The 144179-nt window shown below is 38.4% G+C and overlaps 4 protein-coding genes, 2 long non-coding RNA genes and 1 pseudogene across 6 annotated transcripts; 4 read left to right on the forward strand and 3 right to left on the reverse strand.

The window, feature by feature from the left end:
* Positions 1-7710: 7710 nt before the first annotated feature.
* LOC140236034 (serum paraoxonase/arylesterase 1-like) lies at positions 7711-22428 on the reverse strand. Its single transcript, XM_072316007.1, has 8 exons — positions 22364-22428; positions 21706-21761; positions 12579-12750; positions 11684-11807; positions 10153-10353; positions 9203-9287; positions 8233-8373; positions 7711-7893 (listed from the first exon to the last, which is right to left on the reverse strand). The coding sequence occupies exons 1-8, from the start codon at positions 22425-22427 to the stop codon at positions 7711-7713; spliced, it is 1026 nt and encodes a 341-aa protein (XP_072172108.1). The 5' UTR covers position 22428.
* On the forward strand, positions 14573-19238 carry LOC140236256 (uncharacterized). Its single transcript, XM_072316219.1, is given in 2 exon segments — positions 14573-15891; positions 15893-19238. Coding segments are annotated over 2 exon segments (4665 nt in total).
* A 17180-nt stretch (positions 22429-39608) lies between the features above and the next one.
* LOC140235894 (serum paraoxonase/arylesterase 2-like) lies at positions 39609-46154 on the reverse strand. The gene is made up of 9 exons (XM_072315886.1): positions 46138-46154; positions 45489-45559; positions 44929-44984; positions 44257-44428; positions 43449-43572; positions 42216-42416; positions 41025-41109; positions 40682-40822; positions 39609-39788 (listed from the first exon to the last, which is right to left on the reverse strand). Exons 1-9 carry the CDS (start codon positions 46152-46154, stop codon positions 39609-39611), a joined length of 1047 nt encoding a protein of 348 aa, XP_072171987.1.
* Positions 46155-47206: 1052 nt separating this feature from the next.
* LOC140236237 (uncharacterized) lies at positions 47207-49857 on the forward strand. The gene is made up of 3 exons (XR_011901767.1): positions 47207-47310; positions 48837-48987; positions 49799-49857. It is a non-coding gene; the product is annotated as an uncharacterized lncRNA (long non-coding RNA).
* A 732-nt stretch (positions 49858-50589) lies between these two features.
* On the forward strand, positions 50590-73226 carry LOC140236236 (uncharacterized). Its single transcript, XR_011901766.1, has 3 exons — positions 50590-50696; positions 51950-52103; positions 73196-73226. It is a non-coding gene; the product is annotated as an uncharacterized lncRNA (long non-coding RNA).
* LOC140236257 (uncharacterized) lies at positions 53148-56654 on the forward strand (annotated as a pseudogene).
* Positions 73227-106259: 33033 nt separating the features above from the next.
* On the reverse strand, positions 106260-113983 carry LOC140235973 (monocarboxylate transporter 12-like). Its single transcript, XM_072315962.1, has 5 exons — positions 113643-113983; positions 111002-111346; positions 109934-110077; positions 107793-108962; positions 106260-107080 (listed from the first exon to the last, which is right to left on the reverse strand). Exons 1-5 carry the CDS (start codon positions 113740-113742, stop codon positions 106938-106940), a joined length of 1902 nt encoding a protein of 633 aa, XP_072172063.1. The 5' UTR covers positions 113743-113983; the 3' UTR covers positions 106260-106937.
* Positions 113984-144179: the final 30196 nt, after the last annotated feature.

Raw genomic sequence — 144179 nt, forward strand, 5'->3', positions numbered from 1 at the left:
CTCAGAAAATATTTCGTTGATTTTTCTCCTTCTTCAATCCATTTTTCTCTGGATCGAACAAAAATACCTTTACATTTATTTCTATATATTATTTTTTTTTCTAATTTCATTTTAATTCTTCTTAGTTCTTGTATATTTATCTCTGTAGGGTCTTCATCAACTTTTTTTTCAATCATATTCAAATCTTGTTGAAGTTTAACCAAATACTGATTTCTTATTTTTTGCTTATATTTTGCATATTTTTGCGAAAATTCCCTTATCTTAATCTTACACATCTCCCATTTCAGTTGTGAATCAAAATTTTGATATTCAAAACGCATCTTACTAATCATATTTATTATACGTTCCCTATACAGTTTATCTAACAATAAAGAATTATTCAATTTCCAATAACCTCTTCCCCGTGTAGTATCACAAATCTTAATTTTCAATGAAATGGCGTTATGATCACAACGAACAGATGGTCTGATATCATTATTCTGAACAACACATCGTAAAGATGACGAAATAAGCCAATAATCTAATCTCGAAAACAGACCGAGCGATAATTGACGCCATGTAAATTGTTTCTTAATTGGATGAACCAATCGCCAAATATCTCTCAAATCCAGTATTTTAATAAATTTTAGAAACCATTTTTGGGGTTTATACGGATGGGATATACCTTGCGTATCTAACTGTCCATGTTGAACACAATTCCAATCCCCACCAAATATCAGTTTATTTTTCGAAATATCTAAAACATTAACCCAGGAAATTAAACCTTTGTAAAATATGTCTTTATCAGACGTTTTCGTTGGTGAATACACATTGATAATACAATATTCATCTTTCTCTGCAAAAAGTTTAAGAGCTAAAGCTCTACCATCGCCTTTTGCAACAACTGATATAATATCTACCGAAAGTTTGGAATTAATCAAAATTGCCACACCTTTCGAATGGTTTGTACCATTATCAAAGTAACAGGCACCTTTCCATTCTGATTTTATTACGTTTTCCATATCTTTCGTCCAAAAAGTCTCTTGCAACAGTATAATGTCAGCTTTTTGATTAATCATCCAAAGAAATATTTCTTTTCTCTTCTCTCTGTTTCTTGATCCTCTTACATTAAGAGATATAATATGAATCAGATTCTCACCAGTGAACATTAAACGTTGATATTTCACGTGTTTTGTCCTCCTGTGACAAACTACGCTGACAATTACAAACTACGTCATGCATCGAGAACTCCCTGCGTGATGTGTTCCGTGCATAAAACGCGCTGATTTTTAGTGAACATGTGAAAGCCAATAGCTGTGGCAAAAACATCCATACACAAATAGCCAGATCCTTCACCTACTGCGTGAGGGGTGACGCAAAATAGGAATGTATGTGCACCTGATCCATACCATGTTAAATCACTTCCTTGCGGAATGCGTGTGTAGCTAAGCAACGCTACATAAAAGACATCAACAATGTAATGCTCCGTTTTTCTGCAGTATTCATGTTGATTATAAGTAAGTGGTATCGGTATGCTATGATCAACACTAGTTCTTACTGTTACAATATATCGAGATATACAAAAAATGATTTGTTTTCTCCTCGATATAAGTCCGTTAACATATCAACCATGATTTTGTATACAAAAGTAGGCATTTCAAATTGACGTATTGCAAGAAACTGTACTATTCGACCACAATCAATTTTATGGCGACATGTTTGTTCATTTCTTTTTCTCACTTGGGTTATCTTTTCCACTGATTTAATATTCACTGATTTTACTTCACCTGTTGACATAACACTCACATTGCTTTTCTTTTCCAGTGATTTAATTTCCTTTGGTTGCGTTTCTATTTCTGTCATCAAAATCACTTTCTTTTCCATTCCATTGGTATTATCATTGAATTCATTTTCTCTCTTCTCGCTTCTTACGTTTCCTTTTCTTGGCGCCTTTATCTTGTTTAGGGGGGGGGGGGGGTTGGTGTTTCTGGAGACAGGGGAGATGGGGTAGCTTCGTCGCTGTCGCTCCCTGTGGATGTTGCATCGTTATCTCCCGAGTCTTCTACATCGCTTTCTTTTGCCTGTGTTTGGTTACTTTCCTGTTGGGTGGTCTGCTTCGCATGACGAAGAAACTCTGAGATGTCGACTTGTCGTGGCCTTCTCGTCTCTCGAGTTGCCTCCTTGTCGACTGCCCTCCTGGTATGCTTAGAGATCGCACGTGTGGATGGATTGGCTGGAGCCGATGAGTCGTCACGCATGGTGTCAGCTGTGGCTGCCTGATCGATGGACGATGAGCTGCGAGGTGTGTTCTCACTGTCACGGTCACGGATCCTGGCAGAAGCACTTTGATGCGCGTTACGTAACTCCTCAGTGATCGGCATGGGACAGGTGCTACTCATATGGCCTGATTTCAGACATGTTCTGCATTTCACTGGATTCTGGCATTGAGGTGCTGAATGACCGTCTGCAAGACACTTTGAACACTTTGAAGTTGACTGTGGTTGACCGATGTGAAAAAGCTTGGCGTGAAACATGTTGCCAACAGTCACTTGTCTGGGTAGTGGCTGGCTGGGATGGGGGTTCAATGAAGCACACACGGTCACCGTTCAGGCAGCTAGTAAGCTGCCCGTTCACACGTAACTTTTGCCTCATTATTTCCCCACGTACTTGACATTTCAGTTTGGACAGTGTCTGTGATATGAGTTCGTCACTAACTGACAAGGGGACATCTCTGATTGTCACACGGGTCAGATGTTCATTTTTCGCTTGCGTGAACGGGTTAGTGTCATATACTGGTACAGTGGCACCCCGTATTTCAAGTCCTTTGGTTATCACTTTCACACGACTGTCATGAGAATTAAGGTAGATACGCCACAATCCACCAATTCTTTGCACTCCTGTTATTTCATCACTCTGCACAGATTTGGTTAGGCAGATATAAAGTTGCTCACCTGAAGTTGGCGCCACTCCTTTGGGTATGTCCCGAGTTTGCAAGAAAACGGGTTTAGGCCCTTGGAACATGTCGGAGTTTGAAGCCGCTTGAGCATACGTCATGATGAAAACAGGTAGAGAGGCAAAGAACCAAGCACCATGGGCGTATTCCAATAAGTCTCGATTTCTTTGGTTGAAATGTCAAACAATCCTCACAAAACAGTTGTTTGTTCCTGAACACGATAGAATTCTCCAAATCAAAATCCGAAGGTAAGTATTTCTACAGATTTAGGACGATTTTGTTGAACAAAGTTCGAAGAGAGTGAAAAAAGTGTCGTAACACTCCAAGCGCCCTCTCTCGTCATTCTTACATTTTTATATTTCTTACATTAATTATTCATAATTCTATGAAGTTGCCTTGGTGTCTTACGTTATGGGTGCTGCATTATTTCGTATGATCATGACGGGAATGAAGAGCCAGGAGGAGCCAAGAATAGAATGTAAGAAAGAAGTTGGCTCTGATTCTTATAGCGTATGTATGTCTGTATTTTGCCCCGATGCTAGAGTATAGCACCATATTTTTGTACGCACACCTCCACACCCAACTATACTCCTTTTTTTGTCTGCCTGCAAACCGCGGCCATCCAGTTATTTCACACACACAAACAACTATACACAACAAAACACACACAGAGAGAAAATGTAAGGTTTTTTTATGTGTCACATTCGCACGTCCGACTCAGACCCCGTTTACAGTGCGAGGCTCGGCCGCGGCCGAGCCGCGGCCGAGCCCAGCCCTGCTTCAGTGTAAACGCGCAAAAGGCCAAATGCGAGGCCAAAATTGGCCTCGCATTTGGCCTCGCTCCGGAGGTGGTCTCGGCCGCGGCCGAGCCGCGGCCGAGCCCTGCCTCTTCTTGGTGTAAACGCAAACTGGGCCAAATGCGCGGCCAATTGCGCGGCCAATTTTAGTCTGGCTCCCAAACCCTCTGCATGTATCTTTCGCTATTCAGGATATTAACCCCCTCAACGTCGAAAACTAGTATAGTTTAAGGTGGTTTTGTCCTGCAAAGGATTTTTTTTTTCTTCGGCAAAGGCCTTTGCCCGAACGGCGACTTCGTCGCCACGGAATTCATTTGGCAAAGGGTCTGAAAACCAGACAATACCAAATTGCGTTTGTTTACAAGCAGAGCGCCACTACGACAAAATATTGAAAGGTTTGAATCAAAAGCGCGGCCGAGCCCAGCAGTGTAAACGGACAAAATTGCGAGGCTCGGCCGCGCAATTGAGGCCGGACTCGGCCGCGGCCGAGCCGCGGCCGAGCCCGGCCCCGCACTGTAAACGGGGTCTTTGTCGACGGCGTGCCAACTTCGCATATTCTGCTTAAACGCACAATCCAAAAAGATCGATAAATCGCCAAATGCCACAGTACAATGAAAGCGTTTCTCGCGCTTTCGTTCCTCTCACATATAGCTTGCATTTTGTGTAGTGATTGACTAATAAGCGGTGTTCCCTACTGAATTTAGGTGTAGATTCTAAGTTTCTGTCACTGTTTTGTGTGCAATAGCCATGCATGCCTCTACAGTAACTTAGCTATGCGATCCATTTGAAAGAAAATTTAAAACAATCATAGATTTGTTATACATGCTACATCATAGCAAAGCTGGGCATTTTCTCTACAATTTTACTCACTATATGTCCAGCTAAACAAAGATCTATAGAAGTAACATAGATTTTGAATACAGAATGTTTTCTCAAAACATGACGTCCTTGATGTCTCAGAATAATGTGGCACACAGGGGGTTTCCACAGTGACACATAAAGAGTTAAGGGTTTCTAAGGTTAGTTCCAATGTCCGTGATAACGTTCTCTCTTTCGTTTAAGTAAACGCTAAAGCCAGAATAACTTTATGGATGTTGTAGACCCACACTTGTGAAGCAAGCGAGGAAAATCCTTGGCAGTTTTCTTCTTCAAAAGTAAACAGGCCTATGGACCGTAGAGGATTTTATTTCCTTTGGAAGTCCTTTTCCTCCTGAAACTAGCACTGACTACAGTATATTTTAAATCAAACGGGCGCTATTGCACAATAACCTTGGTCTCTGACTTTATTTTTAAACATTTTGTTGTACAAGTGTAACAGTAGATATTGTATGATCAATTCTCTGGAGTAGAGAAACAACTGTAATACAAATTTCTAATTGGTTTTTGGCAGCCAATCAAAAATGGGCATCAAAATGATGCTATAGGCATAGGTGTTTGGAAAATTAATATTTTGATTGGATTCTGTGAGTGTTATCACCTTAAGATGCGTGGTTGAGCAAAAAACAAAGATGAGCAAAAAGATCAAATTAGTGATTATGACTTTCGACGCACATCACAGCCATTCTGGCCCACTATGCGGTTGATGTAGGTCTCTCAGCCTTTAATAGAATCAGGATGTACTTAGCTGAGCCAGCTAGTTGGAAATCTCCAAGATGTCTCGTTTTCTCTTCACATGTGTATTACAGCTGCGGCAAGTCAGCAAGTCACTTTAACGTTGCCATGCTCACGATGCAGGCTAGCTGGTGTCACAGTGCTCCGCAACACACTTTAAAGGGACGATATATTTTTGGTGAGGTGGGGATTCAGGTTTTATCTTTTTTTTTTTCTTTTCGCGAGAAAATTAGAAACCACATAATGCTATTATGAAATATGAAAGAGGCTAAAACTTTATAGGCAAAAACTTGCAGTGGACAAGTTACCATACACGAATAGGAAGAGCAAATCAGAACAAAATGCACATTCAACACAACACAATTTTGAAGAACTTCCAAGAACCAAAAATTTATTCCCGTTTAACAGCCATGAGCTGCAGTCGATGGAGATGCATTACTTGGTACTACATAGGCTGAGACAAACGCAAGTAATTCGTAATACAGTGTACAACACTATACCGTATGTCCCCCCCCCCCTCAACAAAAAAAAAAAAAAAAAAAATACACCGGTGCCCTTCGCAACGGTAACTTCAAAAATAGTGAATCAATCCAAATGCAATTTCAGGGTATGAAACTACACTGTATAACTCATTGCCCACTTCTTACAGAAAACCCCATTCGCTTTGCTTCAGTGGTCAAAGAGAAATGAGGAATGTTGTAGAGCATGTCAGAAGTCTCTTCCCTCCAAGTTTTGTCTATTGTGTTCACACATTAATTTGGATTTCCAAGAGCATCCAAGTGCTAAACCTGGAAGAAACAGATTCATGACAATCTTTACAACAATCCACATTTCTCTGTGACCGCATAACCAAATTGAATAAGGTTTTCTGCAAAACAGAGCTAAGACGTTATATTTTAAGATCCTGAAGTAGCATTTAGACGGTTTAGTCATATTGGGTGTTACCAGTGCGAAAAGTGGATTTTTTCCCCCTGGGGCGGGGGGGGGGGGGGAACATACTGTATGCCAACACCAATCTCACCAAGAGAGTTATTTAGTGTGAAAAGTTCACATTTTCAGAAATGCTTACAATTTACAATTTCGAAGGTTCGTTGGTATCCAACTTTCTTTTCAATTTCAGACTAATGAGAATCATTTCATTTTCGGATTAACGAACCTTAAAAATAATAAATCTTCGGGATAACAAACACAACCCTATAAAACACATGCCGAATGATAGAAGAACACTTCAATAGTTGTCGATATATTACCAATAATATCACAACCATCACTAATCTTTACAAACGGTCCCTATAATTCATCGGTTCGACTGAATCAGAAATGAAAGACATGTAAAGGAATGATTCAGATCCTGTATTACTGTACAAGTCATATAACCCTGCTCAATGATCACATACATATACCAGGTCATGGGTTCTCTCTTCCATTTAACAATGTTTAACTGATTCTGTATTGGCAACAAATAATTTCATTTCCCAAACGGGGCGTCAGTTCAAACGTACCGAACGTTTGTCAATTTGAAATGATATCATACCAATTGTACGTCTTCGTTTTCCTGGCTTCATAAGATACTTTTGAGATGCATGTAATTCTTATGGTTATGTATGGTATTTGTATACAAGCATCATCAAACAGACCTTCAATTCCAGGAACATGAGAAAGCAAAAATCGTTCGGAATATTACTTGCCCGGCATTGTGTCCGATGATATTATTTCGGCAAGTAAGTTTACAGCATTGATTAGTACCATATAGAAAGCTTTTAAAGGTTCAAATTATTACATAGAAAAGGGGAGATTTATTCTCTATAAACAATTTAACCCGTTGAGGACGAGTCCCGAGTATACTCGGACAATACGTATATAGGAAATGCGTGTTGGCGCAAAATCAGCTTGTCCTCAACGGGTGTATTGAATCATTATATTTGACCCAGATGCATACATTTAAACGTTGTTTTTGTCAGCTGCGTCTTCCCATCAAGATCTGGATTTAGACGTTGTTTTAACCGTACCACCAACCACCAAGGAGGGTGTGACCGGGCGAAAGAACTCTTAACGCTTTGCTTCGTAATTTTTGCGGTTTTGTTCATGGGGATTTTATTTGCTTCATGTGCTGATTTGTGTCAATCTAAGCACTGCTGTTTTATTTACCGCAATTATGTACACGTCTCTCTATTTAAGTATTTTTGTTTGGTTTCTTTTGCATACGAGAAGTGAACATGGAACTTGACGTTGATCGTTGGAACCCTGAAATGCCATCGAATGTAACGTGATATGGTGTACACTGAATACAATAACAAATTTGTCGTACGGATTTTTCGGAACGTCCTAGGAGAGTAAAACGATGTGGGCGTTGGCCATTAATACGTTGCGTCACAGCGCGTCAAGCGTGCACCGCATCATGCGTTCGTGCAATGACCCGATGAGCAAGATATTCCCGTGACGTACAGCACTTGTAGACAAGGTGAGGTTACTCCCGTCCTCGCTGTACACTTCGTTTAGTTCGTAGTTCTGATAGGGGGCCTCCTTTGCTCCGCCAAGTTTCACACGAAGCACCTGGCACAACGTAAAGGATGACACTTTTCAAACACCATTTCAAACATGATATTTCCCTATAACATACTAGAAGACTCTGTTAATTGGTCCAAACATGTTCTCTTTATGTTGAAATCGATTATAACCTTGCCTTCGACTACAATTTCGTTCGCTCAAAAATTCAGGAAGGAAATGGTAACCTCAGTCAGTAGCCTACTCCCTACCTTTACACACACGGCTCCCCTTTTCTCTCATAAGTCTCTCTCTGTCTGTCCCCCCCCCCCCCCCCGGCGCAGAGTCAGCGGAAAAATGAATTGAAGCGAGAAAAAAAATGACCTCGCAGTAGAGCCTTGCGCCTACCTGAGAAGGTACAATGACATCCTCGTGGTTAATGTACGCCCCAGTTATGTGAGGCACCGGTATGCACCCAAGCCAGAGATCGCCGTCCGCGTCCACGTAAACATTGTCCGGCGACGTCCAAACATCTATGGCCTGGATCGCCTGCACAGAGTAATTGCTAAAGGGGGAGATCTGCGCAGGTTTGGCATTCGAAAGTTAACTCATTATTCATCTCAGCCACTTTGGAGCAAAGACATATCACTTTTCAAAACTCTTTTAGTGAAACAAAACGACTTTCAGAAGATGGTCTTCAGAACGGACAAGTAAATCATCATGGTGGATTGACAAGATTTAATCACGAAATCTCGGTGAACAATGAAAATGAACAAACATATTATTAAGTTGAAATTGGAAACGTCTCTATGGCGACTGTATCTTATGCCTCCGCCTTATCTTACGGTTCTCCCAATTGGCTTATATTGCATCTTGACAATGTGAAGCTACAGTTTCACATGATTAGTTAAAAAAAAACAACAACAAACTGAAATGTGATCCTTGAAAGTTTTGCACTACCAGAAACTACATTACTTTAACTAAAGATTTCATTTGGATCGCCAAATTGTTCAGAGAGTAAGCATTTTGGTAATCACTCGATTCTTGACCCTTGCTCTTTGACCTCAGACCCACAACTTTTAGCTAGTTTCAAATACGGAAAAATGTTGACATTTTGATACTTTCACCTTATACCTTTGACCCTATGGCCTTTATCTTTCCCTAAAGAATTATTGTGAAGTAACGCACGCATCATGCGTACATCTCGTTTGCGTATGCATCAAGTAATCTCCAAGGTATGGAGAAAGAAGAGTAATTCCAACATTGAATGGCAGAATCTCAGCATCTTGCCTTGACCTGACCTTTGACTCCGAACGTGCCTTTAGGCATCTTGTTTACCGTTTGACCGGTTAGAAAAGATGACACGGACTCCACTTACTTGATTCCCTTTGAGACTGTTGTCCGCCTTATTCCTTTCGTAAACCCGTATTCTCCGTTCAAGCGGTTGATTGACGTAAAGATATCTGGATAGTACGGAAATAGTACAACACTAAGTGAAGATCTCTTCTTTCACTTATTTGCCAACAGCAAGGACCAATATCAACAGAGATGAAAAAGATAATAATGTCATTAACTTCGGACGATAACTGGAAAAAGTGAAACACTTGCCAATTCACATTACTGTTGAACCGACTCAAATTGGTATTAGGCCTACAAAACTTTGTTGCACCAACTGCTACCTATATTGTTCATTGAGCTCTGTATATTATCAAGAATAAACTGAGTTTGCCTCCTCTTTTCAACACACATCGTAAAAAAATCACTCGACACTTTTAATTGGGAGTCAGAAATATAAGTGATAATTAGCAGGGAGGGTAACGAAAAAAAAAAAGATGGCCAGTCAGTCAGTGCACACTTTCAATTATAAGAATTCGCAGCCGACGTTTGTTATCAGAAATTCAAAGTCCCCTTTCGGAGCCTATGGTTAAACAAATTCGGGTGTTCCTCAAAAGTTTAATCAATAAATCTTGCGTTCAATTGTCTTTTCTACAAGTAATTGACAAATTGCCCTTCATTGATGTAATCAAACACCGATTATTCAGTGTTTTGAGTGTCAACCATAATAGTAACGCTTGGGGATATACAATCTCTCACCACCTTACATGGTAAATGTAATGTTGCTCTAGCTGATGCTCTTCTATTGTTCTATAACACATAATGTGATCGTTCAAATGTTATGGACAAAGCCTTTCCAAATAATTATTATGAATATTGTGTTGTTCTAATCAAGTGTATATCCTATCCATTATCTGTGACATACGTATCAATTCATAGTAGAGCCCTAATGTCATGTTCCACGAAATGAGCGAATATGTTACACGTATGCACCTTCCGTCAGCAGATAGATCGATTCCGTTTGGTTCAAACAGCGCCTCAGACACCTGTCGGCAGGAAGTGACGTCACAAAAGAGAACACATCCGGTCTTGACCATCAAGATCATTTTGGTCACTCGCAAGGTAGGATGCAACGTGTCCGCCTCATTCGTGACGTAAAACGAGTCTGGGCCCGTTGCTATGAGATTGTTCGCGCTATATATGTTTGTTTATATTGAAATGAGGAAAATGAAAATCGAACGAGTTATAAGACAAAATAGTTAACCAGTCTTGCTCATGTGAATCCCAGTGCCACAATCGCCTTATTGACATATACCATCGTCCTTAATATCAGCATAAACAAAGATAGACTTTTCGTCTCATGAAATATAACCTCTTCTGTCTCAGCGGAACTAAACATACTGAAGATAACACAAATTTGAAATAGGTCTCTCATGGTCACACATATTCACCTGAGAAGAAAAGTTCGTTACACTCTATGATGATAGTCATTTTGTTTCGCTGATCTCTTAGTCCACACTACCTAACGCGTGATATAACTTACAATTCTGAGTACACGCGAAATGAAAGTGCGTTGCACTGTGGTCTATCATTTGACCTGGGTCAAGTGATAGACCATAGTCTACTGTGCAACGCATTTTTATTTCGGGGCGTAGAGCAAATTTGTTGTTTTGTCATCTACGCGCATACGTCTTTAAGTAAACTACATATAGCCTAAGCCCTGAGGATACCTGAAGACAGCTAAAACGGTTTCAAATGTGGAATAAAATGGGAATATCTAGGTCCCTAGATGTGGAATATAAAGCAAATAATAAACTTTCAGTTTCAGGCAATGAGACAAACTATCACTTCCTCGGCGATCTGAATGTGTACGCTATCTTTCCTCAGCTGCGCTTCGGAAAGATAGCTACATCCAGATCGCCTCGGAAGTGATAGTTTGTCCTATCACCTTCACCAACGTTGATTATTTGCTTATTGTTTGCTTCTTGTTTTGTTCAATGAAGATACATCGCTTAAGACTGAAAAAGTCACTCAGCTGCAAATAACATCAACAACCAAGCTCCTGCAAAAGACAAATAATGGTATAACTGAATTTTGATATATATATATATATATATATATATATATATATATATGAGATATGAGAAAGGGAGGAGAAATCGGTGCGTAGCTTTGACATCGTTATTCCTCTTACTGTTCCTCCTTTTTGGAAAAGCGCAAGAGTTGAAAAATTGGTCTCCGCCGGGAATCGAACCCGGGTCTTTGGCATGGAACGCCAACGTCTTAACCGCTCGGCCACGGAGACGTCATAGCGATTCAGGCAGACCCAAGCTCGAATACCCGACGGACCAACCCTTCAACTCTTTAGCATACGTTCCTTTTTGGGGCAGACAGTTATGAATAACGACCAGCCGCGTGCCTCAGCTGGATCTGCAATGATATAATTATGTATGTATATATACACATATTAGCTTACGTTCACAAATCTCTTTTCTATATTATCTAATAATCAATATAATCTAACCTTATCATTAGAGGATCTCGCCTGGTCTTCAAGAAAGACAACGACATCGAACTGCGATGGAATTCAAAAATGTCAACGACATCGTACCCGACGCGGTGGTTGATAACGAAGAAATATGTCTTTCCTAGATGAAAAAAAAAAATACTATCAATGATGCGAAAAATTTGACACTTACAAACTGTAAATCGATAAGGATATAAATTAGTGAATAATTGAAGGTACGGCTTTGAAAATACCTCTATAATTTATCACGGGGCAGCCCAGGGCGGAAGTTATTCACAAATTAGCTTGCGGCAGTTATTCGTTATTTTAATAATGACACTTTCCTTGTTTTAATATTATGATATAATAGAAGCATATAATTATGATTTTATCTATCTATTCATTACTGGAGAGGGGGAGGCAGCGTTTTTTTTGTTTTGTTTTTGTTTTGTTTTGTTTTTTTGTTTTTTTTTACTTCTACACATAAAGTATGAACTGGAGCACGCAACTTTGAATGCACTCGAAATAAAAAAATAAAAAAGAATCAGTAGATTGCCACAAATATTGTAGAACAGCGCACTCACAACAATCCAAGTAATGTCCATTCATCCTATTTTTTTTTTTGAAATCCCAGTTTGAAATCTCAACTTCCTAAGCTAAAACTGTATAGTAAAAAAGAATTCATGATGTGTTATTCATTTTTTCTTATATTCCTCATATGCCATTTCAAGCATGCCAAGTCTAAATTTCTGATTCAATTTCGGAAAAACGGTTCAAATTTTGAACTGAAATCGTTCAGACATCGACACTGTTCTTGATAATTCGTGAAATCGTGTTTTTGTTATCACTTTTGTTTCGCGCAATTTCCCTTTCCCCCTGCCCTAAACCAAATAAAGGTTGCCAACAAAATTACCCGACTTTGAATCCTCGTACGCGCTGATTCCGTGTGGATGAAGATGACTTGCAACGTCGAAGTCGCCCGTGATCGTCAACTCTTTGACCCCGTCGTCGTGCCGGTTGATGTCGTAGGCGTAGATGTGCCCGGCAGGTGCACCGTCCACGCGATCTTTGAATGTCAGATACCCCTGAAAGAAAAGCGGGGTGGATGCTTCCTTTTGTAGTAGGGATACAGCCATCCGGTTATTACAAACTTTTCTTCTCTTGGATTAGTATTTGAGAGCTGTAAAATTTTAACCGTTCGAACTATACCCTCGTGAAGCGTAAGGGAAATTGCTTTGGAGGTCTCGGTCAGCAAATGAAGTTATTTCTTTATTATCAGTGCAATTTGGCTGACCGTAGACTGCCAGTCACTATATAATTCAAGTCCATAAGGAGACTTGGACTTGGACAAAGTCTAGAACCGAAAAAGTTCTCTATCTCATTGAAATTCTGTAGCTTTAAATGGCTGATAGGTATTTTCGATTGTAAGCCCATGGTGCAATATTAAAGTCTTCGATATGACACATGGTATCGATGAGTGAAGTTGCAGAAAATCGTAACTGATACATATGTACAAAATGTACTTGACACTTGTCCTGCAGAGATACCATGCACTTTGTTAATAAAGCATGTCAATTTATTCAAACAATCATGCAAAGTGTGTGTGTGTGTGTGTGTGTGTGTGTGTTATTGTCAGGATGAAACATGTATTTCCTTAGGTTTCCAAGCATGTATTGACAGATCACGATAGTTGTTGTTTTATTATTACAGAGAACAGTGTAAGCTTAGATCAATGGAAGTATAATAGCCAAGATATGGTGGGTTTGAAAATTTGCGTAGTTGTTTGTTTATTGTATGCAAATCAGTAGACCATAGGTAAACAGCTGACACGCGACCACATTCCGTGCGCCGTGGTCTGTATAGGACGTACTGTAGTGTCGTACATTCGGTATGGGAGGTTATGCATTTTATAGTCGGGAGATTGGTAAGGTGGACGTGCGGGGAATGAGATAGAGCCGAGGGGAGAGGATAAGCAGGAAGCATGGACGACCACGATAGGCAAGTCAGCTCTCATCATGGACAATGACCGTGACAATCGTGCTAACGGTTTACCAGTGGAGGTCGGTGAGCTCTCATCGAAGACAATGATCGTGACGCTCGTCGTGCTGTGCTGAGGGTTTAGCAGTGGAGGTCGACGATCTGGATCCAGCTGGGGAAGGACGGACGATGTCGAGACGTTTTGTGGGGACATCTTGCGAACACAGACAGTGCTGTATTGGACGTGTGGTGTATTAGAGGCTGCGTGTATTGGTATAGCCAATGCAGACGTCGACTACAGTATCTAAGTTGAGTGCTCACACTAACGATAATTTTTATGTGATTGCATAGACTTAATGCCAAGCTCCTTCACAAGGCATTACCCTGTTGTAGAATTTACACATGAGTAAATAAACAAAGTGGTGTCAAACGGTCAGTCAAACATTGATTTGTGTGCACGTGAATTCAATCGTGTTTACATCATGGGCCTATTAAAGTTTTAGTGTGGCTGTGTAGCTATAACGGTAGTTATTATTGCCATTAGTAGATGAACTAGCAGGTCTAAAAAAAAAAAATATAACCACAGGGTGACAAGGTGCAAAGTCACTATGTGACAATTTTGGAGGTCCCACCGAGACCTGCTAACGTTAGATCTATGTTAGGTGGTGTAAGACACAGCCATAGGCTGGTAAAGAAAATTAAAGGCTTCCTTATCATGTGGTTGATTTAAGGTGTTATGTAGTTGAGCATGGTATTGTATGCAGTGTATGCATGTATTAAGGTGTGTACTGGTTAAGAGTAGACCTGGTTGAGGTTGTGTCGAATTCGCAGTTAAAAGTCTGAGCGGAGTATTCAGTGAATTGTTGTGAATTGGGAGTGGATTTTTCTCCTGGTTGATGTTCTTTTGGTTGGCTGTTGTTGGATGATACGATGGCAACTCCAGAACAAATTAGAGACTTTGCCACCCTTGGTAGGGAACTTGGTTACTCCGGTGGAGAGTTGAATAGTTTCGTGAATGCTCGTTGTGATGAGGCTGCAGAGAAAATGCGGGCTGAGGAAAGAGCCAAGGTCCGGGAACATGAAATGAAAATGGCTGAAATGAGATCGACAAATTCCAGTAGTAGTACGCATGTGGATTTGAGTGGTTTGCACTTGAAAATAGGCAAGTTTGACGAGAATCGGGATAGGTTCGATGCCTATATCAACAAGTTTGAGTTGTTTGCTGACAGTCAGAAGATCCCTACTGAATTCAAGGCCTTATATCTGATTTCAAATCTGAGTGGCAAAGCCCTTGAAGTGGTGAACAGAATGGAGCCTGCTGATAGAGATGATTATGCAAGAGTCAAACAGGAGTTGATGGTGCATTTTCAGTTGACTGAAGAAGGGTATCGCAGGAAGTTTAGGACTGCACGGCCAGAGAAAGGAGAAAGGCCACATCATTTTGCGACGAGGCTCAGAGGGTATCTGGTGCAGTGGATTGAGTTGTCAGGGATCGATGAAGAGTATGATAAGTTGTTTGATCTAGTCCTACGGGAACAATTTTTGAATAATTGTTCAAAGGAAGTGGTGGCATTTTTGAAAGAAAGGGATTGTGATTCAATGGAGGTGGTCAGTAAGAATGCTGATGTGTATGTAAATGCACATGGTGTGCACACATTTGGACAGCAATCAAAGACATCTGATCAGAATCAGAAATGGGGAGGTTCAAAGCCCTCACAAGGTGGTGTGAAAAACACACCAGGCAGTCCGAAACCCCCACAGCGCCCATTTGAAGTGAGGGGAAGGAATCAGCCATCACAGGGTAAGAAAACCCAGTACGGGGCTGGGCGCGGAGATGGCCCGAGGGGTTGTTATCAGTGTGGGAGTCCTACACATTTGAAGAGGGATTGTCCCATGGTGCGTGTGAAATCAGCTCAAGCAATGGTTGGTACAGAGGTGCTAACTGAAGAATCAGAAATGACACGGTCAAACATGGATGCTAGCACGCCGTCAGCTGGCAGTCCAGGAAACTCAATAGGTAGTTTGAGGTCAAATGACGGGGGTGGCAAACAGCCACAGGCAACAGGGCAATCAGCTGCGTGCATGCCTGTTGGAAATCATGTGCCCGTGGACGGGTATCAGAAAGTTGAAAAGCTGGGAATGGCTTACGGACAAGTAAGTGCGATGATGAATCGTATGCCAGTTGTTTCAGGCAGGTTATATCCTGGTGAAGTTCCAATTTCAGTACTCCGTGACACAGGATGCAGTACATCAGCTGACTGAGAGACATCAGCTGACTGGGAAGTGTCAAACAGTGAGGTTGATTGATGGAACAGTCAAGCAATTTCCAGTCGCCAAGGTAGAGTTAGACTCTCCATATTTTTCAGGTGAGATTGAAGCATTGTGTATGCCGGATTGCTTGTGTGAAGTGATTGTTGGGAATGTCACTGGTGCACGTGAGCCCAATGATCCAGATTTGAAGTGGGTGCCCAGAGGGGGCAAAGCATTGAGTGACGATGCTGATCAGGAGGATGATGGTGGTAGATACGTCATTGGAGATGGTGAGCAAACTGTAGATACCAGGGTTGATGGCGTTGATAAGGAAGAGGTTGACAATCTTTCTGAGGTGAAAGAAGATGATCCACAGGTGATGGCAGTCGAAACCCAATCTCAGAAGGAAGACCAGGTGTTGGGCGAGACAGAGTGTTCAGTCAGGAATGATGACAGTGGAGTGCCAGCTGTCATGGCTGTGGAGACACGGGCCCAAAAAGCACGCAGTACAAAACCCAAGAAGGGGTTAGTTGTGGTCGATTCGGTCAAAGTCGCAGATCCGCCAGAGTTTCGTCAGAAACAGAAAGATGACCCCACTCTTCGAGCATCGTGGGATAAGGTTGGTGTGACTGATAATTCCAGGTATCTGTTCCGGGTAGATCAAGGTTGCCTATTGAGGCAGGAAAGAGATCCGCAAAACCCGACAGAGGGGATTGGCCCAAAACTTGTTGTGGTGCCAAAGGAATATCGTGCTGATATCATGCATTTGGCACATGAGTCATTGTTTGGTGGTCACTTAGGGATCAACAACACATTGTCAAAGGTAAAGACACAGTTCTTTTGGCCGGGCATGTATGAAGACATTGCCAATTTCTGCCGATCATGTGATGTATGTCAGAAGACCATCAGCAAAGGCAAAGTACCCAAGGTGGAGTTAGGTAGACTACCAACAATCGAGGTACCATTTCAGCGTATCGCCATCGATTTGATGGGGCCGTTCACTCCCTCTGAACGTGGTCACACCTACATATTGACAATTGTAGATTATGCCACGAGGTATACGGAAGCGATTCCGTTGAAGTCAATAACGACAGTCGATGTCGCAGAAGCACTGGTGACAGTGTACAGTCGAGTGGGTATACCGCAAGAGGTTATGTCTGACCTAGGACCCCAATTTGTCTCTGACTTGATGAAAGAAGTCTGCCGGTTATTGTCAATCAAGCAGTTGACGAGTTCCCGATACCATCCCATGTGCAACGGGCTAGTGGAACGGTATAATGCTGTGGTGAAATCGTCTTTGAAGCGGTTGTGCACAGAGCAGCCACGCCAATGGGATAGGTATCTTCCTGCCCTTTTGTTTGCTTTGCGAGAGGCACCAAGCTCAAGCCTGGGTTTTTCTCCATTTGAATTACTATACGGTCGGCATGTGAGAGGACCCATGGAGGTTTTGAGAGAGCTGTTGACAAACGATGCTGTCGAGCCAGAAAGAAAGAGTGAGTATGAGTATGTCATCGAGTTGAGAAAGAGACTTGTTGAGTCATGGCAGATGGCACAGGAAAATTTGAAGCAGTCGGCAAAGCGGTACAAGACCTACTATGATCGAGGTGCGAAGAAACGGAAGTTGAAGATCGGAGACAAAGTCTTGGTGTTACTGCCGACGGAGCAAAACAAGCTCTTGGTTAAATGGAAAGGGCCATATGAGGTGGTCGGTGCCAAGTATGACTATGACTACGTAGTGGATGTAGATGGCGTGAAAAAGACATTCCACATAAACATGCTCAAGCGATACTTCAGCAGGGTAGCAGAGGAAGAAACTGCTGGAAGTTGTTTCGAGGTGTGCCATGATGGTGGTGTAGATGAGTTGTGGAGTGACGAAGGCATGGAAAACAACGATGATGTGTTCACTGAGATACCAGAAATGCCTTGTCCGATTCAGAGAGAGTTCGTTGAGGATGTACAGCTGGATGTTTCCCTAGACGAGGTGAAACAAGAGCAGATCAGACGATTACTGTGCGAGTATCAGGATGTGTTCACAGATGTACCAAAGAAGTCAAGTATTGCAGAGTGCAAGATACACTTGACCACAGACGAACCGGTGCGGTCACCACCATACCGCGTACCCCAAGCGTTGCAAGGTGAAATCCAGAAGGAGGTTGAGATGATGGTGAAATTGGGTGTTATTGAACCATCTGACTCTCCCTATGGTCATCCGATTGTGATGGTAAAGAAACCGGATGGAACCAACCGTTTCTGTATCGATTTTCGGCGCCTTAATAAGGTTACGGTTTTCGATCCTGAGCCGATGCCGGTGCAGCAAGACTTGTTTGCGTCACTTGCAAAGAGCAAGTATTTCAGTAAATTGGACTTATCAAAGGGATACTGGCAGCTCCCTTTGAGAGACTCAGACAAGGCCAAGACAGCATTTCTGACACCGATAGGACAATTCCAATTCAGATACATGCCATTTGGACTTGTCACAGCAGGGGCCCAATTCACGAAGATGATGAGAAAGCTGCTATTGGGTGTTCCCAATGTGGTGACCTATATTGACGATGTGTTGGTGCACACAAACTCGTGGGAGGAACATGTGACCACACTCTCAGCCGTGTTGAGTAGACTGCGGGAGGCCAACTTGGCAGCTCGACCAACCAAGTGTGCGCTGGGATTTCAGTCCATAGAGTTCCTTGGCCATGAGGTGAGTGAGGGGATCCTACAGACGAGCGAACGTCTCACAAAGAAGATTGCCGAGGCCCCAAGACCGGTGACCAAGAAGCAGGTCAGATCCTTCCTAGGCCTTACCGGCTATTACCGGGATTTTATACCCAACTATGCCGATGTGGCATTGCCCCTCACAAATCTCACAAAGAAGGGAAGTCCCGAGAAGGTGAAGTGGGGAGAAGGCGAAGAACAAGCATTCCTCGGAATGAAGAAGAGCTTGATCAAGCCACCCATTCTGCACCTACCCGATGAGACCAAGGTATTCAAGCTGAAGGTCGATGCCTCAGACACTGGCCTAGGTGCTGTTCTAATGCAAGAACGGAATGGCGAAGACTTCCCAGTGGCTTACGCAAGTCGGAAACTCCTTCCGAGGGAATGTCGTTATGCCACTATCGAGAAGGAGTGTCTTGCGATTGTTTGGGCCATTCGCAAGTTCGAGTTCTATCTGTGTGGCCGGTCTTTCGAAGTCCACACAGATCACAAGCCGTTAACGTACATACAGGCGAAGAAAATGCACAACAAAAGAATCATGCGATGGTGCATGAGCCTACAGGAGCACAGGTTCAGGCTCGTCTCTGTAAAGGGCAAAGACAATGTGGCTGCAGATGCCATGAGCCGCCTAGTGTGAACCTACAACACAGAGTAGACGGTCAAATTCAAATGGAACATAGTAAAGCCAAGATAACCAATTCTGACAAAACATTTTTTTTTTTTATATACAGTGTTTATTGCATATATCTGACGTCAGTACAGTATTATAAGATTTTTCTTCATGTTACAAAGATGCATTATCATGGAAGTCTACTTTAAATGTACAGGCAACATGGTTGGCTGTAGACAGGTGTTAATATGGACATATACATGAAAAAAAAAAATCAATAAGTTCAGTAACTCCTTTGTACATGTTTTGTTTGCTAAGAACAAAATGCCCAAAGCAAAGAATATGATACTTGTTTTTATTTCTGTTATTTCTTTCAGCGTTGCGACAAGACTACACCCGCACTACATCAACGTCGCTATTGATTAGGTGTAGGGCAATCGCGTTGTAGTGTATAATTATGTACATGTACAGATTGTAGTTTGAGTTGTTATCGCATATGTAATGTTTAATTACATAGCTTGAGTTATTATCTAACTATTACTGGATACTACTATACAGGATCGTACAGGTGATAATTCAGAGTTGAGGAGTGAGATAGGTTTCATGTCTCTTTTTAGACACCAGATCTTCAGACAGTCGAGAGGTTGCAAGGTTAGCATTGATACTCTGTAATTCTATGGGGCATCATTGACACACATACCTGTATTATCCAAATCTCAAACTTATGTATGCATAGTCACGCAAAGCATGATGTGCAGTGTGAAAAAAAAAATTCATGCTGTTCGTAGAATTGTTTTATGAGTATTATGTAAGTTTAATAAGTCTGTTTGAACTTGGAATGTGTCACTTTTTTATTACAAAAACAAAAAAAGGGAAATTGGTTTTGTTTGTTTTGGAAAGTTTTATTGTAGTTTTAATAATTTTGGCATTAACCAAAGAGAAGTTGTGATATTTGAGAGTTTCTGGTGGTTTATTAAACATCTACACAAGTGCATATTATGTGACTGATTCAAAACGATAGGCACAGTGATGATCAGTGTATGTTGCAAGTGTTTATCAATTACATTAGTTTTAGGTGAAACCGATTAGAATTATGTGCTACACATGCGAAGTACATAGCACATTTTATGCAAGCTTATTGTTTGCTTAGTAGTAGTGAAATGATTGTTTGTCATTTGGTAATGTTTCAGAAAGGAATTAGAACTGGTATGTACAAGGTGTAATTGCTTGATGCACCGGGTTGTATATAATTGTAGGATATATGATTGTTTTTTTTTTATAGTTTAACAAAGGTGATTTTCAGTTGCTAGGTTTTTCTTTGTATAGAACATAACTGTTATACTGTATATGCCAGTGTTTTACAAGGAAAATACATTTTTTTTGTTGTTGTTGATATAATTAAGATTTCCCCTTGAATTATATCTTAAGGTGGGGGATATTGTCAGGATGAAACATGTATTTCCTTAGGTTTCCAAGCATGTATTGACAGATCACGATAGTTGTTGTTTTATTATTACAGAGAACAGTGTAAGCTTAGATCAATGGAAGTATAATAGCCAAGATATGGTGGGTTTGAAAATTTGCGTAGTTGTTTGTTTATTGTATGCAAATCAGTAGACCATAGGTAAACAGCTGACACGCGACCACATTCCGTGCGCCGTGGTCTGTATAGGACGTACTGTAGTGTCGTACATTCGGTATGGGAGGTTATGCATTTTATAGTCGGGAGATTGGTAAGGTGGACGTGCGGGGAATGAGATAGAGCCGAGGGGAGAGGATAAGCAGGAAGCATGGACGACCACGATAGGCAAGTCAGCTCTCATCATGGACAATGACCGTGACAATCGTGCTAACGGTTTACCAGTGGAGGTCGGTGAGCTCTCATCGAAGACAATGATCGTGACGCTCGTCGTGCTGTGCTGAGGGTTTAGCAGTGGAGGTCGACGATCTGGATCCAGCTGGGGAAGGACGGACGATGTCGAGACGTTTTGTGGGGACATCTTGCGAACACAGACAGTGCTGTATTGGACGTGTGGTGTATTAGAGGCTGCGTGTATTGGTATAGCCAATGCAGACGTCGACTACAGTATCTAAGTTGAGTGCTCACACTAACGATAATTTTTATGTGATTGCATAGACTTAATGCCAAGCTCCTTCACAAGGCATTACCCTGTTGTAGAATTTACACATGAGTAAATAAACAAAGTGGTGTCAAACGGTCAGTCAAACATTGATTTGTGTGCACGTGAATTCAATCGTGTTTACATCATGGGCCTATTAAAGTTTTAGTGTGGCTGTGTAGCTATAACGGTAGTTATTATTGCCATTAGTAGATGAACTAGCAGGTCTAAAAAAAAAAAATATAACCACAGGGTGACAAGGTGCAAAGTCACTATGTGACAGTTATCCCTATCTCTCTCTCTCTCTTTCGTCCTCTATCTCTCTTTGTGAGTGTACAAAAGGCGGTTATGTCTACTCTGAATTTTTGACTCACTGCAGATATGAGTACGATTCCATCCGACAAAAGTTCCAGATCTTCAGAGCCAGTACCTATTGCAAGATATTAACACTGTATGCCGTTATCGAGAAACATGATACAATGTCACTGACATTTTTTTTTTCACTGGAATATCTCTTCAGAGTGACATGCACAACTATTTATATACGGATTTCGTGTAATGAAGGGGAACATTTTCAGTTCAGTTGAATTGTTTTCTCCGTTCCATTTTCAATACTTTTAACAAATGTTCATCAGCTGTTTTAATTGTTCCTATAATCATGAATCAGCAACACCATCATTATACACCAATAACCACGTTTCAATGTGGCACAAGTGAGTGTACCAGCATATAGGTTTGTAAAATCAAACATGTTTTTTTTTTTTTTTTTTTTTTAACTCTACTCCCAACTACATACATCCCTTCCTTTTTTTCAAATGTGTGCACTTATGTGTATGGTTTGCCGTTTTATTAACATACCAGGTTGATAGTCAATTCAATAAACTTTAATATGGCATGAAATACATTAATTTCTGGCGAAATATTCTGAAAAAAAAACCAATATGTAATGGAGGAGAGGTGGGTGAGGGAGAAATGAAAGCTTTACAGTTATCATGTGTTTTACCCTGGAATGGGAAAACCAAGACGACTTACTGATTCCCGACACAAACTGACATTTCCCAGGTGCGTGATTGTAAACCGCTTTGTGGTATCCCATGAATTTCCTGCGGAAAGAAAGAAAGATTGGCCATAGAAAAAAAAATGATAGCATGTGACCACTGGCACCGTCAACTGAACTCGTGAATATTCATAAATGTAAAGCAAATTCACTCGAAATTGTTCCATGAACTGGAAAGCTAAAAAAAAAAGAAGAAGAAATAAACCAAAATCGCATCATCTATAGAGTTTAATCATAGTTCTTGAATAACGTGGATTTTCCTGAATATTGCACTAAACTTATCGACAATTATTTCAAGCACAACCTGGCCTAGTTAAAATCAATGATAACCCTCGCAGAGTACGCAGAATCTAGGACACTCCATACTATCCTATATGTTATCATATTGTCATTAAACTGTATGTGTGACTGTTAATCTGATTGTCTGAGAAATTATTACGGTAAACGTCAATATAAGGCCCAAGGGTCATTAACTAATCATGCAAATCGATACTGTAAATAACGCACGGTTAGTTTGCAGTCATGGCTTTTCTTGTCGATAATTTTATTAAAAGAGTCGATCTCTCAAGCTTAATTAGTGGAATTCCATATCGCGACATAATGTCTACGTGACCTCTTCTTTTCAATGGCTGATGGAGAGAACCTTGGGCGGAACCCTGTGTAATCATGTATGGGGGGGGGGGAGGGTGGTCTCCATTTTCGTTGTTTTTCTTGCTTATCTAATCAAAAGTGTCTCAGTTCCCCCCCCCCTTCCACGGGTTTTACCTTGCTCAATAATTATGATGCCTGATACCTCAAAGAGTCTAATACCCCTTTCATAAACTCAATAATGCGGATAATATCCGCAACATTTGGTCGTAAAATCGGAGCGGGGATAGAATAATGCGCATTATTTCGACCCTTCTATTATCCGCATAATAGCAGCGTCGGGACCAGATTTTGAGTTTATGAACGCAAACCCAAATAATGCGGATAATTGCCGGGGTGCGGTCAAACGTCACCTGTCTTTCCCGCAGGAGGGACGTGTGCAGTCACCATGATGATTATCCGCCTTTTTCAGGACGGGCGCTCGTAAAAATAATGCGGATTATTTTCAGAGTTTGTGAACGCATTTTTTATTGAATTGTCCGCATTATTCTTATGCGGATAATAGGAGTATGAGTTTATGAAAGGGGTATAAATCAAAGGTTATAGGATCTATAAGAAGAGCATGGACCTGCTGTACATAATGGACTCATAAGCACCTGATTACTAGTATTTGTAGCCCCCCAAGTACATTCAGATGTTTGGACAAAGACACGAATTGTGTATATGATTCATCTCCTTTCAAACAAAACTCAGATTATTCTGCTACGGTGCGTTCGGGTATGCCACAGCTACTATAACATATACCAAACACATGCACGCACGTGCGCGCGCGCGCACACACACACACACACACACAAACAAAACAGAGACAATCGAAGTAAAATTGTAATTGTATTCAAAAGGAGGAAAAAAAGTCTGTTTCCAGTACTCACGCAAAGTTGAACACATGGCGTGCGGCTACTGCAACGAGCAGAACGACAATGACCTTAGTCAACATTGTACTATGCGAAATCTGTCCTGCTTTTCCAGGCGAGTCTGTTTACCTGGCTGTTTTACGACGCCGTACGCAAAAATGAACGAAGGCCCGCTGTAGAATGCAGAAATCACTACGAAGTGAGATACATGGATCTGTGGCTAGGGGAGTCCACTCGTGACCGTCTCACGTTCCATACAGGTACTTGCCAAGACTAGTGAGAGTACATAGGCCAAAAACATGTCAGACGTTGATCGAGGTCAGAAGGGCAGTAGTTGCGGGGTGCCATCAACGCTCCCTGCACATACAATGGCATATAAAGCAAGGAATAAGGTTCCGAGAGCCTTTGCTGGGTCAGCTCGTCAGGCCGTCTTCATACACAGGGCACGTGCAAAGAGAGTAAACGGTAGACGCAACAAAATGCCCTTTTGTAGCTTTGCATGCGCTCTGTTGTTGGCAATGCGATCCGACGAGATAACTGCTCGCTTCACATACATGATATCCCTCTCCGGCCGAGACGCATTGTTCCCCATGTAACCCTTTTGTGACGCTACTTTTTTTTTTTTTTTTTTTTTTTTTTTTAGGGGGGGGGGATTTGTCGTGGATCGGTATAAGGTATAGTGACATCATTCTGTGACTGCCGTTTTCCTCTTATCTCTCTTCTTCTCTCTGTATTTATGTTTATACATTTATAGTGAATGTACGTGCGCACAACGGTGTGTACGGATATAAGCGTATGCATACATATGAAATCTATATTATATGTTTACATGCAGGCATTTATGTGCATCTTATTTATCTTATTTGATACCTTTATTATGTGCACGCATACAACCGTATGATGTGTCTGTGTGTGTTTGTCTGCTATTTATGTGTTCAGGAACACTGAGTACAATAGATGCATACGTCTAATTCATCATCTTAATTATCATTTGTGACAATCGAATATCAAATCGTAACTTTCATTCGATAAGGACATTAGACATCTGAAATATTTTCAAGATCAATTTTTTATTCATTAGGAATTATTAGGAATATAATGAAATTTTCGCATAATTGTACAGATAATGTCACGAAATCGGTACAACAATGTGATGAATATAAAAACATGTAATAAAGACACAGCTAAATTATTAACAGATATACAAACAAATGTTTTAAAATCAGAAACAAAATTGTTGGAAATGGAGGGGACTGTTAGAAAGCAGAGCTTGTTGCTGCAGTCCCCTCATAAAAAAAGGAAAAACATAATCAATTTGAACAAAAAAGTAATGTGTGTAATGTGTAAAACTCAAAACACCCCATCAAAAACATTATGAAACTTCAGTGACGAGCTAACGCTGAGTTTCCTTTACGTTATCGTTTAGAACTCGTGACAAAAAAAAAAACATTTAAAATTAATATAACACATAAGAAACACAATTCTCCTGCACATAGTAGAGTTATGAAATCCTTAATGCGAGATCGATGAACAAAATTAATAAGTTCAATATTTAGTAATTATATCGGGTTGACATCTACGTTGATTTGACGAGGTACTCTGCCTCTCCCAGAGAGACGAGTACGATACTTGAAATGTGGAACGGTTCCGGGTTCCGCCATTCCAGCAGGTCCTGACTCTCGCCAAACACTCGTAGTCGGTAATGTCCGGCGGCGAAAGTGAGCCTCATGTGAACGTACACCGTTGGCGAGCAAGCTACTCGCGTACTCCCGGCCCTCAACTCGCCTGCGCCTTTACAAGACGGGCACAGTATGCGCAAGGTGCTGTAGTCTTTCTCAAATGGTATCCGCACCTCACAAATCAGCACTGTTAGGTATGACGTATGACCAAAAGCAGCATGTCAACTTTTTTTTTTTCGCGTATTTCTATCGAACCATAGAGGTTACGTAACAATCAGAGTCGGTGTTTTGAATATTTGTTTGTAAACATGATTTCAATTATCCGGGTCCAATGTAGTAACTGATAATCTATTTCGCTCTTTGTAAACCAAGCCAACAAACTTGTTAGATAGAGTACTCTCTAAAAAATTCGAGTGAAAATATTCACTCTTGAAGGAGTGAATACAAAAAAGAGTGAATTTAGAGTGAAATTGGAGTGAATTTTGAGTGGAAATGTTCATTTTCACTCATTTTGGAGTGACCTCAGGGATCACTCGAAGATTTTGGAGTGAATATTTTCACTCGATTTTTTTTTTTTTTTTTTTTTAGAGAGTAAGTAAATGAGGAATATACTGAAACAAAACGTTTCAAAGAATCGATCGCTACAAAGATTTATTATACACCTGTGAGCATGTGAAATTAATCTGGAAATTATGTGAAAAAAATGATAGAGGATGTTGATTTAAAAAATTGTACTTGGGAAAAAATTCTGTTCGGGTGGAAGGAGGATAATAGGGGAAAACAACAGTTGTTAAATCATATTTAAATTTTGGTTAAATATTTGATTTTTAAAAGTAGGGAATATGGAAAGCCGCCTACATAATGAAATAAAAAATAAGATTTTAGAGGATAGATTTGACTCAAAAGAAATTAGCATCAATAAGGGGAACTTTCAGTAAATGGGAAAATATGAAAATAAGTATGGATGGACCCGGAGCCAGATGTCCACGGGGAAGGGGGAAGGGAGGGGAAGGGTAGTTGGGAGAGGGAGGGGGAGAGGGAGAGGGGGGGGGGGGGTGATTAAAGGGAATATCGATTCCATTTGGTTGTATATCGATTTTATTTGGGTGTATATTGATGTGTTAAATATTTTTTGTTCTTATGAAACACTGTCATGCAAAAAGGACAGCTCCATTTTATTTTAATGAAAGTAATTAAGCAGTGTATGTTGTTGTTTTTTTTCGGTGCATTGTATATTCTTTACGAATGCACTGTTTCTGCTGAAAGTACAGCTTGGTTTGATTTCATTATAATTGTGTTTTGTTGAATCGTGGATTGTATAATACATGTGATTTGATTTATCATGAAATTGTATTGAATATGAAATCAATAAGAGAGTATGGGGAAAAAAATGAATACGTCTATTTGTTACCAAAGAAAGCATAGGCCAACTATTCAGTGTCGATAACTGTTAAAGGGATGGTACAGTATTGGTGGAGACGAAAATTGGGCTTTAATTTTCTTGCAAGATTCCAAGAAAACACTTAAAAAATAGTACAGAGCATACCATTTTAAGGTGAATTCAAGGTTTATTTGATAAAAATTGGACTTGGAATAGCTGAAACATCCAAAAACGAAGTAAAACAAAACGATCGTAAAAAAGGTGGGTCCCACACTTCGATTAGGATCGCTCTGTTTTGGATATCTCGGCCATTTCAAAACCAAATTTCATCAAATGAACATTGAATCCCTCTTGGAATAATACATGCTCTCTCATATTTCACACGAGGTTTCTCACTGCAACTGATGTAGGACAAATTATTAACCAGTTGCAATGAAAACATCTCGACGGAAGAATTTCATGAATTCGAAGGTGTCTCACTATCTCACCAAAAATGATAAAAACCTGAAGTTAAGTCTCAACCAAAACTATACGATCCCTTTAAATCTGCTCAGCTTGCCAGAATGGATGAAAATTGATGGAAGGTATTGGAATTCAAACTGAAGTATACGTTCAACCGAATCTTAGTCAAAAGAAAGCTCGTTTAATGCAAGAAAACTGAAACGGACAGAGAATAGAAATAAATGTTTCTGTTAAGGGATGTATCTACGTATTGATTTATCACACAGGAAACACTCACAAACCCGGATGGCGTTCCCGTTGTGTGTACCGTCCTCTAGGTGGATGTACAGCCGTCTTCCCCGGACTAGGAATTCGAACTTTTTTTCGTCTTCAGAAACATGTCGAGTGTATGAGACAGTGGTCCGTATATTAGTCTCACGATCTGCTCAGTATACGATGTAATGAAAAAAAAAAAATAATTACTGAATTGATTGGTTGATTATTAATCAATTGATTAAAAACCTAGTTCGATCAAAGTCATAGCACGGCTGATAGTAATTATTACAATATCACATAACAACTGGAGAATATGTGTATGTTTGTGTATGTGTATATACGATATGATGTGAATATGTGTATTTGATATTTTCGAAACTTTATACTGTTCAAACAGAGGTCAATTCGATTTTTGCGAAGCAATTAGTGAAGACAAAAGATTTTGCCATTTGGATACGACGTAGGCCTAGGCTTACATCTCTCAAATTAAAATGGGTAAATAGCATTACTCGCGGAAAAATAATGGCATATCCTTTGGGAAAGCATTAGCAACATGAAATTGGGTGATCCGAATTACTGAGACAAGTTATCAAAATTTCATTATCAAATATGATTTTATTATGGTCATTATCATTTAATCTGTCATTGTTTGACAGTCATTTTCAATTTCATTGTTTATTATTACTACTAAAAATGAAATAAACTAAAATGAAATGAAATAAAATGAAATAACATAAGATAATATAACATAAAATATTGTGGTATCCTTTTTATATGATTATGCAATAACAATGACAAAATAATGTAAAATGCTTTTCCCATTTCTGTAGCCAGGTGACTGCTGTCCAAAACAGCTGTGAAACGCTTTGCTGCGTTAAAAGGGCTCTCTCACTTTGTATCGTATGAATAACTTGGATAAGAAGAACATCACGAGGGAACAAAAACAACAACAACAACAACAACAACAACAACAACAACAACAACAACAACAACAAAACCGAAACTTCGAAACAAATAAAAAGAAGCACATGTCGAATATCCAGTAGACCCTGCTGAGAGTATGTTTGCGCGGACAAATCTTCAGTTTCAAGGTATGATCGACAGAACTTTTCAGGAGGTAATCGTGTTTCAGGTTTGTTTAAAGTTATGTTAGTTTTCATTTCCTCTTTATGTTTTATTGCAATATCATTTCTTTTTCATTAATTATAATCATATATCGTTATTACCTCTTTGTATTCTATATCAGTGTACTGCTATGCAGACATAATATAAATATGATAACGAACATTAAATTATTTCGTCATGACATGATAAAAATTCAATACTTTGTATGGAAAAGGGTTTCACAAATTTTGCACAAGACGGAATCAATTGTTACTCACGAGGCAGCATTTGATTTGATTTAATTTGTGTAATGGTTATTGGTTTCTGCGTCATGACATGCACACATTGTTGATAGTGTATTCAGTTGTATAGTGTATAGTGTTGTATAGTGTATTGTTTACAATGTTTTATAAGAAAAAGTGTAAGCAAAGTACAATAGATTAAATCAGTGATTGCAACATTTTTCTGCGTTCATCTTCTATGGGCAGAGAATATGTTTGTTTGTTTGTTTGGTTGGCTGTGTTTATAGCTGTAGGTGGGCTAGAGTACCATGTACTCACATTGGCAGACCGATCCATCGTACGGCTCTTTACACTTGCAAAACCATTGATCCTCTCTCTCAACGACATATCCTCCGTTGTAGCAGACGCCCGGGCCTTGATGGAATTTTGCGTGGATCACCATAATAAATATTTCAAATGGGAAGTCTGGTGTGAAGTACTCAAGTTCATGAACAATGCATTTTCCCTATTTAGACAACCTTATATCCACATTCATTCACCTTTGATACATGATCCAATTAGATCATTTTCAATTGTTGCATCTATAGTATTACAATTATGTTGCTCATTCGGGGAAATAAGATCATGATCTGTGAATCGATTAATTAATATACCTGTGACGAGTGCACTGCAAATATAAATATCCAACCTTGGGGGACGTTGACACGAACTGTGCTGGGTATGTTGCAAGAATATTGTCATTATTGTGGAGACTAAATCTAACATTTTCTTGAGGTGTGAGCTACATTGACTTGGGTATCTCAAAAAAAGAGGAAACGACATAAAGTATGTAAGATCTACACGTAGGAATTATTTGGCAGGAGTTATATAATGGCAGTGCTCCGATACATGAATTACGATAACACATGAATATAATCATAATAACATATCATGCAAACTATGATGACTTCTTTTTTGGTTTTAACATACCAACGTAATTAAATAATACAGACAGCATGTTTGATAATGATACCATGAACGCAATATGTAATTGCGCATTTGTAAGAACTCTCTATTTTCGGTAAGTATTTAATTTCAGACTACCAAACAACACCTTTTTGACTATGCGTAAAAAATGTATATTCATTTTGTTCCCTTTATGTACGATACATTTGACCTTTCATTTTTTTTTCTTTGCAGGACTTTGAGCATTTTGTGGAGACCTTGCTATAATTAACGAGGAACCACCAGAGTAAAAGTAGACCTAAAATCATATGGAAAATAGTAGCAATGAATATAATAATAACAACGATGATAATGATAATAATGATTTTGGTAATACATATATTACTAAGCAGGGAGAATAATGATCTCACTCTGACTAGTACACAATCGGAAAGCCGACGTGGACACAAGCCGATAGTTCCGCGACGATAAATCTGCCGAGATATCAACATTGATGTCAAGCCATCTACTCCATTGGGTGTTGTTGTTCGGGGTCGTGAACCACTCTATGTGGCGTCCATCTGCGAACATTAAGAGGCCTTTTAGCAGAAACAAGAGTGATATGAGTGATTACACCAATGAATCTTGTGGGATATCCTTGGATTTTCAGATTATTTATTTAAAGTGCACTTTCATAACACTGCAACAAAACAGAAAAGAGAAACTAGTGAGTAAGTTAATTCCGACAAATGTAACAAAAATACTTATACAATTATATGTACACAAACACACACGCGCGCACACACACACACAAACACACACACACACATATATCTAAATTATATAGAACACTTTAATTATGCAAAGAAAAAACTACTTTCATTTTGTTTTTATAATAGTGAGATTATCATTACAAGGAGAAATAACTCTTCAGCTACAACGCATTCGTTATATAAAGAAACATATTTTGAATATATTAAGATTTTCACATTAGTTTCAATTATTTTCTTTTCTTTTCCGGCAAATTAAATCTCACATAGCGCCTAAAATTAATACAAAGGATTTAACTGCTTTTGCATTTAAACTCTTCCTATATATATTTTGTCTTAATTCCACTCTCTATTTGTGTCCCTTGAGTGGATTTGGCGCAATACACACACAAACACACACACCCACACACACACACACACACACACACACACATATATATATATATATATAATGTATTGGATATTAAACACTGAACTCACCTAATAAGATAATTACGGAGAAGAATCCTTTTGTCATCATGTTGTGGAAGGACTGTGAGAGAACCTCACCTGTCAAGGTATTTTCAACAGTTCCTCACCGCGCTGATGAGAAGGGGTCAATGAAATTTATTTCTTCCAATCTTTACTCGCATACATGGACTATCAATTCAATTTTATTACGGACACTTCTTACTGCTTGAATAGTAATGCGTGCGTGTCTCTCTGTGTGTTTGTATGGTCAGTGAAGATAATAAACTTATGATGGGTCTGTGGACATTTTGTGGTAAACACTAGTAAAACCTCTGTCATGCAATCGAATCTATCTCATTGTGTTTCGGGTCTGGAACTTGAATAAAAATTCATAAAATTGACCCAATATGTTGTGTTCGTTTCAGAGCAGGCTAAAGGTGTTACAGCTCACCAATACTATGTTAATGGTTAAAAAAAAATATCTCTGCATGAAATCATAAGCTTGAATATGCCATCAGATAGTAGAAATCATACTTCAGTCATGTCAGTGGCTGGCTCTGTTTGGTCTTGGCTTTTCATTATAAGTGCATTCATATTTTTTAAATGTAATTGGAGCTCTGTATAATCATTCATATCGGTCGCTGACTTTTCAATATCTTCTTGACTACTAAATGTATAATATGTTATATCATTGTACATAGTACATTCAAATGATGTTCATATTGCATCACATGTGAGAAGATGTAACACTTTCTCTTTCCCTCTCAAATTTGACCATTTCCTTTTGTATATTTTGAACCATGAACCATTTCCACGCAATCTTTCCTAACTAAAGAGGTTCCAAATCGATAATAAGGGGGATTCTTCAGGGGATTCCTAGGGACTGCTTTATTTAATTTAGTTTAAGCTTTGCAAGATGGAGACATTAATCGTGTTAATTGTGTCATAACTATAGAAAGTGCATTTCAAGAATAAAGTAGTGTAACATACTTTGTGACCCTAATTCGCAAAACCAGCAAAAAGTCGCCAGATTTTTTTTTTATTTTTTAAAGTTAATCACACGTTCTAAAGAACAGAACATTAGCTATAATATGATAATAATATAACTCAGTACAAATGGACTTTTCTAACCTAATCTAACTTTTCTAATCTAATAGTGTAAAGAAGAAAACATTCTGGAAAATTGTTTGACGAGGCTGAGAAATTTAGGCACTATTCAAGTACTTTGTTTTACGGTACTGCGTTCTATTCAATTAATGGGACAAAGAAAAGAAATATAATGGAAAACTCTCTGTAACAACCACTATGAAAAGATAATCAGTTTAAGCTGAAAATGTGCTCACTTTGATTGAGCCAATGGTTTTCAAGACTGATGCTTGCCTTAAATGCCGTAACACTATCCTTTCAAAAGTTATCAGCATTGAAAGAGAGAAGGGTGGAAAGGCTGGTAAGAAATGCAAAGGAGACTCTGAAATATGCTAAATCACAATACTCTACAAAAGTAAAATGTTAAAGAAAAACTGAAAACCTCACAATATTTCATTGGTTTTTATATCCCTAAATTTTAGAATATGATGTAGTAGAAGAATTTCTCTTTAAAAAAATCAAAAACAAAAACAAAAACAAAACTGATTATTGACAGCGTGGACCCACATCAGCTATTTCGAGTCATCACGTAAAATCAACATGCGAACATTTTGTAGGGTTTGTGATGCACGGACACATACTTTTGATAGCGATATTCATACTTGGAATGTAAACGCGTATGTAAAATTAGTCAGATGTATGTACATCTTACGTGATTAATACTCTTAAAATATATGGATATTATTTTATAAACCCCTTTAAAAAGTTTGGAAATCTGAGTTTGATCAATAATTTATCATTTTTCCTTAGAAATAATGCATTTTTGGTTACTACCACACAAAGATTGTTTAATTTTCTTTAAAAATGATACCATACTTGCTATGATGATCGTAAACATGGAGGTGCAGTGCTTACAAATATGAGGTAAAGTCAGAATTTAAAAGCTGCAAAATGGCCCAATTTTTAACGTCCCTAATGGAGTTTCCTCCAAATATGGGTGAGTTCCCCATTGTTTGTTTGTTTGTTTGTTTGTTTGTTTTTTTGGTGTTCATTTACTGTAACATCAGCATTTATGGAGTGAAACATGGCATGCGTTCAAACAAACAGATAAACACACACACACACACACACAAACGATAATGACTCAAACCATTTTATCTCACAGAACCTCGCCACATTAACCACGACAAAGACATAAAGAAGTGAAATGGCATGGTCTTGATTTTATCGGAGTTTCATTTTTATATTGTTTTCATTTTGTCGTTATTTTGTCTTTACTTTATGTCAATGTGTCTTTATACGGTCAATGAACATAATCGGGGCTCAGTATCTGGTGGACGACCCAAGTGCTTGCACCACCACCTGGCACTGTGTCCTCATGCTGTTGATTAGCTTCGTGATTCGCTGCTGAGGAATGGCGTTCCACTCGTCAACCAGTATCTGCCGGAGTCCTGCCAATGTCGTTGCATTTGTGACCCTCTTCCCCACAGCTCGGCCAAGGTGATCCCAAAGATGTTCTATGGGGTTGAAGTCGGGGCTGCATGCAGGCCAGTCCATTCTAGTGATGCCCTCTCTCTCTCTCCCTCTCTCTCTCGAGAAAGTAGCGCACAAGTCTCGCTCTAGGTGGTCTTGCGTTGTCATCTTTTTAAAGCATCTCAGCTTCAATTTGCCCTATGGCGCGGGTTTTTGAACATTGCTACACGTGGCATGATGTACAACCATAAAACTTGATGAGCTATCAAAATTACCTGGCATGGCACCACTGAAAACTTGAATGTGAAGTTAAGATGTCTATTGAATTTGCCTTCATGGCTGACAGGTTGAGAACAAAAGACATAACACAAAAGAAAATGGTCTTGCATACCCTGTATCATTGCAATCTACTGCTGTTCTGGTGTAAGTACGTAACAGGGGTGTATCCAGGATTTTTTCTGGGGGGGGGGGTCGTAATCAAAATTTTTTGACCTTTACCTTTGCGAGGGAGCGGAGCGACCGAGCTGGGTGAGGGTGTGGGAGGTGGGTGTCCCCCCTCCCACGGTAGGGAGTTTTTCAATTTTATATTTTAAAATGGGGCCATTTGGTGCATACAAAAGTGACTTTTTTGGCATGGCAGTGCGGCTTAGAAATAAGGTATGGCATATTAAAACTAAGTTTCGAAATTTACGAGGTTTTTGACAATTTGCTGGAACACCACCTGGTCACTTTTTTTTCCTGTTGTATATAGGGTAAAAAGCCCTCAAAAAACAAAAATGTCTTTTACAAAAAGTGGACCTCTTGATTTTTTTTTTTTTTTGGGGGGGGGGGGTCGTACGACTCTCCCGACCCCCCCCCCCCCTTGCATACACCCATGCGTAAAATACCTCTCTGTGCACTGCCCAGGTCTATTTTCATCTGACTTGTTCAACTACCAGCATGTAATGATTGCAAACAGAAAGATGCAACAGGTGAACTGAACTGGAACAGGCAATTTAAAGAGCTCGGGAGACATCTCTTTTACACTGATCGTGCAAGCACGTTGACCACCACGGAATTTGATTACAGCGATATAAACCCCAATAAAAATCTGATGTCCAGTTATATATAGCACAAATGTGAAAACTGGCAGTTTCAAAGCTTTTAAGCATTTTTACGGCACAGTTCGAACGTGTAATCTTAATTGATTTAAAGTGCAGTGCAGTGCCCGCCGTATTTCTGATTACACTCTGAACTCCGCCCTTACAGCATTCCTTGAAAATTCACTCGTTTTCCAATGCATTTTCCGTATCTTAAACACTCCCTTTTCTTTGGCATTTTCGTCTCTGCTATCATAATGAGAATAAAAAGCGCTTGATTTGAATCTCTCAGAAAGGGGGGGGGGGGGATATAACCTTTACTTGAGCAACAAGTCGAAGGAGTGTGAGTGGAATTCTTTTTACATTTTCTTTATATCGTTGTCTTGCTTTGATGTCAGGAACTGCTGTAATCTTCTCACCCTGCGATGTCAGCACGGAGACTTTAATAATTCATCAATTTTGAACCGATATTCCAGTTTTATATTCTCCATATTTCACTGAGTTCTACTAATATGGTTGCATTCTCATAATCCACCGACCTACTTTCTGCAAATATATGTATGATCATAATATTCTTATCATCATTATTTCAAGTAGTAGTAGTAGTAGTATAGTTGTAGAATCAAAATGTTTTGATGAATTCAGTTTCATTGTAATGATATGCTTTGATACATAAATAGATGGTGAGTTTTGAAACGGAAAAATCCTTTTTTTTTTATAAACAATTTCCCACTTATCGACTGGAAATTAGGAGCATTTCAGAACCTAAAGACAATGCATTTCGCCAGACTGTAATTTCTAAAAGACATCAATAGTTTAAGAAAGGGCGCTCAAAAACAGATAAGTTTTTGAATTGAAATTCGCTTTAATTAATTTCGATTCAATTCAACGCAAACTTCTATTCAGTAATCCAAATCGTCCGAAAATATTATAAAATGATTGCAAAGCTAATAGGCACAATTCACTGAAATCCCGGAGCTTGTTAAAATAAAATGTACCCTAAAGGTCATTAAAGGGCAATCAAACGATAATCCTAGTGCGATGTATACGATAAGAAAGAAGCAACAACAATTTTATAAAAAAATTACCCACAATATAAAAGGGTATGAAGAAATATAACATGCTAAAACAGGCTCGAAAACAAAGACGAGACTACAAGTACACGTTTTAACACCAGAATGACCACTTAAGCAATTACTGTCACAGATATTTAAAGGCATTAATGACTCGTCCTTCACAAAAATAATGGTACAAATCTCCTAATACGTACTGTTGAAAGCAGATTTCATTTCAAAAGAAACTGTATCGTCGCCCCACCAAGCACATCTTGCTATTACTTGTGATGCATTAAACAGTTTAGTTTAGTTTTCATAATTATCATCTTATAGTGGATGTAAACGTTTGTTCAGAGAACAAGAGAGAGAGAGAGAAAAAAACAACAACAACAAAAACAACAAATCATTGCACTGAAGGACTAGTTTGGCGTACGATCCTTTTTGATCAATAGAATGACATGAAAACACTAAGTGTCTAAAATTAACATTTACATGGAACTCTATTCATAATCATGAATACCTGTATGGCCTACAACATTACCGATGTTGTAAAGTAAGACGAACTTGTAACGTGAGTTTGCTTTAAAAAGTAAAGCAGTTACAATATTCATAAATAGTATACACCTTTGCTTTTCCTTTGATCAACTTGATTGGAAACTAAAACCCTGTATGCTTTCCCTGAGTATATCAAGAGGTATGACAGATGTAGTCCATATGGTAAGCGGGTCTGCTACCATAAAAATGATAATAATTTGAACATTTTCAAATAGTTCCGGCTCACTAAATCGAGTAAAAAAAAAAATATGTTGTTTTCTTTATTCCTGCAAAGCTAAATCCACGTGGTACGCTTTTTTAAAATGAATGTTTTATTGGTATAACAAATTGGTGCTGTTGTTGTTTTGTTCCAGTGTCCCACGTCTTACAAGCTTGGCTTTTTTTAGTGGAACACAGTTTTCCATCATTGTGATTATTTACTATTTTGTTGCCATGGCAAAGTGCATTGTTTCTTTTTTACGACATCATTCGTGTATATACTTTATATTGTATTTTAAAAAACCCTTTATCAGACGAGTGTAAGAGAAATGAAAAAAAAATGTATCACTTTGGATCATGTCAACTTTTTCTTTTGTTTTCTTTTTGATGATGGAAATAAATAAACTATTGAATAATCGTTGAGGAACATTACTGAAACTATTATAAATTGTTCCTTATTTACTCTAAAATGCTCTATTTGGAGAAAGAAATTGAATAATAGGGACTTCATTCATTGAAGGTAAGCTTTACAACCTGAGATGCAAGATAATCATTGAATGTAGCTAATCATGACTTTGCAAGTGCCTGAGAGTGCGGTGTGGCTTTTTGTCGAACGTGTTGCTTAAAGCCCCCTCACACCTGAGCGAATGTAGGGGGACGAAGGGGGACGAATGAGAAAAACGTACGAAATGCGCGCGAATTCAACGATTTCAAATAAAGTTGCCTTCAAATCATCCGATTATAAACTAAAGTCAAATATGAACAACGAACGGTAAGCGAAGGATAAATATGACATGCGAAGGATAACGATTTTTCGGTTCACTTCTTTGAGTAAATTGCGACCGAAGGCGAGCGAAGGGTTGATATGACCCGATAAGACGAACGAACAATGAGCAATGGTTTGATATGGCGTGCGATTGGAAACGAAGACAAAAGAATAGATCAGGCGTTCTCGTACGTGTGTGTGCGCTCCTTGGGGAGTATAAAAGCGACCAGTTGCCAGGTCCGTCCAGATTTCAGTGCGGCCAGAGAAATCATCCACGCAACATTTACATTTAAAGGACGACAAAGATAAACAGTAAAATCAGCCGGAAGATTCCAGTATTTTTGGCACTGTAAACATTAATGTTTTTTTTTTTTTTTTCGCAAGAAATTGTGCGAGTACGTGGAAGGTGATAGTCATCACGATGACGAGTTGGGTAGATATGAAGAGAGTTATTTCTTATGAACATGTGCAAAAATGTCAGGAAGCTCATCAATTGAAAATTTATACATAAAAATACCAACATTATAATGAAACAAATCAATCAATTTCAGATTTTTGCTTCTACACAAAAGATCATTTGTGTGAAATAAATATCCAATATTACTAATTATTCTTAAAGCACGTCTTTGAAGAAGAAAAGGGTATCAAGCAAAAACTGAGATGAATTGCCCCAATTGCTATCATTTTAACAAAAAAAAAATAAATATTGAAACAGTAACAATGGAGGTGAGATGATAACAAATTTGACGTACCCCTAAATTGACTCGACATACCCCCTTTCCCCTATTGTATCGTACCTACCACCAACATCGCACCAGATAAATTTGTAGTCACTGTCCACTATGATAGCCAACAGGATTATACTAAAAAAAACCCTTGTAGTTGCAGCGTAGCGAGCCGGACAGAGGAGGCTTTCTGATGACCACATGCTTGCCATCAATAGCTGTCACACAGTGGGGAAAATTCCACCGCTTGTAGAATCCACCAGCAAGTTGTTTCCATCCATCAGGGGTTGAAGGGGCTGTCATGACTTCATCTGCATACTCGTCACATATGGCCTGACACACTTCCATGGCCATTACAGATAGGGTGTTTTCAGGCACCGTCCACCCATACTGCATGTCGGAGTAATTGGTGCCAGACACAAGATGACAGAGAGTAGCTGCCAACTTGAGACCTTCTTCCAGCGGCTCCCTGTACCAGGTGTACTGCCTCCTGATTCTTCCTCTGACCCTCTCCAGGATTTCATCGTAGAGTTCAGGGGGCATGCAGGGAAATTTCTTGAAAGTCGAAGGGTCTTCTCTTCGGAGCTCAACCAACAGCTGGTCGTAGATTCCAAAAGCCCTTCTTCTGGCAGGGTTCAGCCACGTCCTTCTCCAGATACGACGTCGTCTGAAGCCTCGTCTCCATCTGAATCGGCCTCTGATGAACTGGTGTAGGTTCAGCTGCTGATGTGTAATATCATTCTGAGCCATTGCCAGTAAATACTGGACTCTGAGGCGGGCTGCATCTTCCATTTTTCTGAAGAAACTTTGAAACTTTCAGGTGGAATGTTTATATATGAGTAGAGTGGCGAGTGGCTGGTCACAGAGAGCAGCTCAGCATTCGCCAATTTTTTCGTCAGGTCATTCGCTCGTATTCGTATCACTTCGCAATCCATAGTTTGTCATAGTATCTCTTAGACTTGCCTTCGTGTATGCATCGCCTTTCAAATTTAGTAAAAGTCAGTCTTAGTTTCCCTTCGCATATAAGATGGCAACCGAAAATACGTTTGTCATAGTATCTCCGTTTCTACGCGTAAGTCATATTTAGTCATCGTGTTGCTTCGTTTAGGGTTCTTTCGAGATCGGTCCACCTTGGCAAAAGCGCGATGAGGGTGACGGTGACGATAGCGCGATGAGGATGAGGATGAGGGTGACGATAGCACACGAACGATAAACGAACGATTACCGCAGACTAAATAAGAGATGCAAATTACAGACGATTTTTCAATTCGTCGGAAAATTTTAAACATGTTCAAAAATCCCGTGCGAATTTGAATAATCGCAACTGTTAGTTCAGAAGGTGTACGAACCCAAACAAGAAGGGTAAATATGACTTACTATCAATTACCATTGAAAACGATTTTTCCAAAAACGCCTTTCGCCAGCCATCGCAAGTCATATTTCAGGCAATTCGCTCAGGTGTGAGGGGGCCTTTAGACGTAAGACATCCAGTCGTCGGTCATTAACTTGTTGCGTCACATTGCATCCAACGTGCATCGAATCATGTTTTCGTGCAACGACCCGACGAGCAAGACGTTCCCGTGGCGCACAGCTACTGTAGACATGGTGAGGTCACTCCCGTCCTCGCTGTATACTTCATCTATATCGTAGTCTCGATAGGGGGCGTCCTTTGAGCGAAGCTTCACGCGAAGGACCTAAAATATCACGCAATTCGACTTCATTCAATCATTTTGGTTCTCTTTAACACATGAAGGGTCATAAGGGTCAACATGGCATTCATTCGTTGGCCATTATTATTATTCTTGTTATTATTATTATTATTATTATTATTATTATTATTATCATTGTTATTATCACTATTACTATTATTATTATTATTATTATTATTATTATTATTATCATTATTATTATTATTATTATTATTATTATTATTATTATTATCATCAGTATTACAATAATTATTTTTAATTGTGGAGCTGAGACCGTGGTGCACAACTTCCATTTGCTCATTTTTGCAAGGTTTCTGATACACAAAAAATACTAATAGAGTAAATTTATTACGAAAATTAGGCCTATACAATAGTACCATACAACAACATGCATACTAACTGCCCCTCTTTTATTTGTATACATCCTTTTCTTTTTCTGCTTTTGTGTGTGTGTGTGCATTTACATACAGAGATGCAATTTTACAAGTTTGTATTCATAAGTATGATTTTTTTTTTCCCTGCACAGGTGATTTAAGGCGATCGAGATTACTACTGAATGAAATGCTCTTTTTGTTTCTTTGACATTGAACAATGTTCGAAAAGTGGAAACGAATTTCGAAAATGTGAGAGAGAAGACGCGACATGAATAGCGCCATACCTTAACACAGTGCATTTGTTTGATTTTTTGTTTGTTTCTGCGTTTTCCTCTTCTTTCACCACCAGTACTGAAAACAATATTGACTTATACGCATACAAACATGCACTCAATACACAAATGTAATATATTTGTGTATTGAGAGCATGTTTGTATGCGTATAAGTCAATATTGTATTGTGATTGTGATTTTTTTGGAAAGATCTGAAAGAAACGCTTTGTACCTGAGAAGCCACTCGGACATCGGCGTGGTTCATGTACGCCTCAGATATATGAGGCACGGGTATGGCCCCAATCCAGAGATCCCCGTCCGAGTCCACGTAAATATTGTCCGGCATGGTCCATAGGTCTATAGAATGTATCGCCTGGGGAGTCATTGGGAAAAAAACACAACAAAAACCCAGAACATTGCAAGTTTCGAATTCGTAGTCAACTCTATTTGTTCATAATATCCGTATATCAAGGCAATACCGAGTCAGTTTTGTGCAAAGCGCCATCCCTGTCGATCATTGAATAGTTGTGCTTAACGGCTTGTTGGTAAGGTAAGATGACATGGGCTCGATTTACCTGGTTTCCTTTGAGACTGTTGTCCTTCTTATTCCTTTCGTATACGTGAACGCTCCGATCCAACGGAAGATCTACGTAAAGATATCTGGAAATCACGGAAATTACACAACACTTGTGATAATCTTACACGTGTGCGGCAACTGTAGTTTCAGCTGATTGGTATTAGATAAGATCCAAACTCTGTTGCAAATTCAAATAACTATGCTAGTTCAAATTAGTGTGGAATTAAAGGACAAGTTCACCTTTATATACATGTGGATTGAGTGAAGGCAACAATGTTAGTAGAACACATCAGTGAAAGTTTGGGGAAAATCCGACAATCCGTTCAAAAGTTGAATTTTTAAAATATCTGTGCAGTCACTGCTGGAGGAGAAGACTACTACAGTGTATGATGTCACGTGCGTACAACGATATACAAAGAAAATAAAAAGAGAATTTCATAAAACTTGACTTTTTGAATAAAGTGGACATTTCCTCGACTTGTTACTGACTTATGTTAGGGGTAACACCATTCCCCCTGACTTCTCAGTGAAAGAGAGAAGTCGAGTGTTCTTTTATTATGTGAGAAAAAGTTTTTTTATACTTTCTTTATATAGTTGTACTCATATGACATCACAAGCTATAGTAGTCTTCTCATCTAGCCGTGACTGATCAGAAACTTCAAAAATTCATAACTTTTGAACAGATTGTCCGATTTTCCTCAAACTCTCATTGATGTGTTCTAGTAATGTTGCTGCATTCACTCAACCCACATGTCTATGAAGGTGAACTTGTGAACTTGTAAAGCACAAGCACCAGCTGCTCGCTTTTTTCGATTCGCGCGACGTGCCACTATTCTGTGGTAAGACAGTTTATGACTTATAGCGATAGCGAAATGAGAAAATTTTCGTTTATTTGGAACAAACAAGCGTTGTCCCCTGCATTTGTCGTCGACAATCATGATTTAATTCTCATGAGAGGTCACAGACAAAACAGTTAAAATAACGGGTGTTGACAGCAATTTAAAAAAAAAAAATCGAAAACGACGTTTATCATTCATCTACATCAAACAGAAATGATATGCAAAATGCTATACCCACCCCCACTACTCTTGACTCTAATAACTGTCCATGAAGTACATTATTCTTCCCATTATCAATTCAAATGGAATTTGCCTGGGAGTTAACGGATGTTTTATTTTGATTAACGCACCTTCCATCAGAAGACATGTCAATTCCATTCGGTTCGGAGAGCGCCTCGGACACCTGCCGGCAGGATGTGACGTCACAAAAGAGGACACACCCCGTCTTCAGCATCAAGAGTGATTCGACCAATCGCAAGGTAGGGTGCAAAGTGTTCGCTTCATTCGAGACGTAAAACGAGTCCGGGCCTACCGCGACGACATCGTTCGCGCTACATAGTTTGTTTGAAATAAAATGAATTTTATTGAACACAAAACAAGCATAGGCCTGAAAAGACTGCTTTATAAGATACGCTACGAGACCGCTTTGCCTCCCGTAATCCGATTTATTGACTTTGGCAAACACGACAAAAAAAAAAAAAAATGTTGCAAGAATCTTGGCCTGAAGTTCTTTGTATCTAACACATTCCAAGACGTGTTATTGAAAACAACATGGCCGCTTTGAGAAATTTACGTGTTAGAAAGAGAATTCCAGAGAAAAAATAAGTAAAGACCCAAAAGTTGTAGGAACATTTTGACTGTCAACGTGTCATGTAGTGCAGAAAGAGCTCGTATGTCTGCTGACGTCATGGTCAAATGACTTTAACACCCACTTCGCAGAAAGTGCCATGTGCTTTATAACAGAAATTAAGCGTCGTTAACTAAATCATTTCCCATCATAATATATAACCAATTTCCCCGATTATTCCGCTCAAGATGTTGGCATACCATTAAGCACTTGTACAGCGTTATCGGCACTTACGCATGAATGGCAACTTGTTCATTTTTTTTCAGTTTTTACTTTTGCGTATTTGAAGACAAAAACAAGGGTGTTCACTCATGCGTAAAGTATCCCTTTTGCTATCAATTTGATTTAATTTAATATAATTTGATTAGCTATGAACCTAGGTTGATAGCAAATTAAACGACCTTTCAAATAACATAAGATACATTAACTTTCAGCCAAATATTCTATGAGAAATATAAACTTAAACAAGGGTTTACTTTCTTGCAATTTTTGTAACTTTTGTAATTAACAATTTGCCCTTGAATGCGCAGAAGGCTTTGGTCGCAGAGTTGCAGTGGTGGTTTTGATGAAATATTGATGACGTACATTGTATGGAGTATCGCTGGACAAGGTAAAATCCACTCAACTGCGAATAAGATACACAAACAAACAACAACGTAAATAAAAGCCCTTGGGGAGACAAATGAAATGAAAGCAATTGCTTAAAGAAGTAAAAAAAAAAAAAGGCAATTCTGACCTTATCATTAGAGGATCTCTCCTGGACTTCACGAACGACAACGACATCGAACTGCGATGAAATTCAAAAATGTCGACGACGTCGTACCCGGCGTGATGGTTGATAACAAAGAGATATGTCTTGCCTAGATGAGGACATAAAGGGTTCATGTGGTAAAGTTAACCTGACAATCAGAAAGGCTTTGAATGAATGAATAAATAAATACATAAATAGTTACTTAAAGACATAACTTGACGTAAAAAAAAAATGATTTTCTGTTTTAACCTTGTTACGGTTATACAGCCTGAAAACACCCTCTCCATACCCTAAATTTCCGAAAAATCTAATTGAAACTAAGTAGGACCAGTTGTAATATCTTGCTTTCACAAATTTCATATATCATTTTCTAATTCACTCAAACTACACAATGTATTATTTAAACGTTGTTTATACGTCTTATCTCTTTACATTAAATGCGGCTGAATGTGGCAGAGTAATATATAAATACATATGAACTATGGTGATTTTTTTTTTCTTTGAAATGCCAAACAACAAAACTCAAACATTTCAAACATTAAAGTGTTTAATATAGGCTAGTAAAATTTTTCTATTCATTAGTAGATCAATATCTCACAAATCTTTGCAATGTTGATCATCCACGTTTTGTAAAATTGTTCCCCACTTTTATTTGATACGAAATCGACAACATTTTCCTCGCCATAGGCGTGTCAACGTCACACTGTTCGTAAGATTGATAAACTATGATTTTTTCCATAATTTCTCTTTTTTCCCCTTCGTCACAGAACATACAAGCTGTTTAAGAAATTACCCGATTTTGAATCCTCGTATGCGCTGATTCCGTGAGGATGTAGTTGAGTGGCGACGTCGAAGTCGCCCGTAATCGTCAGCTCCTTAGCCCCGTCGTCGTGCCGGTTGATGTCATAGGCGTATAGGTGCCCGGCAGGTGCACCGTCCACACGATCTGCAAACGTCAGGTAGCCCTGACAAGAGAGGGAGATACTGTATATTACGTATGCTCTTTTCAAGTAAAATATACATGTACAGGCATCTAGTCAACAAATGCATGGGTCGTGGACCAGGGAAGTTGGTGGCTAACTGATGGCTTACCATTGACTCTTGACCAACTCCCCCCCCCCCCCCCCCCACAAGCACACACACAGAACATGCACGCACGTTGAAATATTTCTATAATGCCCGTGCGATGCACATTTCATAGTTTGCACGAATACTCTCCCTTCTTCTATGTTACTCTTATCTCTTCTCTCCTCTCGTTATAATCATAGCGACATATATTACACACTACAACACAATCGGATTCCTGGTAGATCAGATTTCCTTAGTAAATTCGAAACTACGTAACTATACGTAATTTGAATTTTAATAAAAAGTTATGGTACTTGCTGTGAAAACAATCTCTACTATAACATGCATGATACACATGCAAGGGGAATTTTTATCCGCTTAGATTTTCTTCACTCACTGCAGATATAAGTACGATTCCATCCGACAAAAGTTCCAGATCTTCAGAACCAGAATCTGGAGTGTAAAACAACAAAAGATAATAGATTACAAAAAACAAAAACAGCTATCGTAAAAGATAGGATGCTGAATAACATTGTAAAGAAATGTATTAGTGATTGCTTATTTGAAATTCGCTCCACGTGTGAGAGTTGCAGAAGTGATAAAGTGAGAACGAAAAAGGGACATCTAAGTATTATCTTATCTGATTTGATACACACGTAAATAAGCTGAAATGAAACAATTACACCTACTGTACTCCTTTAAACCTTTGTTTGGTATTTATTTTTCGTATTTTTTTTAGACGATTCGTATTTTTTTTTTTCAGATAATCATCTCTTGTCAAAAAGATAACTTTGGATTATTTCGACTGAAGGATTAAGTATGCTTTAACATATCTTAGAATAACTTATTTCTTTAAAAACGGGAATGGGGGAGGGGGACGGGAGAGCAGACATTTGAAAAAATATGTGATTACTATGTCAAGTGCTTTCAATAGGAATAAGCAAACTGAAGTCTTACCGATTCCGGACACAAACTGGCATTTCCCAGGTGCGTGATTGTAAACCGTCTTGTGGTATCCCATTATTTTCCTGCAGCAAAGAAAAGAAGAAAAAGATGAACATGATGAACAACAACAACAAAAAAATCTTTCGAGGTGACGGCTGATATTAAAATAATGAACAAGACCCGTGGAAAGCGGGGGGGGGGGGGTTTGCCGGGTGCGTACCCAACTCTCTCCTCCGCCCTTACATAAAAGGAAAAGAGAGGAAATGAAAGGATCACTTCTCTGAAAACAACGGATAAACAGAATTGCAATGCAGAATTGTCAGAATCGATTTATGCAGGCTCCTACATAATGTTTGTTTGTTTATTTGTTTGTTCATTTCCATCTGAGAAGATGGCTGCATGGACAGCCCGTATTCAGCTACACTACGAAGCTGGTCTTTCATGGGGTCCAGTTTGGTATTAGGTGGGTCCGCTTCACCGGGTTAAACACCCTGCTCTTTGCGATGAATGAATGAAGAGGGATCTTTACACGTGTGCATGAGTTGTGACGCTCTTTGTGAAATTACATAAAATTGTCTGGAATGCCTTTTTGACACCTAATTAGGTGGTGTGTGACCTGACAAATTTTCCCTCTGTCCTAATGAAATTCTGATGACACTACGTCAAGTAGATTTTCATATTTGATTCCGTTCACTTCAATTAACAAGTAACATTCGAAAAATAACTTTGTATTTTGCCGGTATGCATGGATGGGCAATTCCACGGTAAATGGGTAGTTTTATGCACTCTAGATATAGAGCAATTTCATTTGAAAATATTTGTTTGAATCATCGTTTTTTGTTTATCTCGTGAATAAACGTGGTAAGGTGAAATAAAATATTCAACCTCGTCGAGTCTTGATGTCATTTTTTTTTTTTTTTTTTTTGGGTGATGTGCTGGTTAATACTGTTTGTTTTTATTTGATATTGTTGATAATGTGCAAATTTGAAATAAAAATTGACATGAATTGTAACTTGTATAAAATAAATTTCCTGAGAAGACACTTATTCTGTATGGATTATAATTCAAAATTTATCGGCAACGCACCGGGAAATCATTTTCTTGTGCGTCCTGAACGATCACAAGAGTTTTGAGAGAGTGGAAAGCAAGCTGGACCAAAAAGGTCGGCGTTCTGTCCTACTTCAGTTACGTAAGTTCGGCCTCAATTTCGTTTGGTTTCCAGGCGTCAGAGTGCAGTTATTTTGTGTTAAATGCACTTTGCTGACGACGGTTTCAAGTTAATAGGTTTCACTAATTCAACAGAAAATCAAATCAGGACTATTATTTAATATCCGTATTCAAAGTTACCAAATTCAATTTTCTGTCCACGCCGCGAACGTACGTAACTGCTAGTTGAGACACTCCAGAGTCGATATGATTTAACACAGAAACGCCGACACTACCCTGAAGTTAGACATCTGCCTTCGGTTTCGCGCCACAAGCATACCTGTCTTTTCAGTTATTTAGCTTCAGCTTCTTTTCTAATTCTGTTCAGTATGTTACGTGCGTTCAGTGGGTACGCTCCGCTTGATGGGACGCACGAACGCGTTTTGACAGCTGCGATGGCCTTCATTATGTGTGTTCGCAATTTCATAGAACGCGCGTAACTCAGACAGATAGTTCGCTGGTCTTGATTGCCTCCTCGTTTCGCGCCGTTCGGTCCGAGGTACTAGGTTGCGTATCGTTCGCATGAAATTTTCCGGGTTCTGTCTGCGTTGCGTGGGTACCGGGTACAACCTATCGACTGCTGAGATCTGATTAAGACGGAAGTATTTACAACTCTCTCTGATAAAAGGTAAATTTTCGGTTTCAGAGTAAAATGTACCGTTATTTTAGGATTAATGACCGTACTGGTATTGTTAGATTTTTTTTTTGGAGATCCACTAGAACTCTACTCGTTTTCGAGTTGACACGGAAGATAACTGAACCCAGTCCCACGTGTATTATTTTTTGTTAGTACTTATGTGCGTCCAGATTCTTTCTTCCCATCTTTTTGTGATTTTTTTTTTCTCAAAAGGAATGTAAACTGACGGTGACAGAACAACAATGAACAATAAAGGCTATGCGAAAAATGGCTGAATACAAGTTTAACTTTGCTGCATAGTACTAGACCTAGAGGTTTTCTACTGTGTCTAGAGAGTAGGCCTAGGCCTACTGGGTCTGTAACGTGTTTACTAACGTTACTTATTGTTAACGTTAGATTAGACGTACATGTACATGTAACTGCGACCAGCCCCAACACTGCCCAACGTCTCTGTACGCGTTGCAGTCGCAGTTAACGTACATGTAGAAATCTACATGTAAGTTACATTCAATGTATGGTTGAGGGGTCTAGATATCGCGCACGAAAATTTGTGATGCTCTTGTAATAAAAATTATTCCATAATCGTACCTGAATTTCTCAATGAATATCACGAAAATGCAGAAAAATCACCTCCCAGAATCTCCTGATGATACGATGACGGAGTAGTGCGGTGTCGCCGTTTGTATGTCGGACTTTTTTTTATGCGTTCACCTTCTCGGGGTATGTAAAGATCGCGCAGCTGCCCTATGTAGTTTCATGCGTGAAAGTGTCTGCCCCTCTCTGCGGCTGTAGCGTGCTTCGGCTTTCGTAGAATATTATCAACGATCGATCGAACAAATTACGAATTCTATCGCCGATCGGCTACGATCATACGAACGAGACAAGCGAGACGACACGTCTAGGCTACGACATCCTTTAAAAAAAGATTTTAAGCTAAGGTAGGTAAATTATAAGGTAAAAAATTGGAAATTTAGTGAAAATTTTGTTCCAAAAAATTGGAAATTTAATGACAAATTTGTTTGAAATCAAAATTTCTTACCTGCTTTCTTCTCATGTTTAGCGGTTGTCAGGTATTTTTATTCCATGGGCGTATCGGCAAATTTTGCGCTTAGTCCTACGCGTAATGTTGCTTGCTATACGCAGTTACGCTATGCGCGATCATTAAGTCCCTGCGCGAGACCTAGTACCCTTACTATATTTCTAGACCTTCTAATGTTAGACGAATGTAAGTAGGCCTAACGTAAATTGTAATTTCAAACCAGGCTATTCAATTATGACAGTGTAAATTTACTGCAGACACCTGCTACGATAGTGATAGGCCTATACGACCTAGAATTTTTAGAAAATTCCTGCCTGAGAAAATTTACGACATCGGGATTGGATTTTATTTCATTGTGCCTGAGAAAAGTGCAAACTAGACCTCTAACCTTAAGTCTAACGTTGTTGTCATCATGTGGCCACAAATTACATGAGCTCATTGGGTTCTCTCATGATGTGATTATTTTTTATTTATGTAGATTCTCGTATAGCAACTGTGAGAAGCTGTGCTGCACTGTTCTGCACCTTTTAACTTCTATTCTGGCGTTAGTGGTGATTCGATCTGTGTCGTGCGTGAGTGACCAGAGCATCCCTTCATCATGCCTAGCCTGTCTGCTTTCCAGTGATAAGGTGTGTATGCATATTTTCATTTTATAATATCTCTTTCGGCCAAAAAGTTTGCTAGGTGCACGTTGCTAGATGTAGATTGGTACGGTACTCTTAACTGCGTGTAGGGTACCTTTTTTTTTTTTTTTTTTTTTGGTCTGTTTAACAATGGCAAAAGAAATGTTCCTGAAATTATGTACAGGACTATTTTTTATTAATTTAATCAAGTATGTAAATCTATATTTCATATGTGAATGAGTGATCACAGAGCAATTTCTGTAGGAGATATTGCATTGTTTTCTACAGTGGGAAACAAACATTAAATGTTACCTTTCGAAAATAACCAATAGCCATGGCCTCCCCCTTTTTTTGTTTACAATATATACAAGTGTATATATATATATATATATATGAAGGGTTTGTTTGCAAAAACCGATAAGTCCATTTTTGAAGATTTTCAAGTACGATCTCTGTCATAAAGTACAAAATAATACCTTTTAAATGATATATTGGTCACTACATATAAAGGTATATTTTTTAAGTTATGGTCAAAAGAAGCAAAAATTGTCTTATCATTCTCTTTATTTTTCTTGAACTTTAATCGCAAATATCTCCATTTGGCAAATATGGACTTATCGGTTTTTGCAAACAAACTCTTCATATATATATATTTTATTATTTTTTTTTTAACTGTGGCATATTCTTCAAGAATAAAGATTTTATCAGTAGATATCTTTGAATTGGTAGGTAGATAAGCTTCCTTTTCTTGTTTGTGTTGATATTTTTTGTCTGTCTTTATTGGGGTTTTCTCTTGATAATGATTATCATTTTATAGAAGCTGCGTTGCCCTGCTCTACATCTTGTGATGGAGATTTTCTCTCTTTGAGTTTCCAGAGTATCCCTTCATCATGCCTAGCCTGTCTGCTTCCCCATGATAAGGTGTGTATGTGTATGTACATATTTTCATGATACCTGTATATTCTTCTGATGTAGTTTGATTATGTTATTGTTGTTAGTGCTTTTGTTTATTTATTTTTTTCCAGAAAGGTTGCCAGGCAGGTTGCCAGATTTGTGATATATGTTGTACATAACTGCATTAAGGGTGCCTTTTTTTCCCCTTATGACATATTTTTTTTTTTTCTGTTATGTACGGAACTATTTTGTGTATATATTCAAATATATGAAATTCTACTGTTAAGTTGTTTTTATTGTACGATTTGTAACTGATGAACGAATTGCCAAGGAAATATATAACAGCTTTATATAGCGGAAAACAAACATCACTTGTTACCTTTCAAAGACATCTAGAAGCCATGGCCTCTCAAATTTTCTTTTATTATACCATATTATGAAAAAAATAATGGAAAATATTTTATCTTTACATATAGATATGTCTGAATATTTATGTAGTTAGGCCTCCTTTTGTTGTTTCTGGTAATATTCTTATCTACCTATATCATATACAATTCCACTAGGGTGCACCTTACCAAACAAACATTCGCTTCTTGTGTGTTACCCAAAAGAATTCTTGTAATATTTTACCTTGTTCTTCTATCCAAAATAAATGTGAGTGTGAATGTGGTTGCTTGGGTTTTCATCTGATGTAATTATCATTTTATTTATAGAAGCTGCATTGCCCTGTTCTACAGCTTGTGGTGGTGATTTTTTCTTTATCTCCGAGTGTCCAGAGCATCTCTTCATCATTCCTAGCCTGTCTGCTTTCCAGTGATAAGGTGTGTATGCATATTTTCATGAAAGTGCTATCAATTACACCTATCTTCTTCTTTTTTTTTCTTTTTTTTTTAATACATGTACTTTGGCAAGAAAGTTGCTAGGTGGGTTGATCAATTGGAGATTGCTACATCAAGGGTGCCAACATCTATTTTTAAATGATAAAACATACATTGCTTTTATGTACAGAACTACTCTGCATTTATTTCCCAAAGTTCATAAATATTGTATACATGACCAAATAATTCACACAGAAAAGTGTTTTACGAGAGCAACCATAGTGCAGAGGTGTTGATACTGAATTGCTTTCTACAGCAGAAAACAAATATTACACATTACCTTTGAAAGATAGTGATAACTCACAGCCTCCTTCAAATTTCTATGATGCCGGCATTCAAAATTTATTGAAAATATTTTATCTTTAGATGTATTTGAATGAGTATATACAATTGTAAAATATCTTACAGCTCTTCCAAATGAGGTGGTTACATATACATTGTACTTTGTTGTCTACAGTTACATTTTTTTTTTCTCCTCAAATTGCATTTTTGTTTTTTTTGGTTATAAGAGTCTACTGTATTTCATAGAGTCATGACGAGTTTGCACGAATGATATCCAAACTATGAACTCATACTAGTAGCCGGTAGTATGCCATCATTCAAGATTGTCTCAGCAGTTCATGCCAATAATCGTCAGAGGGCTACTGGTACCCTGCTATTGTGACAGCCATAAAGCGTTGTCCTCCACAATATTCGATGGACAAGCTGCATGTCATCACTTGTGGTCTGCGTTGACTGTCCTTAAAGATAATATAAAGTTTTGGTACCGGTACTTCAAAAGTTTCCCTGAGTTTCCTTGTCTTAGTTTGTGTTTCAGGTTAAAGTACCTTCCATATAACTGACACTGTGAGACTTACTCGCCCCAAAGTGCTGTCATGTCTTAGTAATCATGCAATAATGGTTTCGTATACACGTATACTGATTGTCGCGGTACCGCATCGAGTCAAACTAATGGCTCGTTCGAATTTTTCAGAGCCCGCTCTGCTCTGGTACGAAACCATTATTGCATGATTACTAAGACATGACAGCACTTTGGGGCGAGTAATTCTCACAGTGTTAGTTATATGAAAGGTACTTTAACCTGAAACACAAACTAAGACAAGGAAACTCAGGGAAACTTTTGAGGTACCAAAACTTTACATTATCTTTAACGACGATCGATGGACCAGAGTTGTGACACTTGCCACGGATTACAGGTACTGTGTATGCGCCTTGTCCTTAACGACCATCGATGGACCAGCAGTATGTCATTGCTGATGATTTTCAAGCTTCGTTCTCAGAGACGATCAAGGAATCAGCAGCTTGTTAACAGCTATGCACACATCTGTGATCCAACTACTGTCACATCAGGTATGACCTCAGTTTGTTTGCAGCATCCTTTCATGACTAGCAGCACAGATAAATATGCAATGGTAGACAGCTGAAGAAGTAAAAAAACTTGGAAATCTATTAATCACTCCATAAAAAGTTAAAAGTTTGGGGATTCTTTATATTTCAGTTCTTACTCTTTGTAAATAGGAATGTCAAACATGGATATTGACATCGTATATATAATGTACGCAATTTGTAATTTAAGTGTCAAATTCTACATGGAACAATAAAAACTACAAACTGCGCCTAAATTGAAGACATTGGAATGATGAAAAGTAAATGCTACAGAAAGATGAGTGTAGTGTTATGGCTAGAGGAGTTTTAGCGGTGGGTGGTACATTGCTCAGAATTAGACATATTGTGCATCATATTGACTCCAATATTCAATCTGGAAGCTGTCATGAACCACACTCTTGAGACAACACTCACCAATTTAAAAAAGAAAAGTCATATATTTTCAAAATTGAAAATGTCACAAGTGCAAATGAATTTGAATAGAACATAGTACTACTTTTCTTCAGCAATAAGCAGTTTAACGTATGATATTAGTGCCAGGCAAAAAAGTGTACTAGTATTCATCAGAAGTGGGAGGAAGTACTCGTCGGTGGGGTTCTGTTGCCCACTGTAGCTATACGCTGAACGAATATCCAACTATGACTACAATTACTATTTGAAATCTCATTTGTTTCCAGTGTCTCCAATTTATGCAATCCCTTCTGTAGAATTATCGTTATTTCTTACTTTTTAAAATCACTTTATTTAATGCAGAGATGTGGTGACGATTCCTGCATCAAGTTGCATGCAGGACTTGGATGTTTTGAAGGCAGAGGGTAGAGATTTTCCGCTGTTGTCAGTTGTTGGTAGTCCCATTGGTGGTCTTTGTAGTGAGGTAGAAATAATATAGGTGCTGAATCTCTGTGTGTTGAGATGAATCCTTCTCCTCCGGGTCATTCCACTTAGATCAGTTTGTAGCATTGATATAAGATCTTTGTTAGCTGCTGAGTATACGACCTACCTCCAGATATGCCATTGAAAATAAGGTTCCGCTCTGCTACTCAATGTGTGGGTACACAATCATCACCAAGCAAAATATCAACACCTGCGTTGAGTAAGGATGCCAAAAGAATGAGGAAAAGGAGAGCAAAGTTACCGGAAGATCCTGTTGCACATGCAGAATATCGACAGAAGGCTGCTGCACGTGCAAGGGAGTATCGGAAGAACATGTCAGAAGAAAAGAGAAAGAGAGCAGCTGAACAAGCAAAGTTAAGGATGAGGAAGGTGAGAGAAAAGAGACATGTTGGCAAGAGATCAAAAGCAAGACCCGTCACTACACGCTCCCAGGCAGAAAATCGGGAGAGACAGAGAGCAAAGTGGAGAGAGTACAAAAGGAAATATCGACAAACCATGTCTGCACAGAAAAAAAGAAGAGTGCGTGAGCAGGATGCTGCTCATAAAAGAGAGGTGAAGGCAAAGAAAATGGAGGAAAAAGACAAGAGGGCAAGAGGAAGCTTGCAGTCGAAAAGAGGAGGAAAGAAAAAGCAGAGCAGGAAGCTATTAAAGCAAGAGGAAAAGATATGGAGACATTCTTCAGGCAGTGAAGAAAACTCTCAGCACATCAAACAGATCGATCCGCAAGCCATTCATCTCTGAACTTACAGTGTTTCTTGATGATAAGCATGGATTAAGGAAGAGAATACCATAACACCTAGGAGTGTCTGGACGGATTTTGATGAAGTACAGCAAAATGCGGAGACTGGGAATGCTAGGCAGGAATAGGCAATCGGATGCAATCTCTGCTGAAACTCAATCAAGAGTACACAAGTTCCTGAAGCGACCAGACGTAGCGATGTGTGTACCAAACCGGAAGTCCGTTTTGAGAGACGAGCAACCGGGTATGTTCTGCAAAATACTGTGGAACATACTAGACAAGAGTTTCGCAAAGAGAATCCAGAGGTGAAGGTTGGAAAATCATCATTCGCAAAGCTAAGGCCAAACATCATCCTCCTTCACAAGAAGGCCCAGTTAGAGCAATGCCTGTGCGAGATATGTACCAACATCGATCTCAAGCTACAGACCCTGAACAGGGATTGATTGAGGAGAATCAAATCACCAATCGCTATCAGCTATCTGACCTCACACTTTGTGAAGGGAGAAATCTGGAGTGCATCGATCGGGAGTGCAGTGAGTGTGGGGTAGTAAAACTAGACCATGTAGTCGATGCTATCCTACAGAAGGATCCTGAGAATCAAAGAATGATGAAGTGGAAGAAGTGGAGCAGTATAACATATGCCCCTGGGAAAAAGAGAGTTGTCCTAACAGAAATAAGTGAGTACCTGAAAGCTCTGGTTGATGAACTGAAGATAGAATTGGTGGCATACCCCTGTCATCTTTTTGAAGCTAAGTGGCAGCAAAAGCAGTTTGCCATCATCAGTTCTTGTCCTCCATCCACCATGGTCACTGACTTCGCGGAGAACTATACCTGCATCATGCAAGAAGAGGTACAAAGTGCCCACTGGTACCAGAGCCAGGTTACAGTTCACCCTTTCGTCTTGTACTATAACTGTGAAAATGCAAAGTGTGACTACACTTCATCACGCATCAGAGAGGCAGTTATCGTCGTCACAGATGATAACAAACATGATCACCATGCAGTCAACCACTTCGTTCGAATGGTGTCTGACCACCTCCATGAAAGAGCTCCCAAAGCTAATCACCTTATCCAGTTTTCGGATGGTTTGCGGGGTGCAGTACAAGTCAAGGACGCCACTGACAGATGTGTCATTTGGGACACGAGAGTTGCCCTTCGATACCGTTGAGCGCCACTTCTTTGGAAGCAGACATGGCAAAAATCTGTGTGATGGAGAAGGAGGTGTAGTTAAGCATGTGGTTCGAAACGTGGTCAAAGCAAACACATACGTTGTAGTTACAGACAGCCACAGCTTTCTGAATGCATGTGAACCAAAGCTGAGTAGAGCAGCAACAAAGGATGGGCACTGTGTTCATTCGAGGAGGACATTCCTTCTCTGCGAAACAGGAGATATCAACCGTGAAAGAGCCTCACGCACGGATGAGGATACAATTTCAGGGGTGCGGCGGATTCATGCTGTAGTAGGCATTGAGCCATAATATGTCCTGAAAGCAAGACGATTTTCTTGCTTTTGCCCTTGATGTCTTGCAGGTGAGACATGCCTGAACAAGAACATCGTTGATCCCTGGGTTGAGAAGATCGTTCGGGTCTCAAAGAAAGCTGCAGTAGATCCTGTTCATGGATCCCAGACCCGAGAGATGACTTCTGAGCAACCTGTAACAGCTACTGTACCGGAGGTTGATGTGACTCCTGCCGACCCACTTTCTGGCCAGGTATCAGAGGATGACTTGCTGGTGCCAGATATCAATTCAGTTGAATCCTCCTTTGTCCAGGTCCCTGAGGCTCCTGATGCCCTTTCCCCAGATATCAATACAGTTGAACCCTTGTCTCTTCAGGCCTCTGAGGTTTCCGCTAGAATTCATGTCGATGTGACAGTCACAGAAGAGGTCGTCCAGGTGTCAACGAGACCACTGCATACGTCCAATTCCTCAGTGAGGTACTGCCGCGGAGATTTTGTGAAAGTCGAAATTCCAATTGGAAAGGGCTCAAAGAGCAGGGACTTCATCGGAGAAGTAAGTTATTGGACACATTGTATAAAGCAGCTCCGTGATTAATACAGAATGTTTGTTCTGTCATATTAATGTGACTAACAAAAGACATGGCGAGGGAACATGCAAGTTATGCTGAGTGGAGGGGGAGGTGCATTCCAATGTATTTTGTTAAACATTTCAGTACTTTAGCAATGATTGACAGATGAGGTCATCTCAAGAATATCAATATTCATTGGTTTGGAAGGATTTTTTTTTTTGTGGGCGTTCCCATGTAATCTGAAGAAAAATAGAAGAAAAAATCGTTAGAAATATATGGAATGTTTCTAGATATTCGTTTCACCGCAAAAGTGAAGTTGAGGGTATCATAAATCAACACGCATTTGGATTTCAGGGCCCCTTTAAGTTTTGCAAGATACAGTGTACTAAGAAACCACTTATGAAATGTTTAAGAGCATACAGCTCTACAAGGAATTCAAAGTTTATTTAATGAAAATTGGTCTTCAAATAACTGAGCTATTTAAAAACAGAGTTAAACAATGTTATCCGAAAGAAGATAGGTCTCGACTTTTATTTATGTAACTTTCTCTTTGGATATCTCAGACTCTTTGAAACCGATTTTCATTAAAACAAGCTTTGAATGCCTTTTAGAATTGTATGCTATTTCAAAAAGTTAAAGCTGAATCATAACCTCCACCAACACGTTGCCATCCCTTTACGCAAGGTATAAACAGGGATACAATTGAATACAAAAACAGTTGTTGTTACATTAACTGCTTTGTTTCTTACTCTGGCTGATGAACATTAAGGTGATGTCGAATTGGCAGGCACATTTGATAAGGAAAGCTTGCTTTGTTCTCTCATTTACAAATCACCTCATAGGTTGTGCAGTAAGAGTTGTCTGACAATACTGGTACATTTCAGCAAATGTTTTTTGAAAACAGTTGTAACACTGTTAACTAACATCTTTATGTTTATACTGTGGCCGATGGACATTAAGGCCACAGAAGAATTCTTGTTTACAGAGCATGTATATTGATATTGAGTTGGAGATGTAATGACTGAAATTTCAGTTTTAACTCTAGGCCCTATGCACCATATAAATATGTATCGAATGGGCAAGCAAACACTTGTAAAAGGGTGCTTTTTTTTGTAATATACGAATCATGCCATGGTTTGTAAAGTTAAAGACTTTTCTGGCACTACATGTATCTGAACATTTCAGAAATTGTTATTCTCTGAAAACACTTGTTGGTACATTAACTGCTTTATGTTTCTTACTGTGGCTGGTGAGCATTAAGGTGATATAAGAATGAACAATGCAAGTTTAATTCTCGTCTACAGAACCTGTGTGTGGATTGAATTTGAGATGTGATGACTGAAATTTTGGCCCGAAACACCATATGAATTTGTATTTGAATGAGCAGGCACATAGAAAAGGATGCTTTGCTCTGTAATTTACAAATCACGTCATCGGCTGTAAAGCTAAGAGTGTGTTGACAGTACAGGAACAATTCGGAAAGTGTCAGTTCTTTGAAAACAGTTGTTGGTATGATAACTGCTTTATGTTTCTCGTTACGGCTGAGTGACGTTAAGGCAATAGAAAAACAAACAATATAATCTAAATTCTTGTCTACAGAGCCTGTATGTTGATTGAATTTGAGATACTGACATTCCTGTTTAGGCCCTATCCGCCAGATATGTAAATATGTATCGAATGAGCAGGCACATTTGATAAGAAAAACATACTTAGTTCTCTAATTTACAAATCACCTCATGGTTGTAAAGTAAGAGTTTTCTGACAGTACCTGAACATTTCGCCAAGTGTTATTCTGTGAAAACAGTTGTTATTTCACTGTACATGAACGGTTTTATGTTTCAAATTTTGGCCGCAGACATTAACGTGATAGAAGAATGAACATTGCAAGTTTTGATTCATGTTTACAGAGCCTGTATGTTGATTGAGTTTGAGATGTGATGACTGAAATTTCAGTTTTAACTGAAGGCCCGATACACCATCGAATGGGCAGGCACATAAGAAAATGTGTTTTGTTCTCTAATTTGCGAATCGCCTCATTGGTTTTAAAGTTAACAAGAGCTTTTTGACAGTGCAGGAATAATTCGGAAAATGTCATTCCTTGAAAACAGTTGGTATCATGACTGCTTTATGTTGCTACACTGTACATGAACGGCTTTATGTTTTAAACTTTGGCCAATGGACATTAAGGTGATAGAAAAATTCAATGAACAATGCAAGTTTTAATTCATGTTTACAGAGCCTGTTGTATGTTGATTGAATTTGAGATACCGAAGTTCCTGCTTAAAGGTAGGGAATCCCATTTGCATGCCTTAAATGAAGAGTTGTATATATACATACAGTGGTATGTTGAAGAGAGTATCATTTTAGAAACTCCCATAAAGTATTGAAAGTGGAAGGTAACATTTAGTACATTTTTATTGACCGTTAGATTTTGAATTGAATTTTTTCGGGGCTCACCGTAAATTCCAGTACATTACTAGGCTACCTTTGCAGACCCATGCACTGCATGTGTGTCCAACATGTATATTTTGTGAAGAAAGTTCATCAAAACTTACAATCATTTCTATATACATTCTTGCCACACACTCTATATGTTATTACATCAGCTCTTATACTTTAAGATTTGTGTTTATAAATGAAAAAAATACAGAAGACTGCAACAAAAAGGCTTAAGTGTGGCTGACACACAGAACTACTGAGTAGTTGAGTTTTGTGCATTATTCAAATTGTAGATAACTGTTGACTTCCAAATTTCTCAGCAGTGGCCTAAACAAGTCCCCTGAGGTTCATATTTAATATTTTGATTTGATTTGATTTGATTTGATTTATTTATTCTCTGTATGCCATTTTTTTTTTCAAATACATCAACTTTCTGCAATTTCATTAACAAGGTACAAAATACCGGTAGTATACTTTATACAATTTTTATCATTTTCATCAATTATGCAATACATCTGTAGTATAATTACATGAGTAATGTGTTAATAATTTGCATACAGAACGATTGCCAATAATAAGCACAACGCTTGACTGTTTGGCAACGGATAACAAATAACATTATAGTGAAGAAAAACAAGAGGGTCCAACATGATGCTCGTGGAATAAGGGTTAGGGAGAGGGAGAGAGAGAGAGAGAGAGAGAAGAAGAAGAAGAAAGGAAGGGGAGAAGATGATAAATACCTCCGGAAACTAGTCTCGCCAGATCAACTCGACGTACCTCTATACTTAGACACATACATACATTCACATACTGTATTTATACTAGTAAATGACAGTGATGTATTCACATAATAAGTGTTGCTTTTGTCTTGTAAAAGTTACATTGAATGAGAAAGAGAGAAAAAGAGAAGAAGACAAAAAGCAATCATCTATGTACACATCATAAATTTCTACGTGCCCTTTCAGGGCATGACGTTATAGTGAACCATGATTTGCCCGAAATAACATGAATAATGAACAACAGAGAAGGAATGAATCCCAGTGGATCAGAGGAGGACAGTATACTGCAGGTGCATCCGCACGTGCAGAGACTCGGAGAGAAAGAAACATAATGAATGAACAAAGAATGAGTCATCAAGTGTTTCTATACATTTTCTTTACTGCTTTTTTAAATGAATGAATAGACTTCATGTTACGTAATTCAAGTGGAAGTCTATTCCAGATATCTGGGCCAGTATGTCTTACTGATTTGTGTGCTAGGAGTGTTGCTGCATTTTGCTGCATTTTGAGAGGTCTGTAAAAGGTATCCCCTACCTTTAAGCTCTATCCGCCATATATGTAAATATGTATGGAATGAGCAGGCACATTTGATAAGAAAACCATACTTTTAGTTTAATAGTTCTCTAGTTTACAAATCACCTCATAGGTTGTAAAGTAAGAGTTTTCTGACAGTACCTGAACATTTCATCAAGTGTTATTCTGTGAAAACAGTTGTTGCTACACAGTACATGAAATCCTTTATGTTTCAAACTTTGGCCGAAGGACATAAAGATGATAGAAAAATTCAGTGAACAATGCAATACAGAACCTGTATGTTGATTGAGTTTGAGATGTAATGACTGAAATTTCAGTTTTACCTATAGGCCCTATACACCATATAAATATGTATTGAATGAGCAGGCACATAAGTAAAGGGTGTTTTTTTTTTTTTTTTTTTTTTCTGGGATTTACAGTTGAGAGTTGTCTGACAATACCTGAACATTTCAGAAAGTGTTATTCTTTGTTGATTCCCTAGAAGGATTATGTCTTTCCTCAATGACTGTTACAACTGTTCATTTTCTAACGAATGTAAATTGAAATGAATGGATTTAACTGTTTTTCTATCAAATAAAAGTTTCTGCTCACATTGAAATGAGTTGTCATATTAACTGCTTTATATTTCTTATTGTGGCTGATGGGCATTAAGGTGATCGAACGATGCAAATTTGAATTCTTGTTTCCAGAGCCTGTGTGTTGATTGAGTTTATGATGTGATGACTGAAATACCGCATTGGAGAACGTGAGTGTAATGTATACCTTAGAAATTAAAAAGCTCTGTAAAGTTCGAGTTTCTGTCCTACTCTTGTTTTACATATGTTCGCCATTAATGCAGTGATACATGTCCTATCATGTACTTTGGAATTTTAAGAAACTCTTTGCCAATAAAGCTTTGGCGTTTCCTCTCTCACACACATGCACCCACACAAATATGAATATGACAACAGTTTGCCCAAGTATGGAGGACATCAGTACAAACACGATCTCACCTTCGGGATATAATGCACAAATTTTCTTGCACTAATCATGAATACACACTTCGAAATGACACTAATAATGAATGTTTTCACAATTATGGACAACCTAAATTATTCTTATAATGTATTAGTGCAATAAACAGTGTCAGATTATTTTAAATCAATATTTGTATTCTTTGTATGAGGAATCCATCCTTCCAATATTTCTGTCCTACTCCATGTGTTACACGCGTTCGCCCCATAGCTATAACACATGTCTGTCTTACACACCCTCTCAAGCTCTATTTGAATACAAAGTTATCTTTTCCTACTTACAAATATTCAATACAGGTATTAGGCAACCCAACTCTGAAATATGGATACTCTGAAGACAAATTTAATTTTTCATATTTTTGCCAACCTAAAACTGCCCATTTACTGTGGAAATGCCCATATCTTTATTTGTAAACTATCATTAATTATCCTTTGGACAGTCGAATGTATGATAAAATTCCATTTCTTCTCTGTTTTGTTTTGTTAAGAAAAAATAAAAATGAATAGATTGAATTGAGTTGAATTAAATTACACTTCATTTCCATCCAACAACAACAAAAAAGTATACAAATAACAGTGTCCCGCGATTTTGTAAAGTATACAAAATAACCAATGAACACACATTATCTGCGATGGCGACAAAAGTAGATCTAGTTATTGAGGAGCGTGAGTATCTTAAAAACGGATCTTGTATGACGTGGACTACTCGAAAAAAAAAAGCCCCAAAACATAATCTAATAACCGAAATTATCTAGAGGTTAAAGTATAGAGAAAATACAACTTAAAAATATCAATAAAACGGCATGGGAAAAAAACCCCAACATTCTTACACAAGCAAAAAAAAAGTCAAGAGAAAAATGCACAAATCAGCAAATTACACAATATTTTAGCTACAACAGATAACACAATGGCATTTAATGTCAAGAAAAACAGTTAGAAGGGAGAATAAACCCATGAAATGAATGAAGAAAGGGATCTAAACACGCACATCTCTCTCGTATCAGGGCAATTACCCCATGGACAATATTGTCTTCCGGATGAATACTGGCTAGTGATGAGGTTAGAGTAAAAATTAGGGTTAATGTTATGTTTAGGGTTAAAGGTTGGATTAGGGTTAGGATTAGGTTCTGGATTCGGGTTACGGTCAGGGGAATTAGGGTCTAGGGTAATTGTCCAGGGGATAAATGCCCTAGATCCCACCTTCCATCGCTATGACAGGTATAACCAAGAAGGTCACTACACGAAGAATATTACTATCACTGACTATCTACAGTGTCGTCTAAGCAAAAAACTAAAAAACAACAACAACGAAAAAAAAACCAAAACAAAAACAAAAATAAAAAACCCAATAATATTCTTTCGGTGTATTTCTATATATACAACAAACTTTAAACATCTATAGAGCTATTGCAATATCCAAAATTGTCAAATAAGAGCCCCCTTCGTGTATGCTTGCGAAATACATTGTATAACATTCCACAATCTTTTGCCTGAAACCTCTTTAATTTCTTCTCCTATAGTTCTGCATTCATTAGAGATAACTTATACAAAGTGATTAAAAAAAACAACATCGTACTGTCTACAAAAACAGAATAATATACACACAAACATGTTATAAGCGAAAAGGAAAGAAACCAAAGAGGAAAGATATTGGTTTTTGATATTGACAGTACTCACGCTAGGTTGAATATATGGCGCGCGGCTACAGCAGCGACCAGAACGACTATGACTTTCATCCACATTATGTGTTATCCAAACTTTAAGAGATTCCAACCAAGTCTCTGTAGCAGTAATTGTAGGTCGGCACCGGCGACAAATGCTGATCACCAGGTACTGTCGTTCGATGTAGCTAGACGGGACTCCAAACGGGACTACGAAGGCCAAAACTACTTAACAAGTAATCACTAGTCCTTCTATGTAGGCGAAAAGAAGTAGTGCTAAAACTATTTTGGATATTAATCGAGGTTCAAACTTAGTGCGAGGTGAATGTTGTTTCCTGTCTAGATAAGGATCCGAAAGCGTGTGTTGGAAGCCATGTTTATCACTGAAATATGATAACGTAAGCAAGTGAATAGGGAATAAATCACATGACCTCCTTTAATTCTCAGCTCTTTTTGTCCCCGCCGAACGAGTTCGAGCAGGGGACTATGAAACGGGCTCCGTACGTGTGTGTGTCCGTGTGTCCGTCCGTCCGTCCGTGTGTCCGTCCGTGTGTCCGTCCGTGTGTCCGTGTGTGCGTCCGTGTGTGATCAAAATCTTCAATTTGCTACTTCTCTGTCATTTATGAGCCAATTTTGATTCTGTTTGCTTTATATGATAGCACTACATGGGAGCTTTGAAACTTGTACACAGAATTTCAGTCGTGACCTTTGACCTTGACCTTTGACCTATATTGTACATTTTGCTACAAAATGCTACTCCTTCGCCATTTCTAACCCGATTTCGATTCCGTTTGCTTTATGTGATGGCACTAGGTGAGGGCTTCAAAACTTCTACACAGAATTTTGACCTTTGACTTCTTTGACCTTTGACCTTGATTTTTTGACCTATATTGTACATTTTGCTACAAAATGCTACTCCTTCGCCATTTCTAACCCGATTTCGATTCCGTTTGCTTTATGTGATAGCACTAGGTGAGGGCTTCAAAACTTCTACACAGAATTTTGACCTTTGACTTCTTTGACCTTTTACCTTGATTTTTGACCTATATTGTACATGTTGCTACGAAATGCTACTCCTTCGCCATTTTTAACCCGATTTCGATTCCGTTTGCTTTATATGATGGCACTAGTTGAGGGCTTCAAAACTTCTACACAGAATTTTGACCTTTGACTTCTTTGACCTTTGACCTTGATTTTTGACCTATATTGTGCATTTTGCTACAGAATGCTACTCCTTCGCCATTTCTAACCCGATTTCGATTCCGTTTGCTTTATGTGATAGCACTAGGTGAGGGCTTCAAAACTTCTACACAGAATTTTGACCTTTGTCTTCTTTGACCTTTGACCTTGATTTTTGACCTATTTTGTACATTGGCTACAAAATGCTACTCCTTCGCCATTTCTAACCCAATTTCGATTCCGTTTGCTTTATGTGATAGCACTAGGTGAGGGCTTCAAAACTTTTACACAGAATTTTGACCTTTGACTTCTTTGACCTTTGACCTTGATTTTTTACCTATATTGCACATTTTGTTACAAAATGCTACTTCCGGCGGGGACATATGTTACGCACCGCGTAATTTCTACTTTTCCTTGTGTTAGTAGCCCTCGTGCACTAACAAAAATCAGCGTTGTCTAACCACAATCATTAATTTTTAGCTCACCTGAGCCAAAGGTTCAAGTGAGCTATTGCGATCGCTCTTCGTCCGGCGTCCGTCGTGCGTCGTCCGTCGTCCGTCCTCCGTCGTGCGTAAACTTTTACATTTTCATCTTCTTCTTGAGAACCCCTAGACCGATTTTCACCAAGCTTGGCAAGTAGCATCCCTAGGGGTATAGAATCTAAATTTGTTCAAGTGGGCACCATACCCCACCTGGGGGCCCGCAGAGGAGCCCAAACCCCTCATAATTAAGGAATCTTACAAAATCTTCTTCTCTAGAACCAGTTATAAGTTAATACTATGAATTAGTACATTGATGACTGTAGTTTCAAGTTTGTTCATGGCGGAATGAGGGGTGCCCCCCTTGGGATTCAGGGGAGGGGTCCTAATGGGGCCTAAATTGTACATTATTTTTCATCTTTTTCTTGAAAATGCCATTATGAATTTTCACCAAAGTTGGCAGGTAGCATCCCTAGGGGGAAAGAATCTCATTCCTATCAAATGGGCACCATGCCCCACCTGGGGGGGGGGGGGGGGCAGGGGGGCCTGAATTTGGACCGAAATTGTACATTTTCATCTTTTTCTTGAAAACCCTATCACTAATTTTCACCAAACTTGGCAGGTGGCATCCCTAGGGGGATAGAATCTCAATTCCATCAAATGGGCACCATGCCCAATCTGGGGGGTCCCAGGGGTCCCACCCCCTCCTGTAAGGAATCTTTACAGATTTTCTGTAGAACCGGAAGTGATTGAGCTAAGTTAATACAATGAGTCAGTATATTAATGACTGTTGTTTCAAGTTTGTTTATGGGAGAATCAGGGGTGCCCCCACCCCCCCCCCCCCCCGTGGGATCTAAGGAAGCGGGATGGGATGGGGATCCAAATGCGGGCCTAAATTTTCCTCTTCTTGCTGAAAAGAACATAACTTGTCAAGTGGCATTCCCATAGGGATAAGATCTCAAAGTGTTTGAATGGGTACCATGCTTTCCTTGGGAGTCCCAGGGAGTCCAAACCTCCTATATTAATGAATATGCAATATTATTTTTCTCTATTTTCCTCTTCTTGCTGAAAAGAACATAACTTGTCAAGTGGCATTCCCATAGGGATAAGATCTCAAAATGTTTGAATGGGTACCATGCTTTCCTTGGGAGTCCCAGGGGGTCCAAACCTCCTTTATTAATGAATATGCAATATTATTTTTCTCTAGTTCTAATCAAAAGTGATAGGGCTTTAAGTCTTTTTTTCCCAAGCTGCGTAATCCAACATTCCATAAAGTACTGTGTACTTTGCAGGTATTTTTACCAGTGTGATGGAATATGTAAATGGACACCATGCCCCCATTCTCAAAGCTACCCCCACCATAAGTTTCCAGTATTCTCAGGTAAGAGTCTGCAAGAATGCATGGAAGGTGAACTTGCGATAATCAGGTGAGCGCGTGACCCCCGGGTCTCTTGTTCTCCATCAAACTTGAAACGTATCGCTTCGTGGCGCTTCTTTTGGAGTTGGCGTTGAGAATCTTTTGACCGAAACTTCCCTTTGTAATCATAATGTTTGTTGAAGGGCGGACGATAATGTGAATTCCTATTCGAACACATAATTTCCCAGGATACCTCTCCATGTCTCTACGGGTGCGTTTATGCACAATTTCCGAAGCCAGAATCAGCGTTTTGGAACGCCAGGTCAGAGAGGTGATCCAAAACCCATTTGAGAACAATGTTTATGATCACTTTTTTGAGCTTGGGAGAGAGCGTTTGTGATTGCGTCGTCGACCATAAACAGAGGCAGTCAGATGGGGTGCTTTCTCGGAAGTTTTGGACTGAACACTCGTGCATGTGCATTGAATGTTTCAACTGCGTATGTGTTAAGCATGTCTAATACAGAATGTTATCATTACAATTATTTACTGATACACGTGTGGGCTGTATGAGTCCTTCTTTTTTTCGAAAAAAAAATGTTTACATAACCGTATTGTATTGCAGTGAGCTCTTCAAGCATTAACATGTCTGGTTATGTGCAGTATGCATTACATGTATGCCCTTACTAACAGGCACAGACAAGGGCTCGAGCAAATCACGTTTCAAAACGCTTGTAATGGCCCCGAAAAGTTGAGCATGAACGCATCTTGATATATGTTAAAGGGGCTATCATATATAAAATATATATCATATGTGTGTGTGTGTGTGTGTGTGCGCGCGAGCGTCTATGAATTATTTCAATAACCACTGGGTGTCCACAATAATTTTAAGACAGAAAAAAAAAATATACAAAGATATAGCAGATTCACCATAAGAAGGTACGTGTATGTGCGTTGATTCAAGGAAGCAGAGCAAAAGAAGGTAATATAAATTCTACACAGGTTACCTTGTTACGTAAACGGTATTGTAATGGAATGACATTGCTGAATTTCTGAAAGTGAGCCTCCTACTCATGCAATTGTTACGATGATCCCCCACTCACGCATTTATAAGGTGAATCATCAGCCTTGTTCAGTGTAATTTGTTTTTGGATTTTACAGAGTATTGGTTCTCTGCTCAAGGACCACAAGAAATAACAAAAATCCAAACATTGAGTTATCGATTTATGGACATGATGTGAAATATACTACAAACGATTGCCTTGAATTCCCCTTTAACCCTATTAAGCCCAAGCTATTTTGACCCCTCGCAGGCCCAAGGGGGGGGGGGGGGGCACATTGTGCCCCTATATAACTTTTTTATTCTTCGATGTATCATCGTCATATTTGGCACGTGGGTAGAGTAACTCATACTCTACATAATCGTATGTTTGAATTTTCACACGGTCACCCATGGAGGGCGCTATTCACCAAAATATAAAGAAATACATAGGAATTACGCTAAAAACATTTTTCTGTATAATTTCTTTATCCCCATTATATATGTCTTATTATAGCCCAATCATTTTCATATTTGCCACAAATGATAAGCAAGTGGAATCTTATTATTTGTTATGGTTGAAATTTCTCAAGGTCACCACATGGGGGCGCTATTCATATCAACACAGTGATACATTATGAGACCTAAGATGAAATGTTTGGGATGGGTACATGTATAGTTATGATATTTCATATTTGCATAATACTGGAATTTTGAGATTGCAAATTGATAATATGATAAACTAATTATATTAGAGGCATAACTTGGGTGAAGGAATCAAAATAACTAAAAATATAAGATTTTAGGAAAAGTCATCAAATTTGGTTGAAATCGGATTAATGGCGAAGGAGTGGCAAACGAAAATCTGGTGGGGGGCACAATGTGCCCCCCTCCTTGGGCTTTATAGGGTTAAAGGTGTCCTTTAAAGAAGTTCCTAGCGTGAAATTGTTATGTCCTTAATTTATTTCACTAAAGAATGTTTTCACCTTTCGTTCGCACTCACTATATTAGAATTTCTTTTTCTCACATTCACGAAAAATCGAATTCTCTATTTAAAAACTTATCGGTGAGACAGCAAGTTATGAATTCTTGCTTGCTTTTGGTTGCTTTTATTCTATTTCGTTAAAATCAATATTGTGGAATAAAATATTGTCTTTCTTTGCTCTTTGGACAGCTTCAGCAGGATAACACATAAACATATGTTTATATTCACAACCGCTTATGACTTGTACAATAATCAATTTTCACAATCACGTATTTATGTAAAGCATTTATCGTGATGTATGAAGTGTTTTGATCCGTAATTTCATATTGAAAAGGGAAACCTAAAAAATCTATTTATGAACTTACTAGTAATTAACATACACTTGTATTTCGCTTATTTCTGGTGACATATAGATTTCCCTCGACCCATGTATTTTCGTAAAATCCCACGAAAACACTATTCAAAGGTATTGTGGACCACTTAAATGGTGCAGCCAAGGATGGTAACACATTATTAACATTGGTAATGATAATGACAATACGATAATATTGACAATGACAGCTACTATAATCATTACAATGATTAAGAACATCCGACGTAGAAAAAAAAAATGTGTATAACATTGTGTAATCTGCTATAACAGGTATTTCCCATACACACCTGCCCAAGTATTCTTACGGCTCATCTTCAACATGTCCAACAGATTAAGTTCAGATAGCTTCGTTGAACGTACTGTTCAGTATTATGCCTAATAGAGAACCTAGTTTATTGCTGTTTCACATTTCAGCGAGGTTAAACACATTATAGATTGAATTCATTATGCAAATATGTGTGCCGATGATTTCAGCTGGTTTCGTAAATTATCTCACCAGGGATACCAACGACAGTATTTAAAATTTTTGGACCAAGTCCATAGATTTCTGAAGAAAGAATCAAGAATGGAAATGTCAATGTCAATGTTCAATGTAACATTTACGAGGTGACGAAAACACAGACACACACTGACACACACAGACACACACACAGCTACACTAAATTACATTTTTTTTTTTTTTAAAATTAGTGAGTAATTCAGTCAGTAATTGAATTATAGATGCTTTTTGATCTTAAACTTTCCTTCGTTAGGATCGGACATTCAATATGAATATTAATCTCTACCACTTAAATTATTGGTGTGATCACTTAAACCCTAGTGTTTTCGTCCTTTTCTTCTACTGAGCAGTTAAGGACTGATGGGGCGCCAAAAAAGAAAAGAAACAAAAGCAAAAAACAAACACATATTGATTCCTAGCCTGCTCGGTTGCGATTCTCGTTTCCACAGGGAGTAGCTAAGCGGCAGCCTCAAATGGTATCTTCCAAAAAATGTTTGTGGTTATCTCAAGCTTCATGATGTAACATTTAAGCCGTCATGATTCGTCCCTTCCCTCTATATTGAAACTCTCAGTGACTTTAGGGACAAATGTTCATCATTTACAGTACATAATGTTCAAACCATGATGGTCCGGAATCTTTGAGAGCTTGTTGTCATATGTATTCGATGTTTTGCCCTGTCTTCGTTCCCGTTGGAGTAAGCGGTACGATTTCCGTATTTTCCGTGGTACTGACTGTTACAGTATCGCGTCCGGAGCGGCTGGCACCGACGTCATACGGACCAACCTTCCTCTTCTTTGGGCAACATCGGGACCGGAACTGGAAGATAGATTTACAAAACGACCGGGCTTAATTTCCCTGTTGTATAGTGAGAAACGCTCTTAACTTCAAACGGATATCCCGAATTCAAATCCTGCGAACAGCTTAATATCGTTGCACAAGATATTCCTACTCAAGATATTATGGAAACCCTGGCATTCCTATGGAACTGATGGTGATGGTGATAGGCCTATGGGAAAGGGTTTTAAACAACTGCTGTCCCTTAAAGATAAGATTATCTGTTCATGATATGTATAATAAAAAGTAAACGCTATGACAAAATCACATTCCTGAAACTATTATCTAGTCTCTCAACCATGGCTCGATACAGGATACAATGTATGGCTTGTTCGTGGGCCGATATCATATAGTATTATAGTAATAGAGTACTTATATATCATATACATTAAATATGCCTAGTATCCACCTTGTAGCATGCACAACTCGTGGGCGTCTTAGAGCTTATAATGTGCATCCGATACGTACCTCTTTATTTCCCACTGTGTGGATGAGACAGATCATTAGACCCTGCATGTCAAAAAGAGGGCGTATTCAAATGTAACCATCATTTTCACCATACCTTTCGTCCATTGAATGAATGGGTGATGAAAACTAAAATAGGGTGCAAATTTATCCTATTAGCATACATTTCACTAGATTTTGGCATAAAAATGCCCTGTCATTTCTTAAAATCGATGAACATGAAGAAAGAAAGCTTTCTAGTTCTTTTTTTATAATTATTGCTCCCGCACTTTGCTACTTCACAATCTTGACGAAATTAGACCATCCTATGAAATAAAAGCCATATGAACATATTATACCAACATGAATGTGAAACCATGTATGAGACTTACTTGGAAGCTATTGCATGCCGTGAAGAGATAATCAAATAAGACGGTATCACCGTTTATAGCGAGAACACCAAAGACCCAGGGCGCCCCCATCACCGGAAGAAAGACAATCAGTGCCTTTGCAGTTGCCCTTTAAGAAAACAGCAAAGTAGAAACAAATTCTAGATTACACTCGAAAGAAAGAGTTTATGGATGAACTGTCACCCCTGTACAAACATATCGATCATACAAAATAAATACATTTTGTGAAGAAGGTGACAATAGATAAAAACAAAACAAAACAAAAAACTGCTGATAAAACTTAACAAAGATTCGAATAACTCGATGTTGGGTATTAAAACCATGCAAATCTTGCTGTCTAGGTTATTCTAACTCCATGCATCAGTTCCTTTTTTCTTGGGGGTTCGTTTTGCGATCAATATCTAGATTGTTATTATCCCTTATGTATTTCTGAGGGTCCCATATCGTACAAGCTTGGCTCTTTAGTGGGATCCTCCATTTCCATTCCCATTCTTGTACATGCATAGTGTACAATGTATATACCTTAACATGAGATTATGTTGTTACACATGATCACATGTATTTTATTAATGTATGTTTTTCAAATTATTACAGATATGTTCTGTTCATGTATTGTATACATTTTTTCATGTTTATCTAATGGAAATGAAAAAAAGTTGAATTGAATTGAATCGAATCTCAATGCCAAATACCTTGATTTATGTCTAACTATACCTTGTGCCTAGTTTATACACATCCAAATGTCACAAGAAGTTTAAGAGATGAAAGTATTTTTACCAACCTCTATCAATTTCGGCCTTGAACCTCTTTTCTCTCAGATGATATCGAATAATTTTGAAGATATGGCTTTTAATGATATAAACTTCCATAAATATTTCAGAAAATGTTTCTAAAATTCCAGCTGCTGTGTACCTACTTAGAATATTTTCTCATAATGACTTTAGAGAGGGGTTTTGTTGAAGTTGTAAATTGTTGTGCTGGCATAAGAGCGAAGAACTTACTTTGCTTTCGAAACTTCTATCTTAGTTATGTCTTTGTCGATGATTTTGTTGATTTCCCGAAGAACAATGGACAACAGAACAATATTTATCTGCAAACAGGATAAAAAAGAAGACTACATTACTATTGTGTTACTACAGCAAAGTACCTTTAAGAGAGCAAGAAAGTTTTATCGTATGTATTGTGGAAAATACAATCATTTTTATGGCAGTACGTATCAAATCAACCGAAAAATGTTAATGGCTAATGTTTACATGGATACACCATGCAGAGAAGGTATTTTTTAATTAAAACATTAAAATACCTGTCAATATAATGTTTCTTATATGTTTGCAAAATAAATGCTCCTTCCAGATATGAAGATGTCATTGACCAGCGTATCATCTATGCTTAGATTACTTCCATTCACCACTTAACATTACGCACCATGAAGAGTTCTCTTTTGATTTTCATCTAAGTTATCAAAGTCTGAACGTACTGATTAACCAATGGAACGTCTTGATGCCTTTTCAAATCTACAGTTGGGGTGAACTCCTAATGGGCAAAAGAATAAAAATGAACCATGAGAAATGCCTAATCATATTGATAGTGAATATCGTACGTGGGATCCTTTCTTTCTCAAAGCAAATGAAATATTTGAATCTTCCAATCTATAATACATGGGAAAAAGAGAAACAATTGAATTTAAGAATAATACTCACGACAATGATTCCCAGGGCGGGACCGACGAAAGCATAAATACCACCTCCATCGATCGATAGCCAGCAGCTAAAACATGAAAACATTTAACGCTGATAGTTTATCTTACGTAAAATCTGAGTGCAATCTGAATAGATATGCATCGTCTCAAGCGACTCATAACCGCCCCCAAAAAAGAGGGGAAAAAAAACTACACCAAAAACAAAAACAAAGTCAGTAAATTGCATTTATGCCTCCTAGATGAATAAATCTGCATAAGCACGAACAGTCTTTGAACATACGATAATCACAACAAGATGATATCAAAATCAGGACCCCATTTTATCAACAGATATGATCGATAATAAATTTCCTTAAACACGCAGACTACCATAGTAGAATTATGATAGAAATCAACTATATTATAATCAATTATAACTCCTTATAAAACAGGGCCCTTGGCCCCATTTTATCAAGAGATGAAATAGATTTTAAATTTCCTTACCACACATGTTGCCATTGACTTACAGTTGAAATCAACTGTATAATTGATTTTAACTCCTCATAAAACAGAGCCCAGATGTCTCTTCGACCTTTTGAAGACACGCTCACACATTATATCGTTCGTGAATAGAACCTGACTAGCACACTTGGCAGGGGATTGCCGTTGATTGCAGCATCCTATGCAATATTTCATTATGAAATCTGACTTGACCTTTCAAAAACATTTTTTTTTTTTTTTAGGTTTAGACATATTGAAAGATATGACATGTTTCCTGAACAAATGATTTACAATCAAACCTTGCCAACTATTCACGAATACAACTTCTATTAAAGGAATATGACAAGTAACCTAATAAAACCCATATCGCCAAACAAAAATACAATTGAACATATCTCACGACTGGTTTTGATATCAAAGCTCACTTACAAATTACTGCTTGGTATATCATTGTAAGCGGCCCCCAGTGTAATGCCAACAATGATTGCAGGTACGCCTACATATCAAAGAAAAGGGAGGGAAAAGTAGAATAAATATCACGTAAAATGCATAGATATAAGTATTCTTTTTTATTCATCACAATGAAAATGAAATTAAAATACAACACAACAATCGATTATTCCGGCGAGTATCCAGACGTCTTAAATACTACACGCAGGCTATTTCTTTTACAGAGTATGCTTCGTTTGAACCCATTGACCTGTAAAATCCAACATTTAGTTACTTTGTGGCTTGGAGTAGTTCATTGTTAACGTGTCAAGGGGTAGAATGACGAAAATTTACTTTTATTTGATTCTGAGGCTGTCATCAAATGAAGCACGTGCTTAAAGACGGCAAGCCCTTCATTTTTTCTTCTTCTTCCTCTTTAAATATTTGGAAACACAGTGTATCGTCGATTCCTTTGACCTCATTGATATATTTATGATTTAAAGGTTGTGATTATGCTACTATGAATGTAATATTGTTTTTTTCCTATTCTATTGTCAGATACACACACACACACAAAAAAAAAAACACAAATTGATTGGAAGTTCATTTTGTAGTAACTCCCAACATGCCCAAGACAGACATGATTATTTTCCGATATACAATAAACTAACAAGTAATCATTTAATCAAAAATGCCTTTGCCAGGTCAAACTTTTACATCCAAAATGTTGAAAATAAAGGAATCTCACCCCATCCACAAATTAGGTAATAAGCAAGTCGCGGACTGGTGGAGAAGACTAGGATCACGTGACGATACAGGTAGATAGCTTCAATCAGCATCCAGCTGAAGCCTGACGTCATAAAGTACTGAATGAGGATTGCCACCACTTTGCATACAATCTGCGACATGGATTCAGTAGAGGTAAAGTTTTGTGACCATAATAATAAAAAGAAATTATTATGTCCGTGTATTATGTATCACGTTTATCATATTAGGTAATCATCGTGCCATTAAATGTTGCTGGGGTGATATTTGCCATTTTGGTGAAAAAGACTTTTTTGGATTAGTGGTCAGATAAAAAGTTAAGTGATGTCCTGTCCAAATCCTAGATGTCTTTCCCCAAATATGAAGCCACCACGGCTTGTCAAAGGAATGTCTATCCAGTTGATACAGTGCTTTGGGTGCCATGTTTTTTGCTCTCCTGAACATTTGACATTTTGTAGATACGAGGTCTTGTCGCCCCAGCGACGAATGTGTTAAACGATGTGTAGTATTTTGTAGTTCGGCAGATGATTTGTATGAAACGGGCACCCGGTCAAATATAGGGAAAACAAATCAAGAGCAATGCGCGAATGTTCACCAGTTTTGAAGTGACTTACCCAATTATTCGTCTTGTCGATGCCAAGAAGAAAGACGAGCTGCCCACAGGCTAATGAACATAGTAGCATGGTGTGAATAATCCTCTCTTCCTTCATTAATCTTCAATAAAACAAACCAAAAGTAGATATATCGTGCACATAACATCAATATACATTTTCATTTGTCAGTTACTTGCATGAACGTATAGATTTGTAGACCAAGTCAGAATGTCATAATTTGAATACACCGAATAATGGTACGAAACACATTTCTGGCAATTTTCGTTGAAATCATTTGCTTCATATAATAATATGATTTATTTTTTTCATTATTCTTCAAAATCGAAAGCAAACAATGTGTATAGAGAAATAGGATCTGTTCGCCTCTCAATCTATAACCTCCAAAGCACCGCTGTCTCAAAAGAGTCCGTTGTCACTAGAAATGATACTACAGTAGTCTTGTCTTCTGTTGCGATAAGGTTAACATACCGTAAGCAAAGGAACAACACTGTCGTCAAAATAGCACAGACGATAGTCACTGAGCAACCGATGTATGTCAGTATCGATAGCACGTTGTCATGGACATTAGGTAGCTGTATTCAAATAGAATAAAAATCAAAAGCACGTGCCAACGGCAGAGTCAAACAAATTATTGTTAATCCATTTTCGTAACAGCAAATTGACGATTTATCCGTGGTGTTGTATTTTTTTTTTTTTGTAATTTGTACAAATATACATAAAGACTTTCATTGATATCAATTATGTATAAGTCAAAACATCTACTTAAGGTTGAATTTCCATTTGAGGCAAAAAAAAAAAACAAAAACAAAAACAACACCTTGGAAGATACTATTTAAGCATTGAACTAGTTAATATCTTAATGTTTAACGACAGTGATTTGCTACCTATTCTTATAGCTACACCTAGAAAAGAAATCCACACGTTATGCATGCTTTTAACGAATTATAGATTAACTATCCTTTGAGTGACAAAGGTAAAAAAAACAAACAAACAAAGAAACAAACATAAAAACCGCAAAGAAAGATAAACACGCAAACACACACACGTATTTACATTCAATTCAATTTAGATTAACTATCCTTTGAGTGACAAATGTAACAAACAAACAAACAAAGAAACAAACAAACACCGCAAAGAAAGATAAACACGCAAACACACACACATACGCATATACATTCAATTCAATTTCAGTTCAATTCAATTGTACATTTTCTATCAATAAAAGGAAACACAAAATACAAGGTGATGCGTTTATCGATTGAATTTTCAAACAGTTTGGAGGGACAAACAAACTGAATATAATGCAAAGTATATGAAAGGTTTGTTTGCAAAAACCGATAAGTCAATTTGTGAAGATTTTGAAGTACGATCTCTGTCATAAAGTACAAAATGATACCTTTTAAATGATATACTGGTCACTACATATAAAGGTATATTTTTGAAGTTATGGTCTAAAGAAGCAAAAATTTTCTTATTATTCTCTTTATTTTTCTTGACCTTTAATCGCAAATATCTCCATTTGGCAAATATGGACTTATCGGTTTTTGCAAACAAACTGTTCATATGGACGAATGGTATTATAGCGACTAAAACAACAATGAACACTTCGTCATTGTAAACAAAAAGAGGGATACCATGATAGTTAAGAGTGTTCACTAAAAAGAACGCTTGTAGATGTATATCACTAAAAAAATATTAAAAATGTACAAACAACGGCATCAATATACCAATATAAAGTGGTTATGCTAAATTGGTCTACAGTATGTACCATTGCACCATTTGATCATTGATAACATGCTGATATTACAGATATTACATACATATCTGAAACAATGTGGAAAACGATATCGTTGGAGGAATAAAAGGAAGAGGCTAGGACAGGGAAATGAGATGGACAGAGAGGGATTGAATGATTAATATCACAGCATTTGAGAGTTATAAAAAACCCTGCATATTGATTGTTTATTCTTACTTTCCTCACCTGGTGTTCAGTGACTTTCATCAGGATACTAAAGCTAGTCAGGTGGTCACACTCACACCTTGTCCGCCATGAGCCCTGGGGGTGAGTCGTACAACCGCTCGACCGCCAGTGGTAATCGACGCTTTTGAATCACAAATGGTAAATATTGGGCCAATCGTAATGAGAGAAAATTAGGAGAGGAGTACTATTCATCGTGATGGTTAAAATGTATACAAATTGAATATTTCTAGTAACAGCCATGAATCAATATTGGAACAATAAAGTGATGCTCGTTTTAATAAATGCCTCCTACGTGTTCATGCCAATTGTTCTGTGGTGTCTACTTATTATCCCAACAGATAATTCGATGAATATTGCCAACATGATAAAATTCAATCTGTATTATATAATGCACGTAAATAAAACAAGCTTAAAGTGAAAACAAAGTTCTGGTAAGGGCCTGAGAACCCGTCTGGCACCATTTCATATTTGCTTGCAATATATCGAAAGAGTCTACAAAGAAACTTACCTGGCTGACGCGGTTTGCCGGAATGATGAGTCGTTTTGGAGTATTTTGAGAAAAATAATAAAAGTCGGTAGACCGACTTTTATTCCAGAAGGCTCCAGACTAACTCGGTCTCAGGGAAAACTCGACCAATATTTCTGACAATTTACACACAGTTCGTGATCGCCATGTTCATCAGTACTCTATACTACGGGTACCAAACGAGGCCTTGATGAGCAGACAGGAAAGTGCGTGCTAATCCTGTACAAAACAAATGGACAGCGCGCGGTCCTCAAGCCTACTAGTATACGCACATCACCTCAGTTGCTGAGACACGCGGTCTTTGAAGTTTTTGTTGTTGTTTACTCAATATCGAGCGTCTTTGATTGTTTTTAGAGGTGCTTGAGAGGCGCACACTAATTTTGCATGCGCGCCAAAGAGGTTTTTGATGCGCGCGTTGTAACAAGTCGGACCATTACTGCGAGTAGCCCAAAGAGATTTTTCTCCTCCCCACCACTGGGGAAAATCTCTTTGGAGTAGCCAGAACGCTACAATGTAGTTTATACAGGCCAGTCCCATATGCATAGTACAACGCTGTGCAATCCAGAGGGAAAACCAATACAACTCATCCCGCCGTCAAGCAAAGCGAGGCCGAGTTATCCCGAGTCCGAGTCTAGCCTGATCCCGTTCGGGTAAGTTCTGAGACTGAACGTTTTTGGTTAATATTTCCCATTTTCGTCGTTACCCTTCGAATATCTTGTTATTACAGCGTTATTCCGCACATTTCCTAGGCATACGTTCACATTTTGGAGCAAAATTTGACACCTTTTGCAGGCGTACCAGAACTTTGTGTGGGCTTTAATAGTGTATGATTTAAGGAATACATAGAGATAATACCAGCGTAGCACCAATTTGACATCACAGACATGACATTTTTTTTTCTTCTTTTTTCAACTCACAGCACGGTCTAAATATCACTCAAAAATTCCGACATAACAATGTGCTGAAATAATGATTACGAGGTTATACGGTCAAAAGATTATATTTGCAATGCTTTCTGACATGAAACATTGTATTCGTTTGTTTTGGTTTGTTTGAAGCGTAATTATGCATAGCTTGATAACGGCAATCATTTAAATGTTCTTTTATGATGAGACTATGAATGCTGCAGTCACTTACTATAGGTCATCCAGAGAATAGTTTTGCTGCTGCTTAATGACATTGAAATTAACGATCTTATTTTAAACTATTACTTCCTTAGCTCTCCTTAATATATCTAAATGGTTTCGTTGGCAACGGTCACTTTTTTTTTTGGGGGGGGGAACACACGTTCAATGATGGTATACCTGCTTGCTGTAGAACACGACGTTAATATCGTGTCATTACTGTATAATAGATTTGAAATAACCACAAAGTTCATAAAACGTTCGTCGAAAGAGCAAGGGACAGTAAGCGTGTGACTAACCTCTCGGTGTTTTCCAGCCACACACATACAGTCTCATTAGGTGACGCCTAATCAAGCACGCGTGGATAGGGGAAGGATAAAAAAGTGTTACTGCTTTTATTTATGATTACATTTCTAAATATCTATAGTGGAATAATGAAAAAAAAAAGCATAAAGTGAGAGGAACTCGTAAGGGGCATTTTTCTTTCAAAAGTAATGCACGGGAGGGAAAAAAAAACTAAAAAACCTAAAAAAAAAAAAAACTCATTACTGACAGTTAATTTGCCAGCATGTGAAACCCTTCATACAACATTACAACATTCTAGCCAAGAATAAGTGTATATCTACAAAACGCAAAATAAAGTGCAACCAATGTACATGCATTTGCATTATTGGTAAATAAGTGTATAGAAAGGTAAAGTAATATTGTTTGGTCGAATGCAAGTGTGCGTCTTACTACAGGTGATGGGAAATGGAATGACGATTAGGTGAGAGGCCATCATGATTTAGAGTTGATAACTATACGGCATATACAGTATCAAAAGCCAACCGTTACAGGGTTGATAATACATTTTGTCCCTGTGATTAGGTGCTGTGAAAGTCATTTTTATACAACAAAGAACAATGTAATGAAACTTTATTGAGTTAAACTAAGCTTTCAGTGATCTGGATAAGAACATTTAATTGTCAGTCACCCTTTAGCCATTTATCTAATCAACTAATCACTACCTGTAAGTTCCCCACCAGCAGCATACAACACACCCTTAAAGAAACTACATCATTGGGACGCACTAGAAGGTCACCGAAGTCATTACCGCAGTACAGATTAGGAACCTCTTTGATCTTGTTGTTACCACTGCAACTTTGTTGTACAAAGTATTTTCGATATTTCCAAAGGTCCACTAAGATACAATTCAACATTGGCTGCTTTAGATGGATATAGCCATATATTTGTCTTCACATTACACATCCATGAGTATCAATCAAATCGCGACATCAAATTTGCAAGGAGTTTGAATCCATTCATATATTTTTTAATTTGGTCATTTTTCATTCGAAAGAGAGCTTACCACTTGCCGATTTTGCGCGAAGTTCAACACAATGGGTTCTTCGAAAGGGGCGGGCCTTGGAGGGTACAGCGACACAACGACATACCGAGACACCTGAACAAATCTTGATATGCACGAATCACTGAACAATGGAGGTGAACGAAAAAAACACGAAATACAGCTATTATAAAAGTGGATGCTTGAAAACATGGTAGTTTTTTTTTTTCTTTTTGCGGGATTAGGCAGAAAACCAAACTAAATGCAAATGAAATTTGAATAAACCATTAAAAATCATTATTTATCGCACTTATGACACTAATTACGACCAAGCCATTGAGCTGCATGCTCCCTGGAAAACACCCAAAACGACATCGAGCCTCCCAAAATGTGCAATGTCAACTCTTTTTTTTTTCGTTTTTGCGAAATGTAAAGATGAAGCATTTTCATGCGTATGTTTTTGTGTACCAAACATCTATGATAACGGACTTTATTCTTTCTTCACGTGTAGATGGCGATAAAACTGAAATGAAAATAGTGAAGATCTGTCGTGATGAATAATAATACATTTTGATAAAATATCACTCATGTAAAGACAGTCTTCTGATGTTTCTTCACGATGGCGAAATAAGAAGTGCTTTATATTATTTGGACTATATTGTAGAGTAATCTTTTTGATCGTAAAAACCAAAGGAGCAGTGTTTATGCGGCATAATCGCATACGTTACTACATGTGTGTGTGTGTGTGTGTGTGTGTGTGTGTGTGTGTGTGTGTGTGCGTGTGTGGTGCCACATCTTGTCTGATTTCTGCATCTTATATTTGTTCAACAAAGGAAGGCAAAGCTTTATTTGTTATTCTTCGTGTTTACCTTTCATTTCCTATGCAGTGATCTTTCTCCTCGTCCATTGGCGGTTTTGAGTGGGAGAAAAAAAGGATTGCTTGACAGCAATTGCCTTTGAATAAGAAATATACAAGTAAGATTTACGAGTAAAATATTAGTCATTATAATGGTGACACAATTATTTATTTTCTTTGCGTAAGAATAGAAGTTTATAACATAGGTAAAAAACCTGTAACTATGGTTTTAATCAACTTTCCTAATGACGTATAAAGTCGCTAGTTCAGACATTGCCCTGAGAAAAATATGAATAATCACATTCCAGTATGTTAGACTTTTGTACATTTAATATCTTGAAAAATTATTGCAAGTTGACATACACGGGTACCTGTTTCACCATGGTAGCATCTGAAGGAGTGTCAGATACTCGTAGTTTCTGCACGACTATAGTATTTCCAACTACAATTCTATAACGTGAAACAGTCAAGTAATTATCGTGGACCTTTTTTTCATGAAATAGGCCGATGGTAACATATTCATGCTAATTAGTTGCTGAGAAATGTTATGATGTAGCGCAAGTTTTTTGGAAATTTGATAAGACGACAAGAGGGCATTAAAGGTTTTAAGGAAATGCTGTGTTCCCGATAAGAAGAAGACTTGTATTATTATGATATCAAGGAAAATCCAACTCCAAAACAGACATGATTAAGCCAGTGAAATAGCGAGAGTTTTCGGCAGCTTACCGCTTCGGAAGATGCTTGCTGGTATTTCAACAGAGGTGACATTTCTCTCTCCAAATTCCCAGAATTCAGTTCCGTCCTCGTCAACCGGAACGTTGACAATCAGATTGAAGTCTGTACAAAAATGTCGAACGTGACATGCTCATGTGCTGCCACGTTTGTCAGTACTCTAATTGCTATGGGCGCTTTATCTAACTACTAAACTCGCAGATCGTTTGTGTGTTTTGCTGGATAGTTGGTATACATTTCCGTCCAAATAAAAACAATCGCGCAAAATGCAGCATGTTACACAATAAATACTACTGGATAGCATCATTTAGTGAATAGCCATCATAGAGAAGCTGTTTTACGAGAGGATCCAGTTTACATTGTAAGTAAATTAATTTTCGATTTTTTTTTCACCATGATGTTACCAGGTCCTGCGCCACTGAGCTGAGGTAAAGACCTTTTAAACTAAAGCTACCGATATAACCAATGTATTCAATGCAATGACAAAGCCTAAGTTCCCTCAGGATGGAAGACTACCTCAGACGACTCTTGTAACAAAAACAACAACAACAACAACATGGCATTAATACGGCGTGGTTTTTGACCTGTAATTGTAAGGTATAAGGACGAAGGAAACAGTATGACACTCGAACTAACGGAGACATCATGATATAGAACTAAAGTAAATTTTCAGAAGAGATATCCCCCTTGGCACCGATTTCCTCCTTTAAGACAATGAAATAGAAGACCGTATGCCCATGCTTTGTAGTACCGACATTATAGTTTATAAATGTCTTATCTATGTAGGCCTACATGAAGAATATCAACCCACTTGCGTCAAAATGATAAATATGTTCTGTACTTTATATATATATATATATATATATATATATATTATAAGAAGTAATGACTTACTTTGAAAACTGCATTATGGAATTTGGAATAAACCCCCTCTTTATATTCAGAATGCCTCATCTATTGAATAATTATTTTTTCACTGCATCACATGTATTGTTTTTTCTTCTTCTTTTGTTACTGTTATTTTGGTTTTGCATTGTCCTAATGTTATTCTGTTTTCTAGTCTTCTTGTATGAATAGCACCAGTGCGCTTAGAAACACCAGTATGAAGCGCCATATAAATGCAGTTATTATTATTATCATTAAATAATTTTGTATTCAGGAGGTGATCGAGGTAACGTCATAAGCCCACAATTGAGGAAAAAAAAAAAAGGCAACAAGCAAACAAACAAAGAGAGCATTGCTAGAAGTATTTGATTTTGGAAACTGCAGAAACATTACTGACCTTTGACATCACCGGCGTCTTTGATCCTGATTTGAATGGTTTCGTTGGTGATGTTGAGCAGGTGTTCGATGAGCGTTTCGCCAAAATGTTCAAGTAATATTGGCGTAGAATCCTCCTCCACTGACTCCGTGGGAAGACAATGTGGGCCAAACACGGCCGACCAGGCAGCATCCAAAGAGGGGTAAAGAGCATCCCCGCAGTCCGTATTGTGCGACTAGAACATGATAGTAGTGCAGTTTGTTATTGTAGAAACAAGCATAAAACCTAAGACAATTTTTGGTCTTTTTTTTTTTTCACAAGAGCTTTCTTTATTGTCTACGATACCCAGGGAGGAAAATGAAGGTACTAGCCAGTGGCGGATAAAGAGAGGGGCGCAACCGGCGCACGCCCCCCCCCCTTATTTTTCCTTAAAAACAAAAGAAATAAAAAAAAACATTAAATGAAACCCGAAAGTGGTACCAGAAATATTAGTTGCCCCCCCCCCTTTTACAGAATTCCTGGATCCGCCCCTGCAAGCACACACAGACTAGAACAAGTACATAGCATTCGAGTCATCATAAGAGTATCATCACAAAACGGCCAAGCTTTATTAGACAGGGGCAGATCCAGGAATTCTGGAGGGGGGGGGGGTGCAAGTAATATTTCTGGTGCCGCTTCCGGATTTCGTTTTATTTTTTTCTTTTTATTTCTTCTGTTTTTAAGGAAAAATAAAGTGGGGGGGGGGGGGGGCGTGCGCCGAATGCGCCCCCCTCTGGATCCGCCACTGTTACAGAACATTTGGGGGTAAGTCAATTGTCAGATAAAACGAAATAATTATCCAATGATATCTCACCTGCAACATTAAAAAAAAAAAATGTATTATTGAAGTTATAATTAAATATCCAGTATGTTATTTGTTTTTTAACTTTAACCGCAAATATCACAAACTACCAAAAATTGAGTTCCTGTACTTTTGGCAATAAATCTTTTCATTGATATGACAATTCTATGATAGTATGATTGTTATCATACTTATTAAGTGATACTGATAACAACAATAATTTATTGCAAAGACGATTACATTACAGGAACACCGCATAGATGCCAAAGCATCTTTGTTTGCACAAATTCTGCTATTGGGCTCATTGTGGTATTTTGAAGGAAAAAGGGTATGAGCAGTTCAGCGACGACGTCTTTTTTTTTTTTTTTTTCATTTCACTCAAACAGACCATCATGTTTCTTTTTACATGGCTATATGTGAATGTGCTTTAACGATCCGTAACTGACTTTGTTTATTAGAGGACTTTTCCGAAACAGTCAAGCGTTCTCTGAGAGATGATTTGTGAGAATGTGCAAATTTCAAAACACATTTATTTTCGTATGACTCAGACTGTTTTAGACTGGTGTAGCGCACGATTTATTTCCCGGTCAATCTATAAAGTCGGTAATATTATGGACAACCCTACTTGGCACGCAAAATGCATGAACCCACGCTCTATGACAATGGACAACCACTCCGTCTTGATAAACCAAAAGACATTATACTAATTCATACTTTTAACCGGTGGAATTAATTGTAGGAACTAACCGTGTTGACATAACGTACGAAATCCTGAACAATTCCTAAAGCGAAGTTCTCCTTCTCGCCTGGTTCTAGCGCTGAAAATTCTGTAAAAATAGAAACCGCGAAACGTGATTCGTCATGATCATGTTAGGTTATAGTCATATATTTTGCTGGATATACAGTATCTGTTAGCTGCTTCGCTACAGGGCAGTTCAGTTCACAGCAGGAAATGTCAGGAAAAAAATAAATATACATGCCCACATGAACTAAATTTGAGACAGACAACGTAAGCTGCATGTGACAATTTCCATTTCACGTGTCTTTACACGTAAAATATAACTCTGTGGAAGTCGCACAGGTACATAGAGCAATGACATGAGACTACTTAAAGCATGGAATTAAACACATTGAATGGAAGCTGAAGTCCTTTTCCATTATATCATTGATAGAGAAAGATTTAGTGTGTGTGTGTGTGTTTACGTTTTGTTGTTTAATGAAAACAGCTTAAAGGGATGCATGGTATCCATTGGTGGAGATGGAGATTAGGCTTTTTCTTCTTTTTTTTTTGCGAGATGCCAAAAAAAAAAAAAAAATCAAAACAAACAAACACTTATGAAATAGTACAGCGCATACCATTCTACGAGGAATTTAAAGTTTATTTGATGAAAATCGTTTTGGAATGGCTGGGACATCCAAAGACAAAGTAAAACAAAGCGATTCTAATGAATGCTGAGTCCCACCTTTTATTAGGATCGCTCTGCTTTGGATATCTCAGTCATGTCAAACCAAATTTCCTCAAATAAACACTGAATTCCTCTTGGAATTACTGCTCTTTCAAATCTCATACGAGGCTTCTTATTATCGCACAAAAAGAAAAAAAAAGAAATGTTAGAAACCTGACGTCAGGCCTTAACCAAATTACACAATCCCTTTAATGGCATTTTTTCCTCATTGTGACAGGTTAAAGAAAAACCCACATTAGAACATTCCTTTTATATTAAATGAGTTAGTCAAATACCAATTAGTGATTGGCTAAACACAGTCACGTGATGGAGGCACATTGGTTATGTTCTCCCATGGGAAAACATTTTCACGTATACAAAGGACAAACGATACCAAACGATTGAACAATCATATTTTTCACGCAATTGATTTGCCTATTCCATACAATGTGAAAAAGCAGAAGACCGATGTAATGCGTACGAAAGTGTGATTTGACTATTGCAACCCATATACCAGATGATGACTTTTGTTGTCGGGAGCATGTACCAAACGTTCCACTCTCAGGGTTTGAAATGCTATTTCGGGAGACTTTAAGTCCCGAGACGAAGTCTTGGGACTTATAACCTCTCTCAATAGCATTTCAAACCCTTCGGGTGGAACATTCGGTATGTTCCCTCCCCCGCCATTCATCATCTATACTATCTTCTCATTGCCACTCAAAAACATGGGCAGATCAATTGCAGGATTGCTGCTTGAAGACCCTACCATTGAAACTCAAGGAGAATTTCGCAGGGATTTGAAAATGTTATCCTCCAGAGCATATGGATTAAACAAAAATTAGTAAGAAAGAACAGAAGAAAGCAAGGTCTTTTCTATACCTTGTGAATACAGGACCCCTTCAGAAAATTCGCACTTGCCAACGGCTGTAGTTTTCTCAAGAGATCCAGTAGTTGCTGTATTCGTCTCGTTCAGAGTAATAACCGTTGATGGCAACAGCGTTGTCTTGTCATACGTGGTCTTGGGTTCAGGAGGCGATGTGCACAATAGGAGAAGAATAATAGATTTCAGTTTAGATTTAATTACTAGTGATCATTGTTAAGACCAATATAAGCCCTTTCTAACTTCTCTGCGAGCTAAAGGATATTGTCACATTATCATAACCCATCCCAGCGTTTGGATGTGCAAATAGACACAGAAATAGGAATTGATATCGATGGAGCTCATGTCCTCTGGCACGTCCTTGGGAGAGGGATTTTTTTTTCTCTCCACTGATTACATTGTGCAAATGAAGATCCATTAATAACATACAGATTTCGTTAAGACAATAAAAAAATCAAGTTTTCCCAACATATTAAGTAAAATCGTTTAGAAAGTGACAAAGGTATTATTCACATTATCATGTATGATTATTAACAATAAAACACATCTCTTAAAAGGTATTGAGATGGGCGATTAGTGAAAGCACTATCGGGCTTATGATTGTCACTGCGGCCTCTTTTCAACTGTACTCATGGTAAGATTACTACACCGGTATTTATGAGCAACTCTTACTCAGTTCAAGTCTGTCTTATTTAAGCTGAAATCTAATGATATATTTAGACACAGAGCTGCCTAGATGTCGATTCTTTCGTAAATGATGACAAGGTGCAATTAATTTACCTGCATAGGAGTGACCGCTTCTGTTGAATCGGCCGTTGTCTGCAGCTCAGTTGTTTGGGACAAAGGTTTTGATGTTCTAAGCGTTGTCTGGTCACCAGTATCAAACTCTGTGGTTGCTTGTGAAGTCACAATGAGTCTTGTTGTTGGTTCTCTTTCTGTTGGCGAGTCTTCAGTTGTTTGTGAAGTGGTTAATGTTGATCTTCTTGTTGATTGAACGGTGGAAATTGCTTTCGTTGAAGGCTCCAGCGTTGTCTGTTGGCGAGTTGTTGACTGAGCCTTCGATGTTTCGACAGCGGTTGTCGGTATTGTTGTTTGCGAAGCTGTTGTCTCTTGAGTTGTCAGTTTATCTGTTGTTTTTGGTTCTACCGTTGTCTGTTGGCTTGTTGTTGTCTGCGATTTTGATGTTTGGAGTGTAGTTGTGGGCATTCTCGTAGTTAGAGCAGTTGTTGCATCTCGAGTAGTAGCTATATCTATTGTTGTTGGTTGCGACGTTGTGTGTTTGATGGTTGTTGGTTGGACCGTCGTCGTTTCGGGCGTGGTTGTTTGTTCCTTCGTTGTTTGAGAAGTTGTTTCCAGAGTTGTTGGCGCGCTCGTTGTTGTTGGTTCCAATGTAGTTTGTTGGATACTTGTTTTCACGGCCGTCGTTTGTGGAATAGTTGTTGGTTGTTTTGTTGTTTGAAAGGTAGTAATTTCTTCCGTTGTAGGGAGAATTGTTGTTGGTGGTTCCAAAGTTGTTGGTTTAACAGTTGTCGTCGGTGCATTTGTTGTTTGTTGGGTGGTTGTTGGCTCCCTTGTCGTTTGAACAATTGTAGTCTCTTGTGTTGTTTGTGGAACTGTCGTTTGAGCGGTGGTAGTTGGTTCTGTCGTTGTTTGTGGAACTGTAGTTTGAGCGGTGGTAGTTGGTTCTGTCGTTGTTTGTGGAACTGTAGTTTGAGCGGTGGTAGTTGGTTCTGTCGTTGTATAAATGTCTACCAGAGGGCAGAACGTTGTAGAGGCAGGCGGTTGTGTAGTAGCCTGAGCACTTACATTATTTGCAACGCACGGATAGGATCCCACATTCATTTCTGAATCCACGTGTTTGTCTGTGTCGAGAGAAAGCAATAAGCACTATGTTATGCAACAAAGATAGCAAACAAAATCAAACAAACAACACCAATGATAATCGTAATAATCATCATAACAGATTTTTGTTTTTGATAGTAATAATGATTACGTATCTATATCACAACGGAGGAAATAACAACAGGGTTGAATGCTTGTGTAGTGTTGTCGCCGTAGGATATTAGTATCAATTTTCAAATTTTCCTGGAGACCTCGTCTGTACGCCATTTTTTAAAGATATAGTCCATGACGTCATGCCATGTTTATCCACATCTATATATTTATGTATATACATTGTTTTGTTTTTAGTGATTATATTTTGGATCGTCTTTCTTTCTGACATATCTGTCCTCCCTCTCTCTGCGTTCCTCATAAATTACGATCCATCATCAAGTCCATTCATGATGGGCCCCACTTACAAGCTCTGCTTCTTGTGGACTCATAACCTTTTGCTTCATGCTCATTCATTACTGTGACTATGTCTGGTTTTCAATAGATTGAATTAAACTGAATCCATTCTGGTGTGAGCTATGTATTCATGTTTCTATACGTAACCATATCTATAAATTCATTTGTTTGTGTGCGTGAGAAGGAGATTGGATCGGCATCATGCCATGTCTTACCCACGTCAATCTGCCCTTCTATCGGGCTGCTCCATCGCTGCTGCCCGTCGAGCACGGCGTAGCTGTAGATGTCGATGTCGTACAGTTTCTCTTTTGCCCTGAACGAGTGCGTCAGCGTTGTCGGATCGTCCAACTCCTCGTCTTCCTGCGTCTTGTCGGTGAAGAAGAACCACACGCGGTAACCGTCGACGTGTCCGGCGGGGCTCGACCACGATATCGTGACGTCCTTTCCTTCGTTGTACACATAAAAGCAAGGTACCTCTCCAGGATCTGCTTGTGGACACACAGAAAGGGGTGAGCGCAATTAAATGCAGCCAATTTATTTATACATTTACTGTGCGTGATATTACGCCGCTGTTGTATAGTATTGTATTACTTTGTATTATATTGCATTGAATTCATTCTATTGCATTCTATTTTCCCTTAAGAAACCTGAAATATGACATACATATTACAACACGCATGTATGGAAATTTTGCAATATCATTATGTCTACATGATATCGCTAGTTTTCAGAGGGTTGCAGATTAAGAAAGAGAAACGAAAAGAGAAACGAGATACGAAAAATTCTTGAATACCACTAGATAAAAATGGGAATGTGCAATTGGAAATGTAACGGTACAATTATGTATTGGCGATAATATTAAATGGTCAATGTATATAATTTGAAGACAAAAACAGTGAGACACTTACACGTAAATGTCTGCACTGATTGAACATTGCTCAGCTGGTCCACATTGACGACTCGCACATCGACATCGTAAATCATTCCCGGCGTAAGGTTCGACACGGTGGCGCTCGACGCTGTCGAATCGACGGTGACGGAGGATCCAGAGCCGGACTCTGAGGTCAGGGAAGCCGCCATCTGAAACCCTGTGTAAGCTGTCGATGGCGAGCTATACGACCACGATACCGTAATGGAAGTTGAATCACTTGAAGTAACCGTTACTGACTCCACATCGTCCGGAACTAGGATGATACAACAACCGGATGTGAAATTCTATCACTGCACGTCTAGGGCTTCAATCATAGAGCTATAGCATTTGTGATACGGTTATTTGTGGGTTTTCCGTGCTAGAATGCCTCCTTGCTATAAACTATTTGTATATTCTGTATTCACTCGTTTCTCTCTCTCTCTCTTTCTCTCCATTTACTCTCAACCTTTTTATGTATCTGTCTATTTATCTATTGAACTCTATTTATAGTTATATATATATATATATATATATATATATATATATATATATATATATATACCTAACCATACATCCATTAATCTGTTCATCTCTCCTCCGATCTACCATATCTGTCTCTGACGCTCCTTAACTTTGTTTCAGCGCTCAAGTTCAACACTACATATATGTTTACCCACCTTTCTCCCCCTTGTTTGGTGAATATTATTGTCTCTACAACTTTTCCATGTTCTTTTTTTTTCTTCCTTTCTGCCTGTTTCTTCAACCACATTATGCTAATTTAAAAAGTGCGAACACTTTGCATGTAAATCCGTGCAACTTCTCGTACCTCATTGGAAATGTTGTACTTACCGTCATAAATGACGCCAACTTCACAGACGTAACCCAAACTTTCGTCACATTTGACAAGTCTAATGAGCGGCGTGACAAGCGACGCTATTGGGTGGATGATATAGCATCCGTCTTCGCAGGCTGGGTACGGTCCAATCAAATACTTTGTCCCAACTTGCAATCTACAAACAAGAGGTTGAAGTTGCAGGAGAAGACAAGCAATGCAGAATATCATTTTCGTCGTTATGTTTGCATGGTGTGTCCCCCAGTGTCGAAAGTGATACCTATGTTGTTTTCATGAGGATGATGTCTTCAAACAACAACCTAATGGATGACATACTTGATATGTACACTTCAAAATTTTAATGATTATGAAAAAAAAAAACCCCGTAAAATAGAGTTTTCAATATGATTGTTGGTACGTCGGATAATAAAGTAGTCACTGTTGGTCTTTGTTGATAAGTTAGCTCGTCACTGTTAGCACAGCAGTTTTCACATACTAAACAGTCAAAAGGTAGAGTGTATTACTGTTCAAGGTACAAAACACGCGAGAAGAGCCATTGAATAAAAAAAAAAACATTACACGAGGTCATGCTTGATCAATAACCACCTAAGAAAAGTAGATACAAGAATCATTTTCGATGGTGAGGTGAAGCCCGTAAATGTAAATATCAGATAGGATTACATAGCCAACACTTCCTTCATTAAAAGTTCTGCAACACCCATTTCTGTTGAGATGGAAAACCTTCTAGTCACGATCGTAAATTTGATCATTATGCAAACATTATCTAAAACATTTGAGATTCATGTTCGCTATAGATAGCTACACCGCTTGCTTTAAAGTCTTTCTGGAGGTTGGACATTAATATCTTATTCTTCATTGAAAAAAATCGATATACTTCTTTTTATTTTTGACATAGGGGATAGACTGTAATAGCAGAGAGAGAGAGAGAGAGAGAGAGCACGACTTAGAAAACTGTAAGGATGGTAGAGAGAAGAGAAGATAAAGAGAGGTATATAATACGTTTTATATTCAGAGAGAGAGAGAGAGAGAGAGAAAGGAGGAAATATAATCTTTGAATAGCCTTTGTCATGAACAGATTATGAAATGAGATCAGCGTCTTAGTGTATTATCCGTTTTGTCTTTGCTTTCCGAGTCACATTGCCTGTTTCCAAGCTAACTCCTTTTAATTCCATCATTTTTGTTGTATGTTGTATGTTATTCTGATTAGATAAGAATAAGATTATTTTAATCTCTCACGGAAACGCATGACAATAAGAGAATATGACGATAGAGGGAGGGGGCTTATTATATCTAGACGTACATCTCCGTGCCATGGTCACAATAAGAAGGCATTGCAGTAATAGCGAGTTTTAGATCTGCGTCGCAAACGCTTAACTGACACATAATCTAGGGTTGAACAATGGGAACAGCTTTCTCGCGCATGCGCAGAACACCATTTTTGGCCTAAAGGCGTCGTCTCCAGCGTTACTGTCGCAGATCTATTAAAGCTTGCTAAAAATGATAGCCTTGTCGTCTTTGGCTGAACTAAGCCCGATGGGAGAAAGTTCCATGTAGTTATTGTTTACAAAACATTCTAATGGTATCAAACTTAATTCAAATTTCATTTGATTTGATTTGATTTGATTTGATTTGATTTATTTATTCTCTGTATGCCATTTTTTTTTTCAAATACTTCAACTTTCTGCAATTTCATTAACAAAGTACAAAATAATGGTCGTATACTTTCAACAATTTTCGTCTTTTTCGTCAATCAATGCGTCTGTAATATAATTGTATGAGTAACATCTTAATAATTTGCATACAGAACGATTGCCAAGAATAAGCACAAAGCTTGACTGTTTGGCAACCGATAACAAATAACATTACAATCAAGAAAAACAAGAGGGTCCAACATGATGCTCGTGGAATAAGGGTTAGAGAAAGAGGGAGAGAGAGAGAGAGAGAGAGAGGGAGAAGAATGGAAGGGGAGGAGATTATAAAAACCTCCCGATACTAGTCTCGCCAGATCAACTCGACATACCTACGTTGTACGTACCTAGACACATACATACTTGCACATATCTATACTTACAAGTTACAGTGATGTATTCACATAATAAGTGTTGCTTTTGTCATGTAAAAGTTACATTGAATGAGAAAGAGAGAGAAGGAGAAGAAGACAAAAAGCAATCATCTACACAGCATGAATTTCTACGTGCCCTTTCAGGGTATGATGTTATAGTGAACCATGATTTGCCCGACATAACATGAATAATGAACAACAGAGAAGAAATGAATCCCAGTGGATCAGAGGAGCACAGTATACTGCAGGTGCATCCGCATGTGCAGAGACTCGGAGAGAAAGAAACATAATAGATACAACAATGAACAAAGAATGAGTTGTTAAGTGTTTCTACAGAAAGTATTACTGGTACTGTGAAATCAACATGTTCTTCACTGCTTTTTTAAATGAATAAGTAGACTTGATGTTACGTATCTCTACAAATCTCTACAAAGTGCCTGTTCCTTCCTTTGAGAGTTGTTTTGTTTGTTTGTTTTTATCTGTCGTTGGTATAGATATGCTAAAATATCTAATACTCGGAAACCAAAAATTTGAACGCAACGAGAAAGACTGTATTGAATGCGTCTTCTCCTTGGAAGTGAAAATCCTACGAAAAATCCACAATGTTGTTCAGAATGAGAAGGGCGCTAAGTTGTCTTAAACACTGTGGGTTTAGTGACAACTTAACGCACTTATCATTCTCAACCGACGATATTTGTATTGTTATGATTATCAAACCATACTAGTTTTTCTACAACAACAACAACAACAGCAGCAGCAGCAGCAGCAGCAACAACAACAACAACAACAACAACAACAACAACAACAACAACAATAACAACAACAACAACAACTAACATAACAACATACACGAAAAGCAACTAGTTAAGATCTTCCCTTGCACGCAAATGCTTCATCTACATCACTTTGTCCACCGGGACGACCTTCGAGTGAATCATTTAATATTTCAGAGGTCTGGAACGACACTCTAAAATTCATTGTTCGTAGTGCAATGGTCTAACTTGTGTTTGTGTGTGTTTGTATATGTATGTGTGTTTATGTGTTGTCTGTTTTTGTCAATACCTCCTCCATGCAAACGATGACGAAGACACAGAAATACAAAAGCACGAACACACAAGCAAACATTAAACACCCAGTACATATATGTATATACATCCTTCAGTCACAGTCCTTGGAATATAGTGTTTAAAAAGCCGTTTCTTTAAATTCTTCATTGTGACATTGTAGGTAGTGTGTTCCTAATTGCTCTCTCTCTCTCTCTCTCTCTGCGCCACCTTCCATTCAGAAAGTCAATATCATCCATTAACGTCACTCGTGCTTGATATCACCCTTTCTTGGTAGCAATGTCTCGTCGCTTTCTGTGCATGATGTGTGTGTGTTGCTTGTGTGTGTGTGTGTGGGGGGGGGGAATAGTGTGTCTTCCTATCATGGTATTCGTCGTTTGAAGCAAATGGACGGGGGTAATAATAATAATGATAGAGGCGGTAAATATTTACTCATTCCAACTGTCATTAGAGCTGCGGCGTCATAAGCGCGGGAATGTTTTATTGAAGGCCAAGGCACGAATGGTCGGAATCGACAGATAAATATTGCCCATCGATTTAGACTGAGGCAAGAGGCAATTGATCTTAGACGTTTGTTGATATTGTCCCGGCTAATATCAAATGTAAATTGCTCATGGATGATCATAATGTTGTCATTTTAGTTGCTTGTGAAGCAATGGAATGTCCTTTTCTTTGTCTTAAATACAATTATTGCATACAGTCTGTGTGCTAATTAGTTCTTCAGGTCTTCACGCCCTGCCAGGTAATTCCATCTCTGAGTTTCAAAATCTATATCACTTTATGTTATATGTAATTATGTGATTATTATGTCACACAATATATCATTTCATTTAAACAACCTCCACAAGGAGGTTGCCAAAACGGAGAGGATATCCTACTAGATTCCATTCTTAACAGAGATAGATAGAGGGAAGAGAGAAAAGATCGGATGGAAGGTGTGGGGAAAAGAGAGGGAGGAAAAAAATTATACAGAGCTACGTATCTTACTACTCGCTGTGTGGTTACAGCTCACTAACGTGGTACGTAGACAGAATTCGTCGTGCACAAGTGCCAATTGATTATGCAAACAGTGCGGCATTAGAAAAGAGGTGAAAATTCAACGGAAAGTGAAGATGATAAAAGTGCTAATTACAGGCATTCAGCAGCAACTCTAACGTCTGACCCACGACAAATTAAGTTGAGGGCGGATACTGAGAAAATGCAAAGTATCAAATTAATATGGTTCTTTGCTCGTTTTTAGTTGAGTTTGAGTTTGAGTTTGAGTTTATTTATAACAACAACATACGTTTGAACACATGTTTATACATCAATATTAATACATAGCACATGTAACTGTCTAACCGATCTAAACAAAACATTGAATATAATCTATAATATATAATTGATAAATGATTATGTAATATAAAACTATTAATCTAAAAAGAGCTACAATATGGCAATGTTGTACACAATGAGGTTGCTAAAAGAACCAAGAGGTATCACAGGTGCTAGTAGGTGTTGGTCCTTTTAAACACGTATTACATAATTAACTATTGAAATACGTTAAAAAAATACTGTTATAACATTATTGATTTGTAGTACCATTGTCTATACAGATTTAATGTGTTTTGCTAAATTACTTCGGAAATTTTTCCTGGTATTAATACTCCTTAATTTTTTTGGCAAAGCATTCCACAATTTCACTCCTATATAAGAAAGTGAGAGTTGGCCATACATAGTTTTGCATTTTGGTAGATAAAGCAAGCCTTCCTTTTTCCCCCTTGTTGAATAAGAATGTTGGATGTTTTGACAATATTCTACTAAATCATGTGGCATATTTCCCTTTGATAAATCAAATATAAATGTACAGATGTAAAGATTATGCAGTTTAAATACATCCATTACTCCCAGTTTTTGAAATAGGGGATCAGAAGGTGTTCTGAGTGGACTGAAAGTGATAGCTCGCATGGCCATTTTCTGACTAAGACGAAGGCAGTTTAGATAAGATTTGCATGTACTCCCCCACACTTCAATTCCATATGTTATGTTGGACTGGATAAAGGATTTGTAAAGTAGAATAAGTGTATGTTGGGGGACACAGTGTCGTAATTTAAACAGAATACCAACCTTCCGTCTTACACATTTATTTACAGCTTGTATGTGACTTTTCCAAGTCAAATGACTATCAATGCATATTCCAACAAAAGATTCCTCATTCACTCTACTAATGACATTACCTGATAGTTTCATTGTTCCTTTTACTGTAACTTCCCATTTTTTTACTTTTTATAATCATATAATTTGTTTTTTTTTTTCAAATTAATTGTCACTTTATTAGAATTGCACCAGTCTTGAATTTTCCCTAAATGCAGATTGATAATCCCCATGTAAACTTCCCTCTGGCCAACATTGAATGTATGAAATATATTTGAATCGTCGGCAAATAGTCTAAAATCAAAAAACGAAGTTGAATTTGGCAGGTCGTTTATATATATTAAGAAGAGCGTTTTCCCGAGAACTGATCCTTGTGGTACACCACACTTTAACCCGTTGAGGACGGTTTGATTTTGCTACAACACGCATTTCCCATAGACACTTGCCCGAGTATACTCGGGACTCGTCCTCAACGGGTTAAGGTATTCGGACTACTGACTGTTTCCTTTTAACATATTACTTGTGGTCGATTCGCAAGATAACTCTGAAACCATTGTAAAGGTTTGCCGCGAATGCCATAAAAACTCAACTTGCTTAAGAGGATCTTGTGGTTTATTGTGTCGAAGGCCTTTTGAAAATCAATAAATACACCAATAGTGTGTTTACCTTTATTGATAGACGTTAGAAGTGAATTCACAAGGTTGATTACAGAGAGCTTAGTACTGTATTTTTTACGGAAACCGTATTGATGTTTGTATAAAATACTGTGTGCGTCCAAAAAATCCACCAACCACTTGTTGACAATTTTTTCAAAAATCTTAGCAATTACTGGCAATACTGAAATTGGTCTGTAATTGCCCGGTTCTTCCCTAGAACCTTTCTTGTAAATTGGAGTAACTTTTGCAGTTTTCAGAGCATCTGGGAAAACTCCATTTTCGAGTGACAAATTGAAGATATAAGCCAGTGGCTCAGAAATTAGATGCGCTGAGTCCTTTAGCAAACGTATTGGTATATTGTCAAAACCATGTGCTTTCCTTTTATCCAATGCCTGGAAGTAATTGCAGATTTCCCCAGGTGTAACTGGTGCCCAAAATAATGATTTTTCATTTCTCAATGAGAGATATTCCATTATGATTTCCACTCTCTGCTGGAATCACTTCTGCTAACTTTGGGCCAATGTTCACGAAAAAGTCATTGAAGGTCTCGGCTATATCTTTTTCTGTTGTGATAATCCTTTCTACTCCATCAGTATTTGTTACCAATTTATCCACTTCAGTATTCTTTTTACCTCTATTTCCGCCATTCAGTAATTCATTGAAACGAAACGTTTCAGCGAAACGTTTGCGTACATCGTCACGAAGGCCTTCACATGGCTAATTGTGCTTATTGCCTTATTGTAATTATTGTATTACATTGTATTAGAGAGTGTACAATATGTTTCCTACTTAAAACACATTGTTATAACTTGACAACGTCCCACCACCTGCAATGACCTGTGTGTATGCGTAACGTCATATTTCTTCCATGCGCAGTGTGTGTATTTATGTTTCTTTGTTTGTTAGAAAAGATGCGTCGGTTACTAATGGAATGGTGAAACTGTGATGCTTCCTGTGCAGTGCTGCGCCAAAAGAAAAAAAAAAAACAGTAAAAAAAAAAAGCGGGGAAAGACAACACTCTTCTTGCAGTGTCGGTCCTATTGGAGCGACGCCATAAAGTAGTTATGTGGAACTACCAAAAAAAAAGTTATATAATGTGATGTGATGTGAACGATGAATATGAATATGATTCTGTTGCCACACTGTGAGTGAAAAGGTAACCCGCTCGTCATTAAACGGAACTCCCTGTCGGCTCTGTATAAAGTTGTCGACGTACCGAGAGTCCACGGGTTAATAACTTACCCCATGCCGCTGGCTACGTCTGCCTTCTCCGAGTCGCTTTCAAACACGGCTAAGGAGGCGCCCCCGTACAGGTTGTTGCACGCGGTCTCGGCGGCGGATGAAGTGGCCGCCGTAGATCCTACGTGGTAGCATCGCTCCGCAATTAGCTCAAATTCAGCTGGGCAAGATACTGCGAGAATGTAAAGAAACGTCAAACAAGCAATATTAAACATGTTAAAGGAGAACCCAAGATGATTTTCAAACGTTTACATTTCAACAACTATAAGTTGGTTATACTGGGTATAGGGTTTCAAAATAGACCTGTATAGTGATTGGGATAAGGAGTAAGAATGATTTCAAAATTTGAACGAGGATGATGACATAGCAGCTTCACCATAAGATGCATGAGCTGAGGGCTCAAGGAAACAGAACAAAAAAAAAAAGAAGAAGAAGAAAGCGTGCATAAATTTTACACAGGTGACATTGTATAAGCAAGCGGTATTAAATTTTCATTTCTGGAATATGTGAGCCTCGACTCATGCATTCTTACAGCGAGTCCCTACTCATTATATGTCATTATCCTTATTCAGTGTAATTTGTTTTTGTTTTGTTTTTTCAAAGTATTAGTTTCTCTGCGGAAGGATCACTACTAAGGCTGTCTATTTATTACAGTGTAATTGCATCTTGTGATATTATGAAAGTCGCCTGGACCACTTGATCCCTTCAAGAGAATAGAAATAATTGAAGCGGATTGATATACTGTACTGATGAACATTAATTCTTTCGTAATTCTTTCGATGAACGTTATTCGTTCGATGAACGTTGATTCTTTCTTTGTTACGATTCAGTTACAGTTTGCCCATGCATTTCTCTATCTAAAATTATGTTTTGTTTCATTGCAAGAAAAAAATGGACTGCATTTAGATCTTATTTGAATATGCAAACTTTAAAATGTACTTTATTTTCTTTATAATTATGCAAATGTATTATAGTATGCTTTCCTGGAAATGAAATAAAATAAAATGAAATGAAATGATGGAATATATTGGTAAAGATAGTGACTGCAACACTAATCATCAAGATATTAGAATGATCATAACAATACGGAAATACCGAAGCTAACAATGCCATTGTCAATAGGGATTCCAACTACGATATAGGTAACAATGTTGAAAGTTACACTTTTGATAAAAAGCTGCCATTGGGATTTCATTAGAGGGACCGTTGTTTTTTCTCACATAGGCTCTACTCATTATTTTCCTAAATGCATTCTACTCATACTTCACCAAGACAATGTAACTGGATCAACACAGGAACTAAAACCACAGATAATTTAGGTATATCGCGAGAAACTTGGGTAGGGGCTTAAACTTCAGTGAAGTATCAATCTTGATAATTTTCATGAATTTCGTCTTGTAAAATCGATAGAACCATTACACAATAATATGCACAGCAGCTGTAAATGAAGGCTCCGGTTACGACGAAATTTCCCGGACTCTGCACCGTACGGTATAGGCGCGCCAAAGAGAGAGAGGAAAAAAAAAATCAATTCTGATATTTTCACTTGTCTCATCATGGTTCCTATGTAAATCGTGCGGTGACGTGAAATGGCCTTGACAGATACATAATTATTGTGGTTGTCATAGCTACGCAAAGATGATGCACATTAATTAAGGAAGCGATCAGCAGTAGTTTACATGTGTATAAGTAAAAATTATTCTCAGTTTTGTGCTTTCTTGCAATATGTCACAGACAAACACACACACAAACAATAAAAAAAGAATATGAGTGGAGAACTTTTCTCCAAAGCGAATCACACACTCTTAGTTGAAACAGACAGAGATGATGACCCTATGTTTTTGCATACTATTATATGTCACGGAACAAACAATTTTACCTTATCCCATTGTCACATAGTACATTAGCATTTGAATCATTATTGCAATGTTGAGTTTTATCTCGTTTTTGATGCGGCTAAAAGACGGTCTGCGAACAAATCAGCTTTAAGAGGAACATTGTCTTCCCATTTCGTACTTGACTTCCTACCTTTGAGAGGAAAATGGATCTCATGACATTTGACGAAAGTGGTTTCGGTGCCTCTTGTTCAAGGACGACATTGTAGACATTAATTCCTAGAAGGAGTTGTAGCGAAAGGTATCTATTTTCGGGATGGGATAATTCATCTACCGTTACTTTGTTATTCACGTTAATCATCTCTTTGCCATATCTGTCAATTAACATTTTTCACGCATAACATTTTTGATAGTTTCAACATAGTTTGAACATTTCTTACTTTCCTATTTTCAACCGAGAAAAAAAAAATGAAATTTTGAAATCTTCAAAATGTCCTAATTTCCTGAGAACGTATAGGCTTGCCTTACACAAGTTACAGATAAGACATGATAGATCTTCAGGAACGTGTGTGTGTGTGTGTGAGAGAGAGAGAGAGAGAGAGGAATTGCAGATTAAACGTGGGCCTGACATGCCTGCAGTCACCAATCAAAACCGAACGGCATTAATCAACCAGTAACCATTAACATCAAAATCATAGAAAAGACCATTCTCGAACTCATACGGTATTTGGTAGGACCATTCTCTATCTAAAAATAAGGATTTTGTTCAATTCAATCTAGTCACGAATGCATATTTGGAGGTCATGATCATCAACCAAACACGGAGAGTGAGTTTTGTTCGACATTCCGTCGAGACGGCGAGACATTTTAATGAAAATTTATCGACGAAACCCAGGTCTGCGGGTCGATGCTGAACCTCATTGAAAAGTCGGTCAATTCTACAAAAGTAATGATGTGTCAAGAAAGGGATGGGGAAGGGCAGGACTGGGCAATGTTGTTTGGAGACCAGCCAACCAATATTTGTAATGATTTATCATTAGACACGCATAGTGAGTAGATACCATGATGCTCACACCAGGTATGAACATGTGTCACGTGATACCCTCATGCGACCACGCAGTCAATGCATTCCCGGGCATGAGTAAAGACATACTGGAAAACAAGATATATTCCGCAGCATAAGATATATCCCAACTGGAGCCAACGGCCTGTTTGAACATCTGAATACTAGAATCAGACATAGTATAGTTTCTATTTATTCATTTATTTATTCAGTCTTCTTTAAAAACAGGGTAGTCTTTTCAGAGCCAAAAGGCCTGCTTTCAAAAAGAGCCCTGTTAACATAAACATGCAATTACACATCGGAACATGTATTTGCATAAGTGTATTGCTAAAACAAAAAGTAATTACGACAAAACCAATATATACCAAGTCAAACACAATAACAACTTAACAGGAAGAAACAAACAAACAAACGGAAACAATTAAACTAAGCTCATAACAGAACAAGATACTACATAACAATACAGGGTAACCAACGTGCCACAGTGTCCACTGTGGCTAGGCTTCAGTTGGTGCGCAAAACTATGAGAAGAATAAACCAGAATTTACGTTAAATCTGCACTTAGAAGCTGATTGATTGTATTTGGGTCTTAAAAGAGTTCGTTTCACTTCATTTCGAAAGAACATCAAGATAATTTTTTTTTTTTTTTTTTTTTAGGGTTTACGGGCTATTCCATAATGTTAAATTCAAATTACTTGAGATCGATTGATTGCGACTGTCGTAAATGAAATATGAATCGCATTTTATTTTCCATGCCCTCCCCCCCCCCGTCAAAGTGTTTGAAAAACTGATAACGCCTACTAGATTCAGCCAAGGTAAAGCTTCCTTTTAAAAGATCATAGGCTTAAAGGTCAATAAATTGAATGAGCTCACAGAGTAAAGCGAAAAAAAAATGCCAGGAATCACCGAATGAAATCACCGAATATTTGACGTATTCATACCTGACATGGCTTCATGGAGAAAAGAAGTTAGCAGCAATGTGATCATCACCTGTGGGAATAAACGTGAAAGGAATGTATTAATAAATATTGATAGAAAATGACGTAAAATAAAGACTGCATGCATAAGAATAATTAATTCATAAAATAATGAGAAAATGTGCATATAAATTTCCGTCAAAATGAAATTCAACATAAATCATATTGAGACAGTCCCGAGAAAGGAATGAATATATTGACATTTCAAGTTCTTAAGAAACATTAGAAAGTTCGAGTGCTGCGCTTTCTCTGATCAAATTTGGATCAGATTTTTTGTTTTGATGCTCACTTATAACCATTTAAGAATCTTGCTGATCCTATCTTCTTCTTTTTTTTTCATTTTCGACATCTTTTCCGCGTTGTACATGACAACAGCGATTGGTTGTCATTTAAAAGTACAGAAAATCTAAGCACATCTTTAATTCTAACGACTATCAAATTCCCCTCATGGATCTTTTCTTCTTCTTTTTTCCTTTTTTTTTTTGAATGGAAGATATTACGAAACTTATTCTGCTTTCCTTTTTTTTGACGTTTTCTCTCACGATCTTTCGATGTTGTATTTTACAAACACACACAGAGACCCCCCCCCCATGCTATGTGTTCATTTCCATTCAAATAACACTTCGTCAATATTACAAACTAGTTCTGCTATAACAAAATAGCCGTAATTTGGACATATAAAAGACAAGTGTATTGTACCCTGTCTAAGTGCCACTTTTTTTTTTTCGTAGAAGTGGATATTATAAGTTGTAAATCATCATAATACACACGCACACAGGCATTCACATGCCCAGTTACCAAAGTATTAATACACTTACTTCGATGGAAAGATGCGATATCCTTGTCATCATAATTATCAGGCGCAGGTGTTACGGAGATACTCTTACAACCAACGAAATCAGCACAATCTTCTTGAATGTTCTCGATAGTTCTCTAGCCACCTTTGAAGTCATAGAAATGCTGGCTAATGACTTTTACCAGCCTCACGTCTGTTGATACTCACGTTCAGTGAAAGCGGTGACGTATACTGGAGTTATGACGATATCGCTGGCACCATCCCGTCAAAGAGATATTTCGTGAATAACGCGCATGCGCACACGAGCCTCGATAGCGCTGTTTCAGTGTAGTCAAAGCAAATATTCTCATTACACTCAAGCGCGTCAAAGTGTTTGCCTATGTACGCATTGAAGAAAATTGAAAGAGAAAAAGAAAGAGCAAGAAATCGAGATATGGATAAAGATGCACCCATAAAGAGGAGCAATGGAGAAAAAAAATCGCACATATACTTTTTGGTAGAATTAGAATTCCGTGCTGTATTATACCTGGCACCCCAATGCAATGGTTCACAGCTCATAATTGCGATTGCAACTGATGTAATTCCTGCTCAGTAAAAATGACTCTTTTACAGTGTGTTGCCATTTGTACGCATCCATGATGTGAAGTCTCACATTGGTAATATAATGTAGGAAAGTAGGAAATAAACAATACAAAGACGTGCTAAAAAGATAAAGTAAACTCGATGTATGCAGGCCTGCCCTATAATGTGCTAGAGTACGGATTATTAACTGTTACAGGGCTTGTGAAAATCTGCTTCTGCCTATGTGCATATCAAGTTTCCTGCCAGTTTCATATTCCTATAAAAGATCTACGAAAGGTGGTTTAAACGGTAGAAAAAAAAAGTGATGACGAGCTTAAAGACAAAAAAAAAAAGCAAGAAGAGAAAGAAAATGCGTAACATGTGCTTATCTTATCACACATACAAACGTACATAGATACATGCAAACATTTGCGATGGCCCGGCCACTAAGAAGGTTTCCCATTGAATGATTTTAGTAGGCTGACCACCATCAGGCAAAACGAAGGTGTAGAGCCCTGTATAGAGCATACGTTATTATTAAGTTTCTTGAAATTTAAAGATGTCATTCTACATGTTGCAAAACGTATTATTTGATTTATTGAGTTGTACCTCATCTTAGTTTTATTATTATTATCATCTTATTATTTAGAAGTGAACTGTAGGTGAGCTGAGTTTTGTGAAAAAAAGAGACTTGATTCCTCTCTTCAGATGATGTATGAGTGTGTACATCGCCTTGAACCCTGACCTAATACTCTTTATCGGAATGAAACAAGAAAAATATCAAATGTCTTCCCGGTGAGCTTGTGTCCAAACTCATCCATATGATCTTCTTTAATGCCTCACGCAAAGACGCGTCACTAATTAGAAACACACACACCCATATTGATCTTTCTTTATTAGGTCGCGTCGAGCTCTAGTTGTCATTGTTGTCTCTTTTATTTGACAGTGAAAAAAGATTAGCGCTTGTCCCCGTTTGTGGCAACATTGAATGACTTTTTCGTTTTCATTTAAATGAGTTTGAAGGTTATATCATTTTGGATAGCAATAATAACTGACTTCTTTCTATTTTTAGCCTTATGTTTACTCGTAGCCTGACATAATTGTCATAGAACAACTGATATCCAACAGGACAGTCAAATGAATTTCATTTAAAATCGTTAAGAACTGTGACTTAGCAGACAGTCAGTGATAAAGGTCGAAGATTCTTGAATTCCCTTTAGTATGGGCATCAAAATGCACCTTCATTGAATTCGTTTAAAAAGAGATTGAAGCTGTTTCTTCTCAAGTCTTGTGATGCAACGAAAGAAATTAATTTGAATGTATTTTGTAAGGACGACGTTATTTTTTCCACAGGCTTTTTACATGTCCGGAATAACACCCAGGAAAATGCTAAACTGCAGTGTCCACATGAAGGGATTTTCTTTCTTGGTGAGTGCTGTGAGGGGTTTTTCGTCGAAAATTTGGTCTGAATAAGTGGCACTGTTGGACTGAAATGCATTACCACCCTACTTCGTCATCTTTTCTACATATACATATATATATATATATATATATATAAAGACTTTGTTCGCAAGAACCGATAAGTCCATTTCTGAAAATTTTGAAGTACGGTCTCTGTCATAAAGTACAAAATAATATCTTTTAAATGATATACATTGGTCACTACATATAAAGGTACATTTTTGAAGTTATGGTCAAAAGAAGCAAAAAATTTCTTATTATTCTCTTTATTTTTTCTTCACCTTTAATCGCAAATATCTCCATTTGGCAAATATGGACTTATCGGTTTTTGCGAACAAACTCTTCATTATATACACACACATATGTAGATACTCTTGTGCCGTGAGTTTTATTGGTTAAAATTTTCTGCTCAAATGTGAATTTTCCCGAATATTTTTCACTACTACAACGCTGAAAACGAAAAACTGATAAAGGTCAGTCAACTTTAACCACTTTTATTTTTTATTTTTCATTTAGACAGCCAAGGTAAATATATCCATGAGTCTAAAAGACATGTAAACTGCATTATCATACATTATTTTGAAGTGAAATCGTGATGATATTAAATGTAAGGTACCTCAAGGTTCCATATTAGGGCCTCTGTTGTTTGGTATAAAACGGTTTTCTAGCTTTGAATTGTATACTTTCGCTGATGGTACATCCATTATTTTATCATATCATGATATAGGAACCGTTATCAATCGTCTTAATAGTGCATTATTAAAGATGACGAATTAGTTAGATCAAACAAATTATCTTTGAATGTTAACAAGACAAACTTTGTTCACTTCAGAAAACCGTAAATATCTTATTTTGATTTGTACGTTATACTCTCCTTTTTTATGTACATACTCTATATCACTCTTTTTTTCATTTGTTATTGCATTTGGAGAAAGAAAATGCAGAAATAACCAAAACCAAAACCAAACCAAAACAATGGATAACGAGTTTAGGCAGCTATTTAAACAGAAGTTTAGATGCACATGTTATGTGAGCAGAGTCACCGAAGTTCACAGGGACACCTTTCGACAATAGTTGTAGTGATAGTTAGAGCCGATTTCTTTGTCCTATACCTCAGCTTTATTAGAATAAACAGAAGAAAAAAAAAGACAAACACAAACAATAAAAAAAAAAAAAAAACAACACACAAACCCACTATAGATCTCGTTGAAACGTCGCCCATTTACATTTAAGATGGCGCTTTCGAACACCCGCGCCTTGATATGTAAAGATCTTTCACAACGACTTTGCCATCAATTTGTCGATATCTGCACGCTTTGTATGAAGTTAAGTGCTTGTCCGGTGACAAACAACACTTTAATTTTTGATACGGAATGGCAGCGTTCCGATCATCCCTATTCACTGCGGTGGTGAATGTGGAGGCACTTTTTCATGACAAAACCTCAATTCGTGCCCGTGACTTGCAAATGACAATGGTCGTGCAAACGAAGCCTTGAACCAACATCCAAGTGATGTTGACGGACGGAAAGATGGGATTTTTTGTCCTCTTTTCTAATACAGATACTGATAGGTAGAATACGACCTATCAATCAAAATAATACAGGCGGGTCGAAGGACTTATGAATGAATACAAATATTTCTCGGTCAGACACGTATAGGCGGCGATGGGGTGGGGTGGGTGGGATGTATCCCCCTTTAATATTTTGGAAGGTGCATGTCGTTCCCTTCGAATTTGAAAGCTTGATTCGCTTATTTTCTAGTTTGCTTAACTTTTTTGATAGACTCTGTACGTTTTACCTACGAAGCTGTTTTGAAAGTAGTGCTTTTTTCTATTTCCTAATATTCTTCCAAAGGGTTACGCCAGAATTTTGAATTCCAATTGCAAAAATAATGTTCTCTTGTATCCATTCATTTTGTCGCTGAATACTTATTTTCTTTCTTTTTAATAGAATAACTTTCAAAATATCCCCCCCCCCCCAATAGAAGACTTGATCGTTTAATCCAGTGCCCTCTCTCTCCCACATCTTCCGCCCTTTCGGTCCGCATCCCCCTCCCCCCCCCCCTCAAAAAACAACAACAACAACAACAACAACAACAACAACAACAACAACAAAAACAAAAACAAAACCATACTGCACAATGAAGGGGCACAGTCGTTCATTTTGTTGCTAAATCCATTTCCCTGTTTTGTTTGAACAGTATTTATACTCCAACAAAGTGTGTATCGGATGGTTGAAATTTAATCTAAGAATGCAAAAGTTCCCTCGAGTGGAAGGCTGGGGATACCCCATGTGTTTTCGCTGCCTCACTTGCATGTCCTCCCTTTCTCGTGGGGACTACCCCCCCCCCCCCACCTCCCCTTCCCCTTGTTGCATGAAATCGCCACCACTGGCATGACTGGTCAGGCAATAATGAAAATTAAATCCAAGCCTAAAGAAATCTGTTTTTCGCAACAATGGAATCGCGGAATCCTGGTATTTAAGCAAATCTTTCTATATCGGAAATGCTTTCAATGAACAGTTATCACTGCGAATTCCCATCACAGAAAATATCACACACAAAGAAAAAAAAAACCACAAACGAACTGATACTAACCATGCGAGATTGTTTGCCATTGAAGTGAAAATGAAAAATTCATTTCAATAACCAAACGTTTTTGTCAATCTTGATCAAAGGTAAAACCGAACAAAACGTAGTGTAAATAGTTTTCATCCCAATTGGAACGAGGAATATTAATAGATAGATAGATAGATAGATAGATAGATAGATAGATAGATAGATAGATAGATAAATAAATGAATAAATAAATGCAGATAGATAGATAGATAGATATACAGAGAGGTGACACAATTTCTGAGTATTCAATTGGTGAGTATGTGTGTGTGTGTGTGTGTGTGCGTGTGTGAATGTGAATGTGACAAAGGCCTTATACATTGAAATATGTATTCAAATGACCACATACTGATATGTGATTTCAGGAATGAAAGAATAAGAAGTCGAAAACCAAAGAAAATTTGTGTTTTGTTTGTAATTACATTACTGACATAAGTAGGTAGTACGCGCTTTTGAGCACGATAACCAATTAACTATTGCTGTCAAACTCCAACAAGCACCAAGCAGTAGTACCTCATCCTTTTAAAACGAAAGGAAAATAAGACAAGAAAGTTTTCATACCCAGTGCTTTGGCAAATTTTATTTATACACATGATTATGATGATATTCTCTCTATATATTTCATTGTAAAGAAATCTCCTTGCGATGCAACAATCTTAACGGTCAGTATGATTGTTGTTGCTTTATTGTTATCTAGCCCAAGCGTTATTCTCGAGCTAGAGCAGGTATTTAAAGAAATAGAAGGTATTGATACTGATGTGAACAGTGTCACTAGGAAAACTTTCTCTTTTTTTTTTTGGATAAATATTTACTGTTGAAGCACTTTATTCTAATAGAAAATCAAATACATCACGACTATTAGAGCTCACACATATACATCAAAAGAACCTTTTTTTATTTCTTTATTTTTTTTTTACTTTTGTTCACTCTGTCAAAGGGAATGACTGTACTTATGCTGATGCTCGGCTTTGTATGAATTTCTCTTTTTATTTCGTCAGCGTACATCAACATCGTATACACATTGAAATCAACAACTGAAACAATAATTGCTGCCTCATGAATGCCACTTTTTGCGAACATGGTAGCAAAGGCATGCCAACGCATTCGTCGTTACTCTCGCAAGACAAAGTTTAAATATCCTGCATTTTGTTGGTCTATCAATCAAATGTTCTTATGAGTGTAGAAATGCATGGGACTAAATATTCACATTTTGCTTTCAAGAGAGGCTTTTAGTGTTTAAGAGAGGTTTTAAGAGTTTTAAAAGACCGCCCCTATTCCACAACTACCTAAGTATATCAAACTCTTAACTTTATGAAGACACATATTCTTTAGTCTCATAACCCAAGATCAATGCCGTGTTTCACTGATAATCACAATGGCTATATTTACTTTCGTAGGAGAAAAAAAAAAAACCCAAACAACATACACACAAAGTTACTTGAATCTTTAAAAAAAAATAGATAAAGTCATTCATTTCCTTAGGTTATTATTTCGTTTTCTTTTTTTTTTTTTTTTTTTGTAAGTCGAAGCTGATTTTAATAGGGCCATATCCCGTTGGTGTGCTAGGCCAATAGAATTTAGTGCTCAGAGTCTAATGTGGGGAAGATGTGCCTTCAGCGGTGAACCGGTGACATCGCTGAATGAGTTAGCTTGACCGTCTGCACTTAGAGAGGTTGACTTTCCCGCCAAGACATGGCTCCAAAAGCATGATGAGCCCAGCAAACATGAACGCCATCCCGCCAGTGCAGAAGACAGCAGCATAATCACCGAAGACACCGTAGAGGGCGCCTGAGGCATTGAAATGAAAAACCACACAGACGTTTTGATTGGAGTGCAACTATTATACCTCGGCAAATTATTTTGAATTTCTACCATCTCTAAACATCGCGGCTAAATGAACCGCATTGCCAGAGGTAAACAACTATGGTTATCGCTTTTTTGTAAAGTCAATACATGCAGACTTACACGAAGTAATGTGATTTTCTTTTATTCGGAACCAAAATGTCGATTTACAAGAAGAATGTTATAGAAATTAACATAAACACAAACAGGACTGTCGATTCGTCGACTAACGCGATATCGCCTGAGGGGAGATTTGCTGATTTCTATTTCAAATGGTCTAAACTGACCTGCAAGACTAGAGAAAACCCCGTGGTGCAGGAAAATAATCATATTGTCGCTATTCTAAGAGTAAAGAGACGCAGAGGATGATTGAGTTTTATCAAACTTGCTTTCTGTTCCATTTAATCTGTCTTTACGATACTAATTGCAAACGCCACTATGTATGGTGCGTTCTTTTATGCTGTCTTATTTCGTCCTTTATAGCTTAATCATCTACCCATAAACGCACACAAGATTATTAAAGATTATCATAGAATGATTAGTGGAGGAAAAAAAAAATCTGACCGTCTCTTTCTTTGGAAAAAAAAAAACCACAACAACAACCAATGGATTCGACAGCTGCCGTGGACAGCTACATTGTCTAGTATAAAAAAATAACCTGCTATTGGGGGTCCAACAAAGAAACCGGCACCCTGCATTTCGATGACCAGCCCAAAAGAATACCCCAGAGTATCCAAGCCCACAAAGGCTACAAGGAGGGCGGGAGTCAGCGAATCAGTGGAGCCAGCGATGAGGGCGAAGAGGGAGGCGATTATGGACAGGCTGAGGTAGTTGGATGCCAGTGGCACGATACACAGCATCATCCCTGCCAGGACACAGCTCGTCACGTAGCCGATCATCCGCCGATGTTTGCCGAGGATACGATCGAACACGAAGCCCACGAAGATGCGGCCGAGCATGTCCGTGATTCCCATCACAGAGAGGATGAAGGACCATTCGTCGGCTCCGACACCCAACTGCAGGGCGAACGATTTGAAGTAGACGTACGGGAGTTGGTAGCCGATGCAAAGGACGAAATTTGACAGTGCAAATAACACTAGGAACCGATTCTTCAGGAGGAGGAAGATCTTGTAGAAAGGAGAAATAAAGCGCGCGCAACGGCTCTCTGCGTGCACTGACTCAGGGACAGCGATGGTAGTAGCGGATTGTATCCTATGAGAGAAGATATCCATTGCTGCTGTGTATGGCAAGATTTCCGTTAGTGTTCGTGTCTCTTCGGCTGCACATGTGTCCTCCGGCTCGTCAATTCGGAGACTCATCGGCTCGAGGTCCTTTCCCGGTACAAAGGAAAGGGCAGACTCTCGCTTGCTTGTCGATTTGCTGGCTGTAAAGTCCACCACGGATACGTTTTTGCTGGTCCCACCACCAGGCACGTTGTTGCTACTTCCGAGGGTAAGAAAGCTCCCCAGCGAAAACAGAGACTCTCTACCCTCCATGTCATTGACGCCCCAATCTTCCACGTCTTTTTTATGATCCTCCTCAAGCTCTAGCAGACGCCGCTGGTATTCCGCAGAGGACGGACGCTCCGGGATCAGGCTTGGCCGATAGGTGGCGCCACACAGACAGAGTGCCAATTCCATTGTTCCCAGGGCCAGGAATCCGTGACGCCAGCCGAGGCGGTCGATGATGATCTGGACAGTGGGTGAAAACACGAAAGTCCCGATGCCCGAGCCGGCCACGACGAACCCGGTGGCCACCGACCTCCGCTTCTCAAAAAATCGGCCCACCATCACAATGCACGGAAGGTAGCTCAGACCAAAGCCGAAACCTATGAAATTAAGGATTTAGATACACGATATGTTAGGCCCTACATGGAAGCTCGCTTAGTATTTGACGCCGTGTAAGATGCGTGATTTTCTTTCCTAGTCAAGTGGTATCCTGTTGGGGGACAAATCTTTGTATTTCATTCACATGTCACTCAGATGATCAGGAAAGCAAAAAAAAAAAAAACAAAAACAAAAACAAAAACAAAAACAAAACAATAACAATAACAGCATGACAGGCAAAGCAGTAAAACAAATTAGATCGCCTCTCTTTTTTGGCATTTCTTGGTGATCTAATTTCTGTGGTAAGACAGCTAGGATTTGGATCGGACGGATATTACTTAACTTATTATCCGACTATGTATTTATCGCCAGAAGAATTTTTTACTAAAACTTTAGACACAAGTACTGGTCCTGTTTAATACCCAAGCGACTCTTTAATCCTTTGTGTGCCAAGTTCATCTCCTGTCCATTGGTTTGTTTGTGAAATTTGTGCACATTTATTTTGACTTATTGGTACAAAAAGGGTTAATGACATAGAGTATAACCAAGAGCATGCGTTGATGCAATAGAATGGCAGTGACATTGTCATCTCTTAATTATATAGCCACAGAGACACTAGCATCGATTTTTACATCATCCATTTGTTTATCACTGGGGTCTACACTTACTGGTTGCTGATGCAGTGTTTACAAGCTATATACTGTACGTAAAATCATCTTTTGCTGTGCAAACAGCCGATCATCACATAATCTACTTATTGTTCTGCAATGTGTTTAGCTAAGTGACTAAGAAGTTACCAGTTAAGTGAAAATGGAAAGCATGTATCATGAAACGCATGTATTCAATCCGTCATAGCTCCCACAAAGAATCACAAAGGACGTATTATTCCGGGTCTTCACAATAATGAGTTGACTGACAATTTGTACACGTTGACTATGTACCATTCTCTTTCCTTTCAAACAGACAGGATTACCTGTCAGTGCCCCGTATGTGAAGAACAGGTAGTCGAGTGAGGGCGCTAGAGCACTCAGAGCAAGTCCTGTTCCAGACAACACTCCGCCAGCGATGGCGATTGCTCGTGCGCCGAATTTTCCCACGAGAATACTCGATATCGGGCCTTGGTGTAAAACAAACAGCGGGAATAGGAGAAGAGCAAACAATATTACACACTCATCTTGATCTTCGTCTAGTTGTCCCCCTCCTCCCTCCTCCCTATCTCTCTATGTCGATTGTCGTTCTATATCAGTATACGAATGCTGAAAAAAAAAAGAGTATTTGTATTAGATTTTAATCGCTGTCACTATTGCTTTGTATTACAACTATCATTCTATGGTTCTAGTTCAATTACCCCCTGGACAATTACCCCAGACCTTTACCCTGACCCTAACCCTAGTCCTAATCCCCAACCTAATCTTAACCCTTATCGAAACTCAAACCCCAAACCCAACAATAACCCTAATCCTTACTCTAACCTTTTCACTAGTTAGTATTTAGCCGGGGTATTATTGTCCTCGGGGGGTAATTGCCCTGATAAGCAGTCTTTTTTTTTTTTAAATAAAAAAAAAAAGAGATAACTGTCAGAAAAATGAATTCACCTTATATTTGTTTGTTGAAAACACAACTGAAAACTGGTAACCCTCCGTGTGCAACGTTTATTTCCTGTCCATAGATAAGTGTGTGTAAAAGTTGCGTACATTTTAGTCATTAACATAGAAAGGGTTTATCAAATATGAGACCTGGGGCCCGTTTCATAAAACTTGTCATCAGTGACAACTGCCACATTTCTATGACAAATTTGCTGTCAGCCAATCAGCTGCAAGGATTTCAGTATCTTGTCACATCTATGACAACTTGTCACTGATGACAAGTTGTCATAGATGTGACAAGCTACCGATATCCTTCCATCTGATTGGCTTAGAGCAATTGTCATAGAAATGTGGCACTTGTCACTGATAACAAGTCTTATGAAACGGGCTCCTGAACAGACTGCCATACAGATTTGGAATAGGTCGACATCAGATGATCAAAATGAGACACGAACCTACAAAGAGCATCGTTCCGAGAAGTGTGCTACCAGTCCAGGCTGTCTCCGAGTCGCTTCGACCGAACTCGGCGAGGAGTTCGACGTGGAAGACGCCCACCATGGCATACGTGAGACCAAACGTGAGCATGTGCGTCAACAGCGCCGCCATCATAATCACCCACGCCCATCCTCCGTCTAGGTGTCGAGAGGTGGCGCTGTCACGCGGACTTGCACGTTCTGCGTCGTTGTTGCGCGCGTCGCTCGTTGGAGTCTTGCGCTGCAGGGCGGTCAATTGTTCCGTGCCTGCAGCTGAGGTGACCGTTCTCTGTGTTGATGCTGCTTTGTTGATGCCAATTTGATGCACTGTAATACGGTTGTAACGATTCAACTTGTTATCAAACCCGAAGATAGCATTATATCATTAAGAAAATAATGGTCATTCATGCTTCAGTCCATAAAATATCTTTCACAAAATGAGAAAAATTATAGGAATGGAAATGGAGGGTATAACTAAAAAGCAAAGTTTGTATGATATGGGACAATCAGAAAATAAATAAGAAACAAAATATGACTTAATAAAACTGCAAACAAATTATAATTATAAAACAGAATAAAAATCTTCAATGTCAACTGACATAAAATCAAATAAAGGAAGGAAAGAAAAAAAAAAAGGAAAATCGAGGGAATGGTTACCTCTCACCCACTACTGTGACCCGGGGATAGGTTGTAGGGCCTACATTGTCGATATCTCATGAGATGACGATACTTCGATTAATCATCAGATTGTTTGAAATTCGAGACTTTTTGAACGGATTGTCCTACTCCCCCCCCCCCCTCCACCCAGTTTCACTGTTGTGTTCGTCTTCTGCTGTCTTATTTGTACTCACAAAATCCGAATGTTTGGAGTACATTCCCCTCTACGCCGTGCACTATAGGAAAATGAACGATCACACGGTGTTGCCATGGTTTTAAATGTAATGCGGGTACGACACTCTGAATTATCCTAATTGGTATATCCTGTTCGAACATCCATAAATCATCGTGTGAGTTCCCGCATTTTGTCCATTTTTTAAATTAGGGATAGCAGGTGACTATAATAATATGTGTTATTTGGGCAAATTGTTTTAAAGAGAAAACGAGGGATGACAGAGGGAAAGGGAGGGAAAGAGAGATAGATTGATAGATAGACAGATAAAGATAGATAGATAGATAGATAGATAGATAGATAGATAAAGATAGATAGATAGATAGATAGACAGATAGATAGATAGATAGATAGATAGATAGATAGATAGAGAGCGTGAGTTTGGGTTGGAAACACTACTGAATAGAAAGAGAGTAACAGTTCAATATACTGATCTACTGTATGTCGCCCTATCTGAACAGCTGGTTTTTTTTTTTCTCAATCTCTCATTTTGTGAAAGATGTTTTATGGACTGAAGCATGAATGACCATTTTTTTTTTAATCAAATGTATGAGAAGGGATATTTTTCATTGATTTCATGGAAGAACAAAAAAAATAAATCACTGATTCGTGAAAATCATTATGGGGCAACTTTGACGTTTTAGTTCCTGGAATGTCCAACTTATACAAAACGTCTGTCTTTCAGAAAAAAAAAAACGACGCCAAGATTAATAGAGATATGAATGTACTTCTTCATAATGACAGTCATCTATAAACGGTGCACTCTCTAGGAACAAATGAGATACACTGACGACAATCATTGTATCACACCCCCGCGTTGGTTTGAACACAAAGACACAAAGCGTCATAATCAGTTTGATAAACAATAATAATCATTAAGCAGCAGATATAACTTTATCGTAGAAGCTTTGTATTTTAGTTGGACCCTCCGTTTTCATTCACATCCTTACCTAATTTGTACTACATATGCATAATACAAGTATATCTATAAAAAAAAGTACACAAAATTGTGTTTTCTTCATTTTGTTACTCGTTATCACAGGTATTTTGTTAATTTGCGTTTTTGCAATTATTACGAATGTATGTTCTGCTTATACATTGTACATAATTTTATCAGTATATTTGATGGAAATGAAAATAAATTTGAACTTTGAACTTTGTTACCGATGAGCGTTATATACGCTTCGATGAACATAACATCATTCGCCGACACGTTGCAGACGGGTACGATTAAAGTGTACCCCGGTGTACTCGCAAATGAAGATCGATTCTAGTGGAGTACGTCTATGCTTCCATGCTACACTTATAGTGTATCTCCGTATATGCCTATTTTTCATGCCCTATTTTGCGTGAACGCGGATGACTGCAAAACGTGTAAGGGAATGGCCGGGCGCGTCTCGAGAGAAAATGGAAATGCATCACATTATTTTCTCTATTGTGGAAATTTCAATGGCAGGCTTTTTTCCACCTATTTGAAGTCAAGGTAATTTCAATTACCACAGTTGTAGCAAATCTAAACAAATGGCAGCCGTTTTTCATGAGATTGTCATCAATCGCCTTCTCCACTTTGTTATGGATTAATCATGAGACTATAGTTCGTTTATTTTTTTTTCCCCGTGGTACAGGCGGCCCTCAATTATAGTTGGGTCACAATTACATGTGCATGAGGACCATGAGTACAAATTACCGCTCTCTGTGATAGATGTTTGCATTTTCGATCAATCCAAATCTTACCTTCGATGACAGCCACCGACGATCTTGTTTGGAGTGCATTATGTTGATTGCCGTCCTTTTCACTCGTGGTGCTTGATGGCAGGGCGGTCGGCTCATCCATGCCGGCTGGTTGAGTTGCAGTATGTGTACGAGAGTAGTTCTTGCGAAGTGTGAAATGGGCCTGCGTTTTCCATCTTATATTTCCTACATGATCTATCTTTGGTTATAACATGTGCGCCTCTTCAGTCATTGTTTCGTTATGACTATTTTGCAAAAATTGTATTCATGGTTGTTCCGATGAAGTTAAAAATTATCAACCAGAAATTAGATACTATTAACATACTATCAACATTTTATGTACTTGTTCTCTTTAACGCTGGGCTCCTCACTGAAGTTTGCAACGGTGCTTACTGAGGGTAATGGTCGCGCGCATGACAACGACAGTGAATTGCGCGTCCCCACTTTACGCGTCATGTATTATTACCTCATGAATGCAATATCCAAGTGTACGCGATTTATTACCCACTTCATTCTTCAAAGAAACGCGATGACGTCATAAAGGTCTGAAACAAAAGAGAGCTCTCTGCAGCAGGGCGCCTAGTAGGGGTTAAACTATAGTGTGTAAAAAAAAATAAAATTATGCAACGTACATGTAAGTATGGCAAAGAAGATGATGAGTATGTATTCAAACCAAGTTGAATTTACATGACAGCATGATGTGTGCCTATCTACGATTGCTTGACTGCTATAACTCTGAAAATATTATTACTTTATGTGCGATTCATTATCAATGTATCGACACGTGGATCAGTTGTATGAACGGCGCGTATCAGGGCTGCGTGATTAGCGACCTTTAGATCTGCGAGGCGAACGCTGACGACGTTTGCGTTGACCGTTCTCCTCAGTCTCTCCCTGTGTCGTGTTTAAAAGTAGCTTTAGATATCGCGAAGACTCAGCCTACGCCAATAGCGTTCCATAATATATTATATCGTTGGTCATAATGGCATCAATGGCTAAAATGGCCCAGAACCGTCGTGGAATTCAGACGGCGCGAAGCCGATTTTGATATTCAAGCGGTTTTGCGCATGAGCAGGACAGGTTTTTCCCCTCTTTAAGAATGACTTATTAGAGAAAGGAATTGAAAGGAAAGGAAAAGGAAAATGAAGGGGGATAAATAAGCAATTTAGGTTTAGTCATGTCATGTAAAAATCTATATCATTCATTCATATTATTAGTTTCTTTTCATAACATAACATAACAGCAAAAATCAAAATACGTTTGCTTTGGTACAATTTACATATTTTGAATAGCGGGATCATAAAAAAAAACACACACACATACACACACAGACACACACACACACACAGACACACACACACACACACATACACACACAAGAGGACCCCCTACAAATAATATTTGTGTTTTAATTTGCAGAAATGAAACAGTCAAACTATGTAAACATAAGGAGTGAATTCTACAAAAGGATAGAAAAAAGTAAAGAGAAATGAAGGCGCGTTGGGTGGGCTGCAATGTTGGAAATTAATCATTTTGAAGATATGTTTACTATGTGATTTAAAATCGAATTCATATTTCATCTTTGTTTTTCATTTTTAAAACAAAACATTACACACAATATGTTACTCTCTTTTGTAACAAAGATTAATGCAGATACATTGTACATTGTGAAATGGACAAAGTAAACAATCGCGAAGATTTATAATGACACACTGAAAGAAATAATAAAAGTGAAGTTTACAAGAACAATTAATAATATACGAGAAATGAGTAAAGATTCTCAAAGCACTAGCTATTGTAATGATGTATACTGTTTATTTCGAGAAATCAATAAGTTTCCTATCAAACGGACATTGCGTTACTCGCTTTCATTTGTGAATTCATGTTAAACATGGAAAAATTCGGGTTAGAGCCGCGATTATCAATTTACTTTTGTAAATTAATAATCGCGGCTCTAACCAGAATATAAACGTATTCAAACCAACCTGTCATCAGTCATCAATCAATCAATCAATCAATCAATCAATCAATCAATCAATCAATCAATCAATCAATCAACCAATCAAGTAATCAATCAATCAATCAATAATCAACTAATCAAGTAATCAACAAAAGTTTTGTTTACTGCGTTCCTCATAAACTCAACTGACTAAAACAAATGAAAATCGTTTGAGTGTCACATTTTCTTCTCGGTTGCTCATGGATATTTGGTTCACCTATAACATCATTACTTTATACACTTTCTTTTATTTCCTTCTATGAGGCGTCAATACCATTTTCGCTTAATACAACAAAGGCATTGAAGTTGTCTGACACGTACCTGAATGGAATTCAACATAAAGTATAAAGCTATTTCTTTTCAGGAATATTGTTTGAGATTACATATAGCACTTCTGAAATTGACATAGTAACAACTCTAATACGAAAAAAACAAATACTAAGAAAATATGAGACAAAATAAAAAATTTTTGATTTCCTATACTAGTACTTGTAACCATTGTTATATTAGTGCAACAAACCTTAAAACATTGGTATGGTCCTGATAACAGTTGTTACTGCAGTGACCCAGTAATGACTGTATATTGTAACGTAATGATACAATTTATTTGGTGAAGACGAGCAAAACGTGGGTGCATCAATTCTTAGTGGATTTTCAATATCAATTAGGCCCAATTAAATATCATTTACACCACACAACTCCTTTTGGACTCTTTTGGAGTCTTAGAGTATACATCGAATTTAAGATAAAGAAATTCCTCGAAGTTGAGACAGCCACAGCAATCATCTTCTTTGGAACCCCGAGATTACCATATAATATTCAGCATAATTATACGGATGCTCTGAATCTGTAACAAAACCGTTCTATACTTTCGCATTACGTGAATGACTTCGGCATAATAGATAGTGATTGATTATCCACTAATTATAGTTATCAGTGTATACATCTCCTAAGTACCAATATCTGTACTCCGTTTAATTCCGTCCATTTGAAGCTATTAGTGCATGGCTTTATCATGCACTTTGCTGGATTATAGAATGACAATCACTTAATTGTCCCTCATGTCGTTTTGTTTCACGGAAGTCGTAGACCGAGGAACGAAGCTCTATAGTCCAGTACAGCTGATGCATCAATATCCTTTACAGCATGCACTAATCCATATCATTGTTGTAGTAAAAAAAGATCCCTCGAACTACACACATTTTCCGTATGTCTATGCCAAGATTTAGTGCACGAAAATCTTGTTTATAAGTAGATCTACATGTAGCCTCAAAGTCAAATAGTACTGGGCAGACTCGCGTACTTTCTGCGTCTTGTGCTCTAAACATGTGCCGAAAAAGTAGGCCTACTAAAGAACTTAAAGTATAGGATTCTTTGCCTGGGCTAGGGCAATTACCCCCTAGACAATTACCCTAGACTCTTTCTCTAACCCTTATCCTAATCCTGATCGTGAACCTAACCCTAACCCCAACTCTAACCCATAATCTAACCCTAACCCTAATCTTTACTTTAACCTTTTCACTAACCAGCATTTAGCTTGGGGTAATTGCCCTCGGGGGTAACTGCCCTGATAATGTTCTTTGCCATGTACACCCCCCGCTGCGCATCTCCTTATAGACAAAATTAAGGGTATACAAGCTGTAAGTGTTTCGGTATTGAGCACTGCCGTGCATTATATCGACATTCAATTTATTTACACTATCCTGGTGAAGCAATCTAACCCATTACAACGCTTAATACACTTAAATTGACCTACTTATTATTATAGCATCACAGGATGCATTTGAGACACCTCTCGCGTTGGCTCTCTTCCAACGCCAAAAGAAACGCTCGATTCTATTTTTCACATCGATATGAATTTGAATAATGACGATAATCAATCCGTTCTTGATGTAAACACTTGATTGTCTTTGAGTCCCCTTCTCTTTCCGTTGGCCAATAAGAAACGTACCAACGTATTAATACCGTTGTCAAAAAAAAAAGAAAAGAAAAGAAAGAAAGACTTACGGACTTATGTCTCCGCAAAATGACTCTCGTGAATATTTGTATAAGGAAAATCTGCATAGTCTTCGGTCACTTCACGATTCCTGTCCCTTATGGTTTATGCAGTAAAACATTTACGATCACCCACAAATAGGTCTCAAATCTTCTCAGAACATCCAATGTTTCCTCTGCGTGAATAGTTGTTTGGTATCAGAGGCGGATCCAGGAATTCTGTAAAGGGGGTAATTAATATACCTGGAGGGGAACTAATATATCTGGTGCAACTTCCGGGTTTCACCTCATTTTTTCATTTCTTTTGTTTTTAACGAAAAATAAAGGATGGGGGCTTTTGATCCTCCACTGGGTATTTTGAAGATTGTCGTAGACCCAGACTTTTGATTTTTGTAATGTGAAAAAGAAAAAAAAAAGAAACTGCAGATAACGAAACAACAAAGCAATGACCTGAAACAAGCGAACAAACAAATAAAAAAATATACAAATAAAAACATATTCACATACGCACACAGTTCACAGCTCCGGGAACTGCATATGATTATCTATTACAATAAAACCTTGACTTCCAAACTTGAACACAACCCCTCCCCTCCAAACCAAACACCCTCGTTTCTGCGATAAAAGACTTTCTCCATCGATATCTATTTTTTCTCGTCAGTTTCGATGATTTATCTTGAGCAAAGCGAATGAAACTTCCAGTCCCCCTCTGAACCGAATCCGGTCCAAACTCCGACATAGTTGATTTGTGTAGTGAGCGGGTTGACTACGTCCATGAGGGGAACATCGTTGCCATAGCGACCGAATTTCAGACGTCTATCGGCGAAGTCAATCCAAAAGTGGTCGAAAGTAGGCCATCCGGACAGGGTCAATGCGTTGTAAAAGTTCGGGTAGTCACATGAGACCCAAGGGGTTAAACACCATCGTATTCCTCCTTTTGTGTTTGTATAGCCTCCAATTGCTTGAGACGGCGACATAAGAGTAGGGGGGGATTAGAATTAAAATTAAAAAATTAAAAATCACACACATTACACATGATTTTAATACATCGCAAATAGTATAAACCCGAAAATTTTTTATGGCTGTCGTTGACCGCAATGATTGATACAATGATGCCATCGTCATCAGCAAAAAAAAAACAAAAACAAAACAAAACAAAACAAAACAAAACAAAACAAACCAAAACAAAACAAAAAACCAACAAAAACAACAACAACAACAACAACAACAACAACAACAACAACAACAACAACAACAAAAGAAAAAACCCAGCAGCAACAACATCAACAACCACGGATCACCTTCCTGGCACACGTACACACAAACACTCACAGCTAAAAGTGCATATTGAGGGCAGTTTGTCGTGGATGATCGAAATGTCATTACCTGATAAGTGCTTTGCAGATATAATCAACTTTCCACTCGCCAGATACTATACATCTGCATCAAACAATATTTGATGCCAATTATTCGCAAAAAGTAAGTGGCTCTCGTGGCGCAGTGTCCAGCATCACTGCAATAAACTGTGAAATGTCCACATGCACTTTCAGAATTTAATTAAGATCTAGTTTCAAGCTGGCGGAAACAGTTCAATAGTGCTTGAATAGCATTATAGTTGGACTACAGTTCGACCTCGATTATCCGGCCATGCCGGGACCGGCGCTCATCCGGATAAAGCGAATTGGCCGGATATGGGAGACACAATGGTAATGTATATAGCTGCCGTCCAAGCTGCCGTCCCATGGTTCATTGGCAGCTAGGCAGGTAGCGCAACGGTGGTGTAATTTATGCTAGCCTGCGCAAAATTGCAGTCCCTTCTTCACAAAAATGAAGTATATCTTTGTATGAAAATTATACAAATTTTACCTCATTAGATATTGAGAAATATGTCATGCACACCTTATGATATTAGTGAAATAGATCCATGAAAAGCTGCTAAAGTCACTGTTTTCACTGCGTGAACGCGTCCGGATAATAGAGATTTCCGGATAAAAGGAGGCCGGATAATCGAGTTCAAACTGTATATAGTTCTATCAAATAGCCATCATTTATTCTTTATATATACTATAGCACATTGCACTCTTCTGTAACCCTGATGCAAAGTGAAAACTATAAAAGAACTCGACACGTGAACACACTGAGTCAAGCAAAAGACAATCACAAAGCAATGCTTACTCTATCGACTGATAACAGACAGCTTTCATATCCTGAGTAACGAATCACAAATTCACTGACCTTGATTGTTGATATTTATCATTAAATATTGCAATCGCCAATGATATCATGAATATTTGATTTCGTATCACTATCACATGATGTACTGATTAAACTGATAAATGACTCGGTGAGAAATACAATTTAGGTATACAATACAATATAAGGTATAAGTCATATCCCTGGCTCGGTAGTTGCTAAAGATTTCGTATGACTAACGTTATTTCATACGTATTTTGTCTTCAATTGGTCGTGTTTTTTTTTTCTTATCTCCCTGACGGAGGTAAGCCTTACACATCTAAATCGAGTTTAGAGTGAGAAGTAATTATGTTTTGAAACTCCACACTGAAACAACTTGTGTAACTATCACATTTTAAAACTTAGAAAAACACCGTTGACCCACCTGTTATTGCAGTTTGATATCTAAAATGGTGAATTCTACTAGCAAGCGCATAATATATCTATTTTTTGAGAGCGAACATTATATATGCGTGTACAAAGAGTCATGGCGTGTTGCCTTTTTGACGATTAAGAAGGTTTGTAGGTATTCTACTCTTAGAACAACATCGCTAGCAGTCCTGGTCCCCCCCCCCCCCAAACGAAACAAACAAAAAAGTGGCACTTCCTACAGAGATGCTATATTGTAAATTCGAATGAACTTCTCACCTAGTTCGTACATGTTATTCATTTCTCCGTCGATGCTGGACAGACCAATATGAGCATCGTTATCGGCGCTGACCTCAAAATCTATTGACGTCACACCCGCAGGCACGCGCCATCCAGGAAATGTGTATTGTCTTGTATCCCCGACATTAGGAGTGTGTAACGCTGCGCAACCTACGAATGAGCATTTAGAAAATACAGTACATAAACTGAAGGGCCGCACGCCGCTGCATGATGCCATAGCTCTTGAACTTGTGTATGAATATGCCTTCTACGAGGGGGCGGAAAAAAAGAAGAAGAACTTCATCTAAAATTTTCACAATTTGAAAGAGAATGGAACTCTATTATGTTTGTTTATTGAGTGAATGCAGGAATGCTAGTACAAATGCACTTTCATTCTATTTCATTTCATATCATTTCCGACAAACGTGTAAACTACGGTACAACATCAGAGAAAGTGTGAGGAAAATCGGACAATTTAATGTAAGATTTTATTTTAAGATGATATTACGAATATTCGAATATAAACATTTCGATGACTGATGACATCAAAAGTGAAAATACATGTATTGGTACAGATGATACAATATAATGAAATATGTAATTTTAATAAATAATTATAATGATGATAATAATAATAATAATATAATAATAATGCTAATAATGATAACAATAATGATAAATTAATGATAATATTGATATATACGTATGGTGAAAAATATGCATTGACTTTGGATGCCACGGAATAATGTATTGCACTTGTAAGACAAACGTGGTATTTTTTCTTTCTCACCGCACGTAGATCCATAGAAAGTGACGGGGCATCTGCATTCGTAGCCAGTCAGAGTTTCTGAGCAGTTCCCTCCGTTCAGGCACGGGGATGATAAGCATGCTTTTATCCAAGATGTTGGGAGAAACAGGCATCAAAACACAAGCAACAAATTACTCGTCTGAAACAAACCTTGTGCTTTTCCCTTTTATAGACCACAATTTGGGAACTGCGGTTCCTTTGCAATTGCAGAAGCAGTTTGGCAAGGTACAGTGCTTGTGATTCAGTTCCACCACTCTTTTTACCAGGCGATGAAAATGCACATGGATCTTAAGAAACACGACATCATCGTTCATAACATCATCCTGGGGAGCTTTTGACCGCTCTCAAAGGGCGTATGGAACCGTATTTTACCATAACTGTTCCAGATCGTGAAGAGCTCGATATAATATGAATAAATGAATGAATAAATAAATAAATATATAAATAAGCAAATAAATAAACAATTATAAAAATAACAATAATAATAACAATACTAATGATATTGATCAGATTGGTTCGCTCTTCGCTCTCGTTCGATTTTGAAAGCGCTTGAACGCGGACTTGTATTTGCTAAGAGAACCAATGTAGGGCTTGAACCCCCCCCCCCCCCCCACCACCACACACACACACACACACACACCTTTGGATAAAAAAGCAAAAAATAAAGCCAACAAAATAGATACAATAATCGCAATGAGAAAACACACTATTTTAAATCTGAAAATGTGACATGCCAGATTTGTCACGGGGGGGGGGGGGGGGCAATTTTAAAAGGAGAGTCTCAAATTGGACACAAACAATAATGTAATCCATCAAACTAATACAAACAACATAAACTGACAAACAAATAGAAAGTAAACCTAAATAACATCTTATCTTTTATCCTCTGCTTTCTAATTTTTGGTGTGTCTTTTTGTTTTTCCTTTTTTGTATCTCCTCATTCTTTCATCATCTTTTTTTTTCTTGTTGTTGTCCTTTCTTTACCTTCCTTTTTTTTCCTCTCCTCCTTTTTCGCGAATGGCACAATGTTCAAGTTGGATACAGTTTGATGACTACTGATCATCATAATTCTTCTTGTGTGAAATTCAGTCGTTTCTAGAAGTGTGTCTTTGTTTTGTTTTGTTTGTTTGTTTGTTCATTTTCCATCTGAGAAGATGGCTGGATAGCCCATATTCAGCTGGTCTTCCATTGGGTCCAGTAAGTTGGTTGTGAGGTAGGACCACTTCACCGGGTTAAACACCCTGCTCTTTGCGATGAATGAATGAAGCGGGATCTTTTACGTGCACGAGTTGTTACTCTCTCAAACACGGGACCTCCATTTTATGTCCTATCCGAGGGACAGAGTGTTTTGCCTCTTGCTAGAGGGGACGGTATGCTTACACACAGCATTGCTCAGTCCAGACTCGGGTTCGAACCCGAGCTGCGTGATCGTGAGGCAGACGCACTACCGACTGAGTGGGGACGGGGAAGGGGGGGGGGGGTTCAAGGAGATTGCACCGTCTGTCTCAATAAGCTGATTTCATCCGCATCCTCGCTTCCATCCCGAGAATCAATGAATTAAAGAGAATGACATTCAATTACCAACGCATTATCATTAAACATAGATTGTTATAAAATGTCCTTGTAACTGAAGGTAACAAAGGCGCATGGCACTTTTAAAAAAAGGGAAACGGACTGAATGCCATGTCACTCGACATTTTGTTCTGGCTAAATTTAGTTTTTTACATCAATCGAGCTTTGCTGAAAGTGTCAGGCCCAAAGAGGCAACGCTGTAAGCTTTTTTTTTTTATGTCTGTGAAACGAATTAATGATACCATGATAATGCACTAATAACATATACCTGAGGGTATTCCGTAATTAGAAAAATAATGTCCTTGTACTATGAAACTGAAAAAAAAGAAAACCCAACAACACACTATAAATATTATGAATAAAAAACAATGTTCATGGATTAACACGGAACCACAGTTTCTCAACATTCTATAGTTAAATACAGTGCACTCCCGTTATAACGAACTCGGATAACGAAATTCCGGTTACAACGAAGTAAAATTTCGGGTCACAACGTTATCCATCCACTCTATGTATTTTTGTTTATTTTCTTCTCTTATAAAGAGGACTTCGGTAAATTGGGAGTCCACTGCATTGCTGATAGCTGCTATATCAACAGGGCCTTGCTGTATAATTTAAAGAGCACAGGGCACAACGAGGCGGTGCTGCAGCTTTAATTATACGGGTATCTACGGAATGACTGATGAGCGACTCCGCAGCACCGGCCGTGATTGATTGGTAATTATGATTTTATGTCTCGAGATCCATTGCATTTCAGATGACACACACATGCAGCTGGAACAATGAGAGAGAGAGAGAGAGAGAGAGAGAGAGAGAGAAAGAGGGAGAGAGTGAGAGAGAGAAGGGGGGGGGGGGGGATCGAGATTTTGGTACACCGAAGCTTAACTCGGCGTTTTCATGGTTGTTACAAATTAGACTATGTGCAGGTATAGAAGGTAAGGTAACGTTAATAAGGGGAGAAAGACTTTTTTCTTGCCTGATAATGGCAATTAGCTGACAAAAGTGCGTAGGTCTCTTTCGATAATGAATCTGTATTGCTTCATTAAAGGACAAGTTCACCTTCATAGACATGTGGGTTGAGTGAATGCAGCAATATTAGTAGAACAATAATTCACTGAGAGTTTGAGGAAAATCGGACAATCCGTTCAAAAATCACGAATTTTTGACGTTTCTACTTTCAGTCACGGCTGGATGAGAAGATTACTACAGCTTGTGATGTCACTTGTGTACAACGACATACAGAAAGTATAAAGAAAATTCGACATATTTTCACTTTTCTCTCATAGCAAAAGAACACTCTTTCAGAAGGCAGCGGGGGGAATAACATTACCCTTAACATACGTTAGTGACAAGTCAAAGAAATATGCACTTTTTTCAAGAAGTGAGGTTTTGTGAAATTTTCTTTTTATTTTCCTTATATCGTTGTACGCATGTGACATCATACGCTATAGTAGTCTTCTCATTCAGCAGTGAATGTACAGATACTTTAAAAATCGATAACTTTTGAACGGATTGTCGGATTTTCCCCAAACTTTTACTGATGTGTTCTACTTATAATGTTGCATTCACTCAATCCACATGTATAATTATGAAGGTGAACTTGTCTTTTAAGGCAAATGGTATTTGTGCTCTTCACATGGTCAAATTAGAGCAAGCGAGCGAGCTGGGGGGGGGGGGGAAGGGTGATAAAGGAATTTTTTTTTGTATATGTCAGCCATTTCAAAACCAATTTTCATCAAATAAACTTCGAATTCCTCTTGTAAGTATCGCCTCTACTACCAATATTATGAGAGGTTTCTCACTATCTCAGAGGATTAACATGAACAAATGTTGGACAAAATGTAGCCCCATCTCATCAAAATTGTATTATACTTTTAGTCCGCGTGTTGGTACCAGTATAGAAAAGAGAGTGGTAATGCATTTTGACAGTCCAACAGTGCTATTTATTCAGACCAAATTTTCGACGAATACATTCGTCTTCCTCAGGGTCGACATAATATTATATATATATATATATATATATATTTGTCCGATGGGACGCCACTAAAGTTTTCATGCCGTTTGAAATGCCATGTGATAAGCACTACGGGCACGTATAATATAACAGCCATGGTGTCGCACGTTGATAGCCGGCCAGCAATTATTTGTCAGGTCAATCTTTCGGCACCGAGAAAAAATTGAAAAATATATATATTTTCTTTTTTTTTTCTTTTGAACCGAGCTCTAATGCTCCATACTCACTACACACAAATAATTGTATTAAAAAACGGGGTTTCTCGCTGGAATAGGCCTCTTCTTAATTTCATTTGAACATTACAAGGAACTGTTAAAAAAGAAGAAAAAATACGGTATGACAATAATGCGAACAAAAATCACACAAGTCTTATTATTCAAAATGGAAATCATCGTTGCTCTTTTTCGTTTTTCGTCTATGACATGAAATCCTTCTTGTTCATGTCAGGAGGTTTATGAGAGCAAAAGTGAAACGGTTCGTTTGTCAGGCTCAAGATGTGAATCTTCCAATATTTTTTCACGAAACACGATTTAATAATCGTAGTAACGCTTATAAAGATCAATAAAAGATAGTTTAATTGCATTGTAACCGTTTTTTTTTTGGGGGGGGGGGAGGATGGGATGGGGTGAAATTAATCAAATCACAAAAGAAAGAGTTTCTGTGGCAGTTGTCAACTCATTATTAATAATCATCGTCAACCATGACGACCAATCTGGTATAGGTAGGTCTAATGATAATTAAACAGGTAATGCCGGTGGCTGCGTGACTCTTTTCCCACTGAATCAATACATAATACGAGTGCCCGGGAGTTCAAATATCATAATGGATACGAATGAATTATGTCAACATCTCATCATTCATTGCAAAGAATACCCACGGACGCAAACGTTTGCTTCATTTTTTTTTTATGTTATTGATTTATGATTCTACTCGACTTGATTTTACTCAAAATACTCGCATTTTAACGCGTGCAATGATAACGTACCAAATGTGATATATACAAGTGCATATATAAGTATATATGAAGAGTTTGTTTGCAAAAACCGATAAGTCCATTTTTGAAGATTTTGAAGTACGGTCTCTGTCGTAAAGTACAAAATAATACCTTTTTAATGATATATTAAAGGATATATATGACATATAAAGGTACATTTTTGAAGTTATGGTCAAAAGAAGCAATTTTTTTATTATTTTCTTTATTTTTCTCGACCTTTAATCGCAAATATCTCCATGTGGCAAATATGGACTTTTCGGTTTTTGCAAACAAATTCTTCATATCTATACATTAATAATTATAATATCACAAATATTATATAAAATATATATATATATATATATATATATATATATATATATGTGTGTGTGTGTGTGTGTGTGTGTGTGTGTGTGTGACTGCACAGCTCAAAACAAAAAAATTGAGCGAAATGAATTTCTGACCTTTCTACAAAGTTATAAAGAGTACGATCTAAGCTTTGAAATTACATATTATAACAGTTAACTGATCAAAATTGGACCATCCTAACCTATTCGAAACTCGATTGAAATAAGAGAGAGAGACGGAGGAAGGAGGGTGGTCTCATAGAAATGGAAAAAAAAAGAGTCAGTCAGGCATGCTGTGCTTTATTATCAATGGGAACTTGTTGTATTTCACTGTTTGAAACACCTGTATGCTAGCATCTTGACCATGTTGATATCGGTTTTGTTTTACGTCGCTAAATTTGTGACAGTAGGTATAGAGAGAAGGTGATTCCCCAAAGTACGACAAACCTTAACAAACTGAGTCTGGCCATGCATCTACAAAGAATCCCAAGCTGCGACATGTGTAGGTAATGGTGCTTAAAACACGACAAATTGCTCAGAATCAGGGCTATTTCAACTGTTTGAACAGATTATGTTGTTATGAGCAAGCCCGTGAATAGCAAGGGTAACGACTTACTCGAAAACTACTCTCTCTTGGCAGAACTAATCAAAACTCTGTTCACTGTTGACTGTATGTAACAGAACAACACATTTTGACAGAGCATTTCGGATGTTAGTATAGGAATAAAACAAGAGCGCAATATCAGCAGCACAATCTCAGTCGGACAGTGGCATTATTAAGGAAAACACAAAGTAAAGAAGCGCTGATATTATTATTTTCTCTCTCTTATGTCGATAGTCGTTAGGATAGCATGACAAAATATTCAGTGATGTCACCAAATTTGAATAGAGAGAAGAAAAGAGAAGAACCCCCCCCCCAAAAAAAAAAAAAAAAAAAAAAAACCTCAACAGAACTGGAAAACACAAACAAATGAGACTGCAGCATCTTCTTAATGGAAATTACCTGGAAGTTGACAAGAGTACCGGTTTTTGATCCGCTGGACTAGCTCCGGATGGTTGCCAAGCAACCAATCATCCATGGAGGGAGCCAGCTTTAGTTCCAGTTTGACCGTCTGCCCGTTGGTGAGAGTTGTAGTCCCACAGCTGAATTCAGGGCATGGTTGATCCATTTCTTGTTGAATGGCCGACACATGGCTAGCTACGAATGAGAAGGTATCACAAATGTTAAATACCCAACACGACTTAATCAAGGACCTTTTGTTTTACAGTGAATAATATCGAATTTGATAAAGCAATTACTCAAAAATACTTGTTCAGTCTTGAAAAAAAAATATCAGTCTTAATCATTAAAAATTAGGGTATTTCTTCAAACATCGTTCCCCTCAAAGCAAGGACAACAACTATAAAAGCCTTTTCCCCCATGAAATAAGATTTGTATGAATTGCAACAAGCTCATAATCTATCCTAGATTATATTTGATATGATTTAATATGAATTGTTAAATTACAAAATACCCAATTTGATAGCTCAAAGAAAATACGAAGGCAAACACATTTTATGAAAGAAAGAGTTAGAGAAAAGGATATGTGGACATTAGAATCATCCCTTACCTTGCTTCTCTGCACTGATCATGGATTTAGAATTTTACGCTTAGTATGAGTTGCAAAATCTATCTTTAACACCATGCATTTTCATATATTTCATATTATAGAAAACAATATCACAATATATGTATTTCATAGATAAAATGGTGTCTGTTTGTTTCAAAATTCAATGATTAAACCTCACACTCGCACATTGGCACATAAAATTATACACATGTAAGTACACAATTTACAGATAATGAATATAAATGTTAGGCTTACTACATGCAAAAAACATACACCAGTCACTCAGTTTCATTTGTACCGCGTAAACTTTAGACTCACCAAAATCGAAGGGGAGCATGCAAAACATACAAATTCCGAGAATATTTCGTAGCAAGACAAAGTCTGCCATAGCGATCACATTCTAATGAACTAATGATTGCTTGCGTCGAGGTTCCTCACATAATGTAGTAAACTACAGTGTGCAGTCTGGATGCGTTTTGCTGTGCGCACGCACGCGTCATAATGATGACCGAACAGAAACTAAGCCATTGCAGTGAAGTGGTGTTTAGAAATTAAACGAATAAGCCAATTCTTGATTAGGTCGTGTACACATTGGAATAAAAGACCTTTCCCTTTTCTCAGCTGGTTGGACACTTCATTCCTTTTCAAAGCGGCATAATGCATAAGCCTGCCCGAAGTAATGATTTATGGAATTCGCGTTTAGAGTGAATTTGCGTTTAGATCAGGTGACCAGAGTAGTCCGTAATAGTCCATGGGTCATGACCCGAAAAATGTGTCATTGTTACCCCCTGAGGTGGCAAGTTGTAGTTGTGCATTTTGAAATGGAATATATCTAAGGATTATTTTTTTGCTATAATAGCATTTCCAGAGTAATAGCTTAGTCACAAATTTCAGCCATTAGCCCGAACAATACCAAATATTTTTTGACGCTCCATGACCAAAGACAGGCACAGTTTGCCCCTTGATAATTTCCAGATTTTTTGTCCAATCCCTCCGAAATTTGGCACACATGTACAGTATATGATGCTCTACAAAATTACACCATCAAAATTTCACTAAACGTACCGGATGCGGGTGCACTTGGGGAAATACCCCGAAAACAAAGATAAAAAAGAATATATTCAATTGATTTGTTCTAAATTATGAATTGGACATGTGGAGTAAAAAAAAAAAAAGAATCACATTGTGTTGTTATTTCAAATCTACAAAGACAAAGAAACATTATATCTAACCTTGTTTTGAAAAATTTAGTGCATTTGAAGGTCCAAAGCTTACACGAAAACAGTGCTTACTGCATTGGAAATAATGGCAAATATCATGAGGGCGCTACAGCCGTTTTAACAATTAATGAATACTTCGTAAAAACAACCTTTGTTATGGTATATTGTTCTTAAGCAGATTAGCAGGTGTCAACGCAACTTTTATGGAGAACCTACTAAAAAATAGTATTCATTAGGCAAAAACTCACTTCAAAAAATGTAAAACGAATGCACAAAACTTATCAAATCATGTTTCTTATCTCACGTGAAGAAATTATATCGAGTCATGCTAGTGACTTTTCCCAATCATACATTGGAAAGCACTTTAAAGTTATTGGCAACTTGCTTTTGTATGCTGGGTGCAGTGATCACCAGAAGGGGTTAAGATGAATAAAACATATTTTGTTTGAAATAATTTTCTGAGGAAACTCACCACAATTTCATGTCATCGGACAAGAAACTTAGCAAAGGACGTATGGTAGAAAGGAAGCCCCTCACTTCAGTGTCATTGGCTTGATAAGCATTTACAATTTTTTTTTTAATTACTGTTTTGAGTAAGCGACTGTCGTAGTACAAGATATCTAATTATATATCAATAAGCAGAAGTGATTATGTCCAAGTAATTATTGACTGTATCTTTTACTTTTCATCTTAGATTTAATCTTAATGTTCAGCAATAGTTGTTTTGAATATCTATTTTTTCTTTTGCCAAACACGTCATGTCGACTACAGTATGAAATAATCCCCATTACATGTTATTCATAGATTTCCTTATCTCTAATATTCATCTGTAATTGCATTATGAACTTCACATTGTGTTTGTAATCTGAATTGACATCTTCAGTTTGATCCCGATCATCAACTTCCCTATTTGTGATATTCATTTAGCATACTTATTTGCATCATGTGTAAGCCACGTGTAGACTTTTCAACATTCAATTTTAGTTCAAGTAATGTACATTTTGTGATGGACAGGTTTAATATGAATATTAATATTATGAATTTTAATCATAAGCGAAATTGAATACTCGGAAAGAATTGAGGACAGGTGCAGAAGGAGTTGAATAACCTTTGCCTAAAATGTACGAGCATTCTGTCATCAATAATTAAGTGTGCAAATCGATTAATTAGTTGATATTAAAGAACGATGGAAAACGGTTTTAAATGACGATAATTTTGATGCCTGAGCAAATGTAGCAACATTGAATGCTCAGACGAGTCTAATATGTAATTGAATGACAAAACAATGAAATAAGCCGAAAAGCCTATATATCATAAAGGACATTTACTATCACTTGACTTATATCCAATCTCGAGGAAGTCTGAACTAGGTTTAACATAAATTTCGATATTCACTTACAGCAAATGTGGTCCTCGAAGTAGCTATAAAACATTTAACCTATTTTCTAAAAAAACATTATTGAATTACAATATTTGGCATAACCAAGCGTACAGTAAAATGTAACAACCTCGTTTCATCTCGGAGACAACTCCTATACATGCCATTCGTACTTCGACTTGTCTTATAGCTTCGCTGGCGATGGAATTGCGTGTCGTCAGATCTTTCTAATTTGTGGTTTTTTTTTTTTCTGGTCCTTCTTTTTTCTCTCTGACCTTCATATTATTGTACTGTACTTGTGTTCCTAATTCTATTACATAACACTTCGTACAAGCTTTCAGAGGGTTAGCATATTCCTGCGTGCTTTGGCAGAGAGATCACACCAAGGAAATTCAAAGTCTTTTGTTATGATAATGAGTTTGGCACCCCAGTCCCTATAAATAGCAGGTATTCCCACTATTCGACATCTTTTCTTCGTGTGTTCGGCAGAGAGTTAGCTTGCACAGTGCAACTGTGCGTTATAAGCTTCGCTTACTGATCTTTTTCGACGTGTGACAAACCTGAGTGATACAGAAGACAACGGTTCACAGCCGCCGGTAACGGGGCTGTATATCAGGTAGAGCTGCGGTCTAATCTTTCGGCGCAGAAGAGTGAGATTCAACGTTTATCGGCAAAATTAACTTTATGGATGGACAGATGTCTGTCTCCAAAAACCTCTGAGCCAGCCCGCCATGCGCTGCATGCGGGAGCACTTCAGACTGGCTCCTTCGCGGTGTGACCGCGAAGTTGATTTACTGAGCACTTTGTGGAGACAAACAGCCAGAATTCTACAACCACTCACCTGCTCAGCTCGGACCCAAAGGCGGGGTTCGAGAGCTTAGTGCAGGTAGCACAGCCCGTGGGAGGCAGTGCAAACGCCGCTTCGGCGACCAGCTCATAGAGCTGGAAGCAAACAATTTGTATGAAGGCCCTGAGGAATTCGGCCTCGCAGTTTCTGATGGATTGACCGCTCAGCTGACAAGGCGGTCACATTGCCCCCGTGAAAGGAGAGCGTGGAAAAAAGAATCCATACACTACAGTACATGACGCCCTCGACGCCCCCTTTCGGTGTGTGCACCAAGAGTCGAGGAGCAAATGTGCACCTCGATCCCCGGGAAAACCGTCCAGCCGACAGAAGTGCATAAGACGGTGATTCAGTGAATGTTCCCTTTAGTAAATGCTAAAATCACCCGGGAGCTGCAGACAGCAGCTAGGGAGCAACGGTCAGTTCATTCAAGCCCTCGTTGCTTGACTGGCGGTCAACGGAGTTACTCTGTGCGGTAAAGTCCTCGTATGAGATGAACATGAGACCCGAGAGGAGCTCAAACTTGCTTTCAATCAGAAGTACAAGGGCATAATGATTTATGCAGTAGATCGATCTCCATAGGGAAAACGCTATTTGAGAAAGACTTGCAAACAACATGAAAAATGCTGGCGAGTCGCCCCTCGTGCCTGGGCCAAAAAGCCACCTTCTCCGACCGACCGCGTCGTCGGTCGTTCGGTAGCACGCGGATAGAACATACCGTCATATTTTCCAGCAACGCACCATCTAATGTAGAAAAACTAGTTAAGTCCCCGTTTACATGCGGGACGACTCAGATTTTTCAAAGAGACGTGGTCTCTCATTATTTCTGATCCCTGGATTTCAGACACTATTTCTTGTTACAAGATCTTATTTGACGGTTATCCCAACAAAAATTATTCCTCCTCAATTACTACTGTCGGAGGAGGAAAATGCGGCAATTAATTTGGAATTTCTTTCGTTGTTAACCAGAAAGGGGCAACATCAGAAATTTCCCCAGGGGAAGTTTCATTCCTGTCTACTATGTTCACAGTTCCAAAGAAAACCGAGGATCTCAGATCCTTCATTGATTTGAAAAATCTGAACTCGTTCGTTCAGTATGAGCATTTCAAGATGGAAATTTTTCGAAATGTTAAAGAAATCCTAATCAATGCAATCCGACTACTTAACGTCACTGGATCTCAAGGATGCATATTTTTCCATTCCTATTCATGAAGATTATCACAAGTATTTGTTCTACGTGGAATGGTCGTTTTTATTGTCTTACTTGCTTACCCTCTGGGTTAATTTCAGCGCCAAGGGTATTTACTAAAGGAATGAAACCCGTTATTGCTTCTCTTAGAAGCAGAGGCAAGAGAATAATGATTTATGTGGACGATATTTTGCCCGCTCTAAAGGGGAGAGTATTGCTAACACGAACTGTGTTTTGGATTTACTGGCATCATTTGGATTGTCATTAATTTGGGGAAGTCACAACATCTCCGACCTACTCAGGCTTTAATTTGGTGGCGAGCCATCTAGACGAAAAAAAAAATTGACAAGATAAGGAATCTTGGGCATCCTATTTAGTCGTCTCCCTCAACAAAAATTCGAGATTTAGCAAAGTTCATTGGTTTCTTTCTTCTCTATTTGACCCCGTACCGGCGGGTCGTTGGCATTATCGTGTTCTAGAGTCGTGCAGAACCAAAGCAGTGCAAGAGTCAGGTGGTAATTTTGATGCATCTCTTTAATTCAATAAACAATAATGCCATTGAAGAAATTCGTTGGTGGCTTCCCTTGCCATGCAAGGAATTTGGGTCCTGCATCGACATTCCTGTCATCCATTGACAATATTCGTACAGCTGCCAGCACCTCAAGATGGGGTACACTCTGTGTAAATGATAATTCCTTTGCTCAAGGTGTCTGGTCTCGAGAGGAAGCTAATCTGCGTATCAATGCGCTAGAATTACTGGCTATTCATCGAGGCCTTGCCTCCCTGTGCGACACCTCCCATAAGCAACACATTCATATTAAGTCAGATAACAGTGCAGCTGTCAGTTACGTCAGGAAAATGAATGGTAGTATTCCATTACTTAATAAGTTGTCATATGACATTTGGGCGTGGTCGCTGGGTCGCTACTCTTGGCTATCTGTTCCCCACTTGGCTGGTGTTGCTCATATAGAAGCAGATAATTAATCTATCTCGGAGAGATATGAAGATTTAAATTAGTCTTCGTCCTGATCTATATTTTCGTTGCTCTTATCTATGCCTTCCTTCAGACCCGAAATTGATCTTTTCGCATCCAGTGCCAATAGGAAATTGGTTACGTACTTGTCTTGGGAACAAGACCCCTAAGGCTATCGATGCCTTTTTAATATCATGGGAATTTTTACATCCCTACTATGTTTTTCCTCCACTTTGTTTTTGCCCACTTTCCAGGGTCCTTCCCAAGTCCGCAGGGACAATATTAACCCATTCACTTCGGGAACCTGGTGGTTTGTGTATTAAGTCTATGGGGATTTCAGAATTCAGTATGGAACGGGTTAACTGCCAGAGAGCAGTCTCGATCACCCCCTTTGTGGAGGACACAATCGTGGCTCCCGCTCACCCGCGATCCCGGCAGCCCCACCCCTCCTACCAGGGGACTGCCTGGTTCCCCTTCCCATTCCAATGCCCGAGCTGAGGTTACTCGCCTGACCCAGGGAGATATCTCTTCCCACCTCCCTGCCTGACCTATCTCAGCGAACGTCGGCGAGCATTAGGAATTTCAAAGCACACTTCCGAGCTCATCGCAAATTCATGGCACAACACCAAAAAATATTATAACTCAGCTTGAAAGCAGTGGATTAGTTGATGCCACAAACAATCGCTTGAGCCATTTAGTTCATCCATCACCAATATCGCAATGTTTGTCTGACCAGCATGTGTTAGGGAAAAATACAGTAAGGTAGATTCGTATCGATCAGCCTTGTCATCTGTGCTGCCCTCTTCTGACGGGTTTTCCGTGGGAAAGCACCCGTTTGTAGTACCTGTGTTGAAAGGTAGAACCTCCCAAACCACGGTACAACACCACATTTCTTAAGTTTCTCAATCATGTTCATTAGGTAATGATGCAAGACTGTTACTTCTAAGCGAGAATTTGATTGCCCTGGCGACTCTTGTTTCAACACAGAGATTGCAGACTCTGAGTTTTTTGGACATTACATAATGTCAATTCCTAATGACAGTAAAGTCTTTCAAGTGGTTGAGTTATTGAAAACAAGTACAGAAGAAGGGTATTGCCAACCAACCTATTAAATTGTCTTCTTTCCTCACAAACGAGAAGTTGTGTGTTTTATCAGTGCTCATGGAGTACTTAAGTCGAAAAGAACCCTTGCGTCAGGTTCACGCTGTGACTAAACTTTTTATTTCTACTAGAAAACCTCACACAGAAGTAATCACTTCTACCCTGTCTAGGTGGTAAAAAGGCACATTGAACAAGCAGGCATAGATACATCGGTTTTCTGCTCACATTTACCGCAGTGCCTCGAGTACTGCAACTTTTAATCAAGGCGTTACCATTGAGGAGTTGCCAATGCCAAAACCTTTAGAGATTTTTATTTTAAGCCAGTTCAAGAAGCAAAATTCGCTTCAACCATTCTCAGCTCATCTTCACAAGTTATAGGGAAGATGGGGGACACGATACGTATGTAACTCACAGTTACTATACTGTTACAAAACTATACTGTTCTTTCCTCCTTGTGATCATGTGTTCATACGGAACATACACCTTGTCATGGTACTACTCAGATTGCTCATGAAAAAAAAAAAAAAAAAAAAAAAATTGACCTATCATGAACGCCCATGTGCAGCAGTTTTTTGTTTCATTTGCCTGAAACATATCTCAATTGACAGTTTCTGCGTATTACTTTGAAGATGCTAACCCTCTGAAAGCTTGTACGAAGTGTTATGTAATAGAATTCCTAAATTATGCGAATAATATTATGAAGTATAATTAGAATTCTATTAATAACAATGAAGTACAAGATGAAGAGGGTCCCACCCAACGCGTTGCGGGTTCATAACATACTGTTTGATAACCCTCCCTCTCTCTTCTCGTCACAGAAACTGTCAACTCATTTGCCATACTACCTGCGGTCGCAACTTCCGTGACCAGGCTCAGTACTTTACTGTCTGGCTTCATGCCTGTAAGATATATATGACTGATCCGGATGAATAATTGTTGATACGTATTCTGTTCAATGTTAGTGGAGACTGACGTTGAGTGATCGTGTGAATGTTTGGATACTGCCTCGTATACTTTAAAAAGATGTCGAATAGTGGGAATACCTGCTATTTATAGGGACTGGGGTGCCAAACTCATTATCATAACAAAAGACTTTGAATTTCCTTGGTGTGATCTCTCTGCCAAAGCACGCAGGAATATGCTAACCCTCTTCATCTTGTACTTCATTGTTATTAATAGAATTCTAATTATACTTCATAATATTATTCGCATAATTTAGGAATTCTGCTATACAATACTGCGTCTTTTGATTATGTGTCAGTTCTTTTTGTTTCTGTTTTCTCTTTTTGCCTGATCATCAACGACATTCTGGTAAACACTGCTCAAAAGAATATAGGGCCGTCACATTTACCATATCTGAATTTTGGATGTCTTCAGAGTTAAAAAAACCCAGTCTAATTGCTTTTTTTTTCATATTGCCCTCAACATGTAATAATAATAATGATAATAATTGTGGATAGTTATCTTATATAGCGCACAGGTCCACATTTGAGTGCTCACGGTGCTTCAAAAATGAAAAGATATACGTGCATATGCACGTATTTGTTTTGTTTGTTTCATAGATATTTTATTTTCTGCAAATCAATATACATAAGTTACATAATCATGAACATGTAGGAAACATACAATGTATATTGAAAACAGAGTCGTTTGACTTGCATAAACAAAGATATAAAAGGAAGATTTTTATCATCTCCTCCACTTCCATTCTTCTCTCTCTCTCTCTCTCTAACCCTTAATCCACGAACATCATGTTGGACCCTCTTGTTTTTGTTGTTTTTTCATAGTAATGTTATTCGATATCGGTTGCCAAACAGTCAACCTTTGTGCTTATTCTTTGCAATCGTTTTGTATGAAAATTAAGATGTAACTCATCTAATTATATTACAGATGTATTGTATGATTAATGAAAATGATGATAATTGTTGAAAGTATACTGCTGTTATTTTGTACTTTGCTAATGAAATTGCAGGAAGTTGATGTATTTGAAAGAAATGTTATACAGAGAATAAATCAAATCAAATGAGTTTATCGGCCTTCCGCAATGGAACAATGCATCTGATGATGAACGTCAGTTGTAAAAAAAAATAAAAAAAATTCTTATCATAAATAGCTAAAAATAGATATGATATTGGTGCAATAGTTTTTGAGTGATCCACCCTTCACAAGCCTTGTTTTTCAGTATATCAATCTTTTTACGTCACTATATCTATTTACTTATCATAATGACCTATTGCAGTGTACATTGTATATGCATTATCTTTCGTTGTTGGCTGGAAATAAAGCGAAATTGGATAACGTGGAATTGGCGTTTTCACCGGAAAATGATGGCTAGTTTACAAATATCAAAATGCGGCAATATTTACATCAGAAAGAGTTATTCTATTTTTCTTTGTTTTGTTTTGTTTTTAAGAGACAGGGATACACACTGTTTTGTAACCTTTAGATATTCCCTTCGCTGTCTTGAATAAAGACTAAGCCCACAGCGTTTACAGCAGAACGCCTGGGGACAGGTCACTCTTCGTTGTATGCGATTAGTCTCGATTCAGACGTATAGGGATATAAAAACGAGACCAAATTGGTTTAAAAGAACTTATATCATGACTTAGCTACTCATTTGGAAATGTTATCATAGCTTAATAAGCATAATATTATCTATGTCCAACAAACAAAATGACACCACAAAGGAATTGCCACCTCAGGTGGTACCAATATCTGGCCTGGCCCATGGATTATCAGTTGACATTTTGGCCACATGCATCCATTTTCTGACATTGTCAAAATACCATTCTTGCTGTCAGGTGGATGCGCTGGCAAGCACCATCTCCATAAAGATCACATGAATAATCATCACATGACAGTTGCCTATCTCAGTAAATGTACAAACCAAAATGCCTGTTGGTACAAATGACTTTTTGTGCACATGCGCAAACTGGAATTACGAATTCCACTTTATTTCTATTCGTATTTATGCACTAGAATATAAAACATGAATCATTTATACGTGCAGTATTTTCCCATTCTGCTAAATAAAATGTATTGGTGTAAATGTAAGCTTTCTGGGCTTCCACGTGTTCAAGCATTTTTTATTTTGCTTATAGAGGCAGCCCTTCTTCCGAATAATTTCTCAGGTTATTATTTGGAAATTTGGTTATACGATGTATATTTTCTTTATGGAATCAATTTACACATTTATTTTCCTTCTTCGAATCATATACTTTATATTGAAATCTGTATACTGATATTGCATGAGATACTAGTAAAACATTATTTTGATTTTTGTATGAAATTGTGGAAGGAGAATAATAAAAAAAAAATGGCAACAACCAAATAAACAAAACAGCTGCACCCTCGAACCTGTAAACTGACTATAGTCGCTAGGAATCATTTCGTGTTGGTGACATACATGTTATTAATGTTTGATAGTGTGTCTGCGCATGATCATTAATGACAAACAACATGAAAACAGTTTGCCATGACCATGATGACGATTCTAAAATATCGGAGCTTGCTGGAACAGCGGGGTACAGTCAATATGATAAAGTCATCGTTTTGGTTATTATGTGCAGGTCATTCACAAACTGCACAGGTTGCTAATCTGAAGTTTCAGACAGGCGCACTACCAGTCAGTGTCCCGTACGTAAAGAGAAGGTAGTCGAGTGAGGGTGTCAGAGTACTAAGAGCAGAGCGGGTTGATAGATAGAGTTGCGACACCGGAAGTTTGCGCTGATTGGTCAATCTCTAAAAATAGTTCCCCCTGGTCGTATGATAACGATAAGACTTTAGAAAACCGCGTACCCTATTATGACGCAAGAATGCATTTATTGTTATTTTGCTCCGTGGCTCGCGCAAAGTAGAGTTACGCGCTCCGCGCATGGGTTTTGCGCGAGAGTGCAAAATAGCTTCCCCTCGTCGTCATAACAACAATAAAGACTCACAGCCCGGGATGCGTTTTTTTTTTTTTTAAAGACGGCACAGATTGGGGCATGGCGCGTGTTAAACCTATGGGAAAAACGTTGGGTTAGGGTTTATGGTTAGGGTTAGGGTTAGGGTTAGGGTTAGGGTTAGGGTTGGGGTTAGGGTTAGGGTTGGGGTTAGGGTTTGATGGTTAGGGTTAGGATTAGGATTAGGGTTAGGTTTAGGGATAGGGTCCCCAATCTGTGCCGTCTAAAAAAAAAAACACGCGCCCGGGATTATGAATTACAACAACAATTGTAAATGAGTGGGACTACATGATAACTCCGTCCTTACACTTTGACGTGCGCCCATCAAGATCAGCCAGGAGCGTAAAACAACTCTGAAAATATTTCATTCTTTCAGGTTGTTTGCATCCGTTTCCTTGACCTCGACAGTAAGTACTCCTTTCTCTACTTCATGAAGTTTACATGATTGCCGTAAAAACACGACATTTATCTCTACAAGTCACACTCCCGTCGTCGCCATTCGTTCTTCCCAAGAACTGTACGGAACTGGAATTCCCTGTCGTCAGAAATTGTTTCAGCGCCATCTGTGGGATCATTTCGAAACCGTCTAACGGTTGATCACAGTGGCTATTTTTTTTTTCGTCAAATTTTCTATGTGCTTGTAAATATCTGTAAATAAATTGTATTATAATGTAAATAGCACCAGTCTGCAAGAATCTTCAGTCTATTGAAGTAGGCAGACTTAATCAGAAGAAGAAGAAGAAGAAGAAGAAGAAGAAGCAACAATGTATCTCACACTGCCGCTGGGTTCGTATGGTACTGCGCGCCTATGTGAAAACCCTGTAGAAATAATTAGTCGACATCGACGACCAGGGGGAACTATTTGACGTGACCTTTGTACCCCAGTGTCGCAACTCTATCTATCAACCCGCTCTGACTAAGAGCAGAGCGGGTTGATAGAGAGAGTTGCGACACTGGAAGTTCGCGCTGATTGGTCGATCCCTCAAAATAGTTCCCCCCAATCGTTGATGTCGATAAGACCTTGGAAAACCGCGTACCCCATTATGACGCAAACAATGCACTTATTGTTATTTTGCTCCGTGGCTCGCGCAAAGTTGAGTTACGCTCTCCGCGCATGGGTTCTACGCGACTGGTCGTCATAACAACAATAAAGACCCATAGCCCGGAATTTTGAATTACAACAAGAAATGTAAAGGAGTGGGACTGGTTCGTCCTTACATTTTGACGTTCGCCCATCAACATCATCCAGGAGCGTTAAAACCACTTTGAAATATTTCATCCTTACTGGTTGTTTGCATCCGTGGCCTTGACTTCGACAGCAAATACTCCCTTCTTCTTGTTTAATTTAGTTTACATGATTGCCGTAAAAAACAGGACATTTTTCTCAACAAGTCACACTCCCGTCGCAAGCAATTTGTATCTCACACTGCCGCTGGGTCCTGCGCGCCTATGTGAAAACACTGTAGAAATAATTCGTCGACATCGACAACCAGGGGGAACTATTTGACGTGAACTTTGTACCCCAGTGTCGCAACTCTCTCAATAAACCCGGCTCTGACTAAGAGCAAGTGCGGACGTTAAAGGCACATTATGGTCCCAGTGGTTTAGTCAAAATGCGTACGCGGGCGCACGGCGCAAGTTTCCTATTGACCGATTCGGGTTCGTTGAGGGCAGCAGACATTTTACGGCACAGGGCGCAGCCATAGTGGGTGTATCAGCCGACCCCCCCCCCCCCCCCTGCTCTCCCCCACCCCGGGGCAACATGTTTACACGCACTTGTAACAAAGGTTCGCGCACTAAGCAAGCATTCGCGCACTCAGTACGAGACGCCTATTGGCTAAAGCAGTTTTCATTCTGCGCGCGTGCTAGTGTAGGGAGAGGGGTGGGGGAGTGCGGAGGGGGGGAGGGGGGGGGGGGGTCGGCTGATACACCCACTATGGCTGCGCCCATGCCAAAAATACACATAGCGCGTCACAGAATCGGTCAATAGAGACCAACGCTATCGACTCCTCTTTACAGTCAGACCGCAACGCTGCTGTTATTGAGCTCAAATAAAAAAAAATTATCGTACGCGCAGGTTTTTGCGCATGTCATTCTCAGCACCCGAGATTTTGCGAGATAATTCAGAGACAGAGTGCATGGTCTACGAGATTCACTTATTGAGACATGAAGATCTACTATCCGTGAATATTAGATGGCTTAGACAGTTTCTGGTATGTGATTGGTCGAGAGCTCGTCACAGTCATGATAGAGTTTGCGAGGATCGCAAATGTTATATTTTCCAAGCTCGTTATATTTCACCAACTGGTCAAATGAATATATTTTTTCCATGTGTGTCGCCCTCTTACGGTTGAAATACGATCAATTACACCAATATAAGGGTGTGGGACCACGTCGGTAACTGGGACGGGCAAACGATTACTATCGATAACTGCAGTCTGGATCGATATAATCTGTTCCCACCAACCCCCCCCCCCCCCCCCCTCCACAATGTCGTGTGAGAGAGTAGACGGCACGGCGCGGCGCGGCGACTAGCTTCACGCGCTAGGCCTGCCTGGGTGGAAATCGGGAAGCTAAACGTTACACAGTGTAATAACGTAGGTACTGTACCCAATGTACCGTTTACGTATGCACGTCCGATTCGGCCCGCGAAGTTTTGATTCAAACTTCAAAATGGAACCCCATTTTTGTCTATAATAAACGACGACGAGCTCGATATGATTTTGGAGGATAAGGATTCCAACTCCACTAAACATGTCCTAAAACAAGCGAGTTAGTAGAGATATTTTGTTCAGTTCATCTTCAAGACTTCATTGTACGCGCCTACATTGACGTAGGGCCTAGGCTAACTTAGACTAACGTTAGTTAAGTGGAGTACTACGACACCGAGTAGACTAGTTTGCAAATCACTGTGTTTGTGAATAGTTTCTACAGTGTTCATCTCTGCCACAGAGGAAAAACAAGACTGATTTTGAAATTGCTGTAGATTCCTGATGACAGAACTCAAGGTACGTCTAACGTTAGGCCTATACCTGTCCTGGCACAAGACAAATGACTAAAAATCACAGGGTAGAAAAATTTGATGCACTGGGGAGCTAAATTGGACGCATGCGATATATAGACACCAACACTAGACCTAGACGCTAGACTTACGTAACGTTAGACCGTGTAGATTCTAGAAACTAGATCTAGTTAGGCCTAACATTAGAATCTGGGTCGTCCTAGGCCTACCATGAGTACTTTACGAAACAAATGTCAAATGATGAAAATTGCCCAGTAGGCCATCACGTTAGACCTAAGACTAAAGTAAGAGTAAAGTTAGAATTATTGTTTTGTGTGTAGACCCTAGAACATCTGCTGATCTTTTGGACCTGAGCCTAATTTAACTATAAAGCGTCGTTACTGGACTTGAGCCTAACGTTAGTAGGACCAAGGGCCTAAGTAAACTGTCGTTTAGAGCTAACGTTAGAGCTTAGAGGACATTTATTATGAGCCTTACTACACAGCCCAATATATTTACTGTACAAAATCGCGACAGCGCGCACACATAGCGTCTGGACGGGCTAAACATGAGCCAGAGCGTAAAAACGGTTATGCGTCGTTAGTGTGTAGGCTCTTCTGTAAACCGTATCAAGGGCAAGGCCATCTAATATAACAGATATCGACTGGTAGGGGGTGGAATGTAACATTCTTTGGAACGCCAGGGAGTTATATTTTCCCTCGTGATCATATTTTCCGTCAGCGCTGCGCGCTTCGGGAAAATATAATCCCTTGGATGTGACATGTGCCGTTGTGACATTTGCGAGTTATTTTCAGATCAACCTTCATCCAGTCACCAAGTTTCATCCCAATAAACAGACAGACAAACAAACGTTGATCAAATCAAGTTTGATTCTTTATTTTTTCATTATTATAATGAAAGCTATGAGACATGACATAACAGTAATGACATGTCCATTAACAATGGAAATTTTGACATTATATGGTTGCCGTGTTATGACATCGGTGGTTAATCAGATTTTGACATTTAGTTGACGTGTTATGACATTCGTGGTAATTTTGACATTTGTGGTTGACGTGTTATGACATTTGTGGTAATTTGGACATTTGTTTGGTTTGTTTGGTTTATTTTTGCATTTTCTTTCTCCGAATACAATTGCAAATGAAAACAGAATGATACAGATAACATACAAATCAATACAACAAAAATATCATTTGCGTAACAACATTAGTCTGAAGTGACATATGAATCAAAATAACATATTAAGGCATACTGTATCTATTAACAAAGGAGAAATCAATACAGGGGACCATCATCATAAGCAGAGCTTGACGTGGATGAGGTTGACGTGTTATGACATTATTTTGTGGTCATTTTGATGCTAGTGAGCGATTTTGGCATGTGTGGGCTCTACCGTGCAGAATAAGTAATTGCGCCCTGTACGAACACTCAGAAATGGTCTGGCAGTAGTCTGTTTACTTGTATCTTTCTCTTCCCCTTTCTCTCTCTCTCTCTCTCTCTCTTCAATTCCCTCTTACTCCTAGATGAATCTGTACTAATTCATCTGTAATCTCATAACATCGAAACACACACACACACACAGAATACTAACATAGAATGAGGTGTTATGAATGCATGCCCATACAGAATATGAATTAAACATTAACTTTATTCAGAGAGTCATATGCGTGCATTTCAATTAAAACCATGGCAACATCACGACATTATTCACTTCCTGCTACTGCTGCCCTTAAAAAGGCCTTTACCCCCAAGCAGAATCAGTGAATTCAGAAACAATAACGCGTCACTTAAAAGGGAGTATGCAATACAAATACAATATGCAATACAAATTCATGGTTACACATTTCATAGCTAGAACGATCCTTTAGATGGACGTTTGTCTTCCGGTGATGTTCGTCAGAGCGACCAGAAAACTTTGTGCATGCACAAAGTTTTTCCTCGTCAAAGACGGATGGCGCGATCCTACCCTTGTCCTATAGTAGCACGCTTTCTCCAGTCTGTACTTTGTCGTTTTCCTCGCGTTTCGATCCGGTCTGCAAAATGCCAACATGGCCCTCCAAAAGTATATTGCCGCCTGGAGGAGAGAAAGCAAGCAACAGAGAAGGCAGATGCGGTCCAAGAAGTGACAAATTGATCTTGAGAGACACAGGCAATTTGGTTTTTTGGTTTGAATGACCAATATTGTCATAGACACAAAGGCGAAACAAATTCGAACTACTTTGCTAAGTTTCCCCGATTTACCATGCACATGTTGTGTTTCAGGTGACAAGGTGGGATGGACATCAAAAAGAAAGCAAAATGCATCATATGTTTGAAGGTCGGAAAGACCATCATCTTCGCGGGGGGGGGGGGGGGGGACTTCTCATCCCTCTGTGACAGGAAAACAAGTCTTTCGGAAAAGCAAGATTTTCAGTCAGATTGCTATCATGGCTGTTGTAAGATTGTTGTAAATACTGAGGAAGTGCAGAGATCTGAACAACATTTATGGCAGCATGCGTAATTAATACACTAGTTGCAGGTTTTACCAGCAAAAAAGGCAGCCTTAATCAGATTCGCTATCATGGGGCAATGAAGTATAATTTAATCGATATGACTGGGCATCGACTGATAAACTGTTGGATATTCACGGGTTAAAAGTCATGAGTAAACTTTGAGTTGAAAATGAGACAAT

This window comes from Diadema setosum, chromosome 12 (genome assembly GCF_964275005.1).
Source record: "Diadema setosum chromosome 12, eeDiaSeto1, whole genome shotgun sequence".
Lineage (NCBI taxonomy): Eukaryota > Metazoa > Echinodermata > Echinoidea > Diadematoida > Diadematidae > Diadema > Diadema setosum.

Excerpts from the sequence above, each read along its gene's own strand:
- LOC140236034 (XM_072316007.1), bottom strand. The coding sequence starts at position 22,427 with ATGGGATACCACAAAGCGGTTTACAATCACGCACCTGGGAAATGTCAG. Across the intron at positions 12,751-21,705 it reads GAATCGTACTCATATCTGCA|GGGTATCTGACATTCAAAGA; the intron begins GTGAGTCAAAAA and ends CTTTTCTTTCAG. Across the intron at positions 9,288-10,152 it reads GATCTATCTGCTGACGGAAG|ATATCTTTACGTCAATCAAC; the intron begins GTGCATACGTGT and ends CGTACTATCCAG.
- LOC140235973 (XM_072315962.1), bottom strand. The coding sequence starts at position 113,742 with ATGGATGAGCCGACCGCCCTGCCATCAAGCACCACGAGTGAAAAGGAC. Across the intron at positions 111,347-113,642 it reads GTCGGTGGCTGTCATCGAAG|TGCATCAAATTGGCATCAAC; the intron begins GTAAGATTTGGA and ends ACCGTATTACAG. Across the intron at positions 110,078-111,001 it reads CGGAACGATGCTCTTTGTAG|GCCCGATATCGAGTATTCTC; the intron begins GTTCGTGTCTCA and ends TTTTACACCAAG.
- LOC140235894 (XM_072315886.1), bottom strand. Across the intron at positions 42,417-43,448 it reads AGAGATCCTCTAATGATAAG|CGCGAACGATGTCGTCGCGG; the intron begins GTCAGAATTGCC and ends CAAACTATGTAG. Across the intron at positions 39,789-40,681 it reads ATGTCCGAGTGGCTTCTCAG|GTCCTTCGCGTGAAGCTTCG; the intron begins GTACAAAGCGTT and ends GTGATATTTTAG.